The sequence below is a fragment of the Phyllostomus discolor genome, chromosome 8 (genome assembly GCF_004126475.2).
Source record: "Phyllostomus discolor isolate MPI-MPIP mPhyDis1 chromosome 8, mPhyDis1.pri.v3, whole genome shotgun sequence".
NCBI lineage: Eukaryota > Metazoa > Chordata > Mammalia > Chiroptera > Phyllostomidae > Phyllostomus > Phyllostomus discolor.
Window position 1 is genome coordinate 68,440,713 of NC_040910.2, and position 110,946 is coordinate 68,551,658.

General features: G+C 44.2%; 3 protein-coding genes across 11 annotated transcripts; 2 read left to right on the forward strand and 1 right to left on the reverse strand.

Moving 5' to 3' along the window:
- The first annotated feature begins 33,942 nt into the window (after window positions 1-33,942).
- On the forward strand, window positions 33,943-50,031 carry TMEM220 (transmembrane protein 220). Of its 2 annotated transcripts, XM_028534615.2 has the most exons (6): window positions 33,944-34,099; window positions 34,816-34,845; window positions 38,703-38,763; window positions 39,904-40,027; window positions 43,189-43,248; window positions 49,340-50,031. In XM_028534615.2, the coding sequence occupies exons 1-6, from the start codon at window positions 34,007-34,009 to the stop codon at window positions 49,473-49,475; spliced, it is 504 nt and encodes a 167-aa protein (XP_028390416.1). In that variant the 5' UTR covers window positions 33,944-34,006; the 3' UTR covers window positions 49,476-50,031. The 2 variants fall into 2 exon arrangements, with proteins under 2 accessions (XP_035888878.1, XP_028390416.1); XM_036032985.1 differs by lacking the exon at window positions 43,189-43,248 and having other exon boundaries at window positions 33,943-34,099.
- ADPRM (ADP-ribose/CDP-alcohol diphosphatase, manganese dependent) lies at window positions 44,052-73,963 on the reverse strand. 7 transcript variants are annotated; one of them, XR_004904763.1, is made up of 7 exons: window positions 73,879-73,963; window positions 72,863-73,051; window positions 65,514-65,580; window positions 57,133-57,750; window positions 56,175-56,291; window positions 52,774-53,295; window positions 44,052-52,437 (listed from the first exon to the last, which is right to left on the reverse strand). XR_004904763.1 is itself a non-coding variant. In XM_036032979.1 (6 exons), exons 4-6 carry the CDS (start codon window positions 57,731-57,733, stop codon window positions 52,979-52,981), a joined length of 1,035 nt encoding a protein of 344 aa, XP_035888872.1. In that variant the 5' UTR covers window positions 57,734-57,750; window positions 65,514-65,580; window positions 72,863-73,051; window positions 73,879-73,963; the 3' UTR covers window positions 44,052-52,978. The 7 variants fall into 7 exon arrangements, 4 of the variants coding, with proteins under 4 accessions (XP_035888872.1, XP_035888875.1, XP_035888874.1 ...); XR_004904762.1 differs by having other exon boundaries at window positions 44,052-51,993; window positions 52,297-53,295; XR_004904764.1 differs by having other exon boundaries at window positions 44,052-45,274; window positions 51,634-53,295.
- Window positions 73,964-73,995: 32 nt separating this feature from the next.
- On the forward strand, window positions 73,996-87,640 carry LOC114515353 (protein SCO1 homolog, mitochondrial). Of its 2 annotated transcripts, none has more exons than XM_028534678.2 (6): window positions 73,996-74,323; window positions 75,237-75,327; window positions 77,555-77,752; window positions 78,551-78,643; window positions 81,492-81,607; window positions 86,131-87,640. In XM_028534678.2, exons 1-6 carry the CDS (start codon window positions 74,039-74,041, stop codon window positions 86,263-86,265), a joined length of 918 nt encoding a protein of 305 aa, XP_028390479.1. In that variant the 5' UTR covers window positions 73,996-74,038; the 3' UTR covers window positions 86,266-87,640. The 2 variants fall into 2 exon arrangements, with proteins under 2 accessions (XP_028390479.1, XP_035888877.1); XM_036032984.1 differs by having other exon boundaries at window positions 74,185-74,323; window positions 75,234-75,327.
- Window positions 87,641-110,946: the final 23,306 nt, after the last annotated feature.

Sequence of the window (110,946 nt, forward strand, 5' to 3'; positions counted from 1 at the left end):
AGGTCTCAGGTCAACCAGTTCACACCCCTGTGGGCGGGGGGTAGGGTTCCCCCGGAACTGTCCACAGAGAAAACTGGAGCAACTGCATTTCCTGAACTTCTGGTTTCTTCTGGGCAAGCCCCGAAATGCTTTCTGTACTTGGTGAAGACTGGATGAAAGTCAAGTCTATGGTCTGACACCTGCTGCCCCCTCAGACCTGCTTGGCCAAGCTGGAGCCAGCCAGCTGTGGCCAACCTTGCACAGAGGCCAGTGATGCTGAGGTTAATGGGGAGCTACTGTGTGTTCAAGTCTAGTCTCAACTCCCTACCCAGGGCTAGGAGACAGCACTCTCATCAAGGCTTCAGGTTCCCTAGCATGAACACATAGCATTCATTCACTCACTCACTCATTCATTCATCCATTCAACAGATATGTATCCAGCACATGTTGTAGAGCAGTGAGCCCAACAGATAGTCCCTGTACTCATGGAGGTTTCAGACAAGTCGGATGGACAGACAGAAAACCAGATAAAAAATAATGCACATGCACCTTAGCTAGCAACTGATGCTAAGAGAGGACAAGGTGAGAAAAGGACGGGGTGCAGAATTGGAATCTGAGATAGAAGAGAAGAGAAGCTGATATCTGAGTGCAGGTGTGGGTGGTGAGAGCAGCCGCATGCAGAGTCCGGGAGAGCACTAGACCAGTAGATGCAAAGGCCCTGAGGTGGCATTGGGCCCTGGGAGTTCAAGGACCAGTGCAGAGATGAGTGCAGAGGGAAGAAGCAGCAGATCACTGGGGACTTGTCGGCCTTGCAAGACCTTTGGCTTTCCCTTGAGTGAGATGGGAGATGTGTGGAGAAAAGGAGGACGTGACAGGAGAGAAAAATAAAGAGAAGAAGAAGAATATAAAGAGGTCCGTCTCTGAGAAGAAAACAAAGGGAAGAGAGCATTAAACCCCCCCATGGTGTTTGGTCTTCTCTCTGTAGCCTCCTCAACAACGTCTCTCAGCTTCTTCTCCTGGTCTGCCAGATGCCTCGGAACGTCTGAGCAAGCTTTGCCCATCTGACTGTGGCCACACTAATCACTGCCCAGGAGACACCTAGCTGCATGCAGAGCTGGACCTGTCCCGTGGGTCCTGACCTTTCTTCTAATGAGACAAACTTGTTGGGGGTTGGAAGGAAAGATCCCAAGAAGTAAAGGGGCTAAGGGGTCTTTTATGACCTAGTTGGGGCTCCAAAGGCCAGGTTTCTCTTTGCATGGGGGGCTGGGTGGGGAAGTGTGTGAGGAGGCCAGAGATGGGGTCACTCGATGCCAGCCTCTTCTCAGGGCCTCACTCAAGCCCCACTCTCAGTGGCCAAGGCACCCACCAGCCCCTCCTCAGAGCTGAGAGAGAATCTGAGACAGAAAAGTTGCTCTCCATCCATCTTCTTATCCAGAATGGAGGAGGCATGCGGGGCCTGGCCCTCCTGGCTGTACCCCAGGTTTGCCAACCCAAACAGTGTTCCAGTTACCCGGGACCAAAGGTAGACAGGCAGGACCAACCACTGACCAGCACAGCATGTCTGACTGGACCAGAGGTAGAAATAGATGCCACAAAATGAATGAGCCCCAAAACATACATGCTAAGCCAAAGAAGCCAGACACAAAAAATCACATATTTTACCACTGTGTTTATAAGAAATATTCAGAATAGGAAAATCCATCAAGACAGGAGGCAAATTATTGGTTGCCAGGGGCTGGAGAAGGAAGAAGAGTGGATACAAGGTTTCCTTTGAGGGCACTGAAAACATTTGCCACTAGGCCTGAGGGCTGCAGAGTTGTGACAAAGCTGATGGTTGCAGAGTTTGGCTTTATAGGCAAATTCAGGCCTGGCCTTCTGGCCACAGGAAGGGAATCTGCGTCTTCTGGGCAGCAAGGAGTCCCCACCCCCAGGCCTGGAGCCAGTGACGAACCCTAATTAAACTGACCTTTAAGCAAACTGGAAAAACAACACGGCAGAGCCTGCTGAGTGCTCATTTTGGATGCAGGTCAGGCCCCATCCAGGGAGGGAGGGAGGGGGGGCCCGGCTGGAGCCCCACTTCAGCTGAAGGACAAAGATAGCCGGGGTGGGGAAGAAGCTAAATCCCTTCTCCCTAAGAGGAAAGGTGAGAGGAACGGTGAGGTTCAGCCAGACAAGCAGAAGGGAGGCCATGGGATGTCTGCAACCATCCGAACACTGGAAAGAAACTAGATCAACTCCACGTGGACCCAGGCAATAGGATTAGGGCAAATGGGTGGAAATTTAAAAGTGGAGATTTTATTCAATATGCAGAAAAGTGATCTAGGAATTTAGGATCTGAGCGTAGGGAGGCCACTAGCTGACAGAGTACCTTTATGGGGAAAAGGAAAAGCTGCCCGCATGGGAAGGCCACTTACAGAAAGGCACCCAGGCACCGAGAACAGAGCCAGGCGCCAGGCACGGCGAGCCAGGCCTCAGGCCTGAGCAGGCTACACCCGCACAACCTCAGTGGGCAGCCCTGTGTGTGATGAGGATGGGCTGTCCTGGGAAGCAGTGAATTCAGGATATTTCAGTTGCTATGGCTGCACAAGAGAACACTCCAAAAGTTAGTGGCTTAAAGCCATAATATTTATTTTGCTCATGGACCAGCAATTGGGCAGGGCTCCGCAGAGATGGCCTGTTTCTGCCCACCCTGTGTCAGCCGAGGCAGCTTGGGGGCGGAGGGCTGGAATCACATGAAAGTGTGTGCTGGCTGGGGCGCAGGCTGGGGCTGCCCACCAGAACTTCCATATGGCCTCTTCACGCGGCCTGGGCTTCCTCACAACATGGCGGCTGTGTTCCAAAGCCAAGCATCTCACGAGACAGCCAGGTAGAAGCTGCACCGCCTTTTGCAAACCATGTTGGAAGCCACATCACCTTTCTCCCATCATATTCTAGCCACTGAAACCATTTCAAGGGGAGAAAAAAATAGCCACCTCCTCCTCATTGGGGAGGGACAGGGGGTGGAAAGTTCTAGAAGTATACATGGCACTGGAAATTGCTGTGACTATTTTTAGAAAATACAATCTGCCACACGGGAGAAGACATGAAGGGGCAGCCACTGTTCCCTGTGAGTCCCTCTAAAGCCAGGTCCCTAGGAGACCAGTAGTTTGACACCCCTCTCTTCTGACAGGCCAGCAATGCAGGAGGCCAGAGCCCCACTAAAGGACTCAGTCTCGAGTGCCGTCTTCTATCCTCTGTAGAGGAGGGCTTCAAGTCTCCAGCAACCCTCTGACACAATCACAGGTAAAGAACGGGTTCTTCTCAGGAACATGTTATAGATGCACCCCGATACTTCTGACACTATTCCCAAACAGGGATCAGATCCTGTTCTGCTGTGGTGTATCTTTGGGAAAGCCACGTGCCTACCCTGAGCCTCAGTTTCCCTAGTTTGTGAAAGCGGTGTGGCACTGCTGCGAGGAGTCAATGACGTGGTCTGTATGTACAGTGCTGGCTTCAGAGCCCCGGCGCGGCCAAGCCTGGCGTGGCCGAGCCCAGCATGCCTCTGAGAAAGGTGCTGGTGGCAGGACTCCCACAGACAGAAAGGCAGGTACCACCTGGGCACACGGCTGTCTCACTAGCCCTCTCTGGATCCAGTCATGAGAACTTCTGCCCCACCTTTGCCACAGCCAGGACACACCTGCACCACATCCAAGGCACAGCTCACTCAGATGCAGCATCTCTGGATGAAAAGACCTCTGTTCTGGAAGGTGGCCCTTCCCAGCAGTGCTGTAGCTGAGCTAAGGGGAGCGGAGGAGTCTAACCAGATTAGGTTAATGAGGTCATGGTGGGGTGGCCTGCCTGTTCTTAGATGGTTACATTTTCCAGCTGGTGATTAAGAGGCAGGCTCCGCAGGATTCAGGCTCATTACCATGTAATTGAATCTCCTCCCAGACGCCAGCTGAGGCATGGAGAGGTTAAGTACATTTCCCAAGATCACGAAGCCAGTCGGGCTGCCATCAGAGATCCTTGGGGACAGTTCCAAAATACTGGAAAGTGGCAGGACCTCTGGGGACAGAACTGGAGCAGAGAGTTCTCCCTGTCATTGGGACCCCAGCAGCTGCTCTGAGCAAGAACTGCAGGTGAAATGCCACCCCCTTCTCCTCAGCAAGCACCCAGTGCTGCCTGTGGGGCTCAAGCCGAAGGCATGGGCGTTGGGTGCCCTGGCTGACAAGAGTTACTGGAAGAAACTTGGAGGTAGGGGTGGCCAGACTGGGGTCTTCACTTGGGCTGCTGGTGGCTGAGGCTGGGCAGCATGAGTGAGTGGTTAAGTGCAGGGCTTTAAATCCCAGCCTGCCGTCTATGAGCTGAGTGACCTTGGGTAAGGTATTAACCTCTCCATGCCTCAGCCGCCTTATCTGTAAAATGGGCACAATAAAGTTACAGTACGTATCCCATAGGCCTGCAGTAAACTTCAAAAAGGTGACTGGCATAACACCCTGGCCAGGATCTTGTGGCTGGTCTCCTCTCTTGGCTTCGGGTGCCCAGGGGCTGTTCATATCTTCCTCAGAACTGAGCGGGAAGACACCTGCATTAGTTGCATGGGCCCAGGGCTCCATGGGGATGTGTAATAAGCACTCACTATGCTCTAGATACTGAGCCAGGTGTCCGTGCACACTTCATGACATCCAAGGTAAGTCTGTGGTACCTGGGAACAGGCTCAGAGACTCAGGAGGAAAGGGCCTTCCCCAGGGTCTCACATCCACAAACAGCAGGTGATGGACGGGGCCAGAATCTGAGCCCCCGTCTCCATGACCCCAGTGTTCATGTTCTGGCAGAGCACACCTTGTGACTGGCAGTGGTCCCTGTGTCCCAGGGGAGAACCAGCGGGAGGGGAGCTAAAGAGGCTCTGTGCCTCCTTGCCAAAGGAGCACAGAGGCCTCAGGACAGGGAAAACAAGACTACGCCCTGCTACTGTGCTGTTTGTTGTCTGCATTGCTCTTCTTTCTTTCTCCTTTATTCAGCGTGGACCCAGGCACCTGTGTTCTTCGCGGCTGCCTGCACTGCCCTGTCTGTGGCAGGTGCCAAATTTATGAAGGGTCTTCCTTCCAGAGACCGTGACAGAGGCATCGGGCAAGCTGTCCTTAGTGGTGGAAGTTCTTGTTTACAGCGGGGAGGATGAGAAGCAAGGGGACTTGCCCTTTTGCTAATCCCGCTGTTATTTAACACAAGGTTTCTCAACCTCAGCACTATTGCCCTTCAGGGCCAGAGAATCCTTTGCTGGGGGGACTGTCCTGTGCATTGTAGGACGTATAACAGCATCCCTGGTCTCCAGCTACTGGAGGCCAGCAGCACACGTGCCTCCCTCCCTACCACAAGGTGTGACAGCCAAAAATGCCTCCACGTACTGCCAAATGTCCCAATGGGGCAAAATCGCCCGGGGTTGCGAACCACTGAGCTACATGTTAACACCATTCTGTAAGTTCTAGGCAGTACAAGCATATAAAGAAATAAAATAAAGGGAGTTAGTTATATTAGGAAGCTAGTTCACTCCCTTACATAAGATACCAAATTAAATTTCAGATGAATTAAAGAATTGAGGTTTTAAAAGAATTAAAAGATATAGGAAAATGTTTATCTGACCCCTTGGTCTAAAAATTAAGACTGTATGCACCAAATAAAAAATAAAATTCATTGTGACCTTCTGTATCACATATAACACATATGAATATAGGACAGTCTACGATCCATATCACATGTGAAAGATGAATAAACCAACCTGGCTGGTGTGGCTCAGTGGATTGGGTACCATCCTGCAAACTGAAAGGTTGCCAGTTCAGTTCCCCATCAGGGCACATGCCCAGGTTGCAGGCCAGGTCCCCAGTAGGGGGCATGTGAGAGGTAATCAATCACACATTGATGTTTCCCTCCCTCTCTTTCTCCCTCCCTTCCCTTCTCTCTAAAGGTAAATAAACGAAGCCTTTTTAAAAAGATGAATAAACCTAAATTATATTCAATAAATAAATTTTATAAATAGATAACAAAGGAGTACTGCTCTGGTAGGAAAAAGTAAAGAACGGAAGTGTGAACTGCAGAGTTCAACAAAGGGCATGACAGACACAAATGAAGAAAGGGAAGTGGTCAATGAACTTTAAAATGTCTGTTTCTTAGGAACCAAAAAAAGTAATTGAAACAATTGCAATGTATCTTTGCATTGGCAAACTTGGTTTAAATACTGTTAACATCCACCTGTGGGCAGAATGCACAGAACCCGGGTCTGCGGATGGGAACTTGGGTGGTACTACCTTTCTGGTGGAGGCTTTGGTGTGCAAACTGGTACATTTTGGACCCAAACATTTTACTTCTAGAAATTTACCCAGGAAAAAATCACGAATGTGTACAAAATGTGTCATCGAGGCGGCTTATCACAGCCGGAGGCATTCAGTGGTGTACCCGATGTTCCAGTGTGAAGGTGAACACTGTGTGCTTTGTGGAAAGGACGCGGGGGCGGTGTTTCCCAAACTGGCCTTTCCCAGGTCCCAGGGCTCCTGGAGCAGCTTCAGGGCTGTCTGCAGTGGGTGCGGGGAACGTGCAGAGAGGGAGAGGGACAGGGAGTGGGAGCAGAGGACACGGGGGGGCCTCACCCCCGTTGCAACCGGTCCAGCTCCATTTCTATCTGTTTTCCATTATAGGCTTATGGGAAAACTCTCCTACAGAATGCATTCCTGAGCTTAAACAGTTTGCAAAACATTGTGGTCCCATAGTGTTATAGAGAAAGGACACGGGTTTGGGGGTCAGACAGATTTGTTATAGTCCTAGTACTTGATCCCTCTGTGCCTCGGTTTCCTCATCTGTGAAAGAATAACAATGTTCCTATCTATGGTTATATGGTAACGATTAAGATGACACATGTGAAGTGCACAGAGCCTGGGATGTACTAAGCATCAATGACAGCTAGCTATTATCATTGTTTAGTGAAATGCAAAAATGTTCATGGATGCACGGAACAAAGAGGAGCATACACAGTGTAGGCACATGTGTGCCAAGGTATAACTGCGTGTGAGGGAATGTATACATAAAGGTCAGCACTAGTGTTTGCTGCAAGGTGGAACTACAGGCGGTTTAGGGGTCTAACTTTTTACTTCCTCTCCGAAAGTGCTTTTATAGATTTCTCAGGCCCTGCATCTCCTTACGCACAGGGAAGACATCTGATATTGACTCACATTACCTTTTACAAAGTTCTGATGGTCTAGACAGAGCTAGACTTCACCTTTAGCCTATTGGATAGGCAGGATTTATAGCGTCTTCAGCATTCATCTCGCGTACTAATGCTGGACATTTAGGAGATGATATATCGGTGTCGGGGTTTGGGGATCATTAAATCCAGCCGAGGATGATCGTGTGGATGCTGATGGAAACACGCTGTATATCACAGGAGGCTGGCATCTCATAAGCCTCAAGGACAAGCATCTCCAACACGGGGTGGGGATGAATGCTGATGTGCCAGCCATCTCTCCTGCCTCGTTCAATATAAATGATGCTGCTTATTATGGGATGTCCTTGATACTGCATAAGAGATGGGCAGCAAAGAGAGTCAGGACAGTAAAGGGATTTTAGAATGTGAAACAGGCATGGCCTATATAAAGCTATCTCAGGTTTACCTCTGGGAGCTGTGCCTGATACCACGTGGCCTGGCAGCCATCAGAGGTCCACACAATGTCTCAAGATTCTCTACATCAGCCTGAGTCCTGTTCTCTCCATCTTGGGAATGCCACAGCCTCTAGTGGGAACATGATTCTGTGTGTTTGTGAGGGGTTAAGGGTGGAGAGGGTTCAGGTCAAAGCGTCCAGGTCCAGTGCAGAGCTGTCCAGTAGAACTCTCAGGAAGGATGGTCCTGATCTTACCTATGCTGCCCAGAATGACAGCCATTAGCCACATGTGGGTTGTGAGCATTTGAAATATGGGACTTAGTGGATTTTAAAATTACTTAATTTTAACTAATTTGTATTTGAACAGCTGTGTGTAGCCATAACCACCTTACTGCACAGCTCAGCACGGTGGTTAAGAACACAGCATCTGGACTCAGGATGCCTGGGTTTGAGTCGCAGCTACTCTCACCCCGACTGTGGACAAACTCCTTCACCTCACTTTACTTAACTGAAAATAGTGTGACAACAGTACTTAAGCTGCTTCCAAGAATGACATGAGGTGCACACAAGCAACACGAGTCGCTCTGTGTGGCGTGTGCTCATTCAGCTCATAGGAAGTGGCACCTGGACCACTGTGCTGCCTTATCCCTCTCTGCCCACTTCTGTCTGCCCCACCTGTCCTCCAGGAGGTGGCCCTGTGGACCACATCAGTTCTCTCTTGCCCTCTGGCTTCTAAGTGGGTTCAGCAAATAAGACGTGCCAATGGGAAACCAGGGGGCTGGAGAAGAGGTCAGGGTATTTGTCCCCCCACCCCGCTGCCCACCTGTGCCCTCTCCATCAGGTCACCGGGCAGGATCCTTCCATCAAAGGCCGCAGCCCCTGTCAGCAGCCCTCTCCTACAGCCACATCCCCAGTGTCTGGCTGCAGCTCCATCCTATCCCTCAGGCCTAGAGGTGGCAGGGGTTTGCCTCAGGCTGTTGTCATCCCTGGTGCTTCAGCGACTCTCTTAACTGGTTCATCTTAAAGCTGCAGGCATGGTAAATAGTTCCTTTCATAAACAATGCTCCCCTGCTCCATTTAAGGGCACTTCCCATCTGCTGCCAGACCCTGCAGGGAACTCACTGTCATTCCCACTGTTTCCACTTCACCATCCCCTGTCCTTACCACAAGGCAGTTTGCAGGTGTCTCCTAGGCCTCCCCCCTCCCCCCATCTGCCCCCCACCTATTGGCTTTCTCTTATTGATGAACCCATAAGCCCTGCTCACTGATTTCAGATGGCTGGCTTGGGATCTTTAGGGGTAGGAAGATGATCAGCAGTGAAGAGAAAATGTGTTTTCTCCACAAGAATCCCTGCCCTCAGAGGACAGACAGATACACTTCATTAGTAAGGCAAGGCCAGAAAACATTCTAACTGCTGTTCTTCTGTGCTTTGCATGGGACCACTGAAGCCCGAACGCACTATCCCTGCTCCAGTGGGAGCAATGCTGTCCCCACCCCCAGCAGCCCACCTTCCTGTCACACCCTTAACCACAGCCACCCCGAGGACAGACCCAGATCAATGGTCTGTATAAGGAAGAAACACAAGCTATGTCTCTGCCCACCTCAGGCCTCATTGGCTGGGAGGATGGCCAAGGTCAAGGGTTGGCTGCTGGGTGCTCAGAGTGAGGACCAAGGGTGGACTTGAAAGAGATGAAGGTAAAAGCTAGAATGGCAACTTTGAGTCTTGGTGCGATTGATCCATTGTATCAGCAGACATTTACCATTTACAAGGCCCTGGGTATCCGAGAGGGTTGGTACATGGAAGTGGCAGAAGTCATCCCTGGTTGATTTAAGGAGCAAAGTAATTAGCTGAGAGGATGTTGCATGGGTGCCAGAATGGTCACAGGCCTGGAGAGCCGGGTTCTGGAGATGGGCAGCTAAGGGGAGGTCGGCCGAAGTCCTGTCGAGGAGCCAGTCACAAGGCTTCTGCCCCCGTTGCCTCTGGGGACCAAATCTTGCAGGAGCCGTCACCTAAATCCTTTTCTCCCCTGTCCCTGCTTCTTCAGGTCACCATGAGGGTGAGACAGCTTGGCTGGAACTAAACCACATGCCTGGGGCCCCTCCACCAGGGGCCTGGGAGGGTAGTACTGGGACCTTTCAGCTTTGGTGAGCAGGTGGGTTTTGTCTCCTGTCACGACGGTGTGGCAGGAAATCCCCAAGCATAAGAAGTGGGTGAGAAGCTGGACAGGCACCACCACGGGGTATAGATGAAGCATCAGCACAGCCGGCAGTGGGAGGGACAGACAGCTTCCAGACCAGCAAGTGTCCACCATTCACGTTAACGTGCGAAAAAATCAGCTGGGAGGTTCAGGAAGATTTGCCACACCACCTTCAAACACTGGCACAGCTGGCCTGTACTGGAGTCTGGAAACATGTGTGCTGCTGCGCAGGTGTCCCCACACTGGTGCACGCACCTGAGTCGGCCATGCACAAGCGCTCTGAGGGCATACAGGAGGCCCTGACCTAACCCACTGAGATGAGCTGAGTCTTGAAGAATGAGATGCAGAGGGGAGGGAAGGGGAGAAAGGGGGAAAGGACAATTCGGACAAAAGGGTATGGGGTGAGCAAAAGCCCAGAAGTGGGGCCCAGCATGGGGTATGTAAAGCATCTCAAAGAAACAGAGACTGGCATGAAGCTAGAATGGGGGAAGCGGGAAGTGGGAGGCCTTCGGGGGAGGAGGGGGCTAAGTTACCAAGGAGCCTTCCAGGCCATTCCAGAGCAGTTCTGCTTTATCCTTCCAGTCAGTGTTTTTCAAACAGACCTTAACTCACTAACAGATCATGAAATCAGTTTCGTGAGTCCTGGCCAGGAGTTTTAAAAAGTGACCTAGAATACACAGATACATATTAATTCTGGGGAAAACATTGCTTTAGTTATAGAAATAAGTGCACTGTAAAAGCAGTTATAAAATAAAGTTCTTTCTGTGGGTCAAGGTCACTGAAGTTTGAAGGCCATGGTTGAGGGCAGAAAGGCACTGCTGGAAGCTGTGTAAGGGGAGAAATGGTGTGATCAGACCTGCGACACTAACAGATCCAACTGCCTCTGCCTCTGGTGGGATGTGGCCAAGACTGGGGGACAGACCCTGGAGGGAAGGTGTGCAGGGCCTGAACTTCTTCAGGCTCCTAGTGATGGAGAGGAGAGTTACAGGCAAGGTAGCAGGGGCGGGGGGCTTGGAGGAGAGGAAGGGTTGCCTGGCTCCCTGTGTGGCTGACCAGGAGGTAAGAGTGCATGGGGAGAGGGGTGGGGAGATGTGGGTTTGGCCATTGGGAAGCAGAGGGAGCCAAGTGAATGAGCCCAGGGCTGGATAGTGCAGGCCTGCTGAACCTCCAGCAGGCCTCGATCCCAAAGATAGCCTGAGATGTGGGGCGCCTAGCCTACTGTTGGGCACTGTCCCTCAGGCTGGAGCCTCGAGCAGGAGGACACAGGGCCATTCCTTCCATAGGGTTGTCCTGCAGTGCCGTGTCCCTGCTCCAGAGGGTCCTTTCAGAGAACTGGTCCTTCAGTTTTCCTAAAGCACATAGAGAGCTGTGTGCTTTATCTATGTGTCCTTTAGGTTTAATTAGCCAAAGCCATTTTCTGTTGCTTATCACCAAAAAATTCTGACTGATAAATAATACCCACCCTGCTGGCCTCACAACTTCTGTGAGGATTAACGGATACAGTTTCTTTTTCTTTCTTTCTTTCTTTCTTTCTTTCTTTCTTTCTTTCTTTCTTTCTTTCTTTAATTTACTGATTTGAGAGAGAGGGGGAGAGAGACAGAAATGCTATTTTGTTGTTCCACTTATTTATGCATTCCTCAGGTGATCCATATAAGTCCCTTGACTGGGGATGGAACCCGCAACCTTGGCGTATCAGGATGACACTCTAATTACCTGAGCTACCCTGGCCAGGACAACGACGTACAGGTAAGTGCACTGTAAACTGTTAAGTGCTGGGCAGCTGTAATGAACTGGAACTGGCCACCACCAGCTCTCCCAGGCCCTTCGTATACAGCAGTGCTAGGATGCCATTCATTCCTTCACTTCTGAAACTCCTGCTGAACCAGCTGCGGGCGAGGCACAGAGCTAGGTTAGCCTGTAAGAATGCGGACATGAGTGCTGCATGGTCCTGAAATTGTCCAGACACAGGACAGTCAACCAGAACGACCCCCAGTGCACACTACCCATGACCACCCTTTACAGATGAGAAGGCATCTGATGGCCTTGAGAAATAGAGAAGGGCCAGGAGAAAGGAAGAGAAGCGTGACCAGACCCAGGCATGAGTGACTGACAGAAATTGCAACTCTGTGGGCCCACTCAGCCACTGCCTGGCATCCCTGAGGTTTGTGCAAGAGAAACAGGAGAAGGCAAGGCCCTCCAGCAGCAGAAGGCTGTGTTCAGGGGGTGCCGAGATCAGGGCACGGGTTTGAACTGATTAACAGCGGGAGCACTTTGGGATGCATCTGGGGCGTTAAAGCTGTGCTGGTAGAAGTAGGGGGAAAGAGTAGAGGCATGGCTCTCCAATAGCTATTGAATGTCTTTTCTCAGGGCCCTCTCTGATCCCACCTCAGCACTATCTTAGGGGCCTTCTTTGTGTCCCCATGTCCCCTGTGCTTCTCCAGAATAATAATCCCCTCTTTATTATCTCCTTCAAACTTGGTGGAGCTAAAGAGCCAGTGCAGTGTCCACTGTGCCCTTCGTGGCATGCCTCACACCCAGCGGACACTCTGCAAATATCCAAGTGTGTGAATGAGTGAATGAATGAATGAATGGTCCTTCCTCCTGCCAAATGGTGCAGTGTCCCCCTTCCCACTGAAGTTGCAGACCCAAATGCTGTGTACTCACCACATGAGTGGCCTGTCAACCCCGGAACCCACCATCTCGGTTCCTGCCCTTGGGTTTGCGTGCAGAGCTCTTGTTTACCCAGGAGATAAGCAGAGGCCAGGCCTGGTCACAGTGAGGTGAGCACAGCTTGGTCATGAACCAGGCAGCAGTGGAAAATCCCCAGGCTGGGCCCCAGCCTGCCAGGCCTTGATGCCTGGCAGGCAGGTGCGGGAGACCCTGAGAGAGAGCTCCGAGTAGGAGCCCCCCATAGTGGGGCTCCAGCCCAGAGGGCCTGCAGCACAGATGGGCTTTGCCCAGAAGCCCCCATCGCTCCCACCCTTTCTCTTTAATATTTGGTGTTTGGGGCAAAGGTACAAGGCTGAGTCCTTATCCTCCTCACGGTCCACCAGACCCCTTCAGGGTCTGAACAGGGGTCAGTAAAGGAGCAGACAGTAAATATTTTAGACTTTGCATACCAGAAAGACTCTGGCACAACCTTGCCAGTATAGCAAGAAAGCAGCATATTCAAGACAGCAATGAATGGGTGGGACTGTGTGCCAATTAGCCTTTATCTGTAAACACACAGGTGGTAGGCTCAAAACTAGGGAATGTGGACCTGCTGAGCTCCCCACACAATTCGCCCAACCACCCCCAGGACAGAGTTCAAGAGCAATGGTTCTCCACCAGGGTGACGGTGCTTCCCCAGGGACACTGGCAATGTCTGGAGACATTTCTGGTTGTCACAATGTCTGGGGGCGTCTGGTGGGTAGAGACCAGCGATGGTGCTAACCACCCCACAATGCACAGGACAGCCCCCACACCAATACCAACAACAAAGGATTGATTATGCAGCCACAAATGTCAGCATTGCCCAGGCTGGCTCTCCAGGTGTGCTCGTGATCACCTGGGCAACTGTCAGACTTGCACACCTTAGCCCCTCTCACCCCCACCAAATAAGAAAGTGGGGGTGGGGTCCAGCAACCTGTATTTTAAAAAGCCTTCCATTTCCTCTATATCTTCACCAAGCTTGTTATCTCCCTTCTTTTTGACGATAGACATTCCAACAGGTATGGTGTGGCACTTTGTGATTTGTGATCTCCTTGTGATTTGATTGGCACTTCTGTGCTGATTAGTGAAGCCGAACACCTTTCCATAGACCTGTTGGCCATTTGTATCTCTTCCTGAAATAAATGCCTACTAAGGTCCCTTGCCCATTTTTAAGCAACTTATTTATTTTTTGTTGTTGAATTATGAGAGTTCCTTATGTATTTGGATGTTAGTTCCTTATAAATTCTGGAGAGCTAATGTACAGTAATATGACTACAGTTAATGGTACTATATTGTGTACTTGAAATTTGCTAAGCAAGTAGGCAGATCTTAAGTGTTCTCCTCACAAAAGCAAACCCCCGTGCACTGCCGGTAGGAATGCAGATGGTACAGCCGCTGTGGAGAACAGCACAGAGTGTCCTCAAAACACTAAAAATGGATCTGCCTTTTGACCCAGTTATCCCACTTCTCGGAATAAATTCTAAGAAACCCGAAACACTAATTTGAAAGAATGTACTCACTTCAATGTTCATTGCAGTGTTATTTACAACAGTCGAGATCTGGAAACAGCCCAAGAGCCCATGAGTAGATGAGTGGATGAAAATGCCATGGCACATGTACTCAATGGGATACTACTTGGTCATAAAAAGGGAAATCTTACCTTTTGCGACAGCATGATGGACCTGGAGGTTATGGTGCTAAGGGAAATAAGCCAGTCAAACACAAATATCATATGATCTCACTTATATGCAGAATCTAATGCACAAAATAAAACTGATGAACAGAATAGAAAGAGAGGCGTGGACACATGGAACAGACTGACAGCTGCCAGAGGGAAAGGGGGCGGGAGTCTGGGTGAAAGATGGTGAAGGGATTAAGCAAAAAACATATACACAGAGCCACAGAGAAAGGGAGTGGGGAAAGATGGAGGTGGGCAAAGACAGGGAAAACGGGGACGAAAAGAGACTTTACTTGAGGTGGGGGGGCATGATTCGGTATGCGGATGATGTTGTATTGAGTGGTACACTAGAAACCTATATGGTTTTGCAAACCAATGTCACCCTAATACATTCAATTTAAAAAAGAAAGAAAATATTGACTATGTTGTGGAAGGATATATAATTTACTATACAGATATCTCAAATCACCAAGTCATACAGTTTAAATCTAAATTTTTAATTATCAATTATATCTCAAATAAAACTAGGATAAAAAAAAGAAAAAGAGCTCTGGCTGGTGGCCCAGTGGATTGAGTGCCAGCTTGCAAACCAAAAGGTTACCAGTTCAATTCCCAGTCAGGGTAAATGCCTGGGTTGCAGACCAGGTCCCCAGTTGGAGGTGTGTGAGAGGCAACCAATCAATGTATCTCTCACACATCAAGGTTTCTCTCCCTCTCTTTTTCCCTTCCTTCCCCTCCCTCTAAAAATAAAATCTTTTTTTAAAAAAGAAAAACAACAAAAAGCAAGACTTCCAGGTGATTCTGCAGAACCCTAAACTTGGAACCATGTGGAGAAAGAGAGCAAGAAAAAGAGCTGAAGCAAAGCAGGTGTGGAAGGGCAGGGTGGGAAGAGCTAGTAGCAGACACGCCAGGCTCTGAGGATTGGCCACTGGTGCAGAAAGACTGACCACTGTGACCCACAGAGACACGCACCCAGAGAGGAGGGAGGACTCGGAGCAAGGTGCTAAGAGTGCTGCTCTGGTCCAAGGGCTCGGGGAAGGCTCCTGGGAAGAGATGCAGCTCTGCCTGGAAGGAGGAATCTCGGAGACAGTGGGAAAGTTGTGTGTTGGGGAGAATGGTGTCATAGGGGAAATAGAGTCAGTCGGGCTCCCTCACTGGCCTGATAAGCAGTATGCCCATAACCTTGAGATGGGCCAGCATGTGTGGAATCACACTTTGTAATAAAATATCTTGGCATTCTGCTGGTTTTATGTGCATTTAGTATAGAAGAAAGTTGAGACTTCCCTCGGCTTGACAGGCGGCTTGTAGAGTACATGGATCGCCCCACCCTTGAATAAAAGCATATCAGCTATCCCCACAGCTCCACGCATTTTCTCCCATCTGCCTGAATCCCAAGTGAACCTGCCCGGCCTTGAAAGGCTGCAACACATGTGTGCAGAGGCAGAGAGACACTTTGGGAGTTACAAGATGTCTAACACAGCTCTTGGAGGTGGGGCACACTGAGGAGAGGGGGAGGGGCGTGAAGCTGGACAGGTGACAGCAGCCAGAACGGAAGGGTGGTTTTGCTGGCCCAGTGGAACACAGTCCTTCCCAGCCCTGCAGCAATGCACAAACCACCTGAGGAGCTTTGAAAAAACAGCGAAGCCCAGGTCTTAGAGAAGACCTGCTGAGTCAGAAAGGGGTGGGGAGACCAGCATAGCCTCAGTCCCTAGACTCGAAGCCCTCAGGTGGTTCTAATGGACAGCCAGAGTTGTGGTCCCCTGAGTTAGAGGTGACTACAGGGAAGCAGGAAGACAGTAAAGAGAGGCAACTTACAGCCATTGTTTCATTTGATTCCCTACTGCCCGTTATATAGAGATCATCAAGGCTCAGAGAAACTCAGAGACATGTGTAAAGTTACAGAGCTAATCAACAATGAGACCTAGAGCTCATAAGGGGCTGGCAAGCCAGCAGGGCCCCGGTGTGCATCTGCAGGAGCTGATTGACGCTTCAGCCTTGAACTGCAGTGGGCTGAGAGAGGAAGGAATGAGATCTTGGCTTATATCCAACCAGGGAGTGAGCAGCTGGGCTGGACTCTGAATGGCCCTTGGGGAGTCCTCTCCCAAGCGGCAGAAAACTGGGCTTTGCGTCCACTCCATCCCTGTGCCAGGCCTCTCGGTAGCCTGGACCTGGGCACCTGGGCACCCTTGGGGAGGCTGTTTCAGCTTTGCCATGGCAAATGCCATCTGAGTAATGACATGTAAAGGGTAGTTGGAAGCCCTTATAGTTTGCAAAGTGATCTCACTTGGCACTAAGGAGGCCGTCAGGTTCTGTGCTCAGACTGGGTTCATACAGGTGTCAGCTTTCCAGTGTGGGAGCCAGGAATGTAAGGAGATGAAAACAACCCTGTGGGCCCAGGGAGGACCAAGGTGTAACCAAAGGGCACGGATACCTGAGGGAGTACTCAGTCTCTCGGAGCTGCTGGGGGGAAGGGCAGGGCCCCGGATGGGAGAGGAGGAAGACGGGGAGGAAAGGCACCTTGGACAGTCCTCACAACAATCCTGAAAGGTAGACTGAACTGTCATCTCTGTTTTATGGATGATGAGATAGATTCAGAGAAGTTAGGTCATACCCAAGGTCCCAGGGCAAAGACATGGCAAAGCTGAGGCTCGAACTCCTCAGTGAGGAGTATGCCCGTAGCTGGGAACATGGAAGCATCTAAAGTCAGGGGAGGACTCAGCACGTGGCTTGCACCACAGGGCCCTGCAGGAGAAGCGCTGAGAGACAGCCATTCAGGACAGCCACCACGATAGTTCCAGCCACTGAAATAGCCCAGGCCCTTGAGTGGTTCCCCACCCCTGCATCTTTTAATTCCTGTAATTTCTCCTTTAGAGGAAGACCAGCCAACAGAGACAAACAATTACTCCAAGTTTCAAATAAACATAACATGAAAGGTGAGAATTCTTTTTTGTCCTTTCTCTGCAGACTTAGGAGGAGACTGCAGAGATAAGGGGCTCCTTGTACCACCGCCCCCCCCCCATCCCGCCTGCCCTCCTGGTGTTCTAAACTGCAAAATACTTCTCGCTCAGATCTTCTCCATGGGAAAATTTTCCTCCCTGGCACACTTTCTGCTGGATTTCAAGAGAGAACCAGAGATTTTTATCTTTGTGATTTAATTAAAATGTGTTTGCTTGATGGTTAAAAAAGGCTAGCCTCACCACAGTTCACACATCTTCAAATTCCCTCTTCCAGCCCTTTGAAGGGTCTTCTGCTGCCCTTGGCTGCCCAACCCAAGCAGGTAAGGAAGGAGTGCTCCAGCAGAACCCCCACTACCTGGATAATATCAGAACCACCTACCTGCTCTGTGAGGGCCACCAGAACCTGAGGGATGGACTGGGTGCATTACAGGAGCAGACAATGCAGATGCCGTTTGCTCTCTGGTTGAAAGGAAACTGCCCAGGTAGTGGATAAGTCCTTAGTGGGTAGCTTTGAGCTCAGCTGTCTCTAAGTTGGCCCCCAGGCCACCCCTCTGGAGAAAAGCACAAACTTTTGCAAACAGCCAAAGACCGGGGATATGTCCAGTTACCTGGAACAGGGCAGAAAGGAGGCTACCAGTCAGTGTCGCAAATCAGATCACTCCTGGCTTACTCTTTTTGTCCAGAGTGACTCACACACCCTAACCCAGCCCCACCCAGCCACAAACACACAGGTCCCTTAGGTGGTTCTGGGAGTGCGGGTGTTGGGGAGGATCGAATGGCCTGAAGAGCTGCACAAACCCCAAGTCCCAAGTCCTTGCTTCAGACTTGGCACTCAGAAGAGCTAACAGGCCTGCACAGGGGGGAGGGGGGCTATCAGGAGGCACCGAGACCAGCCAGTTGAACTGTGACAGAGAATCTTCGCCTCGTCAAAGCTCTCCTTACCAGTAGCAGTAGAAATACCCTGGAGCACATCATTCTCCACTTCTCTGAACTCCACTTTCTATATCTGTAAAATGGGCTGGTACAGATTCTCACAGGATCGTGTAGGCGCTGAGTCTAGGATGTGGGGCATGTCCCAGACTGCCTGGCAGTTCTCCTCTGTGCTCATGTGTCAGGGGTATTCACATGGTCCTTGAGCTTTCCTGAAACACGGTTTTACCAACCCAATGAAAAACTCATAGAGGTCAAGACTGTATTTAAAATTCCACACTGTTGCACAGAATATTAGACCCAAGTCTCAACCAACAGATTTCAAGAGATATAAAATATGAGTAACTTGATAAATATGTACAGCACAGGTACAAAATTGAATGAATGAATGAGTGAATTTAGCCTCCATGTAGCTTTTCCTGAGAGAGCAGACCCAGGACAGCTCCTCCCCACAGTCCTTCCTCAGGGCCTTTGCAGCCCAGAGCTCTGAGTAGTGGCCCAGTGGGGACAGCAGAGGCCAGCCTGCTGTCCCCCAGGAAGAAGAGCACCCCCCCACTGCAAACACAAAATGACCAGGTGAGCACTCGAGACTCTTTGTTTCCTCTGCTCTTCGTCTGTGCCCCTGTTCCCCTGGGGCCACAGCAGGCCCAGCATCCCAGGGAAGGAGACCTGTTTGGCCAGGGTCAGCCCCCGGTGCTGGCTGCCGGCTCCAAGGCCCTGTAATGGACTAGATTAGATTCAGCTGGACCATCACTGTGCCAACTGGAGGGCCTCTCTCTGGGCCCAGTCACACTGTGGGTTGGGTAAGGCTAGAAGCTCCAGTTCTCCAGGAGAACTGTTCTCCACAGCTGCTGATCCCTGCCCAGTGGGGGAGAGAACTGGGGCACGACGCCCAGCCTGGGGAGGAAAGGCAATGGTGGAGGTAGTGAGGGCAAGGCCAGTCTCAGAGAGACTGGAGGGTGTAGGGGGGTCTGTAGTGTGAAAATCCCAAAGGGAAGCAGAGAAATGCTTTGCTGTTCCCTCTCTTTTTTCAGAACCACTCAAATCAGTGGCTGTCAGCCAGGAGTAATCTTGCCCCCACTCCCATCCAGGACATCTGGTGATGTCTGAAGGCATTTTTGATTGGGGTACTACTGTCACCTAGAGAGTAAAGTCCAAGGATGCTACTTAAACAAACATCCTATGATGCACAGTACAGCTCACACTACAAAGAATTAGCCTACCCAAAATGAATGAATGAATGAACATATGAATAAATGCAAGAAACACCCGAGTGCCCTATAAACGGTAGGTTATCTGTGTCTGTCTGCATCTTTCATGTCTTTTTATACCACTGTATCTCCCTATATACACCTATACACACATTGCCTTAGTGGATGTGAGTACCTACTGTGTGCCAGGAACCACACTAGAGTGGAGGGTATGCATTTATTAGGAAGCTTAGGAATCCAAGGATCTGCAGCTGCACTCTTGTGCATTGGGGTGAGAGGGGTTCAACATAGCCATAGGGAAAGGCTGCACTGGCTCCATGCAGAAACCAAGGGGTGGAGGGGGGACACGGTGCCAGAGAAAGGGTGACAAGGGCTCCGTGGTTGCCACCAACACACCGTCCACCCACAAGTCCAGTCCTCCCTTGCCAGGCTGCCAAGCACTGATTCTCCAGACAGGCTCAGATGTGGATCCCCAGGAAATGGACCCTCAGTGTGGAGATGCCCTCGCTACCCACCAAGCTCCACAGGTGCCAACATGCACCTCCCCCACCTGGGGCTGCAGGGGAGATGGGCTGAGGAACCCCCATTCACCACAAAATACAGCCTCTGAGCCTTCCCCAGACTCCGGGAACCAAACGATCCCTCCGACCCTCCTCACCCTCCCCACCACAAGTGTCTAGAGTCTCTAGTATCGGGCAGAACTGAGGGGTCACCTCTGGGGTGTGTGGAAATTTGTTTTCTTCCTGGGAACACAAAACCTGCCACGACCCCCTGAGGTAAAGTAGTTCCTACTCTGAAAGGAGAATATTTCTCATTCCTTGAAACACCAGCAGCCCCTTCATAAATTACCCCCCACTGGGATCTTAATAACTCTTACTTCTTCCCATCATCACAACAGCCTCCCTGACTAGAGTTCAAATGCATCTGGACACAGGCAGGGAGCTACAGGGGTGAGGGTAGATGAGAGAGGCCCCACTGCAGGGCAGGGCTGGGGTGCCACTGCAGGCCTGGGAAGGAAGAGAACTCATCCCTGGTCACACGTGGGTCACCCTTAGCACCCTGACTTGGCCTCACTTCACTGTCACCCTCCGAGCTCGGCTGACTGTGGCCGGCCCCTCTTACTCTGCAGGGCCCCCAGCTAGAACTGACATAATCATCAGGTTTCAGCACTAGGAAGAACCTTAACAGTCTCCAGTGTTTTCTGCTGAGGTGTTGTGACCCAGATGTGCACAGTGGGCTCTCCACATGTGTCAGTAATCATCTGGGGACAGTGGAGGCAGAGGTGGGATGAGAGCCCAGCTGCTGTCCCGGTCTGGGTGTCGGGCACCAGGTCGCACTGCTGTGGGCAAGGAGACAGCCCTGCCTCACAGCCACCGCCATGCCACCTCCTCAGTGGCTAGCACCCATGTCCCTTAGACAGCACCCATTCTCTCTCCACCTGCACAGCTCCCCCTCCTCTTCTCTCTGTTAGCTCCTGCTGGTTCTTCAGACCTCCTCTTTTGCAGGAAGCTTCTCTGGACCTGCAGGCTGGGCCAGTTCCCAGCCCACTCCCCTTTTATTCTCTCATGCACCCTGTACACATCCATCACAGATACTACTGTTAGAGTTCAACAAATCATTGTGCAATTGCTTATTCTATGTCTGTCTCCCTCATCAGCATACAAGTTCCATTACAGCAGGGACCAGCTCGGTCTCATTCACTGTGTGGTCCCCGACACCCGGAATGAATAAACTAATGAGTACCTTCAGCAGTGTACTTTTCTTCTGTTCTTTCATTTCTCAGCACGGTTGTCCTGGCTTTTTAGACTAATGTCAAATGCTTCAAATGCACTTAGGGAGACTTAATAGGTGCCTATCCCCTCCCCCAACCCCCCCTCTTGGGACCTAGTTCAATGTCAAGCACAAGAGTGGACAATGAACAGCAGTTTGCTCATTGAAGGATGCCTGCTCGTCGCCTGGGCCTCCAGAACACCCATGCCAGGAACAGAAGTGAAGGATTCTTGTACTTTCTGCTGAGACTGAAGGGCAGGAGGCTGGGACTGCTCTGCACTGAGCCCCAGGCTACAAGGAGGAAATGAGCTCAAATCACATTACCGTGGTTCTCAGGAAACTCGCTGAATTAGAGGTTACAGCCACAGCAGCTGCCTCTTTTTAATAGGACATTAATGCTCATTCTGAGCAATCACTCTATTTGCAATGGTTTCTTAATGTTCAGCTTCTGGAGCCCTGAGAGGAAATGGCCGCGTGTTTCCAGTAACCAGCTCTCCAGTGGGCAAGGTGAAAGAATGGGCTGGGGAAGTGTCCTTCCTGATGGGGCCAGGGGACCCACGCCCCAGGCAGCCTGGAGAAGGGGTGGGGGACTGGCTCACACCCCCAGAGCTTTGCAACGAGTGGGCCTGCGGAGGCCGAGGCAGAACGTCTCTACACACAGAGCGCCTCCCTGAGCCTCTCAGCTGCTCCCTGCACTATTACACAGCTGCCTAAGCAGGTCCCTGCTAAGTGCTCCTAACAGCTTCCGGGACCTCTCCCAGCACTTATGCTTATCATTTCATTCTAATAGCATTTCCCTTCCTGATTATTAGAGTAATTAAAGTTCACTGCAAAAATAAAGTAAAATGTAAAAGCAGGAAACAGAGTGCATTGCCACAGCACCCAAAGACCATCCCTCTCTAATATGCTCTTTTCTGGACCCCGGCACACATGGAGATCTATAAATGCCAGTGTTTACAAGTGCGGGCAGTCATGCCACCCGCCCTGTTTTTCAACAATGGGATAATGATGCGTTATTGTCCTTCCTTCTGCCATTGGGCAGCACCCACCTCCACCAGTGAGAAGCTGGCACCGGCTGTCCCTCCACCAGTGTTAGCTGGCAAGATGTCATGTCAGTCAGGATGCCTTGGGTAGCAAGTCACCCAATAAAATACCCAATAGAGCACCCAATTAAAACTGATGAAAGCAAAACAAAACAAAAACAACCTCTCAATTGATACTCTCAAGATGTTGGCTACTACTGTTTTCACACAGCCATTCTACAGATAAAGAAATAAAAGTAGTACGATGTATAGCTTGAATCTGAACCACTCTAGTCCAGTTCCAAAATCTGTCTTCTTAGGTACTGTATTTTTCAGTGTCTCAGCATGGACTGTCCTTTCTGATGTAGCCTAAACCTATAGTCATTTCAAACCTCTTTTTCAGTTAGTGTATTATGCAGACCCACAATACAGAAAGCAAAGCAGTGGGGTTGCTCTTGATGGGGGACTCAAATGTTGGAACATTTTTAGTTTTAGATAATAGTTAATAAGCTTAGTAATCAATGTTAATCAATCAATAGCTAAGTAGAAAGCTATCATTCCAGGAACTGAAGGTATGATCCACCTGGACTCCAGGAGACCACAGGCAGTCCCACCTTTGCCTCAGGAGGACTGCCAGCCATCACGATGGTATCTGAGCCGTTGTGCTCCAGGGTGAGATGCCCACCACCAAGGACACAGATAAAGAATGCTGCAGCTTTTTATCTGATTAATTTTTTCCAGGAATTCTAATCCCCTTACCTACACTTTTCTTCTCCTTATAAAAAGAGTCAGTTTAAAGTGGAATGTAAGAATCTGTTAGGGTACAAACCCGCCATCTTCTCAGATCACTGACCATCTGAATAAAGTGCCCATAAAGATTCAATCCCTGTCTCTGCTTATTGGGTCTGGTAGGTGACAGGCAGCACAAACAACGGGGTTCTGGTTTCACTCTGATCGAAGATGGGGTGGGGCCCCCAGAGTCTGGGCCACCTTCTGTGCTCCATGGGCCCTTTGCAGTAATCCCTGGAGAATTACCACTTTCCCTCCACCCCTAGAGGAGGGAGGCTTGAAAATCTCCACTGCTTGTTTGGAACCGAGACGGGAGAGGGAAGCTGGGCTTCCACACTGCGGGCTTCCAGGGTGACTCTGCCCCCAACTCACTCTGTGATCTGGCAAGTCAGGTCACCTCTCAGATTTCAGGGCAACCACCTGCATCTCACAAGGGGGCCACCTGTCCCTGCTCATCCTAGGATACTGCCTGGTCGTTGGACCAGGCTGCTGACAAACTCTGCCTAGTAAGTTATCTTCTGCCCAGATAAGCTACAAGCCAAAGAAAGGAAAATAAACGAAGGAAAATTTTGCTCTTCCCCTAGCTCCCAGCTCACCAACTAGGTGTGGAAGCAACCGTTAACGGCCACATCAGCCATCAGCTTGGCCTCTTGGGATTGCTCTTCCTCAGTGTGAAGGACTATGTTATCTCCCTCCCTCTGTCTTCCGCATCTCCCCCACCTCCCCCACTTCCCCCACCCCCATGTGCCTGTGACGGTCCCTCAATCTTTTTCCTTCTTTTTCTTGGTATTTGGACTTTATCAAACACAGTTACTACATTATCAACCAAATAGGCACTATTTGTTGTATGATTGTAGCACTTAAAATCTCCTCTCTGATAAATGCATTGGCTTCTTTCCATAGGCTATGACATCTTAAAAACATACTTAGGTTGTAATGCAATTTTTTAAAGACCTATAAAGCAGGTCTCCCACAGAGATCAATGGCCTCACTTCGCACAGGTGGTACATACAACTGTATTTATTTGTCTGCAGAGGTGAGAAGGGCCAGTATCCAAGCCAAACTAATTTCAGAGCACAACTAAGAGACTTCTGACAAGTGTCTTTTAACCAGCTCTGTTGAAATGTGGGTAATGGCACTGTCTTGCAGCCACCAGAAACCTCGATGCTCCAGGGTGCAATTACTGGGTCATTTCATGTTAGGATCATTTCAAAGAAAAGCTCCCCAGGCAAAACCTGGAATCAGTAGCCCAGTGGAACGGGGCTCAGACAGGAGGACAGACTGATTCACCAGGAAGTGGGGCAGTAATTTCTGGGTCACGTGACACACTCTATCATCCAGTCAGCGGAGCAACTTCTGACTTCTACCTGTAGGGTAGAACTGCCCAAGGGGTTAAGGATTTTTCTGCTCAGGTCCCAACTTTGGGGCCAGAGTCAGATCCTCCCCTGTGAATTCCATCCCTTTTCTCCATGAAGGACCAGCATTATGGTCATCAAAATCATTTTGTGGGTACATTTTCTAGGCCAGCACTGAGCTAGGTGTTTACTCACTTGTTCATACATCCTACAAGCTTTTGATGGCAAGTGCCCATCAGCCAGGCTCTGTTACAGGGGTTCGGGGTGTAGCGATGGGCAAAATGTTTACACAAAGTCTATGCTCTTGTGAGGCTCACATTCAAGCAGGAAGAGACATGATTTTTAAGTAAGCAAATAAATACACAATATCAAGCAATGAGAAGTGCTTAGAAGAAAAATAAAACTGGGTAGAACGTGAAGAGGGATACTATTTCAGAGAGGGCAGCACAGTCAGGGTAGGACGCACTTTGAGAGAAGTCCAGAGGAAGTGAGAGAGCAAGCTGTGTAGAGAGAGAGCAGCACAGCTAGGGGAAACCTCGTCAGGAATAGTGAGGGCACACTTGGTGTGTTGGAGGAATGGCTGGGCAGTCAGTGGGGAAGGTGTGGGATGAGCAAAGGGGAGAGAGGTAGGACATGAGGTCAGAGGGGTCATGGACCTTGTAGGCAGGACCCAGACTTTATTTGGGTACCATTGGTTGGAGAGTTTTGAGACTCGGAGAGTCTTGATTTTTTTTTTCTTTAAGAACAGTCCCAGCCACTGTGGGGCAAACAGAGTTTGGGAGGACAGGAGTGGAAGCTGAGACACCAGTTAGGCAGCACATGCAATAGTCATTAGTGCTAACTGTGAGGTGGAGAGGAGTGGTCCCGTGGTGGATAGATTTCAAAAGTGGAAGCAACAGGATGCGTGGCTGCATTAAGTATAGAAGAGAAAAATCAGTCAAGGACAATTCCGAGGATTTTGGCTCAAGCAACTGGGAGAACTGGTGGTGCCATTTACAAACTGAAAGAGGGGTCAGTGGAGGGGGATCAAGAATTTAGCTCATAACTAGGAGCTGCGTGTAGGGAGAGCCGAGAAGCCTGCAGACCGAGTGCTGGGGCAGTTCAATGTGTGACTGGGAAGATGAGGAGGATCCAGCAAAAGAGGCCGAGAAAGAGTGGCCTCCAGGGTGGCTGGAGCGGCCTAAGGGAGATTGGTGTCCTGTGGCTGAGGGAAGCAAGTATTTCAAGGAGGAAGACCTGATCAGCCATGTAAAGGGTTGCTGGAAAGTGCAGCAGAGGAAACTGAGGATCCACCTTGGAAATGGCACAACAGTTGTGGATAAAGTCATAATTAGGATGAGAACATAATTGCAATATAGATGTCAACACTGTCAGCCAAATGTCATTGCCTCCATTTCACAGATTAGGAAACGGAGGCCAGATTAGGAATCAGGGCCATACAGCAAGGGAGTGGTGGAGACAAGGGGACAGGATTGGTGCACAGGTATACACCGCCAGTCCACCCTAGAGGGCTCACGCCCTAGCCCTGCGGCCCCACACTGCCCTGGCCTCTGAGTCACCATGCAGTCCTTGAAGAAAGTAGCTAAAGTTCACAACATAAGCCTGGCATTTCATTTTCATTGTTTTGACTCCTAAAACTTTCTAGGCTTTCTCTCAGCTTAGCACTTAAGGGAAATGTCATTGTTCCTAAGTGGACCAGGGGAGAGCAAGTTTTGAGGGCAAACTCTCCCGCCCTGATGGGGGAGTGGGGGAGGTGGCTGCTGTCCACAGCCCAGTCCCAAATTCTGCAGCCTCTTCTAACTTAATAAAACCACACCAGCTATTCCTTCTTGCAGGTCCTGCCGAGACTTAGTCCCACCTGGTTCCCACTGTCCCAGTCCCTATTCTCCTCGTCTATCCTTCCCTTGAAACTAATGCCAAATGAGTGATTTTTAAATATCCTTCTTCTTGATTACAATATACATGAGCTACTTTTGAAATACATTTCTCAGCTTATAATATTTTAATTTTTCACCATTTTATTATGAAAATTTTCAGACAGAACAAAGTTCAAAGCATTGTGCAGTGAGAACCTACATACCATCACCTAGGATCTACATTTAATATTTCGTTCTATTAATACTGGCTTTGCTGCATGTCTACCCATCTGTTCATCCCTCTGTCTGCCACCAACCCTCTTACTTCTGACGCACGTGGAAGTGAGATGCAGATGTCTGTGTACTTCACCTCTAAACACGTCAGTGTGTATGTCACTAACTGGAGTTCAGTATTTGCTGAAGGGTTTATTTTTGAGATAAAGTTTGCAAACAGAGGAATAGAAATCTCATGCACACATACGCTGAGTTTGCATGAATACAAACACACCTGGGAACTAAAACCTCTGTCAAGATAAGAACGCTGTCGACACCCAGAAAGTCTCCTCCCACCCTTTCCAAGTCAGTGCCCACCCGTGCACCCCCAGGGGCACCTGCTGATGTGGAGGTTTTGCCTATCATAGAATTTCACATAAACAAAATCCTACAGCACGTACTTTTCTGTGTCTGGCTTCTTTGGCTCAGTATAACATTTTTGCAATTCATCAGTACAATAAGGTGTTAGTCCTAGTTCATTTCCCCTTTTTGTTAGTCTTATTCCATTATATGACTACATCACAGATTGTTTATTCATTCTCCTGTTGACTGCAATAATTATTGTTGTAAAGAAAATTCACTCCTTGATGAGTTTATCATTAGATGCTTCTAGCTTCCTGATAAGAATTCTCTCATCTAACAGGGACTGGATCTGAGCGGTGGCTGTTAGGAGCCTTGTCTTTGAAATCAGAAAGCTCTGGATTTCTATCTTTTTAATTTCCAACTGTTACTAAATGGGTGACCTTGGACCAGTCCTGGCCACACTGTGCCTTGCTTTTCACATCTGAAAACTGGGACTATAAATAGCTAAAGGATTGAGCTGCTTATAAGAATTAGAGTTGTTTGTTCATGTAACAATAGTTAACAAGCCTGTGCTATGCTCCCTAAGCACTGAGAAACAGCAGGAAACAAAATTAGGCACAGACCTCCTGGGGCTTTCAGGCTGGTGGGCCACATGACCCCAAACAACTAATTGCACAATTAATTATTCAATTGCCATTGTTATCAGTGCTGCCAGGGGAGATGTGACAGCTGCTAAGAGCTTGTAACAGGGTTGCTCAAGGAGGCTGAGCATGGAGAGATGAGCTAGAGTTAAGGAGCCGAAGGAGGAGCCTTCCAGCAGACCGAGCCATGGCACCCCAAAGCTTTGCGCAGAGCAGGGGTGCACACTTTGGGAGCACTGGAGATGGCTGCTTGACCAGAGGGAGCAAGTGCTGTGTGTGTGAAATGGGGGAGGAGGAAGGTGAGCCAGGACTAGACAGAAGCTGACTGGGCTGGGCTTCATAGGCCATGATCAAAATCTAGGTCTTCAACTCAGAGCCACAGGCAGCCAGGGCAGGCCAGACTGTCCACCTCCTGTAAGACTGTCAGGTGGGAGTTGTCCATTTGTTCAGTCACATCCCTAGTGGCCAGAGCAGCGCCTGGACAGCTTTGAGGAAGGAAGAGCGGGATGGCTGATTTTAAGCAGAGGTTTGAGATTTGGGTCTTATACAGGTTACTGACTGCAGTGTGAAGGCTGGGTTGGAAGAAACCTCAGAGTGAGTGTTGGTTTGTTCCACCTGCCTTAATTAACTGCTACAGGCTGGGAGGCTGGAACAGCAAAGGTGTACCTTCTCACAGTCCTGGAGCTGGGAAATCCAAGGTCAAGGGGCTGTCAGGTCAGTTTCTGTGAGATTGCCTGCCCTGGCTCGCAGCTGTGCCCTCACGTAGTCTCCCACTGTGTGTGCATGGAGAGGGGTAGCCTGATGGCCCCTCCGCTTTGTAGAAGGACAGCAGTCCTATCACACTGCGGCCCCATCTCATGACCCTGATTAGCTTTAACCATCTCCCTCAAGGCTCTCTATCCCAATGCAGTCTCTTCGGGAGTTAGAGTTCCACCATAAGACCGGAGGATGGGAGAGGCCACAGTTCAGCCCACAACAGGGTGGGTGCAGGGAAACCAGTTAGGAGGTAGGAAAGATATGCTAACGGCTTGGCCTAGGTTTTGGCAGTGAGGATGAAGGACGCTGAGCAGAAGAGTCTACCAGAATGAGTGGTAGACTCAGTGAGGAGGGAGAGGTATGGGGCATACGTCCAGGTTCCCTCAGGGAGTAAAGAGCAGAATGCTGGCCCCTGGAAAGGTATGTTCACAGCCTAACTTCCAAAGCCTGTGAACACGATCTTACTCGGAAAAAGGGTGTTTGTAGATTTAATTCAGTTCAGGATGCCTGGGAGAGACCATCCTGGATTGTCTGGGTGGACCCCAAATCCAACTGCAAGTCTGCTCATGAGAGACAGAGGGCGAAGACACAGACCCAGAGCAGGCCATCGGAGCGAAGGGACAGACAGACTGGGGTGATGTGGCCGCAAGGAGCCTCCAAAAGCCGAAAGAGGCAAGAAAGAAATCTCGCGATCCTTCGGCACAGAGTGCGTCCCTGCCGAAACCTCAAATTTTGGGCTTTGGTCTCTGGAACTGGGAGAGAATAAATTTCTCTCATGTTAAGTCTCCAGTTTTGTGGCAGTTTGCTAATGCATCCCATGCCACTAATCCAGGAGAAACTGAATATGTGGTGGCACCATTCATGGAGGAAGGGAACCCGGAGGAGAAGGGAGAGGGGCTGGCGGGACAGGGGCAGGTGTAAGTTTAGATGTAGAGATTCGGGACTGGTGCAGCTGTCAGACGTCAGGGAGGTGAAAGGGCAGTAGCTGTGCTTGCAGTAAACACTCAATAATTGATAGCCATTATCATTATTATTTACTTTTGAAATGCTCTGATATTAGTTTTGACTGCTCCTCTTAAGCATGTCTGATTTTCCTGTAACCTTGGGACAACAGTTTAGAGTTCTTCCAGCTTCACAGCAAAGCTCAGCTCTTCCCCTGCAACTCCCGTTTGAACACAAGTATTTCCTGGTACAGAGTTCTATTTGCACTTCTTCAACTTAGGCTGATACCAACTCTGCTCTCACCCAGAGAGTCTAGATCACAGCCTTCCAGAAGGAGCCTCGGGAAGCACAGCCAGCTGGCTTTCCCTCCTCCCTGGCACCCACAGAGCCTCGGAGTGGCGCTGACCCACTGGTAGCGGAAGTCTGCCATCTTGTGGACAACAACAATTCCAACAGCCAGGTCATAACATCAAGATTTTTTCTACCTCCAAAAAGGCTTCAAGTAATCAGGCCCTAAAGGTCAATGGCAGAGGTGTGAGATCTTCTTGGTCTTTAAAACAGCTAAGAGGTCAGCTGAATGGGAGACAAGTGCTCCAGAGTCTCTTCATTGCCCTGGGGGTAAAACCAGTCATCTTAACCGGCACCTTCCCAGCCTCCTCTTTCTCCAGGCCTGACAGCCCTAGTGAGCATCAGGATCCAGGGTCCCCTCCCAGGCTCCTCTCTCAGCTTTAAGCACTGGTCCATGCCTTCTGCACCTGCATTCCCCCCTTTCTCTCTCTTTCAGGACATGCCTGGAAGTCTCCTCTCCAGAAAGCTTCCCAAAACCGTGGAAGAGGCCCAGTTCCCCTTATTTCACACATCCCCACAGCAGTCCTCACATTTCCTTCACAGCACGAGCCCGTCACCTGCTGTGACCACCTGCCTGTTTGTGTGCTTACTGTCTAGTCTGTAAGCTCCTCAGGATAAGGACTGTGTCTCCTCTGCTCAAGGTCACGTCCTCAGGCATCAGCATAGTGCCTGACACACAGCACAGCCGGAATAAGGACTTAGTGACTGGATGGAGTCAACGGCCCAGTGAGTGTTTCACACGCTGGGGGCAAAGTAGTAGATAGCAACATGTGCAGAGGTCCCCACCTGTCCTACTTCTGGAGGTGTACAGGGACACCAAGGATATCGAGGACCATTATTTGAGTCAGGTATCTTTCATTGTCAATTGATGAGTAAGTTTTAAGGCTTTCATAATACTGCCTAAGTTTTGCTGACAGTAGAAGCCTGAGTCCTTCCAGAGACCAGGTGGATTTTGCAGAAACAGACCAATCTTTGCTGCAGTGGGGTGCATGTCTGAGTGGAGAGACTTCAGGAGCAACCTACATGGCCCGAAGCAGAATCCTTCTGCTGTTCTATTCCACCCTCTTTCCCCCCAAGCTTCCCTGACACAGAATCGGCAGACTAGAGGGAGGGCGAATTTTGCTGATCCAGTTTGGTAGGCAGGGAAAGGACAATATCTGTCACAGAGCAGGGTTCCTGTTCCTGAACATGTCGCCCAGTGGGCTTCACCAATACCCACACTCGGGACACCCTACAGGGAGAGGGTCCACTCACCAGTGATGGCCCTGCCTCGGGCTTTATCCACTCTTCCCAACTCCCTGCCACCTGGCATATATGGAGACATGTGGATAATGGAGATGGATACAAGGTAAACGAGTCTATAAAAGAGAACAGCATGCTATTAGTATATCCTTAGAAACACACCTGGCTCATTGACCAGGCTGATCCTGCCAGCAGGTCAGCACATCCAGCACTCTGCAGGCCAGCTGGGTATGGAGGCCCAGCCTCTGGAATTGGAGCTCTAGGATCACAGCAAGGAGAGGGATAAGCTTATGCAGAGCTCAGTCACTTGAGTTCCCAGGACAGTGGCCTTGTCCAGTGGATCACCATGTCCAGTGCAGCAAAGCACCTCTCCAGCCTGTGCTGGCGTGGGCTGGACCTGCCCTGCCTCCTGGGTGGACACGACTCTACCCCCCTCTGCTGATGCTCTTCTAGATATGCCCATGCATTCATCAGCCCTCCCTCAATCTGGGGGCCCTGAGAGGCCCTCTGAGTCTTTCTGTGAGCTCTCCAGCCACTGCTCCATTTCCTAGCCTTGGATTGATAACCCCACTCTCAGAGAATAAGCAAGCACCTCTCTTTCCCAGTTCTCGGAGCACAGATGTCCACATGCTGCCCAGGCACTGTTGGATTCTGATGGAGAAGCAAGACTCTCTCGCCTGGCACTAGTGGCTCTGATTGCTTTTCTGATCTCTCACTGACCTGGTGGCCAGGTGGTAGGGAGTCTGGCAGGAGGAAGGCCCTTTGTGCCACCCTCTCTGCTTGGGGAAACCAGCATTGACAGGCCTGTGCTCCCAACCAGGCCTCAGCATCTCTATTAATAGTGTGCCATTGCAGAGAAGAAGTGCAGTGAAGTGACCCCTCCAGCAGGGGTCTCTGGGACACTGGATTCATTTAAATGTATATCACATTGCATTTCAGGTGAAGACTTCTCTCCTATATCTGCAAAATCTGGATAAACATACAGCAGGGGTAGAGGGAGGGGCAGAGGGTTTCAGGCATTGGCTTAGCTACTGAATCATGATTATGCAAGTCATCATTCTGTGTCACAAGTGATGAAAACCCAGCTCACACAACTGAAGCATTGAGAGGTGGTCACCAGCTTCAGGTATGGCTGGATCCAGAGCCTCAAGTGACAAAATGTCATCAGCCTTCTTCCTCTCTGAGTTCTGTTTCCTCTCCATGAGCTCACTCTCAGGAAGGCTCTCCTCTGGGCTCTCTCCTGCTTACATGCTACCAGCTCAACATGCTCTGTAACAAGAAAGCTTCTCTCTAACAGTCCAGCTAGGGTTCCCAGATTTAACAAATATGTAGGACACATTTGCACTAAAAAATTACCCCTAGTTGATCTAGAATTCAAATGTGACTAAGTATCCAGTATTTTATCTGACAACCCTCAGTCCAGCACAGGTCCTAGGACTGAATCTGGGCAATTTGGATCCCATAGCATCCCAGACCAGCTCAGGGGGATAGGCAATGGACCTGGCACACCAGGGTCCCCTGTCTATTTGTGGAAAGGGGGGAGCATGCTCAGCCCTCCTAGTATACATGCCCTGACAGTGGGCAATGGGGTCCCTTTCACAATAATTGTGATGCTGGTCTGAGAAGGAGGGGAACGGACCCTGTGCAGACAAATACAACAAATGTCCACACAGTGACCCTGGAGGTCTCAAACAACAATGAGAATTATAAAACTCCATAGTGGTCGTGCAGCACACGATAATTTATAAAGCATTTTCACATTCCTCTTTCCTCACTACCCCTACCTCTCTTTGGTTGGCAGAGCAGACATTATAATCACTCCTTGGATTATTTTGCTAGGACTGCTGTAACAAAAACCACAGACAAGGTGTGGAGGTACTTAAACAACAGGCATCTGTTTTCTGACTGTAGTTCTAGAGGCTGGAAGTCCAAGATCAAGGTGTCAGCAGGGTTAGTTTCTTCCAAGGCCTCTCTTTGGCTTGCAGATAGATGTCTTCCTACTGCGTCCTCACACGGTCTTTCCTCTGTGCATGTCCATGTCCACATCTTCTGCTCTTATAAAGACACCAGTCATATTGGACCATATTGGGTTAAGGCCCACCCCAGTGACCTCATTATGACCTAGTTACCTCTTTTAGGACCCTGTCACCAAATGCAGTTACATTCTGAAGCACTGGGGGTTAAGACTTCAACGTATGAATTGACAGGGGACAAAATTCAGCCACAATCCTTTTTTTTTTTTTAAGATAAGGACCAGGACAGTGAGGGTGGTCTCAATCTGTCCCCAGTCCCAGGGCTGATTTCGTGGTGGAACTCAGTAAGGAGCCTGGTCCAGCTCTGAGCAGGGGGCTCTTCCTGCCCACCGTCTGCCCAGCCTTCACCCCTGTGTGGCCACTGTGCAGACAGGTCCACCTGCGGCCAGAGGGCAGGCTCCCTTCCTGCAGAGCACACGGCATGACCACCTTCCCTGTCCCTGCCTGTCACCCGGGCCAGGCACCCAGCCAATGGTGCTCCTGAAATAAGTATTCCTGGAAAGGAATGAAATCAAGAGAAGAAATTTCTGAAGTTTCAGGAGATTAGTGGAAAGGAGAGGAGGACCGATCTAAAGTGATGAAAACTCTAGAACAGCAAAAATGATGAGGCCCATGGATATGTAAATGAGCCTGGGGAAGAACTAATCAGAAGGGTAAATTACAAAACAGAAAAAAACTATAAAGCAAGAGAAGAACAGTGAATATTTCAGTGTCTTTAGTTTATAAGAAATTCATGAGCAACGCATGTGAAAATTTTGTTGGTTTTGCTGGTGGGGGAGAATTGTAAATATGTATACTATGTAAATACCTTTTATAATAAAAACCCATGAAGATAACCGAGCCTGCCTGCAGAAAAGCTGTGAACTGTTTAAGATGCTAATATAGCTGTCGCCCCTGTAAAAAAAATTACCATAATGCTTAGAGGGCTTTGAAAATTCCTGAGCTTTCTAAAGAAATGCATAAATACTAACCAGAAAACACACACGAACGCCCATGCATCTGTCTCAGTCTTTCATCTCTTTTCTCTCTCCCTCTCCTCCCTCTCCCTCCTCTCCCTCTCTTTTTTTATGTGAGAAAGGTAGCTGTACTGAAGACAAGCATTGGAGTTGGACCTCTCTGGGGTCAAATGAGACGTCCCTCCACCACCGATGAGCTGCGGGGCCTTGGCAAGTCATCCAGGCCCCCAGGGGCTCACTTTGGCTCTCAGCTACGGGGACAGCAACACTCCACACCAGCCGCGTTTGGGGGCCGGGCGAGCGGGCAAAGCGGCTCCAGCAACGCTACCTCCTTGCCAGGATGCGCGCCCGCGGGTGGGGCGGGGATGAGCCAGGGCGGGGCGGGCGTCCGGCGGAAGGGAGGGCTGGCGGGGCTGAACTCCGGCCTCCTCGTCCTGCGCTCGCTGAGCCCATGGCGTCCGACGCGGGGTGCTGGTCGCGGGTTCTATGGAGGGCGTGCAATGGGCTGATGGCCGCCTTCTTCGCGCTGGCGGCCGTGGTGCAGGTCAGCGGCCCGGCCCCCAAGGCGGGCGGTGGGAAAGGGGCCCGCGGGAACCACAGGCGCTGGGCCCCCAGCTCCGTCCCCTGCCCAGGGCACAATGGAGACCTGCGAACTGGTAGGGTCGCAGAGGCGGTAGTGTAGGTGGAGGACAAGGATTGGGTAGTGCTTCTGGAACCCCAACCTGCTCCCCACCGGGCACACGGGTGTGTTCCAAGGACTGCCACACCCCTCTCTTTGCTTCAAAGGCTAGAAGGATCTGGTTTACAGTGAGTGTGTCACTTGGAAAGGGACCTGAGCAGAAGCAGCCTGGGCACCTTTCTTAATATTCTCCCTACACATGAGCTACATAGTTCAGGGTCTAGGCCAGGAATCAGAACAAAACCCTTTATTGCATAATTAGGCTTTCAAGTTCACTTTCGGGCCCCTTCCCAGTAGCTTTCCTCATTCCCTGAGACTGGAGCGCCCTTTTCAGAGTTCCTTGCAGTTTACAAAAATGTGTGGGCTGCACGTTCAAACCATCTGCTCTGTTCAGCCAGAAGCCCCTCCTCCCATCACGATCTGCTAGACTTTGTCTCATTCCCATTTTGTATCCCTGGTGCCTGTGGGCGGCTGTTGCAGTGCCTGGAATGTACCCATGACTGAGATGAATCACAGAGCAGACCAAACGCGGGAATGGAACCTGAGTATGTCTGCTAACACCTGATATTTTCGTACTGCAGGTAAATGACCCCGATGCAGAACTCTGGATGGTAAGTATGAGCTGCTCCCCTGCATCTGAAAGAAACACGGGCTGCACCAAACACAATGCTATCTACTTGCTACCACCCCCTCCACTTGGTGTGCTTAAGACTTAGAAATCAAGTTTCTGTGAGCTCTTTTCCCTAAAATATTAGGGGAAAATGGGCCAGAGTGATAAGGTAGTGTGTGTGTGTGTGTGTGTGTTAATTCACACACAGAATTTTCCACAGACAAGGAGTCTTCCAGCAGTATTCCCCTTGAATAAATGCTCCGAGGACACTGTTTCCACTGAAGACACAGACAGAACTCCCAAAGTCAATGGAACCACTCTGTATGAGTCTCTACCCAGACACTCCAGCAAACGCCTGAGCAGAGAAAGGCAGGCTTAAGGTTTGTGGCTCTGCTAATTCAGTGAGTTATAGAAAGTAACTGAAACCCATAAAACCTACAGTACACATTGAACCAGTGCTCTGATTAAACCATTTGGGGGAGAGGGGTCATGCCACACATTTTCTAAAAGGTCTGGATTTTGCCCACTTTCTTCCAGTGCAGATACACAAGACTGTACAATATCACCAATGAGATGATTTTAGGCTATGAAATGTCAACCATGTACAGATGCAACAAGTGAAAGCATTTGGAGTTACAATGCAAAATTCTAGTCAGTTTTTTTTTTTTTTGTGAGTAGAACTACATTCTTGTATTATCTAGAGTCACATCCCTGAATCAAGTAAAATTGCCTCTTGCTCAGCACTCTAACTTGTAACCTGAGTTCCAAATATTACTTCCCTGCAGACAAGTCTCAAATTACAGCTTCCTGTTGAACTTACAAAGGACTGCTAGACTGACTCTCACATACACCCAAGGTCCTACCCAGCATCTTTCCTTCCAGAACCCACTCCTCCCAACTCACCAGTTCCTGTCATCAGCAGAATCATTCTCTGCATCATCCTTGCTCAAAAGCCCAGTCATCTCTAACATCTCTCTGTTCCTTACCATTGTCTTTGAGATCCCTTCAAAAAGTCAAGTAATAATAATAATAAAACAGAGCAATCAAACAACAACAACAAAAAACACCCCAATGTAGGTCTAATAGCTTGTCTGTATGGTACCTGTGCATATTACCTCTGACTTCATGCTTACGTGACATAATATGAATAATAAACAGCAGGTCCCTCACTCGCAGTTTAGCTCTCCATTACCTCCTACATGGACTTTTAATAGCTTCCTAACTCCTTCCTCTAGCTGTCTCACCTCTTCTGCTAAGAACACTTTCCTTACTTTGCTTCCTACTGTGAAAATTTTTGTCATTTTTCAAGATGTCTAAATTGAAACTCTCCAACTTGGCATTCCAGATCCATCACAATATGGCTCCAGCCCACCTTTTCAGCTTGGTCTTGGAAGCCCAGTCCATCTACTATGGTGACGGCCTCACCCCTCCAATTCCTGTATGTCATACTCTACTCAAGCTTCAGGGTCTAACTCAAATGCCATCTCATCCACAAAAATCCCTGCCTCTTTCCTGTAGGCTCTGACCATCCTCCCTTTGAGCCTTTAATATAGCACTAGCACATTTTTCTTTGCATTAGAGTGGACTCTGTACATACCAGCTCCCAGGGCACAGGGGCCAGCATCTTCTTGGTGGTTCTCAGGCACCCTAACATAGCACCTTCCCTTACCAACTCCTAGACAAATGAAAGAATGAATGAACATGCAGATGAATTGAGTCCTAGGTTACTGGGCCTTGGGGGCTTGTACTGCACCTTACTCATCTCTGAGTTCCCTACTTCATCTCACTCAGGAAGCATACTTGTATCAAGATGCATGCAGGAGCAAATAATAGAAAATCTGACTGGCATAGGTTATAAAAATACAGATTATCTCACTTAACAAGAAGTTCAGAGGCAGCTGCCTAATGGTCAATGGCACTGTCAAGGATCTTTCTTTCTTGTCTGCTCCTCTCACTTTTACAGCCTGGCTGCTGCAGCTCCCAACATCTCATCCCCAGGCAAGAGCACCCCATGTAGGAAGAAGCAAGGCAAGAGCAAATGGGTTTTTCTCCTCGGTGTCCTTCCCTTTTATCAGGGAAGAACTGTTTTCCAAGAATCCCTTCAAGCAGGCTATATAGTTTGTACACACAAATAGGCTTATGGGCTGGGCTCCATGTATGTTGGTTAAGTACTCTGAGTATCAGCTTTGCCCCAAGAAGACTTTACATTTCATTGCCGAAACATGCTCACCCCTTGCTGCTAAAATAGGCTGGGAAAACAAACTGGCTTTTCAGTTTTTACAGTGGCAAAGGGACAAGAGAGAGTGGTGTTAGGAAGGACTGCCACAGAACTCAGTGATGATGTGCTGCATTAAACTCAGTATCATAAGTAAACATTATGATACCCTTAGTTTAAAAAGTCCACCAACAGAAAGATAAAGGACTATCAAAGTGGGTTCTACTGAGTTCATTAATATTTATACTGTGTGTTTTTCTTACTTGTTTTACCAGAAACAATTGTTTTTGAGGGCATTTTTTGCCCTCAAAAAATGATCTCATGCAAGACAGAAAATTTAAATTGGGATTAACATGGCACGATTGCCATGGGAAACCATTACTTAGTTTTAAGGGTTTTTTTTGTTCATATGCTTACAATATACTGAGATAAGATCTCAGATCCTTTAACCAATGGTCTGTGTGTGTGTAACTTCTCCCCCTCTCCCTCTCTCTCAGTGACTAAGTCAGGTAGCTTTCCCCAGGGTAGGGAGGGGGCGCTAACCCCAAACCACTCTAAGCGGGGTCCTTGGCACAGCAGCAGCCTCCCCAGGGAGCTTAGTAGAAAAGCAGAGGCTCGGGCCCTACCCCAGAACTCTGGAGTCAGATCTGCATTCTAATCAGATCTCCAGGTAATTCGCCTGCACACTGAAGTAGGGGAAGCACTGGTCTAACCTGAAGCTATGAGAGGACCTGTCTTGCAAGTGTCTGAATGTCGTATTGGCCAATATACCAGTAATCATTAGGGGTGGAGTGGGAAAGATAAACAGAATCTGAAAAATCCAGATGCTCTCTCCCCTGGGTCAAGACAGCAAATAACTTAACTTACACAGCTTTGACAATGTTCAAATACACTAAACTTTTCCAACATAGGGTCGCGATTAATGTGGTTATGCAACTACATTTCTGGGAAAGCCCCGTGTTTCTTGTAAACCCACTGTCTCCTTACTTGACCTCTTCCCCAAACACATGCAACCACAGCAGGTTTGGCTGGAGTCTGTTTCCTGTGAATGAGGCTTGAAAAATAGGGCTTCTTCAGGGTCAGTCTTCTGGACTCCAAACCCACTTACCAACAGTTTCCAAGATGAAAGGCCCTGTCTTCTTCTGGGGCACATCTGATCCTTTGTTAGTAAGCTCTCTGTGGTCTCACTTGCAGAGATGGAATACCAGGCTGGATGGTGCACAGTGCCAGACCCAGCAGGGCCATGCAGCTGATTATAACTACTCCTGCCCTGCTTTTCAAAGAGCATTTTCTTTTATGCAAGTGGGGAAAGGCCATTTGGACATGGGTGTTGCTTGGGAGAGCTGAGGAGGTCAGTGAGTTTTGACACCCCAAACTCCACTCAATGCTAGGTCTCGGAGAGGCATGAGCCTTTCCTGGAATAGCCTATAGTCTAGGATGAAGGCAGATAAAGTTACAGCTTGACACAGTTAGGTGCATTAAAAACAGATTACCACTTCCTCAACTGTTCCTGAACCCTAAGGTAAGTCATGGAAAGTGATGGCCTCCAGTGTCGTCTTTCCTTACTTCCTCAGGGCTTCTGAACATCTCCTATATTGCACTCACTCCTTAATCCACACAGCTTCCTCTCTGTTTGCTAACAGGTTGTGTATATGATTCCTGCTGGGCTGACCTTGCTCGTTGGACTTGACCCTCTTGTCACAGGTATGAACGTTGGATTCTGAATGGAGATAATAAAAGAACGCTTGTCAACGAATGAATGAATGGTTGTAAAACAGAGGCTTTATCATATATTTATTTTGTAACTTGCTTCTTGGACTCCTTACTTATGCATCTATCCCAGGCAGGTACACATGTAAAAAATTAACTCAAAATAGCTAGTTTGCAGTGCCTGTAGGGCATCTGCTTCAATTATGAACAAAATACAGCTGCTTTGCCTTTTATGACCCTAAACACTCTCAGCAAACCTTAAGTTGGACAGTTTTATACTATAAAACAGTGCCTTAGAAAAAAATGTATTTTGTATTATTTACTAATATTTTCCTATTAATGGGGAATATTAATACTGCAAGTTATTCTTTAGTTTTCTTAAAACAGCTTCTACTGGTAGGACTTGAAAGTTCTCAGAGCCTTAGAATCAAGACTGGTTCCCACCTGGGTGGGGGCACTCCTGTCCCCTAGGTGCTCGGGCTCCTTGTACAGGCCCTTAGAACTCTGCCTGCATCTTTAGTAAGTCAGGGCTTCATTCATTGCAAGCAAGGAAGAAAAAACTAAACTCAAATGGCTCTAAGCTACAAAGGAGATGTAGTGGGATACTTGCTGAAAAGGTGAGGGTAGTGCTGGCCCCGGGCCTCATGGGTGAGTCCTTAAATTTGTCTGAGCTGTCAGTTCCACTGTCTGTTGCACAGACATCAGTCCCAGGCTCCACATGGTAGCCATGCAGCTCAGCTCATGTCTTCACCACACAAAGTCCAGCACTATCTAGAATCCACTCCCCTGATGCCTCCACAAAAGGCTCAAGAATTGAGTCGTCAGCCCTGATTTGTCATGTGTTGTCCTGAGCTAAACTGCTGTCTGGAACAGATGAAACACATCGATTGGCCTCACTTAGGTCCACATGACTGGAGTGTGGGAAAGTGGATTCCCAAAAAAGGGTAGTCTCGAAAATAATAAATGTCTGCTTAAGTTTACAATTGATGCTTCAATGTCTACGATGTCCCTCAAAACAAAACAAGAGAAAAGCCAGACTACTCTGAAAGCTTTGCCTGAAAACAGACTAGAGCAAAGCCCATACGTGTAAGACCATTTTTCTCTGGGATATGATTCTGTGATTTCCATTTTTAGGTAACTTTATTTGGAAGAGTGTCTCAGCAGTACACATCTTCCTTTGCACGGTGTGGGCTGTCTACTTGGCACACTACCTGGTGCTTCATACACAGTGGAACGTCCTACATGAGGAGGAGGGCAGGTGAGCACTGACTTGGGCTCTCTGGAACAGGTGGGAAGAACCGAAATCTGTTCCATTTCCACACCTTATCTGTGCACAGTGACTTCGTAACTACACCATGAAAAGCAGGGAAGGTATTATCTCCATCACAACCTGAACCTGAGAAACGATGGAACCGCAATCACTTCTCCAGGCAGCCATTGGATTATGATGTCATATGGCCATCAGGCAGTGGGACCATGACTCCCTTATGAGCAAGGATACTACATAGTAAAAGTTCAGCCTACTAAGGTGAAAACTCCATCAGCACTGATTCCATTCTGGTTCAAGCCAAAATCTGATCTTCAAGTGTGATCAGCCACCTCAGAGGTCAATCTCCTAGTCATGGCCTTTCATTCTTCTCAACTCTTTGCTTCCTCCCACCCAGGTCTAATAGCCCAATTCCTTTTCCTTTTATCCCATTGCTAACATCTGCTAATACCAAGATTTGAGGCCTGTAAGTTAAGCATCACTGGTGAGGCACTGCTACAGCACAGGCCCCTGTCCTTGGGAAACAGGATCAGGTTGGGCCAGTCAATGGGGATGCAAAGCGAAGGGGTGAATCATGTCCAACTTGAAGCTACAAGGTATGGTGAACTCAAAGTGAGGCTTCCAGTGGCACTGTGGCCCAGTACAATTGTTTCCTACTCTATGTGAAAGATGAGTGGTTTTAACACATATTTCTAGCATAAATCCATTCCAAATCATTAGTCTGGCTCACACAGCAAATCATGTCTCTCTGGGAAGATGTGACCCAATCTCTGCAACTTGTGCTCAAATTACTGATTGGTGCTAACACTGCCCAGTGCTGACTACCTAAAACAATGTTAAAAGAACATCTGGTCAAATTGAAGTTGTTTTCTTGGTTGTAGTATTCCACCCAGTGACATGATTTAGCTGTTTTTTTAAAATATATATTTTATTGATTATGCTATTACAGTTGCCCCATAATCCCCTTCATTCCCCTCCACCCTGCACACCCCTCCCACCCTCATTCCCCCCTTTAGTTCATGTCCATGTGCCATAAGTTCTTCAGCTTCTACATTTCCCATACTATTCTTACCCTTCCCCTATTTTCTACCTACCATCTATGCTACTTATTTTCTGTACCTTTTCCCCCTCTCCTCCTCCCACTCCCCTGTTGCTAACCCTCCATGTGATCTCCATTTCTGTGGTTCTTTTCCTGTTCTAGTTGTTTGCTTAGTTTGGTTTTTTTGTTTTGTTTTGTTTTGTTTTAGGTGTGGTTGTTAAGAACTGTGAGTTTGTTGTCATTTTACTTTACATGTTTTTTATCTTCTTTTTCTTACATAATCCCTTTAACATTTCATAAAATAAGGGCTTGGTGATGATGAACTCCTTTAACTTGACCTTATCTGAGAAGCACTTTATCTGCCCTTCCATTCTAAATGAAAGCTTTGCTGGATAGAGCAATCTTGGATGTAGGTCCTTGCCTTTCATGACTTGGAATACTTCTTTCCAGCCCCTTCTTGCCTTCAAGGTCTTTTTGCGAAATCAGCTGACAGTCTGATGGGAACTCCTTTGTAGGTGACTGTCTCCTTATCTCTTGCTGCTTCTAGGATTCCCTCCTTCATTTTCACCTTGGGTAATGCAATTATGATGTGCCTTGGTGTGTTCCTCCTTGGGTCCAACTTCTTTGGGACTCTCTGAGCTTCCTGGACTTCCTGGAAATCTATTTCCTTTGCCAGGTTGGGGAAGTTCTCCTTTATTATTTGTTCAAATGACTTTTCTACTTGCTGCTCTTCCTCTTCCCCTTCTAGTACCCCTATAATTTGGATGTTGGAATGTTTAAAGATGTCCTGGGTGTTCCTAAGTCTCTCCTCATTTTTTTGAATTCTCGTTCCTTTATTCTTTTCTGTTTGGTTGTTTCTTTCTTCCTTCTGGTCCACTCCATTGACTTGAGCCCTAGTTTCCTTCCCATCACTATTGGTTCCCTATGCATTTTCCTTCATTTCTTTTATTGTAGCCTGCATTTGTTCATCTAATTTATGACCAAATTCAACCAATTCTGTGAGCATCCTGATCGGCAGTGTTTTGAACTGTGCATCTGATAGGTTGGCTATCTCTTTGTCACTTTTTTTCTGGAGCTTTGATCTGTTCTTTCATTTGGGCCATTTTTTTTTTTTTTTTTTTTTTTTTGTCTTGTTGCACCTGTTACCTGTGAGAGGCTGAGCCTTAGGTATTCACCAGGGTGGGGCAACCTGCATCACTGGGTTGTGACGCTGTATGTGGGGGAGGGGTCCAAGAGGGAACAATGGTGCTTGCTCCACTCTCTGCCAGATTTCAGTCCCTTCCACTGCTTCCCCCAAGCAAACTGGGCTTTTCTGGTGCTGATTTCCATGTGGGTGGGCTTGTGTATGTCTTAAGACCCTGTGGGTCTCTCCAACAAATTCTCCTGTGAGGCTGGGAGTCTCTCCCAGCACCTCAACCCCCACAGGTGTTTTCAGTGTTTTTGAGGCTGTATTTCCTGGCACTGGGACCCTGGCTTGCTCGGTCTGTCTTGCTCCTGTTTCACCTGGTTTATCTCAGTGCAAATGTGGGACCGCCTGGTCAGCCAGCCATCTTGCTCCCACTGCCTTGCTTCACAATCGCTGCCTCACTGGGTCTGCCCATTGCCACCCCAAGCCTGGGGTCTGCCAACCACTGCTTTTTGTGTCGTAATCCCTCTTCACCCAGCTGCCTGACTCCACCCCTCCTACTGGTCTGGATGACTGTGCCTATTTTTAACTCCTTGGTTGTCCGACTTCCATACAGTTCAACTTTCTGTCAGTTCTGGTTGTTTTGTTTGTAAATCGTTATTGTCCTTATTTTGGTTGTGCAAGGAGGCACAGTGTGTCTACCTACACCTCCATCTTAGCCAGAAGCCTGTTTTTTTGTTTTACTGGTTTCCTGTTCATTTTTAAGTTGGGAATCAGTTATGGAGTTCGTATTTGCTTCATAAGGTGAAATTTATTTTTAAGTAGGGATTTAAGCTGAGAAAAATAATTTATGCTCATGCCAGACTTGAAAATATCTTCAGGGAAGTCATCCAACAATCAGCAGAATCGAGTATCATGGAGATAGTGGGGTGATGTGCATCTTACCTGTAGCTGCTTCAGAAACATGAAATGCATGCTATTTTATAGGGAGCTGAGTGGCCTGGTGATTATTACAGCATGGATGAGCCTGTGCCACAGTTCATCAAAGTAAGTTCTCCAATCAGATGTGTTCAAGGTTGATCAGACCAAGTAGGTAAGTGAGCTTATTGCAACACAAGTAAAAACAGGGATCTTTTGAGAGATATTGCATTCCCTAAGGAAAACTAACAGCTGGTTGAAAACTCCATGATCACGAACACTTCCACAAGTGCCCAGTTTCCCACTGAGTGGCCCCATGTGATCACAGAGAGCGGCCAGCGGAAAGGTGTTCTTCAGGGAGAAGGAAAGTGGCTTCAGAAAGAAGCTTGGAGACTGAAAGAAGAATAAAGTGCATATTAAAAAAACAGTGTGAGTACATATAAAGAATATTAACATTATAAAACAATAATGATGTTTTGTGGGGCTTAAACATATAAAGAATAAAAATACATGACAAGAGTAGCTTATAAGTTGGAAGGGGATAAACAAAGGAACAGTGTTCTAAGATCCTTACGTTGTCTGGGAAGAAGTGAAAGTGCCAACTTGTATTAGACTTTGGCAAGTCATGGACTCACATGATAATCCTTGGGGTAAACAGTAAAGAAGAGTGGGTACAGACAGCAGAAAAAGAAGAGAAAAAGAATAGGTTAGGGAAAATAGGAGGCAGGCATTTAGAAAATAAGCCCAAGTATGTGAGAAATTGCATTAAATGCAAATGTTCCAAATATTCCAACTAAGAGTCAAAGATTTCAATGCAGATAAAAATATTAAAAACCCACTAAACAAATGCTTACAAAATATACCCCTTAATTATGTAATACAGAAAGACTGAAAGTCAAAAGATGGAAAAAATACACTTTACAAACACCAAATGAAAGTTAGTATAGCAATTTTAATTTTAAAAAGTAGACTTTAAGGCTAGCATTACAGAAAAAGGACGTTTTGTGATTGTTTTAATTTTTTATTTAAAATATTCAAACATATACAAAAGCAGAGAGGCTAATATAATGAATCAGACATACCCATCACCTAGCTTAAACAATAATCAGTATTTGTCCAATCACGTTTGATCTGGATCACTGTCCTCTCCATACTTACGGATTACTTTGAAATAAATCCAGACATCATATTGTTTTATGTCTAAATGTTTCAGTATATATCATTAAAAGAGAAGCACTTAAAAAACAACTGCTTTACCATCAACACACACAGAAAATAAAAGAATAATTCTACAGAATCGAGTGTTCCAGTCAATGTTTACCTTTCCCCAGTTGTCTTATAAACACTTGTTCCTCTGGGCTGTGTATTTCCAATAAACTGGTGGGCAGATCTAGAGACCTGGCCAGATTCTGGTGTCATTACTGGTACTACTAAGCAAAACTACTTCACGGGTGGTATTATGTACTTCCACCATAATATAGATAATGCCTAGCTGTTTCTTCATAATGTTGTAGTCTTTGATGATCACTGCCTAAGTCCATGAATTCATTTGAGTTTCAAAACAGTGCTATTCTAGTTATACCATTCCTTGATTATTAGCTGTAAGACTTCTATAAAGAGAAACGTCCACTTAACAGCTCTTTGAGATACAGATCTTAAGAGGAAAAGGAAAAAAAAATAAGAGTTGTTTTGTAATTTTCCAAGTTTTCAAGAAAGAAAACTTTTCCAAGTTTTCATGCCTGGGAATCTTCCAAAAGTGACCAAGGAGTTTTGTTTATGCTGTGTGGGTGGGATCATTTTGAAGTCATGGATTTCAATAACATAGCTCATTTTTTTCAGTCCATAGAAGTTGTCACCTTTATTGATACTGCCACTGTCCCTCCTCACCAGTTGCATATATTCAGGTTTGAATCCTGAATTCTTTCTGACATAACCCCAGTCATCTTTTACTGCTTTCTGGTGTGACAAAGTGTTCCAGGACAGCGTCATATACTTCACGCCCCAGACCTGCAATCAACCACGTGTCCACACAGCCTGGCTGCTGCTGGTGGGTCATGGTGTGTAGAGGTTGAAATCCAGGCACGGGCAGCGCTCGCTGCTGCTAGACTGGCCATTGGTTCTTTTCAGTGGACAGAGCTAGGAAATTCACGTACATCTGCAATATGTATATTATAATATAAAGATTATCATTTTACATGTGTACTTAAAAATGAGTTCATACTGATTCTAGCAATTCAAACAGTCTTGTATTTCCTTTTAATCATTTAAAAACCTCTAATCTCAATGACCTCAACACAACTCATTTGACTTATCCCAAAACACAAGCACGGTCTCAGAGTAGCAATGGTTACTGAGAACAGATTTTTGGGGGTTTTGCTTTGTTCTTAGGGACCATCTCTCTAAGGCAGGGGTCACTACCACCTGAGCTTGGCCTCCTGCCTCTTACCCCACCAACCCTGTGCCAAAAAGGCTGGGGACCACTACACTAAGGGATGTATATTCAAATTACTTGGGATGGTTAGTCTTTGTGCTATGCTAGCTAACAAGTGAATATAGTTAAGATTATTTTACTTTCTTTTCTAGGGATAATTTTGTTAAAAAATATATTTTGTTTTATAATTATGTAAAATAGCTACATGGCCCCAAAGTCAAGTCTACAAAACAAAGTATATTCAGAGTACTCTAGCTTCTTGATCCCCTCAATGCTATACTCCCCTTGTCTACAAACTTTTTTCAATTTTATGGTTTATCTTTGCATGGTTTCTTGATGGAGCAAGTACGTATGTTTATTTGTATTCCTGCTTATCTTAGATAAGTACAGGTACATTATACACAATTGTCCTCTTTGATTTTCCCCTTACTACACCGGAGAGATCATCCTGTGGTATATAAAGACTTTCCTTATTCTGCTGATAGGTCCATAGTGTATCCAGTCCTCTGTTTAGACTATATCCAATCTTTCACTATTAAATATAATACCAACAGTATATTGTCAAAATTTTGAATATTTACTAATCAGATGGTTGAGAAATGGGTAACTTTAATTTGCATTTTTCTTATTAGGATCAAAGGTGAGCATATTTTCATATGACTAAGAGCCATTTGCAATTCTTTTTTCTATAAAATATTGGTTTATCTCTGACAGATAATAGGTTTACCTGTTTCTAAGCTTGTTAGTCTTCTCTATTTTTAGAAGCTTTTTATACACTCTATTAACCCTTTGTGACATAAGCTGAAAAAAATGTTTTTGCAATTTCTTATTGCTTATTTTACTGTGCTCATGCAAAGTATACTTTCCTTTGCCATGAAAATGTTTTGTTTTTAATGTAACCAAATACATCAATCGTTTTCCTTATTGCTTCCAGATATGGGATCATAGGAAATTTTTCCTTCCTCTCAGGGTATAAAGTAGAGTAAGTTTTCTCCTAGTTCATGTGTTTACACTGACTCCTTGATCTCGTTAAGATTTATCCCAGTGTGACAGTATAAAGAACTGATCGGAAATTATCTTTTTTTCCTTTTCACTATGTAGTGATCTCAACACCACTTAATCAAAAGTGGATTTAAGACACCAAAGAAAGACACCTTTTAAGGACTAAAGATTCATTAAATCAGTAAGGTAAAATAAACCATTATAACAGATACATGATAACCATTCTAAATTTGTATATAACAACACAGCCTCAAAATAGATAAAAATTGACAGAACTGAAGTTGGAAAATCTACAATCATCTTGGGAGACTTTATCAGACTTCTTTCAGTCACTAATAGTGCAAGAAAACAAACAAAAAAACCCAGTAACAATACAGACGATTTGAGCTAACCGGCACATACAGAACACTGGCACCAAGAATGGCAGAATTCACAATCTTTACAAGTACACATTAAAGGTTCATAAAAAGGCTGTATGTTGGGCCATGAAATAAGCCCCGAAAACTTTCAGAGAATGTTCTTTGACCACAGTGCAATTAAGCTAGAAATAGTTGACAAAAATAACAGTCACTGTAAGTTTCGAAATTAGGAAATACACTTCCCAATAATATCTGGGTAAAAGAAATCACATGATTTTAGAGGATATTTTGAATATAATGATAATACTACATATTAAAATCTGGGGAAAACAGCTAAAAAACATGCTTAGAGGGATAATGATAGCCTTAAATACATATATTTAAAAAAAAAAAACAAAGAAGGGCAAAAATCAGTGAGCTAATCTTCCAAGAACTTAGGAATTCTCCAATTAAAGAAGTTAAGAAAGAACATCAACTTAAACCCAAAGAAACAAGAAGAAAGTAAATATAAACATAGAAACCAATGAAATGAAAAGTCAGCATAAAAGCTAGAGGATTAAGTAGGTTAAATATTCATTCTCTGGAATGATTTACAACACTGTGAAGCCCTGGCAAGACAAAAACAGAAAATAATAAGAGTGAACACAGACGAGGAGGTACAAATAACCAATTTCAGGAATGAAAAACAGATCATTGTTATCCAGTAGATATTGTAAAATCATAAGAAAGTATGAACAACTTTTTGCCAATAAATTTGAAAATGTAGACAAAAATGAACAAATTCATTAAAAAATACAATTTATCAAAACTGATACAAGAAATACTTAGAACAGTCCCATAAATATTAAGGCAACTGAGTCCATAATTTAAACTTTTCCTAAAATAAAAAAAAAAACAAACTCTAGACCAAATGGTATAACTAAAGAATTCTACCTCATAGTTAGGGAAAAAATAATTCTAAGCTTCAACAAACTCTTCCAGAGAACAAAAAAAGAAGAAACACTTCCCAATTCATTTTCTTAGGGCAGAATACCCTTGATACCAAAACTTGACAAGAACATTACAAAAAAAAAAAAAAAAGAAGAAGAAGAAGAAGAAATTACATGGCAATCTCACTTATGACCACAGATGGAAAAATGTGTTTACCCTAGGAACACAGTTTAATGTTCAGAAAGCAACCAATGTTTCCTACCATAGTAACAGAATGAAAGAAGAAATCAAACTGTCTTCTTAATATACACAAAAAGAGCATCTGATAAAATTCAACATCCATTCATGATAAAAGCTCATAGAAAACAGGCATACACAGGAACATGACCAGATGAAGGGCATCTATGCCCAAGCACGACACTGAACAGTGAGCCAGTGAAACTTTCCCTGAGGTCAGGAATGAGATGTGCTTGGTCACTACTGACACTTCTACTCAACGCTGTCCTAGCGACTGTCCTGGCCAGTATGAAAAGGCAAGAAAAAGAAAAAAAAAGGCCAAAGATTGAAAAGGAAAAATTAAATTTTCCTTATTCATGAGTGACATGATTGCATACATAGAAAATCAAAAAGAATCTAAAAAGTTATTTGAATAAGTGAGTTTAGCATAATTGCTGGATACTAGGTCAATTTACTAAAATCAACCGCACTCTTATTAGCAAGTAATAGAAAACCGTAACAGAAAGTTACCATTTACAATAACAAAAAAAAAATCAACTCCCTAGGAATAAATCTAGCAGAGACGTGCAAAATATTGCACACAAAACTATAAAATATTATGAGAGAAACTCAAGAAGACCTAAATATTAAAATAAGGAAGAACTAAATAATTGTCCTATGGCAGTATAGGCTAAACCTATTATTGGCAAAAGGATAAATTAGTGAAACAAAATAGAATCTAGAAACAGATCGATCCATCCAGAGACTTATGACATAGTGACACTGCAGGGTAGGGAAGAAAGGCAGTCCTCATAATAAATAATGCTGGAGCATTTGAATATCCACATGGGAAAAAAGCAAAACAACCCCTACCTTACAACTTTCAGAAAAATGAATTCTACGTGGATTATAGATCTCATGTGAAAGCAGTACAACCTTTAGAGAAGATAAGACTTCAAGACCTTTGGGAGGGAAAATTTTCTTGTACAGGACACAAAAATCATTATAAAAAGATCAATTTTAACATTGCTTAGTCAACAACTTCAGTTCCTCAAAAGACATGATTGAGTGGGAAAAGCTATTTGCAACACATATAAACAACAAAGATTTGCCTTTAGAATAAAGAATTCATAGTACGATATATTTCAATAAAAAATGTTTTTAAAAAGGGATCATATAAAAAAATGATGTATTTTACCAAATTCTGTCTTTATACTTGTTTCCAAAGCAATCTGTAATTTTAATGAGATTTTTATTTGTAACAATTTTTGTGTTTTTATAGGCATCCAGCCGGTGGAAGAATTCAGCTGGCTGTGGCCATCACAATCGCCCTTTTCCCATTTGCTGCCTGGGTCTACATATACGTTAACAAGGAGATGCGCTCCTCCTGGCCAACTCACTGCAAGACAGTAATTTAAACAGATCCTGTTCTTAAAATGAAAATTTCCCATTTTTATAAATATGGATTATATTTTTAATTCTAAGAACTTTCTAAGGCTGACTACAGTACAGCACAGGGCTGGATGGGACTAGTTAAGAGATGGGGTCTGACATGCCATTGTGTCAGAGTGCAGCAGAAAAGGCAGTCAAAACAAAGCTAAAAATTATGCATTCTAACTCAGTGTCCCCGCTGTACGTGTGACTTGGGCAAATATAAAAAAACCTCCCGGTGGATGTTTCTTTATCTATAAAGCAGCATTAATACTACTGGTACAGTCGCGAGGATTAAACCAGCAATACGAGAGCACTCTAGAAGTACAAAGTGCTCACAGAGGGCTGCACATAGTGGCTAAAACAGAGGGAAATGGGGTTCGGTTAACATGATAGAAACAGGTTCATTACATTTAACTGGTTCAGTGCCATGAGCTAAATGAGAACTCCAGCTGGACCAGCAAGCATGTCTTGAAAAGAAAAGAACGTTAGATAGAATAAAAGAATTTGGAACCAAAAAGAAAACAGGGAACATTAATTACATTGAAAGTGAAAAATTAAGACCAAATTTGATAAACGTTTTTTAAAACTACAAATTTTTTTTCATCTGCAAATTGTTTCAACTGCAGATTTTATATCTAAATATGGAGCAAGTATTTCCAAGGAAGTCAGTGCCCAAATGGATAAGTTATAAGTATAAAATATATACCAGATTTTAAAGACATAATATTAAAAGTGTAAAATTTTTATTTTGATTACATGTTGAAATCTTTTAGATATACTGCAGTAAATAAATTATACTATTAAAGTTCACTTTTACTGTTTCTATTCACTTTTTAAACTCGACTGCTAACACGTTTAAAATCCCTGCTGGGGCTCACCGTGTTTCTGTTGGCGGCACTGCTACGGCGCATCTGGAGAGCACCGTTTGTGCACAGGCCACCGCCCGACTCCGCAGCCCAGACACTGCTTCATGAGATTTAGGAAATAGTTCACTCAAAAAGTTATGAGCACCAATCTTATGTCAGGAGAGTGAAAATGAGCCTAAAAAATTTGCCTCTGTTTTTATTAAATGTTTGGAGGAGGTATGCATGTGTTTTGTTTGTTTTACGCAATGGCCACTGGTCAGAAATTCTTGATCAAGATTTAGATAAGGTAAAATGATAAAAAAATCTTGTTGATATTAAAGCAATTAAAGTAAAATTTATTTTAAGGGTCAATAAAGGATTTCAGTGTTCCATTATATATTTAGTTTGTATAATATTTATGGCTTTTATACCTTTTAGTATAACTGTTAAGGTCATATATGAAGAAATGGACTTAATAGCATATTCTGTATAGGACCTACCCATCCTCCAAGTAATGCTTGATTCTGCGCTTAAAAGACGGTGAAGTTCCAGTTTGAAAAAAAGAAATACTTTTTGAGACACTTTCATCACACCAGCATCACCCACATCACACTGAATGCTGTGATTATACAGTTCCTTTTAAGTCTCCATAAGTGTATAAAGGGAGGGTAGTGCCTTTAATTGTTTTTGAACTCTACTTTTCAGGTGAATTTAAGTATTATAGTAAGTTTAATATTTCTATTATCAAAGCCTGCTTCTCACCCCCAATCTTTTTCTGCCGTTGTTATTCTTCTACACCAGCTCACAGTAGCTACGGCCGGGACTGACACACAAGTCTCACCATACACCACCCAGCGCAGGAGCCCGAGGGCTCCTCACACTGTATGCCAGGATAAACCCCAACTCTGGCTGGTCATTCACGCCTTTTCTCCACGTAGCCCAAGCTTAACCTTTTCTGCTTTATTACTTTTGGAGACTCTTCATAGTATTACTTGCCTCTCCTAAATTCTGCATATCCTTCCATGCCTCTGCTTATGCTATTCTATCTACTTGAAATACACTTCCACGCCCATTTAAACCGTTCTTCTTCTTCAAGTCATCCCTAATTCCCTCAAACAGAATTAAATTCCTGCTCCACATTCCCACAGTCCTGTCTGCCCACATTTATACCTAGGGATCTGTCTCCTCACCACCAAAGTTGGCGAGTGCAGGGAGTACATTGCAGCCACCTCTCTTGTAAACTGAACAACGGCCCTCAAAGATCCAGGCCCTAATCCCCAGAGTGTATGAATGTTACCTTATCCAGCAAAATGGACTTCACAGATGTGATCGAGTTGAGGCTCTGGAGGTGAGATGATCCTGGATTACCTGGTGGGCCCTCAATGTGATCGCAATTGTGGGAAAGCGAGGAGACACAAAGACGACTACACAGACGGAAGAGGAAACGGTGATGTAACAACAAAGCAGAAAGAGACTTGAAAACGGTACCTTGCTGGCTCTGACAATGGAAGAAGGGACCAAGGACTGCAAGAAACACAGCTCCAGAAGCTGGGAAAGGGAAGGAAACGGGCCCTCCCCCAGCCTCCCGAGGGAGCATGCCCTAACACCACCTTGATCTCAGCCCAGTGGCAGTAATTTCAGACTTCTGACTCCAGAACTGTAAGAGAACAAATGTGTGTTAATTAAGCCACCAGGTGTGTGGTAATTTGTCACAGTAGCCATAGAAGACGAATACCCCCATTATGCCTAGGTATGCAGCAGGCACTCATGTTGACTAGTATTGGTTTATCTCCTACTGTTTTTAAGCCCTGAATCAGACCTTCTCTACACTTCAACAGTCCCCATTTGCCATCTAGTATGTGTTTCTGAGAATAAGCCTTAGCACATATGACAACGGCATTAACAGGTCCCACTCATCTACAAAGGGAGTCGGGTAAATTCACTTGGCTGCTGTCCTCACCAGCACTAGCTGGTGGCCCAAATCGACCACGGGAGCAGGCACACAGCTGCATGGCACTTGCTTCTGCTTTGGTTGGCGTCACAGAGGACCACATACCTTCAAAGGTCCTTCTTAGCCTCCCATGGGAGGGCGCACATTCACCTGTGTGAAGGGGAGCACCACTAAGTCACCTGTGAAGCAACTTGATAGCTTTGGTCTACAAAATAGGAACACAAGTCTATAAAAGTACAATACGATGAATACTCTGAGCAAAAATATGTCCAAAGCTCATTTGCATAGCAGGGTTAAAAGGAAAAGCTTTACCTGAGCTTATTTCTTTTTTATTATGAATTTTAAGTTATATAGTAATATGTGAGCATATTCTCCTTGTACAAAGTAAAAAAAAAAATTTTTTTTAACTCAGGTAAGGCTAAAGTAAAGTCTGACTTGAGGACTATATCTCATCCCCGCCCCCCGAGGGTCTCCTCCCTGGCTCACATTCATTCATCTTTTCCAATTTCAGCACTGGATTTACAGCCCAGAGACGACGTCCAGAGGTCTCACAAGCTGACACACACTGAAGTCGTGAACATGCTTTGGTATGCCAACAGGATAATAAACAGGGACACTGAGGGTTTCGGGGTGGGGTGGGAGAACAAAAACTCAAACCGAAGTCATCCTCTTCCTATAAAGATAAAATAAATCAGACTGAAAATGGAAAAGGTTTTTCCCTCTTGTAATTCATAACCCTGTCTGTGACTCGGCCTCTCCCTCTCAACACCATCCTGTCCGGATAGACATGCACGGTGCCGAAAGCCTGGCTGTCCGGGGCGGTCTCAATAACCCCTTCCACATTGACGTGGTGCACACCAAAAGGGTCCTCGGAGTAGCCGCCATCGTGAGTGTGACCGGCAAAGAAACACACCACACACTCGTGAGACCAAATGACTGCAAGGGCATCTCTGTAATTCCAGGCCAGGCACACGGTATCAGAGGCATCTGGGTAAATGGGAAGATGACCTGTTAAGGAGAAGAACAGATATGAGCCAATTAGGATATACCCCTTTCACCAAAATTAATGTCTAAAAACTAGTATTCAGAAACACAATGTATACTGTTCCCTCATTATGGACTGAGACCAGCCAGAATTCACACAGGTGAAGACCCAGGTCATCTACAGCCATGTCTCTGGAGCATAAAGCCTGAGACAGTTCACACACAAGGGCAGAGAGGCCCCAGGAGAGACAGAAGCCCCGAAAGTCTCAACATGTACAAACACCAAGGGAGATTGCGGGCATCCTATACAGGGACGTCTGCAAAGTCTGCCAGAGTCAGGCAAACGCGGTGCTGGAGTCCAGTCTCGCTGATTTCCTTAAGTAACAAGTATTATATACACACATAGAGGGGCTCTTAGGTAAAAAACACATTAGGGATGGGCCAGTGAGTTATGTCACTTTTATAAACACTCAATGTTTTATAAAGAACTGATTAATGCCACTTTAAACATCTCCTGGAAAACAAGGTAGCCACAGCCATTTTACTGATGAGGAAACTGAGCTAAAGTGGCGAACACTCACACTAGGTCCCATGGGACATACGTGGAAGTAGAGCCAGGAGACTTTGAAATTCCTGCTGCTAAGACATGTATGAGGCCACGTCATAGATCAGGCCACTCTGAAGTACAGGAACAGCAGCTCATTGGGCTTGGCTTCCTCCCACTAAATCATTTTTCTCTCTGTTACCATGTATTTTTATTCTGCTTAATATGTCCTAGTTTATATTACAAAAAAGAAGGGGGCTAACAGTGCATGTTTGCACGCACACACACACACTGAAGCCACTAACTGCGACAGGGCTAAGTGTCCAAAGAGGCTGTGTAACTTTCCAGATCTAGATGCCAGAGTGCAGTCATCTATCAAATCCCAGTTGCTCTCTTCTCCTTGAAACCCTGGACTTCCAGGACAGAATCAGCCCTACAAGCTTCCTCCAACCTCAATGGCGACTAACTCTCACTCTCTTTTGCTGGTTCCTCATCTCCCCAGTATCTTATTAGAAGTGCTAGAATGCTTGGCTCTTGGGCTTCATTTCTCCACCTACACATAGCAACTTGGTGATCTCTTAGCAGTGTACATACATAGTTTTAAATACCATCTGTAGTCTTTCAACTTCCACTCACATTTTGGACATACATCCAGTCCAAACTTCTATTCTGAATTTCAGATTCATTATGTCCAAACTGCTTACTTGACATCTCCACTGATGTGTAACAGGCACCTGAAAGTTAGTATTTTCAAACTTGAACTGAGCCCTCCACTGAAAACCTCCTCCTGTTGCAGTGTTCCCTAGCTCAGCTAATAGCAAGTCTGTCCTTCCAACTTCATGGCCAAAAGTTTAGATATGGGCAAAATGAAATCTGAGTAGCCAAAAGGAAAGTGAAAAAGCAAATGAAAGTAAGTTTCTATTAAGTCATTTTAAACTTTGCTGAAAAAAACCTGGGACACTCAGTTGTTAAAGATTTGTTCATACAGTTTCTAAGGTTACCAAAACCAGAAATTTAAGAGACTGACACTGCAGATGAGAGCACGGACATAAATAAGAACATAGGACAGAGTAGGAAAGGGGCTGGGAAACAAAACATGGACTTTCAAGTCTCGGTTCTGTCACTAGCTGTGCGGTTTCAGTTTTAATCTCTTTGGTTCAGTTTCCCTATCTTTAGAATCAAAGGTTTGACTATATGATCTCAAGGCCCCTTTTAGCTCCAGGGCGCTCCAAAGTAACAAGTACAAGCTAGCAGTGAAGAGCTACGAAGCAGAGAGAAGTCAGGAAGTGTCCCAGTTTTTGAGACACTCACTGTCAAACCAAAATAGTCTCACACCATGCCAATAACCCCTGACAGTGCCTTACACTTACCAAGCCTTGAATGACATTTGATACACCAATGGTGGCAGAAACACCCCTAACTCCATCTTCATGTTCTTACTACATCAGTGGAAGATAGTAAGTAAAAGACTACATATGTAGATAGAAACCTACTTTTATATCATCAACTATCTGTACAGCCTGTCATTTTCAAACAGTTTTCATGTTCAAAATTTCATTTGGGGCAATACTGAGAAAACCACAGTTTGTAGGTTGGACATTTGCCCAGAGTCACATGAACCATAGATATAAGAGCCAGAATGGCATTCCGTCCTTGGGACTCCTCGTCCAGTACTCTCATCCATTACACCATATCAATTAAACCCCTAAAACAAGGGATCTGATCTCAGCCCCCAGAGCAAGCACAATAGCCACAAGGTAAATTCAAGTCTTCGTGTATACATGCATGTGCACACGCTCACACCTGAGTGTATTTTAAGCACCTGAAGATTCCTACAATCTCTGAAGGCAGCATGTCTGTAAAAATGATTCTGAATGAAAACAGTAATTATGTCCGTGCTCACTGCCAGCTGTGTCTCACTCCTGTTACACCTGCTTTGCTTTCATCCAGGCAGCAGGGGTCTCTGTTTTGTGGCCACTGCACTGCCAGGTAGGTCTCCTAAGACTAAGATTTGGGATGGGGTGTGAAATAAATTTTTCATTTAAATTTTACTATGTAAATTGATCCCATTTGGAGAAATTCTACTACGAAACCTAAAAGGCCAACTCACAGGCTCTAGTATTTGGCAAGATGTTTTTGTTCTTTTACAATTCAATTCTTCCTTTACTCAATTCAGAGTAAATCTCAGATTGTTTTTCTCAATAAAACATCAGATGTTTTTTTCAATAAAAAATTTAAACTAAGCATTCATTTTATAGAAAGAGGCTATCACAATATAATAAGTGTTTAGTACATTTTAAAATTTAACTTTTCCTGTTCTGTAAAATGCTAGTATTTAACAAATCATTTAAATACTTACTCACGATCACCACCTTCTCTTGGTTTCTGTCAGAGAATGTAAGGACTGCATTCAACCAGTTCAGCTGTTCTTGGCTGAATCCTCCATTAAACTGGACAAACTGAGGCTCAGAAAGTCCTAAAATGAATTCTGCACATTAGATCCATCAAGTATCATTGTCTTGTCATTAGGGCATTCAAACTTAGCTAACATGGGTATACTTCTTTTTAGGAACATTTGGCAGCAATTGAGTTAAAATAGGAAACCACCAGAATTTAGAGCAATATTCAAATAAATCTTACTTTATCTTTTTCCTAATCTTTGACATCCTCTGCTTACTTCATTAGCTTCCTATTACATTGAAAATAAAATAAACTCTTTACCATGTCCACTGAACTACTCCGACATCCTCCTGCACACTGGTTCTTTTCTGCGTTCAAGAATGCTGAAGTCTTACTGCGCTTAGTGCCTCTGCATTTGTTTCTCCTTCTGTCACAGTATTCTCCCCAAGGCCGACTGCCTCCTCATTATTTAGGTTTCAGCTTAAATGTTTTTCTCCTTAGAGCAGCTAGCTCTGACCACCTGAACTAAAACAGTCCCCCCTTACATTTTCTTTGTAGCATGTATCACTGTGGAAATAATCTTGTTACTGTGTCATTAATAAACAGGCCTGCCTACTTACTTTTGTTTCCTCTACTCCATGCATTAAAAAACTGATATTGTCAATACTGTTTACACTTGTAAACAGTTAAGCTCTAGAAAAAGGGCTCAGCCCACAGAAGGTATTTGGATATCTGTTAAAAGAAATTTTGAACCAACTGCAACCAATCCATGTACCATGAGGCTTGTGAGAAATCCTGACCCTGAACAATAGCGACAATATACTTTTACCTTAATCATCCATCTTCCTGCTGAATAATAGGTAGCTGGAGAATTTAAAGACAATGTATTAGATTCTCAGCTCAAAGGAATAATTCACCTTGAGGACTATTCAATTCCATATTTGGATTGTGCTCCTTCAGCATCTTCAGACACTGCTGGTACTTTGGAGAAGACTGATCCACGCCCAAGACACTCAAGTCATAAGCATCGAGTAAAATGAACCGGAATTTAGGGAACGGAGAAAAATGGTAAGCGTAATAACTCCCGGTAGGCACAGTCTCAGGATGATGTACAATCTGGTCTTCTAGAAACTTTGTGTTCAGTTTAGAGTTTGTTAAATACTCTCTGCTGAAGTTATAGAATTCATGATTTCCCCATGTGTGATGAACTGGGACTTGAAGCATTTGAAACACATTCATAACAAGTTCTAGTGACTTCTCTGATGCTTTATACTGCGCATTGTAGCCGTCAATGATATCTCCCAGCTGAAGTACACAACAGGGCCGGCTGCTTTCTTTATTCCAGTGTTCAATAGCATCCTGCAAGTGAACAAGACTATGTCTGTAGTATCTTCTTCTGTTTCCTTGGTAATTATAGCCGTCTTCTAAATTAGCATACTGAATATCTGCTATAACTCCGAAGGAGAAAAGAAGTTCTGAACTCTCACTCACAGTTCCAGAACTGGGCTTATCATCCATAACCTCCAAACAGGTTTCTAAATAAAGTAAAAAAGATAACTAAGTTATTAACACTTTAACTTTCTAATGGTAAAATGGATATTAAATGTAACAGTTAATCCACTAGGAAGCTTGGTAGAGAGGAAAGTACAGGTGCTTTACAGGCTGATAGTTTTAGGTCCAATTACCAAGCCCATGAAATGCTTCCATTTTCTTATCTGTGAAATACACAATAACCTGTATTCTTTAGAAGAGTAATAATTTACAAAAGAATATTATCTTACTAATGAACAGGCATTTTAATTCTAGTAAAGTCAATTTCAAATCTGGGATAATCTGTAATTTTTAAGAAATACACACTAGTTTTACACACACACACACACACACACACACGCACCTTCTTCCACAAACACCAGTAATTCTATCAAAACTTCAGGAATTTCTTTAGAAAGTCATACATTACACTCACTCATTGTACTTTATACATGAAACCCCCTACTGTGGGTTATTTTGTATTGGGCTGAATCCTTTCTCTTGGTTGGTGGGTAGGTCACCTGAAATAAATTTCTCCTATTTTTTATCTGGAATAACAGGGTAAAGATAGGAGAATAATAATTTTAAACAAAAAAATCTGGCACAAAAACTATGTCGATGTGATTATTTTCTTCAAAAGCTGGATACTAAGCTGAACCAGCTTTTTAAAACCTGAATATTAACTCCCCTTCCTTACAACTAAAACTGATCTGTCCAGTCCTAAGCAGCACAGTGTCCTACCACAGGTGGGGGTGACAGCTCCACAGCCCGCAGAAAAGGCCAGGCTTCCGTTTGACTCACTGGAGGAGGGGCTTCCCTCCCTTCTACAACCGTTGACCCTAAGGATACACTTTCCACCTGATCCACCCAATTACAAGCTTCAGCTACGTTTCTTTCTTCCTTAATCTGGTTGGGTATAATTATCTCTAAAACAGGTGAAATAGCACCATGGAAATCCTAAAAAATGGCTTGGTGTTCTTACACTGGGTTTTTGTTTTTTCACTTGCTCATTTTCCCCTTGTGGTCCCTATTTGAAAAGCCCAATGGTATCAAGTCAGTCTATATATAGGAGGGGTGGTTTAGATGAGAGCATCTGATTTGGAAGGTAAAGAACTCAGATACAATTACAATAAATACAAAACTCACCTAAATCAGCTGAAAATCTCTAGTTCTATTAGATTTCAAGATTTTGCCAATTCCAAGCACAGATTAACAGAAGAATCAAACCAGAAGATAATTTAACAAGGGTATCAGTGGAATATTATTGCTAAAGCCTAAGGGAAAACTGTTTCTGGGAGTGCTTTTATCCCCAATCAAATGAGCCTGTTTATTTTTATCTTTAAACTCAGAGACTTTAGGGCAATAGTACTGTACTGTGGAGCTCCTGGAGTGTACTTAATCCCAGTTAATTTGATCTTCACTCCAGTGGATAGTGGTTACTTTTGCCTAACATAGCATCCATTCCTTACTCTGCTGGTAACAGCACCCCAGTGTCTCCTTCAGTATCTATCCACTGCCTCCCTCTCACTTCATGTGATTTGAGAGGCACAGACACATGACCCAGGATTGGCTTATACAAGCCCAGTTTCTGGTCTGGTCAATTAGGGGAAGGCATATAACCTAAGCTGGGCCAGGTCAGCTCTGGGACTTTTGCTGTAACTACTAGCAAAATCCTTAGAACTATCTCTGCTAAGCTGATAACTAAGACTGGAACTGCTGGAAAAATTAAATCAAAAGAAATCTGACCGATGGAAAGAAGTCCAGTCCTCAGAATTTGCTTTTGAAAAGAATGGCAAATACCAAGTTTTTGTTCTGAAAGTTTTGCCTGTATCATTTACAATATGCTAAGCTATCTAAGTTTTAGTTAAGAGGAATTATAATGAACTGCTGAAGGCTTTTGAAACTGAAGACCTGGAATTGAACTGGGGTCCCAATTTTTCCTAAAGCAAAATAATCCTCATCAGATGCTGTGAAAAGTCAACTGAGTTATAACACACAGTAACCTACTTTGTAAATCATAAAGCACTGCATGTTAAGAATATTATTTTTTGACTACATATCTGAAGAGGTATCTGCCTGGTGAACCTCAAAATACATGAAACTTTTTGTGGAACAGAATAATGTAGACAACTTTTCAAGTTCTTCTGAAAAATTCCTGTAAGATGTCATGGTGCAGGATAAGCAGCCAGCATGTTGTGAAAATCACCTGAGACATCAATGATTATTTAAGAATGGGAGGAAATACTTAGGGATGCTTAATTGCTGAAACCTTGTTCCAAGATGATACTAATAAAATGTCTGTGATAATTAGGACTGGCCAGAAGGCTAAAGTTCCTTAAGCATCTATGATGAACTTGTGAGGACAACCCTACACTGAAAAGAATATTTCCTTTAAACCATTGTCAAGGCAATTGGTGGGGGTGACAAATACAGAAATGAGGAAGGAGGGACGTTGTTAAGGGGAACGACTGTGAGAGAGATGCCCTAAGTGGCTGTGGGAAGAGGAGGGCAGGGAGAGGGGTAGGCCTTGAACCCTGACTGAGCCACACACTCCAGTAACAGCAAAGCTGAGGCGGAAAATTTTTGTGGCTAGGTACAGGGGGCAGGTGTCTGAACTCAAGATGCAGCAAACAAGTTACAATGCCAGGAAGGTTTTCTTCTGAAAATTAGGCCTAACTTTCCTAGTCAAAGTAGCCTAAAGTAAGCATAAAATTTCACTGGCCTTGTCAGATGATATGATGTGTCCTATTTCTTTCAAGAAAAGCATCTGGCCCTGGCTGGCGTAGCTCAGTGGATTGAGCGTGGGCTGCGAACCAAAGTGTCACAGGTTCGATTCCCAGTCAGGGTACATGCCTGGGTTGCAGGCCATGACCCCCAGCAACCGCATATTAATGTTTCTCTCTCTTTCTCTCTCTAAAAATAAATAAATAAAATCTTAAAAAAAAAGAAAAGCATCTAAATTGAAAGAAAATTTAAAACCTCATCTGGAGATCTTGGTGGTTTGATAGTAATAAAAGTGATAGGTTTACACTCATGTTTTAGGTCATTCTTAACACTAAAAGTTTCATAGATCCATGAAATCAGGCTCAGAGTGGGTTACTAGCAATTCAATCCAACGCATAGTTATAAAACACTTACTTTGAGTCAGGGACTGTTTTAGAAGCTAGTATTTTATTTAGCATTATAAATTTGACATGAAGAGGTTGAATAAAAATGCTCTGGTACACAAATAATGGTAAAGGTATTAAAAGAATCTCTCCAGTAAACAAAATTTAACAGAGCAGCTAAAAACACCACTGAATTCAATTTTAATTTATATGATATGTGTTGATTAACCTGCAACTGAGAAGGATGAACAATTATTTTATGTGCTCACTGCCTGAATAAGCAAGGTGCTTTTCTGGCTTTCTGTCTATTTGAGGAAAATTTCTCCCTGGGCAAATACAGAAATATGAAGGTAAAAAAATATCCCACAGGTAACTCCAGACAGAAAATTTAGTTCGATTAAAAATGATCTGAAGTGCTGAGCAAACATTCACGTTGAGCAGAAACTCCAGAAATTTCCAGTTCAACTCTGGGATCAAGAAGTATGGCTGACACCAGACCACAGCCTGACAGCACCCAAGAGGAGCACTTAGCTGGTTACACGAGCTCACTGAGAATTCCTCCCTGCAGCCCCACAGTCACAAACACTGGCTTTTCTGGTCTCACATCCTGGTGACTCTGGTGGGGACCTTCAGGACACTCTGGTAAGTCTGGGTATTTGGTGGAGTCCAGTTGGCTACCTGGACTGGGGGGCCCTGGGGTTCGGATGTGGAGACTCCCCAGCAGATGTCAAGTGATTTCACTTGGGGACTCTCCTAATTCCCAGCATTCCCCATTGCCTTCACTTTTGATTGAATAGCTGTGCTTTCTGGTTCAGAATTGTAGTCCCAGGTTAACTAAGGTGCCTTCTGGTTTGTGTGACATTACAGATCTCTGGTAGAATTGAAGTCCCAGGTTATGACTTAAAATAGTTGTAATTAAGGTGTTTTTGGTTTGTGTAATATGAGAGCTCTGTCTGGTAGAATGGGGTGGGGAGGAGCCTCCATTCCAGGAAACAGCCCTTTGGGGTGAATTCTGGCTGACTGGTTGGCTTATGCTTACAAACCTAAGAAAATGTTTTTTTTTATTGTAATACTGCTTGGCTTACGTATCATCTGGACTCAGGAGAGAGCTGGCTGCTGAATGGGTCTTTAGACTACTGTACTGTACTGCAATTAGAGTTGTTTTGTCAAAGATCAGGGAAATGGGAAAATGGTCCAGACAAGAGGGAATTGGCCTGTGGCAGATAACGGAAGCTCAGAACAGAGGAACCAGGAAAATCAGGGTGGCTGCTGAGCATGGTCAGGGTTCCCCTGGGGTTTCTCCTCCTCACCCGGCTGAGGAAGCCAAAGGCGGTGAGCCTGCACTGGTCTCTCTGTCCCAAACCCATCAGGGAACCAAATTCAGTGGAGGACAAGCCCCTAGTAGGGCAGGGCAATCATACCGCAAAGGAAAAGAGCACTGGAAAAATGAGAGCCCAGAGTGAGGGAAAAGGAGGTGAGTCTGAGAACTTGGGTAAAGCTAAGAGTGAAGGGGCAAATTGTAGAATTTTTTTTTTATTGATACGGAGCAATGTATTCCATGGTCAGCAGACCTCTAACTGAACTGGAACTGGAATTTCTGAAAGCCCTAGAAGCCAATTTTTCTTGAAGCCATTAGAATGTGCTGTGGGAGATATGGTTTTCTTCTTCTGGGAAGGGATTTGTTGTCAAAACTCCATGTTCAAATCACTCTCTCTCCAGAGGAACAGCTCCACCTACAGGTCCCTCCAGAGCACACTCAGCAGTTCCTCATGAAATCTCGGGAAAGAGGAAAGCAACACCGAACAGAAGAAACTGCGAAATCATGTAAACCCCACTGGCGTGGGCTGCTGGAGGGCCAGGAAGGGCTAAGCGAGCCCCCCTGTTAAAGGTGACCTCAAACCAGGACAGGGACTCTCAGTAAGAGGCAGTATCTCTAGCAAAAGGAGACCCTAGAAGGAATATGCCCAATAATTCAGAAGTTTCAAGAATATAGACTCATTTGGCACTGCTGCTCCCTGTACAAGGTTTAAGGGCCATAAATGACACTGTACAAAACAGTACACCCAGGGACAGCCCCTGGTATTCAGTATTGGACTTAAAAGATGTTTTCTTTTGCATTTGGTTGACCTACACTATCAACTGTTGTTTGCTTTTGAATGGCAGGACCTGGACAGTCTTATCGCAAGGGTTCAACAACTCCCCCACAATTTTGGGGGAGACCCTGAGCCAGGACTTAAAAGACCTAAAACTAGAGGGAGGAACTCTGTTACAATAGGTGCATGCATCCTTTAACTCATACTATAGCTACCTTGAACCATTTGGCAACTTGGGGCCATAAAGTATCAGCACAGAAGACCTACATTTGCCAACAAGCAGTAAGGTTTCTCGGGTTCCTGCTTAAACCTAGCAGAAGGAGTCTTATCAGGCTTTTCAAACAAATTAGATAACACTGTCCAGAGATGAACAATCTGCTTGAGAGCTGTGGCAGCTACATGACAGCTTTTACAGGAAACTGAAAAGCTTTTCTTGGGAAGGTAGAGCAGATGAATCACATCTTGAAGAAAAATGTTGCCAAACTCTCAAGAAACTCATCTCCACTGGGATCAAGTTTTACATATGGTCCTACTCAAAACAATGCTCCTTGAAATGGAATTCAATTGAGTCCTTATGAAACTGTGTATGGGCAACCATTTCAGGCTATGATTGGGAAGAAAGATGTGTATGTAGACCAAGAAGTGAAGGTAAAGAACTACGTACAACATTTAAGTCAGACCTTAGCTGTGATTCACAACCTTAGCTGTATTAGAGATCTCTCCCCTGCAGGTTCACTGTGATCCTTTGAGCCTGGAGATAAGGTGGTACTCAAGACTTGGATGATGGGATTCCCAGAAAGCCAACTAGAAGTGAACTGGAATCTATGCCAAACAAACTCATTTCGTGTCTTGTAGGCATTTGTGCTCCCTACAAAGATAACTAGGAACTTATGATAACTCTAAAGGACACGGAAATGTTTTCCTTAAAAACAGTAACGTAGCCCTGGCTGTCGTAGCTCAGTGGATTGAGCTCCAGCTGCGAACCAAAGCATCGCAGGTTCAATTCCCAGTCAGGGCACAGGCCTGGGTTGCAGGCCATGACCCCCAGCAACCGCACATTGATGTTTCTCTCTCTCTCTCTCTCTTTCTCCTTCCCTTCCCTCTAAAAATAAATAAATTAAATCTTAAAAAAAAAAAACACAGTAACGTGACCCCATCTGGAAAATGTACAACTTTTGTCAACTGTACTGAAAACTGTTTTAGATGAATTGCAACACCACCACTAATGTATCTTATGCATTTAGTCATGTCAAACTGCTTGCAGAATGGTTTCTAATATGTGGAAGGACTGTTTACTCAACATCAAAATGATTTTTAAATGATCTTACCTGGTTTCATGTCTCGTTTGTATTTCTTTAATTAAACTAATCTTATAGAAATAAAATGATTAAAAACTAATGGGGGAAATGACAGGGAATCACAAGAGTTAAAAGATTTTAGCCTTAGCTATAGTTGACAGGCTTAAGTGACTAATGCACTGGAAAGCTGTTATTCTAGGAACTGGAATGCACAACCTAAGTGACTCCAGGAAGTCGACCAGCAAATCAACCTTTGTGCCCCAGGGGTTCTGCAAGCCATAGTTGGCATCTGAGCCACTGTGTTCCGGGGAGGAAACACAGATAAGGAGTTGCTGATCATACACACTGAAGATGGCTACTGAGCAGGTGGAAGCTGAGTTTACTTGCTCCTGGCCTCAATCCAGATTTTCAACTGAACTTCCAACAAGCAACCTGAACAATCAACAGAATCTTAGCTGACATAAAGGTGTTTTTTTTTTTTTAAGATTTTATTTATTTATTTTAGAGAAGGGAAGGGAGGGAGAAAGAGAGAGAAAAACATCAATGTGTGGTTGCCTCTTGTGCACCCACTACTGGGGACCTGGCTTGCAACCTAGGCATGTGCCCTGACTGGGAATCTAACCAGCAACCCTTTGATTCACAGGCCAGCACTCAATCCACTGAATCATACTAGTCAGGGGTGATACGAAGTTTTGAAGCCAAGAAGTACAGAAGATGCTCTGTACCATTTGGTAAAGGGACTTTATACATGGTAGAGGAAACACCATGTGTGTGGCTCCTGTTTGCAGCTGAGAGATCAGACAGAAATTGCAGCTTTGGAGCTCTCTCCCTCACAGGAGCAAAGGGCCTTAATCCCACACAGGGATCTCCAACCCTAATCAGGGATACTTAGGGGGATCCACTGAATCTGAGACCCCGGCTGCATGCACAATGAGCAGAGCTTCCGCTGTTGAAGCGTCAAACTGGAGAGCTCAGGACAGAGACTCAGACTGTTAAAGGGACCAGGCTGCCGTTCCCGGGTCTGTCAGAGGCCCCTACAGGCTGCAGCCAGTCGTGACTTTGCTCCTTGGGCAATGGGGAGGGACGGTGCGCAGAGATCTGGAGAGGGACTCAGTACTGCCGTGTGGGCACTGCATACATTTTTAAAAGGATCTAAAATATGGCTGGGCAAGGACCCCATGTGCAACTGCTCTGCCAGCAAAGAAGCCACATTGAAATCACAGTCACAGAGCTCCCTCCCCTTTGAACTGTTGGCCATAAAAATACTCACAGCAATAGAGAAGGAAGGGGAAGCTGTGGGGTCTCTGGCAGCAGGATATAGTGAGGTTCCACCAGGCCTGTGAAAAACAGAGATTGCAAATTCAGCATGATGTACATCTGTGGTTGGGGTGCCAGGTACAGAAGAGTTCACTATATGAGCTCAAATTAAGAGAGACCACGCTGAAACAAAAAAGCTTCTGAAGGTGGCAGAGAGCAGGGGCATAAAGGGGATCTCTGACTGCAGGGCAGGCACAGGGGAGACCAAAACAGAACTGGTTGAGTGGTATGAGAAAGAGAACCAGTTTTCCTACTCTCAAGTGTGCGAGCAGTGCCCAGACTGTGCCCCGCCCCCACCCCACCACACTGTGAGCTACCCCTGCTGCCACAGCTTTAGAAAGGAACCTAGTGAAATGGTGAAGTAGTTTTTTGGCCCATTTTGAACTTTTCTCACACATGCTAAGCCTCACTGTATCTTCAGGTCCTTTCCCACTGAGACCAGCTGAGCAGCGAGACCAGAAATTTGTGCAGTGAAGGGTCTTTTGAGCTCTGCCCAGCTCGGCTTGCAAACAAACCAGGGGATGCGTGGAGCAGAGAGTTCTGGACTGTGTCTCCTGCAAAGGCTGTAGGCTAGGAGTTAGATGGGTAGAGTTGAGTGCCTGAGATACTTTGCAGCAAGGCAAACCTACTCAAGCCTGCAATCCCCTGGGAAGGGAAGGCAAGGCAAGGCCTGTCCCCCTACTGCAGGGCTGCAGGCACCACCTCTAAAGGGGAAACTCTGCAGATCAGCCCTGCCTGGTCCAAGATTCCCCCGCTGGGTGTTACTTCCAAAGGAAGAAGAAAGAAAAACGCTGAACGGGGACTTTCAAAGTGTGAGACTTTTAGAGGATATCACCTGGGAATAGGACAGAGAGCTTTGCCTCCAACTGAGGTCTTGGAATGAGAGCATTCAGCCCCTACCTGCAGTCTGTTCTTGCCCAAACTTCAATGGGAGGCTCTTCTGATTTATCCCCTGAAGTCCAGAGCTGCTGAGCTCACTCCTGCAAAGGGGAAAGTTGAATGTACCCATCCTGAATCAGCAGTGAGCCCCCCTGAGCAAGTGCTGGACTCTCTGGCAAAGACTGAAGGGACTAGCTTTGAGTAGGTGCTACCCTCCCCTCACTGAGTGCCTTACAGACTGCAGGACCAACAAAGTGAAAACCTGCTAGTCCGGGTAATCAGCTTACAGACCCTCATCAGAAGGCTCTGGAAAAAAACCAGGCAACCTCAGGGAAGGGCAGAGTGGTTTTAAGAGGAGGCCGACCTCAGGGAGCCTCAGGTCCTTTCCAGAGCTGCCACCAGCTCCAGGCAGGAAAAGAACTGACTCTTTTAAACAGCTGGCCCCTTGCATGCACAAGCAGGTCCAGGAAACACAGACCCAAGCAGTGAACAGCCTGATGGCTACAGAGAGGTAGCCTAGGGCCAGATTCACACACTGTCTGAAAGCAACCTGTGTCTGAACCCCAGCCACTGGACCCAGAACCAGTAAAACCAGTGGTGGACTTCAGCCCACACCAAAACCCGAACCAACTAGTCACAGGATCAGTACACCCAAAGGGTGTACAAAGGATAGCACAACTACCCAACACAGAAATCAAATGGGGTGACAATGAAAAATGTCCCAAGCAAAACAACAGAAATCCCCACAAAAAAGAATTAAAAAATACAGATAAAATGGAAGCAACACAAATACCCAGATGCAGAGTTTGAAATAATGGTTATAATGATGCTCAAAGACCTAGGGGAAGAACAAATTATCTCAGTGAGAACTTAATGAGATAATAAGCATTAAGAAGGTTATAGAAACCATAAGTAAGAACCAGTCAGAAATGAAGATTACAATTTCTGAAATGAAGAATTTGCTTGAAGGAATCAACAGGTTAGATGAAGCAGAGGACTGAATCACTGAATTAGAGGACAAGATGACAGTATCCATCCAACGAGAAAATGAAAAAGAAGAGAGACTTAAGAGAAATGAGGAAAGCCTAACGTACCCTCAGGATAACATCAAGTGTAACAACAGCCGCATCACACGAGTGCCAGAAAGAGCTGAGTGTATTAGAGGGATATAGAACCTGTTTGGAAAAATAGTGGCAGAAAACTTTTCCAACCTGGTGAAGGAAAAGAACACACAAGTCCAGGTAGGACAGAGTCCCAAAAAAGATGAACTCAAAGAGACCTACACCAAGACTCATCATAATTAAAATGGCAAAGCTTGAAGGCATAGAGAGAATTTTAAAGGCAGCCTGAGAGAGAGTTACTTACAAGGGGACCCCCATTAGAATCTCAGCTGATTTCTCAACAGAAACACTTCAGGCCAGAAGAGACTGGCAGGAAATATTCAGAGTAATGAAAGCTAAGAACATGTAGACTAGACTGCTCTACCCAGAAAGGCCATCATTTAAAACTGAAGGTCGAAAAAAGAGCTTCCCACAGAGTAAGGTTAAAAGAATACAGTACCACCAAACCAGCACTGTAAGCGATGTCAAAGGACGTTCTGTAATAAGAAGAAATAGAGGGAAAACATAGGTATGATACAAAAAACGGCAATAAATAAGCACCTCTCAATAACCTTAAATGTAACTAAATGAATGCTCTAATCAAAAAACAGGGAGTAGCCGAATGGATAAGAAAAAACAACTCATATATATGCTGTCTACAAAAGACTCACCTCAGAGCAAAAGATTTCCACAGGCTGAGAGAAAGGGATAGAGGAAAATATTCCACACAAATGGAATAAAAACAAAAAATGGGTGTAGCAATACTTATATCTAACAAAATAGACTTCAAAATAAAGGCCATAAAAAGATAAAAGAAGGTCATAATTCTTAAGGGTTCAATCCAACAGGAGGACATAACCCTTGTAAACATACATGCACTCAATACAGGAGCACCTAAATATATTTAAACAATTTTGGTGGACTTTAAGAAAGATATCAACAACAATACTGTCATAACAGGGGATTTTAACATCCCACTGATAACATTGGATAAATCTTCCCGACAAGCTATCACAAGGATATAGTGGCATTAAATGACATACTAAATCAAATGGACTTAATTGACATTTAAAGGACATTTCATCCCAAAGAAGAAGTATATACATTCCTCTCAAGTGTACATGGATCATTCTCAAAGATAGACCACACATTAAACCACAAACAAGCCTTAACAAATGCAAGAAAATTGAAATTATATCAAGCATTTTCTACATCACAATGGCATGAAACTACAAATCAACATCAATAAAAAGACTCAAAGACATTCAAATACTTGGAGGTAAATAGCATGTTATTAAATAATGAATGGATAACCAATAAGATCAAGGAGGAGATCAAAAAATTCCTGGAAACAAATAAAAATGAACACACAACATCCCAAAATCTATGGGACACAGCGAAAGCAATCCTAAGAGGGAAGTTCATAGCACTTCAGGCCTAATTCAAGAAGCAAAAAAAACTCAAATAAACAATCTAAACCTACACCTAAGAGAACTAGAAAATCAACAAGAAAACCCCAGAGCAAGCAGCACAAGGGAAATAATCAAGATTAGAGTGGAAATTAATGTCATAGAGGCTAAAAAAATAATACAGAAAATTAATGAGCCCTGGCTGGTGTGGCTCAGTGGAATGAGAAGCGGCCTGTGAACCAAAGAAAGGGTCACCAGTTTGACTCCGGTCAGGGCACACACCTGGGTTGCAGGCCAGGTCCCCAATGGGGGCGCAAGAGAGGCAACCACACATTAATGTTTCTCTTTTTGTCTTTCTCCCTCCCTTCCCCTCTCTAAAAATAAATAAATAAAATCTTAAAAAAAAAATCAATGAAACCAGGAGCTAGCTCTTCAAAAAGATAAACAAGACTGACAAACCTTTAACCTGCCTCATCAAAAAAAAAAAAAAAAGAGGACCTGAATAAATAAAATCAAATTAAAGATGTGGAAAACAACCAGTATCACAAAAATACAAGATTTTATAAGAAATTACTAAGAATAACTATCTATCAAGAAATCAATCAACCTGATTTGACTGGGTGAAATGGACAAATTCTAGAGACATACAATCTCCCAAAACTGAATCAGGAAGAAGCAGAAAACCTGATTAGACTGATAACAATGAATGAAATTGAAGGAGCAGTCAAAAAACTCCCAGCACACAAAAGCCCTGGACCAGGCCTCACAGGCGAATTTCGCCAATCAAAGAACTATCACTGATCCTTCTCAAACGATTCCAAAAAATTCAAGAGGGGAAAGACTTCCAAGCTCTCTCTCTGAGGTCAGTAGTATCCTAATTCCAAAATACAAGAAAGAAAGAAAATTATAGGCCAATATCCTTGAACAATATAGATGCTAAAATCCTCAACAAAATATTAGCACACTGGATCCAGCAATATATCAAAAAGATCATATACCACAATTAAGTGAGATTTATCCCAGGGATGCAAGGTTGGCACAATATTTGCAAATCAATAAATAGGATTCATCACATAAAGAAAATGAAAGACAAAAACCACATGATCGTATCAACAGATGTAGAAAAAGCATTTGATAAAATCCAGTACCCATTCATGATAAAAACTCTTAGCAGAGTGGGAATAGAGAGATCATATCTCAACATAATAAAGACTACATATGAAAAACCTACAGCTAACATAATTCTTAATGGGCAAAAACTAAAAGGATTCCTGTTAAGATGAGGAACAAGACAGGGATGTCTGCTTTCACCACTCTTATTCAACATAGTTCTAGAAGTCCTAGCCACAGCAATCAGACAAGAAGAAGTAAAAGGCATTCAAATTGGAAAGGAGGAAGTAAAGCTATCATTATTTGCAGATGACATGATATTATTGTACACAGAAAACCCTAAAGACTCCACCAAAAAACTACTAGACCTAATAAATGAATTTGACAAAGTAGCAGTATATAAAATTAATACACAGAAGTTGATGGCACTTTTATACATCAAGATTGAAATATCTGAAAGAAAAACTAAGAAAACAATTCCATTTACCATTACAATAAAAAAATAAGGTACTTAAGAATACACTTAACTAAGAAGGTAAGAAACCTGTTCTCTGAAAACTATAGGCCACTGAAGAAAGAAATCGAGGATGATACAAATAAATGGAAGCATCCACCGTGTTCATGGACTGCAAGAATTAACATCATTAAAATGGCTATTCTACCCAAAGCAATCTATACATTCGATGCTATTCCTATTAAAATATCAATGGCATACTTCACAGAACTAGAATACTCCAAAAATTTATATGGAACTAAAAAAGAACCTCAGTAGTCTCAGCAATCTTATGAAAGAAAAACAAAGTTGAAGGTACCACAAATCTTGATATCAAACTACATACTATAAGGCCACTGTAATAAAAACAGTACTGGCACAAGAACAGACATACAGATTAGTAGAACAGAACAGAAAGCCCAGGAATAAACCCACGCCTGTATGAGCAACTGATATTTCACAAAGGTGGCAAGAGCATACAATGTAGCAAAGACAGTCTCTTCAATAAATGGTGTTGGGAAAACTGGGCTGATACATGCAAAAAAAGTGAAACTAGGCCACCAACTTATACCATACACAAAAAATAAACTTGCCCTGGCTGGTGTAGCTCAGTGGATTGAGCAAGGGCTGCGAACCAAAGCATCACAGGTTTGATTCCCAGTCAGGGCACATGCCTGGGAATCATGGCCCCCATGATTCCCAGTAACTGCACATTGATGTTTCTCTCTCTCTCTCTCTCTCCCTCCCTTCCCTCTCTAAAAATAAATAAATAAAAATCTAAAAAAAATAAAATAAAAAACAAACTCAAAATGGATGAAAGATTTAAATGTAAGCCGTGAAATCATAAAAATCCTAGAAGAAAACACAGGGAGTAAAATCTCAAATATTCAACATAGAAATATTTTTGCCGATATCTCACAAAGCACTGGAAACAAAACAGAAAATAAACAAATGGGACTACGTCAAATTAAAATGCTTCTGTACAGCTCAAGAAACCATCAGCAAGATAAATAGGGAACCCGCTGTATGCAAAAACACTTTTGCCAATGATACATCTGACAAGGGTTTAATCTCCAAAATATAAAAAGAACTGATACAACTCAATGCCAGAAAATGAACCCCCCAATTAAGAAATGGGCAAAAGACCTGAACAGACACTTCTCCAAAGAGAACATACAGGGTGCCTTTAGACATATGAAAAAAATGCTCAACGTAAATAAGCATCCAAGAAATGCAAATTAAAACCTCAGTGAGGTATCACTTTACACCTGTCAGGCTGGCTTTCATCAATAAATCAACAAACAAGTTTAGCAAGGTTGTGGAGAAAAGGGAACCCCAGCACACTGTTGGTAGGAATGCAGACTAGTGTAGCCACTGTGAAAAATATGGAGATAGCGCAAAAAATTAAAAATGAACTCCCTTTTGACCAGTAATTCCACTTCTAGGAATATATACCAAAGATCCCAAAATAACAATATGAAAAAATATATGCACCCCTATGTTTACAGCAGTGCTGTTTACAAAAGCCAAGATTTAGAAACAGCCTATCAGGAGATGAGTGAATAAAAAAGCTGTGGTAAATTTGCATAGTGGAATGCTATGCAGCAGTGAGAAAGAAGAAACCCTTACATTTTCCAACAGTATGGATGGACCTGGAGAAAATCATGCTAAGTTAATTAAACCAGTCAGTGAAAGAAAAATACCACATGATCTCACTTATATGTAAAATCTAATAAACACAATAAACCAACAAACAAAATAGCAACAGGAGCTTAGATTCATACAACAGACTGATAGCTGCTACAAAGGATATGTGGGGACAGGATGAAAGATGGTGAAGCAATTAACCAAAGAACATTTATACACAACCCACGGACAGGGACAACAATACAGGGATCGGCTTGGGGTTCCAATGGGGAGAAGGTGGGGTTTAGGGGAGGTGGGGAAAGGGAGAAGGAGTGGTAACAACTGTAAGGGCATAAATAATAAAAAATTAAATTAAAAAAGGAAGGTAAATGATGGCCATGTTAAAAAAAAAAAAATTGCCCTGGCTGGCATAGCTTAGTGGATTGAGCGTGGGCTGCGAGCCAAAGTGTCACAGGTTCGATTCCCAGTCAGGGCACATGCCTGGGTCCAGGCCACGACCCCCTGCAACCACACATTGATGATTCTCTCTCTTTCTCCCTCCCTTCCCTCTCTAGAAATAAATAAAATCTTTAAAAAGAAAAGAATTGTTGATCAACAGATAAATAAGTACTAGGAAACTCTCAGCAATTCTTATCCCATTAACCTTTTTTCCCAATCCCCTTACCTACTCTCCTTCTCCTTGTAAAAAAGTTGGCTTGAGATGAAATGTTAAGATGGCTTTTGAGGGTACATAACCAGCCGTCTCTCAGATTACTGGCATCTGAATAAAGCACCCATAAAGATTCGAACCTTAACTCTCCTTATTGGTTTTGGTAGTGACAGGCAGCATGAACTTTTCGTGTTTCAGTGGGATCTGAAGTTAAGGAAGAGAATCAGAAGGGATTTTTTTTCCTTTTTCCTGTATTCTGCAAATCCATCACAAAAGGAGGGAGGGGTTAAGATCACTGATAATGAGACAAACACAAAGGCAGACAAATAAATGCAAGGTAAACTTTCAGAAGGAATGAAAAATAAACTTCATATGCTCTTAGCCTATTAATATGGGGCTGTAACCCCCCAAACAACAAGGATGAAAAACTCATCAACAAACTTTAAACCACAAAACTGAAGAGAACAGGGGAGTTAATGAGACATTTTAAGAAACTGGGACTCCCTGGGCCCCCAGGGAGGTGAAGTTAAGAGATGGGATATGACACAGGACACACTACTGCGTACTGTGCTGTTATTTATAGTTAGGTTTCATTACAACCTGGGAGTAACTGAAAGCGCTAGGCACTTCAGTTATATTTGACTCGTCCTTGCTACCCTAACCACTCAAATTATCCTTATTAGCAACAACAAGAAAAAAGTCAAATTATTTCAAATTATTTTAAGTGCAATGGGCCGGCATGGAAGTGCAAAGCGGTGAACAGCTTGCAGTTCCAACTGGCGGGCTTCCACACAAGGCAGGAGTAGGGCGCCAAGGATGGGGGTGGGGGCTGCCTGGTCTAGTGAGTGGGTCTGCGGACAGCGTTTCATTTTTTCCGAGGCTGGGGGTGCCCAGCGGAGCTAGAAGCCCCCAACGCTCAGGACCGCCCGGCCTAGGCCCCACGGCGAAGCCCAGAGCCTTAGGGTCCCCTTCCTCGGAGTCCTGCTGCCCAGCCCAGGCCGACCCGCCTCCACTCGCGAGAAACCACTTACCGCGCGCCAGCGCCTAGGAGAAGGGCTGCCAGACTACCAGCTCGGCGACAGCGTCACCATCGAGCCCAGCGGATAGAGCGGCTCTTCTGACTTCCGGAGGAAGTGAAAACAGTACCGGAAGTCTAGGTGCGGGTCAAAGGGGGTGTGGTCTCCTAAGCTAATGGCGGGGTTCTTTCTTGGGTCGGGCCGAATCTTGCGGATTCCGGGTGGTCAGCTTTGGCTTCTCTTGCCTCGCAGTTTTGGGGGTTGGGTCCCAGCAGATGGGACCGGGAGGGTCTTAGTGAGGCAGGTCTGTGCGCGGCGAGAGAACGGGTGTCGGGCCTTGGGGCTCTCAGGCAGCTTCCTGGGATGCCGGCTGCTGAGCACCGCCATACCGCCACCTCCGGGGACGTCTGGACGCGAAGGGAAGGGCCCCAGAGACCCCACGCGCCCCTCGCAGCCTGGGGTGAGTGCACACCTGGAGCACTTCCTTTCCTCGTCGCGGCCTTCCCATCCCACCTGGTCGTAACTTCAGAAATCACTGGGTCTGGCCTTAAGTTGTCCGCGATTCGGCCTGGGTCAAAGTGTCAGGTTTTCTTAGCGGTCTCGAGATGACATTTACCATTATTGAGGATTCGGAGCAGTTTTATAATTTCGGACACTTGGGTTTTCTTCAGGAGTTCTGTGTATACGTTGAAACTGTGCAAAATATGGATCTTAATTTCTTGCCAGATACGCCTTTTTGGGGGGTTTCTTTCAGGTTCTAGTTCTGACCCGAAAAAACCGAAGAGCCACTACCTTTTAGTTGATAAGTAAGAGAAATGGTTTTCGGAGCTGGGAGAAGGTTAATGAGTTAGGCCTAGGTGTGTGGCATCTTACCTTGGGATTGAAAAGACTACAAAGAAATAACTTGATGCAACTTGCAAGAAGCTCCCCCTTTTAGATCTCGTCTACCTTGCCTTTGTTACTTTGGAAGCCAGAATGAGGTTAACTTCCCAAATTTTATTTGGTTTATTTATATTCACAATACCAACATATGTAGGTAACTAACTGATTTTTAAATCAGCATTTGGGATCAGAGTCACACGTGGTGTAACAGTCAGGGTACTTGAGCTTTGAGTCGCTTTTTTCCCTTAAAAAGAAATTGACTTAGCGAACTTTCCCTTGGAAACGTGCCTTTGTAATTATGTCAGAGCTCAGGTGCGGCTGCATCCACAGAACCTTTCAGTATTTTCTCACCCTAAATAACGTGAAACGTTCTACACACTTAACAATATCAAGGCCTCTGTGTATATATATTTAAAACAACAATAAGCTGAGTATGAGTAAATGTCTGCATCGTACTACTCCTTTTATTTTTGAAATTTCTGACCCAGTAGCCTGTTTCCTGGAAGTCTTTAGCAGTCACATTTGCAATTGGAGGAGCTTTACTGGCAGGGATGAAGTACTTCAAGAAAGAGAAGATGGAGAGTAAGTAGATAATCATTTGGTCAGCTCTTAATAAAATCCTTCCTAGCAATGGATCAGCATCTTTTTGTCATTTTTAGACTTTTTGTCTTGAAATAATTTTAGGTTTGCAGAAGAGTTGTAAATATGGCGTAGAGATTCCCCACATACCTTTCACCTAGCTTCCCCTAATGTTAACATGTATAGATTCATGAAAACTAAGAAATTAAAATTGGTATAGCAGTACTCACTACAACCACACACTTTATTCAGATTTCACCTGTTTTTTCCATTGCCTTTTTTCTGTTCCATGTTCTAGTCCAGGATAGCGCTGTCTAACAGTATGAAATGACTTATTTGTGGACAGATTGGAGAATGGGTAGTACAAAGCCCAGAGGGTACGAAGATGACCAAGATGCAGTCCAGCCATTGAGATAGGGAAATAGGCACAGAAGTAACATATTTTACTAGATGAGGTTCTGTCAGGCCAGGCGGAAGTTCAGGGGGCTCTGAGGACCAAAGGAAGGCCCAGCCTTTACTGTAGACCACTGAGTATCAGCAAAGGGAAAAAGGCCAAGGCTGACCATGGAGAACGGGGAGAGAGGAACTGGGTACAGGAATGTTGGAAGTGCTTTGGATAGACAGTTTTGCAGTATTCAGAAACTGTTTACAGGAAGTTTATATTTTAGTGAATACTCTGGGACTTTTAAGATGTGGTTTAGAAGTTTTCAGTAAAACTTTGAAGTATCACTTAAATCTGCTTTGATTACTTTAGAGTCTCTTCTGATGCCTTTATACAAAGGATAATGTTTAAATCTGGGAATGAGAATTCATAGGTTTTAGAACCTTAGCAATATAACATCCATATTGGTCCTTTTGTATAACTAAAAGTATTTTGATAGAACTTTCGTATTGTAATAATCAGTTAAATTCCTTTAGTTTCACAATGAAACAACTGAGAAGCTAGGGAAGTGGTGATAGAGACACTTCTGGCAAATGCAAGCTTCTTTTGACTTTAGTTTGGAATTTCACCTACAATTAATAATATGTTTTACTAAAAATGTATTATGATACAATATTAGTATTAACTTAGTGTTCCTAAATCGTTTGATAGTATTTGCTGACATGATGCCTCATCATTTCCAAATAGTTTATTGCAGGGTGTCAAACTCATTTTCACTGAGGGCCACTTCAGCCTTGCAGTTGCCTTCAAAGGACCGAAATAATTTTAGGACTGTATAAACGTAACTACTCCTTAACTGTTAAGGAGTTGAAATTACATTTGTCCCTTTAAGGAAAACCACATGGCTGATGTCGTCCCCAGTGAAAATGAGTTTGATGCTCCTGGTTTATTGTGTATTTCTCCAACATAATCACAATACAGCCATCAAAATCAGAAAATTAACATTGATATGTTACTACTGTTCAGTGTTCAGACCTCATTCAAGTTTTGCAGCCTGATGCCTTTACAGCAAAAGTTGTCCAGTTCAGAACTACACCTCATACCTAGTTAGTCTTAGTCTCCTTCAGCCTATAACAGGTTTTCAGTCTTTACTTCACTTTTAAAACCTGGTATCAGCCATTTTTCTAAAAAGCCCCATTTCATTTTTATGGAGGATGATATTTAGAAGTCAGGGTATCAGTTCATTGTTACTGGGGTATGTCTGCTCCCAGATCCTCTGAGTAGATAGAGCTATGAAGGATACACACACCCCATAAGTTCACACCATACCTCCAGTTTTATTTCAGTATTACACGGTTCATTCTAGTTTTCTTTCTTTCCATTGGTCTACCTCCCTGTCCATTTGTAACTCTCTTATCTCTAATGTAACTAAGATCCCACAGCCACTGTCCCCTCCCCGTGCAGCTGCCCTCAGCAGACTCAGGCTCAGATGTCAGTGCCAGCCCCCATCTTGCCCGCCTGGGCTCAGACATCCCGCAGGGCTGTGCCCCTGTCCCACCCCCATCATGGCACACCTATTGGCTTAGGACTGCATTGTTCCAGAAGAAGAAGAAATCTTTTTTACCACTTTCATACAATGTTTACTACATAATATAGCAATTATTTTAACTTGATTTGATAGTTTTATGCTTATTTTCCTTAAAAGAATTTTTAAGCTTCTTGAAAACAGACTATTTCTTCTACATTTTATACCGTCATCAGCATAGTAAAATCATATAGCAGGCATTTGAGTACCTGTGGTTAATTGACTTTCCTTTTATTTGACATGTGTATTTGTGTCTGTTTAAGAGCTAGAGAAGGAACGGCAGCGAAGCATTGGAAAGCCTCTGCTTGGGGGACCGTTTTCCCTCACAACTCACACTGGAGAGCCAAAAACTGATAAGGACTACCTGGGTCAGTGGGTGCTCATTTATTTTGGTTTCACTCACTGCCCTGATATTTGTCCAGAAGAACTAGAAAAAATGATTCAAGTCGTGGATGAAATAGGTAAGAAAGACATCACTTATGTATATGATAACTTCATGTTACTATGCTTTTTACATTCTTGAATTACTGTTAGGTGGAGGGTCATAATTATTTGGTTTGTGAGAACATAAGATATCAGTGTTAGGTTTGTTCGTTGCTTAGATTCCCATGACCTATAAGTTCTCCATGAAAAGAAACTTGTTCTGATACTAAATGCATTATTAGGTTGCTTAAAAATGTCAGTGTAGTCTGGGTCTCTCTTACCTCTGCTTTGTGTCCCTTCCTTTCCTGTGGCCTTCCATCACTGACACCACCATTGCCCTCTCCCAAGTGACTGGGTTAGACGGTGAAATCTGTAGGATGGTCTCTGAAGTATAGTCAGGGGCATTTGTTAGGACCAATAAGAAGATAGGGCACATCCTTAAAATGAATTGTTTCAGGATATTCAGTTCTTATGAATAGTTTACCCTGCTCTTGAGGTATGGTTGGGGCTGGGGGTACAACCTACAAATATTGGATTGGGTTAGGAAACAAGACACTCATATGGTATGATTCAGGTATCGGCATGAACTATATATACACTGGTGCAGGTGATTGGTGGGTTATTTACCTGATTCCACGACAGGTGACAGATGGACCTGTTCCTTCTGAAGGCCATCCCATCCCCTTCCCTGTCATCACGTAATGCCAGTGTTAGTATGCCCTTGTGTTTCCTTAATGCCTCGCTGTACTAGTTACTATACTACCTATTGTAGTTGCTGGTTTTCTTTGTCTTTTCCCTTGGAGTGTGAATAGTGACTGACAAGAACTTTCTTTCAGATAATATTCCAACTCTGCCAAATTTAACGCCACTTTTCATCACTATTGACCCAGAGAGGGACACAAAGGAAGCCATTGCAAATTATGTGAAAGGTTTGTTTCATTAATAATACCTTATATCTGTTTAGCTCTACAGTTTGTGAAAGGTCAACTCATGCTAACCATCTAATGCCTTGTGAAATGCGGGGGACAAATGTTGTTATAACCAGTTTCACAGACAGATAAAAAGATGAGGTTCAGAGTGTGACTGTGGCTGATAAGTAAATAAATAAAAAAACAGGTTTCTTAATTCCTGGTGCAGGGAGGGCTCTTTTTGTCACAGTGGAAGACCCAAACTTGGCCAACAAAGTTCACAGGTCAACAAAGTTAATAGAGACTTGAACTGAGAGCAAGGACACATTGCTTCCAATTCTGGCTCTGTGCCTCATTCTCTCCTTTGTAAAATGAGTGTGCATACGTTCTGGGAGTGTGTGCATTGGGAGATTAAAAATGAATTCTGTGTACATACATTTTGAACTCAGCACATATTTTATTGTATAAACCCAAACATTCGTTATGACAGAAACACATTCCTGTTAATGGAAGAATTTCAATTCAAACATCTCACCATGCAGGTTTAAACCTATTAGAAGGTACTTTTAAAGACTATAAATTATGGTAGAGTTAAAGATGAAGATTTAGGTGTCATAAGCTTCAGTGAGTTGCTTAATTTCTCTGGATTCAAGTTTTTTTTTTTCAGCTGGGTGCTTAAAAATCAGGAATTTAAATTTTCATTATGGTGAAATCAATTTAAACTATTGGACAGTGAGTAGTTTTATATCTATATTTATTATATGACACATTCTAATGCACATATCCTCCAAAGCTTTGCAGGTATTTTTAAAACGTGCCTTGTGAAAGACCAGCTATGTATTTATTATATAACAAATTTATTGTAATGTAATCAACATAAAGTATACATATTTGTTACCTTTTGACATGTATGCACTGGGAAGCCATCATCACAATAAAAAAATGAGCCCCCATCATCCCCAGCAGTTTCTTGGTGCCTTGCTAACCCTTCCCTTCTGCCCCTCCACTTCACCCATCACCTCCACTGATCTGCTCTCTGCCGGTACAAATTAATTTGCATTTTCTAGAAGTTTATGTAACAGAATTATAGAACTTTTAATAGAAATTCTTTTATGTAATAGAATTATATGTACTTTTTTAATGGCTTCTTGCAGTATAATTATTGCTAGATTCTTCCATGTTGTAGAATATTATAGACTAGTTCATTTATTTTTATTGCCAAGTAGTATTCAGTTTTTGACTATTACAAATAAAGCTGCTAAGAGCATTCAGATGCAAGTCTTTGTATGAATACATGCTTTTATTTCTCTTGAGTGAAATATCTAGGAGTGGAATAGCTGGATCATATAGTAAGTCTGTGTTTAACTTTTTAAGAAATGACAAACATTTTTCCCAAAGTGGTTATACATTTTTACATTCTTACCATCAGTACACAGAGTTCCAGCTCCTCCACATCCTTGCCACACTGGATATGGTCAGTTAGTAGTCTTTTTAAGTTTATCCACTTCAGTAGATATTTAGTGGTTGGGTACCTTGTTGTGGTTTTAATATGCATTTCCCTAATGTTAAGTATCTTTTTTTATAAAGATGTTATATATTTACTTTTCGAGGGGAAGGGAGGGAGAAAGAAAGGGATAGAAACATCAATGTGTGGTTTCCTCTCAAGCACCCCCAATTGGGGACCTGGCCTGCAGCCCAGGCATGTGCCCAGACCTGGGGTAGAACCAGCAACCTTTTGGTTTGGGGGAGGATGCACAACCCACTGACCCACACCAGTCAGGGCTAATTCAGGGCTAATTTCTCTTCATTTACTCATAGAGTGGAAGAGAAAGACAATCTGTCTTGCTCTTTCAGTACCTGAACAGTTTTTCAGTTTAGAATAAATTAGTCCAAGGAGTGATAGAGGCTTCCTCTACCTTTAGTAGATGGTACTGCTGTTAAATGTCAAGACTGTCACTTTAGTAGGCTGATGTATCCAGGTGTTTTAAGTGAGTTTCACCAGCTAACTTATATAAATTCCAAAAACTTAACCACAAATGCATGCTATGAGATTATTTTCTGGAAAACAAGATACAGATATTTTGACTTGGTATGAAGTAATTATGCAGCAAACTTTTTCATTACATAGTAAAAACTATAGTGTTTAATTCATAATTATATGTTTAAACTTCAGCATATCTTAGAACTACATCTAAATATTTGAAAACAGCTAAATTAATAAAAAGTAATTTAAATAATTAGAATACATTCCCTCTTTACTAGATAATTGTGAAAGGATTTGACTGATAGATTACTAAGAACCAATTTTTGGTTTCATTGATCTTCTCTATTAATATGCTATTTTTAGTTCCATTGATTTCTGCTCTAATTTTTTTTTCTGCTTACTTTGGGTTTAATTTGCTCTTTTTTTCTCATTTCCTAAGGTAGAAACTTACTGATTTTAGATCTGTTTTTTTTTCCTGCTGTAAACATTCAATGCTATAAATTTCCCTCTTAAGCACTGCTTTTGCTTCATCCCACAGATCTGGGTAGGTTGTATTTCCATTTTCATTTTTCAAAATATTTTTTACTTTCTCTTGAGATTTCTCCTTTGACCTATATGTAACTTAGAAGTATGTTTTTGTGGATTTTCCAGATATTTTTGGTTACTAATTTCCAGTTGAGTTCCAATGTGACCTACATATAACAAAGGAGAATTTTCATTTGTTCTGTGTGAATTTACTTTCTTTTGAATCATGAGGAAATGTTTAGGGGCTCACAGGAAGGAGGTGGCAGTAGTGTCACTGTAGAACTGATATTGCTTTTTGATGTAGGCATGATTGTTTTGTGTGCTTCTCATTTCTCACTGTCTTTCTTATTTTTTACTTAGAATTTTCTCCCAAACTGGTTGGCTTGACTGGCACAAAAGAAGAGATTGATCAAGTAGCCAGAGCATACCGAGTATATTATAGCCCAGGCCCCAGGGACGAAGATGAGGACTACATAGTAAGTAAATGCCCACATTTCAGCCCACAGGCCTGCTGCTCTCAGACCCCAGATATTCATACATCTTTGAGTGAGGACTGGCTTCAGCGGTAAAGGAGAACCTGAGGTTATTGCAAATTCCTTGGGAATTATAGGTGTTTGAAAGTAGAGAAGTATAATTTTTTTAAGGATGCTTGTTTAATATATATTAACTGTTCCCATAATTTAATTGCCTGTTTTTCTTTTTTTCTAGTGACACATAAAAGTATAGGGCAGTATAAAATCAGTGGTGCCTTAGAATCAGTGGGATATAGTACTTGGATACCACGTTGGAAATAAAAAGAAGCCATCATTTTGAAGCAAAGCTTACTTTAGTTTTTATAAGCCTTGTATTGGTTCTCTCTTTGTCCCCTATGAAGAGGTCAAAGAAACATGCTCCTTTTGAGAAGCAGTGTTAGGCCATTAATAACTGTATTTTGGGGTTAAATGAATAAGAATTCTGAAAATCAAGAAAAAGGAAAGCCATAGACAGGTAGACTTTCTGTAAGTTGTATTTTCATATCAACTATATGTTTTGCATAATTAGGCATTTAATAGGTGCTTTTTATGGTGAAGAACAGAGATTCCATTAAGTGGCCCCTCTGTGGCTTGGGCATCAGCACTGCCCCTGTAGCCTTCAGCTGATGCCCAGCTTCCTTTGTTCCTCCTGTGGTCAGAGGTTTTGCAGTGAAACACCAACTGAAGGCGTAAGCACTGCCCTGTCCCGTTGTCTTCTCAGTGGTCATTCTTTCCCATCACATTGAGAGTTGACACTGTGTTTTAGTATCACTTCCATTCTTTTCTTCAGCTGTGCTCTGGTTTCTGTATTATAGTGGCTGGAGGAAAGTGATGAATCAGAAGAGCTTTTTCACCTGCAAAACTAGTTTTATGGAAAGAAAGATGACAAAGACCCTGAGTCATTGGTCTGCCAGCTACACCATGACTAGTTTCCAAGAGCAGTGTACTGAGGATCCACAGCACCCTGTAGATCCTCTGCCACCTTTGAGCCCAGAGCATGCTGTGTGCCCCTGCAGCCAAGGCCTGCATTAGGCTTCTGGTACCTTTGCTTTAAGCCTGCACTCTAATCTTGTTTTCCAGTTCAGTGCCTCATAGATTTAGGGAAACTTGGATTCATGGGGGGAGAAGACAAAAATTTGCATTTTTTTTTAAGACCTAAGTTTAAGGAAAGAGGAAACCCTACCATGGGTTCCTCTTGCTGCACCAGCAGCGTGAGAAAATGAGAGCAGAGCAGAGGGTCAAGAGAGGAGGCCATGGGCCCTGGCTGGCATAGCTCAGTGGATTCAGTGCGGGCTGCAAACCAAAGTGTTTCAGGTTCAATTCCCGGTCAGGGTACATGCCTGGGTTGCAGGCCATGACCCCCAGCAACCGCACATTGATGTTTCTCTCTCTCTCTCCCTCTCCCTCCCTCCCTCCCTCCCTTCCCTCTCTAAAAATAAAATAAATAAAATCTTAAAAAAAAGAGAAAGAGAGGAGGCCTTGGGAAAAGTTTTCCAAACTGCTTGACTTTTTTGTAAAAGAGAGTTGTATTAACCAGTTTGAGTTTGGACACTGAGATTTGTACTGTGTATATAATCCAGAATGTGGATATTAATTTTTTAACCTTAAATATTGAGATGTGCATATTTAAATTTAAGTCTTATGGAGACTTCTTGGACCCTCTGGAGACCATCCCAGACTCCTTTTAGAGAAATGGTGATCGCCCACAATAAGAATTTGATATTTGATAAGAATCAACATGGAGTTCATTGCTCTACATTTGCCGAGTCAGCCAATAGGGGGAGACACCCTCCAGCTTCTTGGTTTATCATTAGTATGACTTCTGTCCCTTGAGGCCACAGATTTTCATCCACAAGATTTTCCCACTAAGATTGTGTGGGAAACTTCTGTTGAGATTTAAGTGAGGGGGATACCTTGAAGGTTGAGAGGTAATGAAATGAGGTTTTCTTAATCTGAAAAAACAGCAACTAAAGGTAAGCTGCCTTTTGAATGCTAGTGGAATCCTCAGACTGGTTGTGTATGTCAGCTGGGCACACCAAGCATTTAGGATTCTGCAGAAAGCTAAATGGGCACGTCATTGCATTTTTTATATGTGTGTGTATATATATGTATATATACAGAAGATTACATTATTTTGTAAGCATTAATTAGAAATTATTTTTGATAAATACTATAAATGGTTTTCAAACCTAAAGAAAATGATGTTCAGTTTCACTCATAATAAAAGACATGTGATAATGTGATGCCATTTTCACTTTTAAATTAGAAAAGATCAGAAGTTTGAAATACGTTGTCAAATAGAATTTGGGAAAAGAGGAGCTGCACAGCTGGAGCGAGGCACGAGCACGCACGGTCTCTAGGGACGCCCTTTTGAAGGGCGGCTCCTCCTCGTCTGCCGGCATTTAAAGTGGAATACTTTTAGGTTAGAGATCCTCCTTTTTGGAATTTACCCTTCAGGTATAACCTACAACATTGTTTATAAAAAAGACTGAAAACCAAACAACCATTTTTTAAAAGGTTGCTTTGTATGTGCTGATGTAGAACAATGCCCAGCATATCATTAAATGAGAAAATGAGTACAGTGTATTGTTACTTGTGTGCAAAAAGAAATAGGTGACAGATGGTAACAAATCAGTGGCTATAAACTCACACTGGTAAGTGCAGAGAATTTCCCCAGGAGAACACAGAAAGGGCTGGCAGCCGGTTCCCTCTGAGCAGAGAACTGGGGACTTGGGGCATCTGGCAGGGGAGGAGGACTTTCGTTGTATAAGTTCATTGTATATCCTTTTGTCCTTTTTTATAAGCACATGTTACCTTTTCAAAAATTGAAAGTTGTGGTGATATCAAAAGATTGTGGATTTTGAAATTGGACAGATTTAGATTTTAAACGTAGGTCTGGTATCAACCAATTATTTAACTACCTTCTCGAGCCTGTTTTGTCAGTTGTAGAGGTGTACGATACCTGTCTTCTGGGTTAAGGTGACACATGAAAGAGCTGCTCAGTAAGTGCTAGCTTTTTCTCTGGGAGGAACTACAGGAACTTGAAAGTGCTGTGTACTAGAAACATGACAGTTTGCTCTGCCCACACCCCAGTGGACAGTGAGGCCTGACCGTTGTCAAGTTTGACATAAATGGGTAGAACCGTATTTTTATTATGTATTAGAAAGTAATTTATACTAAGAACACTCATAAAATTAGCCCAGTACACTGAAATTGTTTTCAAAGGAGAGAGTAGAGAAAAGAAAGAAAGAGAGGTATAAGCTACAGGGTAAGGTTTGAACATGAACTGGAGACCGAATTCTGACCTGTGCATTGCCGACGTGTGGAGAAACGTAGATCCCAGTCCTGCTCCGGCAGTAGTGATTCCAGGACATGAGCTCACCAGCTGTTTGAGCTCCGGTGTACATTCTTTCCTTATGGGAGTGGGCAGGTGGCTCTTTCCATTTGCTGTCTTTACGAATGTGTGTATATAAAGAAATAATTACCTCACAGACATCTGATGTGTGTTCGGGTCTATTTGGGGGATGTCTCCAGTTTGGCATGCACGATCACATTCCTGTCTTTCAGTCTTGCCAAGTAGCAATCAAGCCTGCAGTGAATTCCAAGGAGTCTAAATTCCAAATCCTCTGCTCATTTAAAGTTGGATTTTGTGGAAGCATATAACTAAAAAAGACTGATGACTAATCCAAACTTAAGGTAGAGCTAGGAATGTTTTAACTTTGCCTCAAAAATGGATAGTGGATTTCAGATGATTCCTTGGAGGTGTAGCATTTGGGGCTTCTCAGGAGTTTCCTGGTGATTGCTTTGGGTAGGATTGAAACACTTATTTTCATGTTTCCCTTGATATTACTAATATCAGGACTAAGTACTATGTTAGAATTTAATAAATTATATATTTAGTAGGTGGTTTTCGGCTTTCATCAAATATGGGAAGCAGACTTTAGGTGGTAATGAATGACAGACAACCCATGCTTCCCAAAACGAAGGACCACACCCAAGAACATATTGAAGAAAGTGATTTCTCCCCAACGCGTTTGACTCCATGCGATATGTCTTTATAACATGGTTAAGGGGTCAGTGAAATATTTTACTCACAAATGTCAGCCCCTCCGCAGCAAGCATTGTTGTTCCACAGCATTGACTGCTGCACGGAGGCCGGCAGCAGCTGTTTCTTAGAATTGGCTTCTTTTCTCAGAGATTGGGTGGATGAGTGTGTTAAGGATTGAGCACAAAGAAGGCCAAAATCTAGCTGCTGTTTCAAGCAATGGTCAGTGCAGGTTTCTAGAACACAAAAGATTTTAGATGATTTGTCACTGTGAATTTGCTATAATATAATAGGCTTAGGCCCGTTTCATAAGTAATAAATGCCACAAAGATTATTTAAGCATTAATGTGAAGTTCTCTGATCCTGTAGCATTTATTCAGTAAACTAAGCTGCTTATTTTGGTAATCTTTTTATCATCCCACTCCCCCCCCCCCCTTTTCAGGTGGATCATACCATCATAATGTACTTGATTGGACCAGATGGTGAATTTCTAGATTATTTTGGCCAGAACAAAAGGAATGGAGAAATAGCAGGTTCAATTGCTGTGCATATGAGGGAGCACAGGAAAAAGAGCTAGCTGAAGCAGCGTTGCCAGTTCAGTGTTCTTCTACTAAACAAGAAGGAAGCTTTGTCTCCCACAGGAGACAACATATACATATGCTTATATATGCAACCTACAGAATGGCCTTCATACCATGAGAACATCTGTATTTTGAATAGGGCACACTGCCCTTGGGATCAGCCAGAACTGATTCTTGGAACTGTGAAGATTACAACCAAAAGTCTACCAAAGCCACTGCAAGACTGGAGGACCAAGTTAATGTGAAGCCAGTGGAGTGGACCTTGGGAAAGGACACTCCAAGAGAGGCACAGCCCGTGCGTTTCCACATGTGAGCAGGACCCTTGGATCAGCATCACTACCTCGGTGTCTTGGACCCTTGCTCATACAAGTTGTGGGGCTGAATTTCTAGGACTCTGATTTCCACAGCGCTGTTGCTTCCCCTTCAAGGAAAGGTGGCTGATATGTTAGCCTCTCTGCTGTTCGCAGTTAAGCTTTATGCTTGAAAGCATGAGTCTAGACTTCCTTGTTAAGGAATGTCACTGTCAGGCTTGCATTGCATTCTCCTATCAGCAGGTGCTGATTTGACTAATGAAGAGGGAATCTTTTGTTTGGGGAAAACCATTAGATTATTTTCTCTAGGGATCTTTTATGGGATTTTTGGCCAAATGATGTGCTAGGTTTTCAGTGACATACCAAATGGGAACGAAGGGATACTGATCATAAGTGTGATGCAGAGTACTTTTCTGTCTATACAGGATTGCACTGTGTGAAAAATAAATGTGCAGTTTTGCAACTCGGACAAGCGTGACTTTTCTCGGGGGTAAAGAATGTGGGTGGATGGCAGCACACAGCTCTCAGGGCGGACACCCACAGATGGGTGGCCGGGGAGGTAGGTTCCCAGGCCCCGAGCTGGAGTCTCAGAATCAGGTAGGAGGCAGAGACCTGTGTTCCTGACAGACAGAGAGTCTTGATGCTGGTGGCCTGGGACTGTGCTTTGAGAAACTTGTGTGAGGAAACAAGGTTTTGGTCTGGCTGAGTGAAGACTGGATCCATTATTTGGTGTGCCAGTTAAAGTGTCATGCACACAGCCAGGAAATGATTGTCGAGTGATGGAATGACTCGACTTTTTTTCCGAATTTCACATGTTCCACCTACAGCTGCTGCAAGAGCAAAGTTCTCTGAAAGTTTTTCAGTGTGTCCTACCACAGCAGGTCAGACCACAGATTCTCTTTGCAGATCAGTTTGGCTTGTTTCATGCACATGTAAAACCTAACTTTTGGGTTTTAAATGTCTTCTTAATATCTAGTTAAACCTACTATAAAGACATGTCAAAATATGTGAAAAAGAAAAATCATGAACTCTGTAGTGGTTATGGACTGAGTTGTGTCCCTGAAAATTCATACGTAACCCTAACCCTAACCCCCAGTGCCTCAGAACATGACTGTGTGTGGAGACGGTCTTTAAAGAGGTAATTAAGTTAAAATAAGGCTGTTGAGTGGGCCCCACTGTGACTGGAGTCCTTACAAGAAGAGATTAGGACACACAGAAGCCCATGTGAAGACACAGGCCTCCAAAGGAAACCATTCCTGCTGACACCTTGATCTGGGACTTCTGGCCTCCAGACTAAGAAAATGTCTTGTTCAGGCCTCCAGGTCCATGGTTCTTTGTTACAGCAGCCCTAGCAAACTACTTCAGTGGCTGTCCTTTCTTGGGGATGGCTACTATAGTCCTTAATAAATATCATTAATAAACAGCTACAAGATTGGTGGTAGTTTATATAAGCTTGAATGCCTTACCTAGACACCTTGTCAGGAAGGTGAGGAACTTACTAAAAGACTAGTCACACAGTAGCAAAGAAGATACTAAGTATCTACAATGCCAGACGTTTTGGAAGACGGTCTGTTTTAAGCCACTATTTGTGTGGATCACTTCTGCACAAGCTGGCTTTCGATAAGATTGTCCTCATTCTCAGCTGCTGTAGGCTAGAGCTTGTGTAATGGTCCAGAAAGGGAACAGCCGCTTTTGAAGAAACCTTTGATTTGCTCCTCATCCCAGTGTCAAGTTTAAAGGCTTAGGATCAGGATGTCAGAAGCAGGGAAGGGACCTCTGAGGTGACGTCCAAATCGCTGTATGTGTTAGAAGACAGTCCCAGGGATTAAGGGGTGGCCCTTCTGAACCTAAGTTAGAATTCAGGTCCCAATTTCTAGTCAAGTCCCTGCTCATGCCACTGCTGTGGGGTGCTTACATAACCATATGAATCCCAAATGGGGGTGTTGTGTGCTGGTAGGGCATCCTTTTGACTGTGAGTGTTGAGAAATGGAAATCAAAGCTGCCTTTCAACAACGTCTCACGCCCACATCTTTCCCTAGCTGGGTTTGGGTTTTCTTTCACTGGACCCTTCAATGGAATTAATAAATGTTGTTTGCTTATTTGAGAATTACAAGAATCTTATCTTCAGTTGGCACGCAAGTACTTAATGCGCCCAGCTGTCTGTGAGGCAGCTGGTATCTCAGGCATAAGAGTCGAGATGCACTGAATACCAGTAAGACACACATGCGAGTGGGGAGGCTCATGTGAACCCAGTGAAGTGATTTGAAATTGTCAAGGCATCTGTGTAAGATATTATAAAACCTTTCTTGTTTTAAATATCAAGTTAAAAATATTTCAGATCACCCATAATCCCCCAAATAACTTACCTTTTTTTTTGCATATAGCACTATTTACATTGTGTGTATGAGTTAAATTTAAAAGAACAGTTACACAAGCCTATTTTGTCCATCTAGTTTCCATTTTTTACTCATAGTTTTGAAGAGCATTACTGAGTAATGACATGAGTAGGTTATTCCTACTTATTAATGACATGCAGTTAACAACCTCTTCACTCAAATGTTCCGTAATAACACCTTTAGAACTTAGGAGATAATTATTTTCTATTCATTTAAAAGTATATTTTAAAGTGCATTTGTTCTTCTCTCATACTTATACTCTCAGAGAAAATTTGTAATATACAGAAAATTTGAAGGAGGAAATTTTAAAGTCACCATTGTTTCACTACCAGGAAACAATTTTTGGATGCATTTCCTTTCAATTTTCAACATTGAAGAATCTTTTATTACTCCAGAAATTCACAAATTATTCCTTTAAACACATTAGACATGACGGATCAAGCTCAAGTCTCCTTGCTCCTCACTCCCCACCCTCCTCAGGAACTGCTGTCTAGTGGTGGGTGTGTATCTGCTTAGGCTGTTTCTGGCTCAGGGTATGCGTGTTGAGTTAAAAGTTTTATTACCATGGCTAGCACATATTTTGCTCAGTTTTTATGTGACTTATTTTCATTATATTTTTGTATATTTTTTATATTATTGAATCTGGTAACTATTGAAGGCAGCCCAAAATAACCCCCTTTTCCCTTGCCAAGTTTAGGTGGCTGATTAGAGAAAAAAATGTATCTGCAAGGCAAACTTCAGCGGCCCCTCCCCCACCACGGACACACATCCATTGATGATGACAACATGCTGTTGGATAAACTTCCTTCTCTGAGAATGGCCACGTGGGGTGGGGAGCACACTGCCAGGGTCCTTGGAATTGGCAGAACACAAGTGCTCCCCTGCAGGGGTGAGTAGGTGAGCACCGTGCACATGCAAGCTGTCCTTTGGACCATGGCGCACTGTTGCTCCTCAGGAATCCATTGCACTGAAATCAGCCTGCTGCCTAAACTAACTTCTCGCCACCTGGCTTAGGTTACCTGTAACCTAGAACACTATCAGTACTGTTGTCAGGGGTCAGTGTTATGCTCAGGCTTCAAAGCCATGTGAAGGAACACCAGCACATGCTCAGTAACAGATGGTTGCCATTACTTTTGGTGATTTGGAGCTTGCTTAACAAAGGTTGTCAATGAGTGGGTTTGGTAATAACAAAACCCTGCCTGTTGTCCCTCCATCACTGTTCCACTTCAGCCTGCCTTGAAGTGTGCCAATTTCTGATAGTCTCCCACATCTTCTGTGTCCCCGCCTACGGTACACATATCTAAGCCTGGAATTCTTTGGTCGTCTTGCCTCAGTGAGCTTTTTAAACCTGCTTTCTGATGCAGACCCCAGCTTGTGAAGTCCATGTCATTATGGATGAAAATGAAACATTCACACGGATTACCGAATCCAATGGAGGAAAAGGGACACCGTGGCTTTTCTCTCAAGGGGAGAAGAACCTTGGCTTTCTCCAATGAGCTTTTATTGTCTTGCTGGGCACATTACAAGAAGGTCCTCATTAACTATGCTCAGGTTTGCTTTAGGTGGTTACCTTATACAGAAAACAAAAGAGAGGATGCTGGTAATCACATCACAGAAGAAGGATATTTGCAAATGAAAAGGCAAAAGTAGTTGGACCGGTTACACTTATCCTTGGAAGGTTTAGCATGGTTTTCAGGAAGTTGCTTTGCAGTAAATGTCCTCAATTCAGGGTGAATTGAGTTTTAGCAAAAAGCAAGACTCATAGAGGCCTAGGTACCTTGCAGGCCTGATTCCCCACAGGAGAACCTATCAGTGCGCGTGGGTCCTGTGCATCTCCAAGTGGGTGCTGGGCCCACACCACGCAGAGAAGCCTCCCACAGCTTCCGTTCACCTGGCATTAAATTTAGAAACAAGTTTCTTAAAACAACAACAAAAAAACCCATGAGGTTCAAACCAGAAACAGGCTTTTGGCTTTGAAGCAAGAACATCAGGGCAGGATTATAAGCTATGAGCAGGCAGCTTGGTGGGCACAGGCCTCATGAAGCCAGTTGATTTTCGAGCAATTTAGTCCTGTTAAGGAGGAATAGAATGGAATGCTCAGGACAGCAGGTGGTGGGGAGGGCTGCTGCTCTATCGCTCTGTCCGGGACTGCTGGCTTTGATGAGGGATTGTCCCTCCAGCTTTGATAGACCTGTTGCTGTCTTGCTGCTCTGATTTTCCAGGGCCTGGGTGCTGCTGCTCTGGGCCTGGTGGGTTTAATTCTGTGTCCACCTTCGCCTGTGCTCACTGGCTCACAAGGTGGTGCTTAGCTTGTCTTTGGTGGGTTCAAGAACAGATCAGGGGTGAGTTTTTCCTTCTCTCAGCCCAGGACAACGAGCCTGGAGAGAAGCGTGGCCCACCACCTGCTTGTGTGTTCATTCAGCAAGCATGCATTGCATGCCTGCTAGTGGCCCGCCCTGTCCTGTGATCTGGGGAGACGGGAGAGAACTGAACGAAGGCCCCACCCTTGTGGAGCTGAGCTTTAGGGAGGCAGACTATAAACAAGTATGTATATTAAATGAGGTCAGATAGTAAGAAGTGCTATAAAGAAAAATAAAAGAAGGTAAGGTTTGGGGCAGTTACAGGAGGATGGGTTTTAGAGTGATTATCAGTCAAGGATGGACTCCTTCAGGAGGTGGCCATTGGAAAACGGGGTGAGCCATGGCAGTACAAGGGGGTAAGCTTCCAGCACAAGGGCCAGGGGCCACATTCCGCCACCAGCAGGCTCTGCTGTGAGTGTCGGGGGAGCCCTGGGGGGGCCAAGAGCAGGCGTCTGGCCTGGTCACCCGCCCAGGGTGTCACAGCGATTGTTGTCTTGATCCACACAAGTGTCTGACGGCGCTGATGCCACCCATCCTAGGGGGTCTTAAAAGTCGCTCACCCTGTGTCCCACAGAAGAGTATCTCTGGACATTTAATTGAAAGAAACTTGCATTCTCTTTTTTTTGTTGTAGGAATTTTTTAATATTTTAGGGGTAGAATAGTTTAGTAAACTTGATATGCCCATCACCAAGCTTTAATAATCATCATCCCATGGCTGAGCTTGTTCCATCTCCACCTCCACCCACCCCCACCCCACTTTGATCCTGCATTGGTCTGTGTCTCTAACAGATACCAACTCTGTCTTTTAAAATCATAACTACAATTCCATCATTATACCAATTTTCTTTATTTTTTTTGCTTATTGTCAGACATCCAGTCAGTGAAAACCCAAGTTTATATTTGGGTCCTTTGCTTTCCAGGCTCCACAACACTGTTCACTGTGGGGGTGTGCTCTGTCCGTGGCACAGAGGAGGCTTTGTGTCCACATCTGCAGCCACTCAGGGTTCAGAGGGAGACAGCCCCACACACCACTCCCAGGGGTGGTGGTTGTCAGGTTGGACTAGACTAGGACGACCAACCAACTTGCCTTGTTGTTGTTTTGGGTTGTTTTAATTTGTAAATGGATAACAGCGAGGAGGAAATGAGATTCTAGGAAAACAGAGAAAATTAATCTATAATCATAGTCCAAATATTATAAACCTCTTCCAGTAATTGGGTGGCTACTGATTGAAAAGCCTTTGGAGCCATGGAAATGTTCTTTTAGTTTGATCTGGGTGATGACTTACATATCTAAAAATGGATTGAGCTACAACCAAGATCTGTACATTTTACTGTATAAAATCTATAGCAAGAACAACAAAAAAAGTGCAAGGATGAAGAGCTCCTGTGGAAGGCGGACTGGAAAGAAAATAGTGTGTGGTGTGGTGGAGGCCGGGCCTTCCCTAAGCAGCTCGCTGCAGCTTGGACTGGTGATACCGCTAACCATAAGCCAGGTCCCCAGGTAAGTGACTGCCCAGGGGTGAGACTCCCAAAGCTTGAGCAAGGTCAGAGGAGTGACGGGAGTCCCAGGTCTGAGGAGGGCAGTCAGAGCAGGCTAGCTGCACTTATGCACTGTGTGTAGTATCTTTCTCCTCATCCCCACTCGAAGGGACAGGAGCTAGGTGGCTCTGGTGACACCCAAGCCATAGGACAGGGGCTAAGCCTGGCACAGCTTTGAGAGAGAAGTTTGCTCGGAGGCTTTGTGGCCCAGGACACGGGGGTTGGGGCGGGGGGGGGGGGGACACAATGAAGGAGAGAGCAGCAGGCACATTCCTCCTCAGCTTCTGCAGTGAGCGGCAGCTGGCCATTGTCAGTCAAGCCGTGTGGCTCTGACGGACGATTCTTGTGCCTGGTTGAGTTCCTTTTTAGGGAGCAAGCCAGGGACAGTGCCCTTTTTGGGCAGGTCTGCAGTTGGCAGCCCATTATCCATTTTCCATTCAAGATGATGCAAAGGTAAGGAGCCAACCTGAACTTCCTAGACATGTGTGAGAGCCTCCCAGTCTCAAGAGGTCATATGGAGAGCCTTGGGCTCTGCTCCCACTGGGCACCAGGGTTTCAGCGATGACCTTGAGGTTGTTCTGCCATCACAGTATCAGACATGCAGAGACCAAGTGGTATGTCTTCACTGGTGGGAGAGGGGGGGTCCAAGTGAGGGCTTGTCTGCAAGCTTGTTGCAAAGCTTAGACTAGAATGCCCTGCTTCTGCAGCCTCACGTCCCAGGAGGCTTACTGAAATGCAGGGTCTCAGGCTCCACTCCTGCATCAGAACCTTTAACAAGATCCCCTGCAGCTCTTATGCACACTGAGGTTTGAGAACCACTGCTCTACCTACAGCACGTTGACTCCCGCCCAGTACCAGAGAGCCTGCCAATTTTCCCCCAAGGGAGGGGGGAAGAGTAAAAATAATAAAATAATTCTGCTTCCCCTGACCAGGAAGTTCTTTAATTAATTTTGCTTCCATGAAATATATAATTTGAGTTTCTCAAGGAAACAAATCCCATTTTCTGATAATTATTTGATTGCTCCATTTTAAAAATTCTAATCAAAAGCTGTCAACTTCTGTTCAGCACAGGAAACCAAGGGTTTCTCCAGTGAGTTGACAGAATTCCAGCAAACGGCAAGGAGATGGGCCATTTGTTTTGCCTGAGAGGCCTATCAGCACTAAATGAAGTGTTTTCATCTGGTCATTTTGAAGCACTGAATTGAAACCAGATTGAGGACCATGTGAGCCCCAGTGGGCCTGATTTCAGTCAGGCTGAGAAAGGCAGATGTGACTCAGTGAAACTGGAAGAAACCGAATCTGCCTGTCTGCTGCTCAGCACAGTCTAGGAGCTTCTCTGGTCGGGCTCCCTGAGTTGCAGAAGGTGGGCAGTGGAGCCCTGTGGGATCAACCTCCATTCTTAACAAAGACAGACATTTCACCTCTCAGGCAGGCTGAGCCTTGCAGTGGGTTGCTCGTCCCCTAACTCCCGGGCTCCTGCTGCTGCAAGTGCAGAAGGCACCAGCCTCAGCCACACAGCAAGCTCTGTCTGGAACGAGGGTCCCAGCACTGGGGCAGTGGTTCGCTGATCACTGATTAATCCAACACCATTTGGACACCCATGTTGGGCTCAGTACCAGGGACACAGAGATGGACTCAGTAACTGGACAACCGAGATGCAATGACCACCCACACGAGAAACAAAGAACAGGACAGTTGTTACTTCATTCTGCCCTAGCCAGTTTGCCAACCCCTGCACATAAAATTATGCTTTTGAGTGTTTTATGTATTTAATCAGTTACCCATCATACAACTGCAAAAATATGTAAGTTTACTGTATATCATAAGAGTCATATAGGAAATATAAAAATGCAATATATAGATATAATAAAGAGAAAAATATAATAATGACTTAGGATTCATAAGAGGATTATAAAACTTTGGAAAAAATTTAAGGTATTAATGAAAAAACAGTTTATTTTTTATAAGAAGACTTGATGCAAGTATGTTAATTTTCTTCTACTTAAATTTTCAACATGGTTTCAATGTATTGCAATGACACATGATTGCCAGAGACTTGAGGGAGTCTTGGGGAGTGATGGAAATGATCGATGTCTTGATTGTAGTGGACCACACATATTTGTCAAAACTCATCAAACTGTATACTTAAAAAGGGTAAAGTTTAATATTTATTCCTAAAGAAATAAAAAAATACTAATTCTAAAAGACATATGCACCCCTATGTTTGTTGCAGCATTATTTACAGTAGCCAAGATATAAAAGCAACCTAAGCGTCCATCAATAGGTGACTATGTAAAGATGTGGAACATACATACAGCCATAAAAAAGAATGAAATCTTGCCATTTGTGACAATATGGTTGAATCTGGAGGGTATTATACTAAGTACAATAAGTCAGAGAAAGACAAATATCATATGATTTCACTTCTATATGGAATCTAAAAATAAACAAATCGATAGATACAGAAAACATTTTGATAGTTGTCAGATAGGAGGAGGGTTAGGGGGTGGGTAAAAAGGGAGGAAGGGATTAATATGTGCAAATTGCCAGTTATAAAAATAGTCACGTGGATGTAAAATACAGCATAGGGAGTACAGTCAATAATACTATAATAACTATGTATGGTGTCAGATCGACACTAGATGTACTGGGGTGATCACTCGGTAAGTTATATAACTGTATAATCACTATGTTGTATACCTGAAACCAATATGATATTGGAAATCAAGTGTAACTGAAAATTTTTTTAGTTATAAAAAGGAAAGAAAAAGGAGTTTCCCGTATAATATACAAGACTTGAGCATGTGAAAAATCCCATGGAAATTTCTTGGTGCACACTGATAAGTGAGTAAAAGAAAAATTAAATTATTCTTTAACTTACCAGTAAAATTTAAATTTTGGAAGACTTTTAAATGCTTTTATAAAGAAAGAAAAATCTTGATTTGTGTAATTTTTCTTTTCTCCCCAAAGAGTTAATAGGTATGTATTATGATCCAGTGTCTGGGTCATACCCTAAATAATGAGTTGGCTGAAAATAAAATTCCTGTTAAAATATTTTTCAATTGCAATGGCATTTTTAAATTAACCTGGAAAAATAAATGTGAAAAATAAGTAGTAGAAAAAAGAGAAAGGAGAAAGGACTTGCCTTAGCAATATTAAATATATGACTAAGCCATACAAATATCTTTAAAGTGTGCTGCGTACACAACATTTAGCAGGTCAAATCACAAAAGTGTGAAAACAGACCCATGTTTATGAAACTTTACTATATAACAAAGGCAGTATATTGTATTGGTGAAGATTACTAAAAATTTGTATTGGAAAGCAGGAGGCAGAGGAGGTTAATGAAATGGAGAAAAAGATTCTTACACTGTATCTTCCACTAAAACTCAACAATAAATGCACCAGCAGGAAATACTATACATGTGCACAGTTGCCTGGTTTGGGGGTAGGTTTACCTGAGGTGTTACGGCGCATGCCTTGTCCACAGGCCTAAGAGCAGCACTCCCTCTGGCAGATTACAGAGGGGCAATGGCCATCTACTGTACTGTATCATCCCACCCGCATGGCTCAGAGCTGTCTGTTTCACAGGCCGGACCAATCAGGTCCTCTCTAGAATGTGAGTGGAGGAAGGCTGTGCTAATGAGCAATGGCAGCTGAAGCAAGGCCATGATGACAAAGGGCCAGAGCTAGGCCAGAAGTGGCCACCAGAAGCTACATGCAAAATGGACCGGTGCGCAAAGCAGGAGGCAGAGAAGGCCTGTGAGTGACGGGAGAAACGGGGGTGGAGATAATCAGGAGCCCTGAAAGAGAGACAGGTTCCAAACTACTTGATTCCAACAATAAATTTGAAAAATCAAAAATTTCATATGCATCCTTTAATATATGTACATACACCTATATATAAAGAACATATTCTACTGCCAAATATATTTGGCAAGTGGTTGTCAGAGGTAACACATAAAAAAAGCAGAAATTTGAAAAGGTGAGATCGCAAGTAAGTGGTATTATTAGTCTGGGTAATGGATGGATATATGGGTATTTGTTTTATTCTATAAACTCAACATACATATTTTTATATATCTTATGTATGTTTACTCCATTTTCCTATAAAAATTAAAAACAAATATGCATATACATGAAAGGGCTAGTATTTTCTTCCCACAGGCCAATGCCGTGCGTGCCCCTGGCTCTGGAGACCAGGGCTCTAGAGTTCCTGGGCGACCAGTTCACACGTCATCTCCATCTGTTCTCCCGGTACTCGCCCTCCCCACTCCACCTCCTTTCTCTGGAGGTTCTGAATCAGCCTCTGTTTCTTGCAACCACAAAGATAGACTAAAATAGTAGAGAACTTTTTGTAAACATGACACTAAATACAGAAAGCAAAGAGTAAGTCATTGCTAGGCTCAGTCAAAAACATGTAACAAAAAGTTATGGTCACATAAGAAGTTATTCCGCGGCAAGATGGAGGAATAGGTGGACGCACCGTATCTCCTTGTACAACCAAGATTAGAAAACCAATAATTTACAACAATAATTTACTATCAGAATAACACCCAGATCCAGCAGAGGATTTATCTGAATGGAAGTCGGGCAGCCAAGAAGTTGAAGTAGACGCGTTCATCCGGACTGGTAGGAGAAGAAGAGCCGGGCGGGCGCGGGGCTGGCTCGGGTCGGAGCGCGCGGAGGTCGGGGGAGGGTTTGGTGCAAAATCGGCGCAAAAGCCATCCGGCACGCAAGAAGGCAGCGGTGATCCCTGAGTACGCAAGCTGCGGCTGGCAGACCCAGAGGGGTAGCGATTGTGGACCAGGGCAGAACTCGCGGCCCAGAAGCCCAGACAAGGGTCTGAGTCCAGGGGAACGGAACTACCGCCATTGTTTTCTCCCGCCCCACTCCCGCCCCGCCCCCACATATAACGTCACAATCTAGCGACTGGGGTGCCCAGCCCCAGGGAGCACCTAAGGCTTCGCCCCCGCAACCGTAACAAGAGCAACCAGACCGGAAAAAAAAAAGGAGAGACAGGGGAAAAAAAAAATATGTTTTCAACAGAGCAGATCAGTCCCCCAGGACTCATCCTTTTGAGCGACCAAGAATTAGCCAATCTATCAGATGCGCAGTTCAAAACACTGGTGATCAGAAAGCTCACGGAACTGGTTGATTTTGGACGAAATTTAGATGAAAGAGTGCAGATTACCATAAAACAGATGCAGGAAGACACGCGGAGGAGAGCCAATAGTGAAAGGAAGGAATATGAGTCTCAAAACAATACAGTGGACCAGAAGGAAGATAGAATCAACCAAGCAGGAAAGCATGATGAAATAAGAATTCAAAAAATTGAGGAAAAGATTAAGAGCATCCAAGACACCTTTAAATGTTCCAATATCCAAATTATAGGGGTACCAGAATCAGAAGGGGAAAAGCAACAGATTGAGCACATATTTGAACAAATAATAAAGGAGAACTTCCCCAATCTGGCAAAGGGAACAGTCTTCCAAGAAATCCAAGAAGCTCAGAGAGCCCCAAAGAAGTTGGACCCAAGAAGAAACACACCAAGGCACATCATAATTCCATTAGCCAAGGTAAAAACGAAGGAGAGAATCCTAGAAGCAGCAAGAGGTAAGGGGACAGTCACCTACAAAGGAGTTCCCATCAGACTGTCAGCTGATTTCTCCAAAGAGACCTTACAAGCAAGAAAGGGCTGGAAAGAAATATTCCAAGTCATGAAAGACAAGGACCTACATCCCAGATTGCTTTATCCAGCAAAGCTCTCATTTAGAATGGAAGGGCAGATAAAGTGCTTCTCAGATAAGGTCAAGTTAAAGGAGTTCATCATCACCAAGCCCTTATTTTATGAAATGCTAAAGGGACTTATCTAAGAAAAGAAGATAAAGAAAAGACATGTATAGTAAAAGGACAGCAAACTCACAAATATTAACAACCACACCTAAAGCAAAATCAAAAGAAACTAAGTAAACAATTAGAACAGGAACAGAACCACAGAAATGGAGGGCACATGGAGGGTTAGCAGCAGGGGGGTGGGAGGAGGAGAGAGGGGGAAAAGGTATAGAGAATAAGCAGCATAGAATGTAGGTTGAAAATAGATGGGGGGGCAAGAATAGTACAGGAAATGTAGAAACTAAAGAACTCATAAGTATGACACATGGACATGAACTAAAGGGGGAAATGTGGGTGGGAGGGGGGTACAGGGTGGAGGGGGGAGAAGGGGGGAAATGGGACAACTGTAATAGCATAATCAATAAAATATATTAAAAAAAGTTATGGTCACTAATATAAATATAAGGTATGCTTACAATTCCATAAGGAAACAGAAAATGAACACCCCAAGAAGAAGCTGGACAAAGGACATAAACAAGCAGTTCAGCAACAAAGAATGTTAAGTAGCCATGACTCTGCCTCCCGCCCCCAAAACCCATTACTAGTGATCAAACAACACCAATTAAAACTTTGGAGTTTTTGCATCTAGGGTTGACAAAACGCTAAAAGGAAGGTTACCTATGGAGGATGAGCGTGTGGAGAAATGGCCCCTCACAGGGGCCTGGGAGAATATAAAGTGTGGTTGGTGGCCTTTCTGGGTGGCGACTTGTCAACACAGAGCAAGCCTGCTGCTCCTTTGTCCGGCACATGTGTGCAGACAGAACTGCAGGTGTGCGCAGAGATCCGTTCACTGCAGCGTTTTCTATGGCAGGTAATGGATGAAGCAACCTGCATATCCACTATGGGGTCTGTGAGATACCAGCCCAGAGGAGAAGCAAACGTGGCACATCTGTAAGTGGAGCACCGTGGAGCCATTAAAATGGAGCAGTTGATTAATGTTTAATGATTATGGAAATATATCAATATCTACTTTAACTGAGTAATCTGCAAAAGTTTGATCTCATTTTTTGTATGAACAAAAAATAGACACCAAGATGTCATTAGCAATGATTGTATGCTTGTGGATGATTTTTTATTTCCTTATTTTTGAGGATCTATTTTCTAAACCCATCTACAGGAACATATATTAATTTTGTAATAAGGAAAAGTCATTCTTAGGAAAAATATCCCAGTATCAGAAAGACAAAGAGTAGTTTATCTTTGTGTCAACTTTAATCTAACAGTAGTCATTTCCTGTAAACACGGTGCTGGGAAGGACCACACGCTATGAGCAGCTCGGTAGGTGTGTACGTGGTGCACTAATGAGGTCTGCGGGATCCTGGGAGGAGGTGGCAGCTACCTTAATCCAGGACTCTCCAGCCATACATAGAAATTCTAGGGTTTACCCATGTTGACGTGCGTGTTTGATTGCTCTTGATTGGGGAGAGGCACAGCCAGAAACAAGCTCCTGGTTCTAGCTGGGGAAGCAAGAAGAAAATGCTCTCAGGAACACACTCGTGAATACTCAGCCTGCACTCCATGCATGGAGGACACCCCAGCTGTGTGATCCCGCCCCTCACCCCACATATGCTGTCTAAGGGTGAAGACAATACATTCATCCATGTGGGTCTGTTGTGCCTCAAATCACAGAATTGGAAGATTGGAGAACTGAAGAGAATGAACGTAAGGGATCATTTGATTCTACTCTATTTTTTTAACAGAAGAGGAAACTGAGGCCCAACATATAAGATATTTCATTTTGTATAGGGAAATGTTCCTTCTCCCATAACCCTAATGGGTGCCATCAGGGACCTGGGGAGCAGTAGGACAGCTCTGGTCACTAAACTCAGCAAGGAAACAGATGTCTTCCCACCGCCCTGTAGCCCTTGGCCAACATTCCCCTGAGTCACTGTTTCCACGTCAGTTAAGTGGGGATAACTCCACCTACTCTGCCTACCACCCGGGGGTTGTTGTGGGACTCAAATGAGATCAGGAACACATGAGAAAACATTTGCAATTTATATGAGATTACTAAAATCTTTGATATATAAAAGTTTTTAAAATAAAGAAATATGAACATCTCAAGAAAAAAAAGACAAAATTTATGAAGACTATTCATAGAAGAACTACAAATGACCAGCAGCATTTGAGGTGAGGGTCAGTCTCACTCATAGAAGAAAAGCAAACTAAAACATCAGGAAGTTACATCTGTCACCTTAAAACTGGCAAAATTGAGAGCAGCGATACCCAGAGTTGGCAAAGATGTGAAGAAATCACCCTTATCTGGTGTGGGAGTCGGGAGTGGGGGTTGGAAAGCAGACAGGACCCTTCAGGAGACTGAATGGCTATATGAGCCAAAAGTACTAATTCAGTAACCCTACTCCTAGAAATAACTTACCCTAAGAAAATAATTAGATAAATGCTCAAAGTTATAAGAACGTTTGCCATTATGATGTTTTTTAAAACAGGATTTAGTAAATGAGTGGTGCTGATCCATCTGCATGCTGGAGCTGTGCGGTGCCATTAAACACGATGGTGTAAGTCTGAAGGTCCTGACACAGGAAGGTGTCATTCCCAAACACATGTTCACAGAATATGGTTTTATCTTTATAGTCAGCATGTGTTGCTATAATAAAAAATATGTAAATGTCTGCCCTTTTTATTTTGAAAAGAAAAATATGACTAGGCATACAAAAACATAATATAATACTAGTGGTTGTTAGCTCTGGGAGACTGATTAATTTTCATTATCTTATATTGTCCTATAAAATTTAATATGAATATTAATTGTATAATCAGAAAAATAACTTGGGAAAGGAAACATTTTCCTACAAGGCCTGGTTGCCAAATAATTTAAAAATTATTAACTCTTCTTCATTGTCATTTTGAGTTTCCTAAAGAACTATCTCATAGTCTACTTTTCTAGAACTGACTGCTCTCCTAGAGGGATGGCAATCCCTGTTCCCACTTTGGGTTTTTGACCAGAGCCCCAACCCCAGCCCAGTGCTGGGGAAAGCCTTGGTGCTTTCCATTTGGAAAACGGAGCGGGGCAGGGCGAGAGGGCACTTTCACTGCATCAGTGACATGCTCAGCCTGCAGTAGACCACAGTCCATGTAACAGTTAGCATTTCCTGTTAGAGAGAATGTATGGGAGCTGGAGAAGTTACTGACAAACTGACCAATGACATGGAATAGGAGGTCACAGCAGTGCAGAGTTGACAACCTGCAGGCCCCCAGTGCCATTTGGTGCCAGAGGGCAGAGCAGTGGCACCTGGTGTTCTCCCTGGAGTGTGATGGACAAGTTGGGGGTGGGGTGGGGGGTGCTGTGTTGGGAGGCATCTGTGGAGAGACGGTCTCAGTCACCTAGCAAGGAAACACCTTACTCCCACTACCTGGGAACCCAGGTCCTCGGCGGACTGGCATGCAGGTTGGAGGGCAGGGAAAGCTGCTGGGCAGAGAGGTGTTTTCAGCTCCATGGTGGGAGGGCAGTGAGTGGAATCTAGGAGGGGGGGTTGATAAAATGGAGAATGGTGATGTGTCCCCAATCTCCCCTCCTATCTTTACTGAGATCCACACAAACCACAGAAGTTCAGTGCGAATGAATTTCCTTCGGAAAGCAGATGTGTGGGTAAACAGAGGCAGCACTGAGGTGCCGGGGGTAGGGAGGCCCCTGGCCTCATCTGGGTGACTCTCTGAGCTCCCTGCTTGCCCCCTTTATGGTACGAATCACAAAGGTATGTCATTAATTATTTAATTGCACAGTGTATGTCTCATGTCCATCCTACCCCCATGAGGCTCCCATTGCTTGGCACAAGCCTGGCACATCCGCAGGGGCCTCTGTTTCCAGTGAGGGGGTGAAGTGCGTCCACCTGCCTGAAGTCTGCAGGCCACCAGGAGGGTTCCTGAATAGGTGGGCACAGGGCCTCCTCTCAGCAGAAACCCCATGAGCAAATAATGAGTATAGACGAGAAGTATCTTCTACCACCACCCCCTAAGATGAAACCTAAGGGGTCCTCCTCAGGAGGTCCTCCTCCTGAATTTAAAGCAGGTTTAGGGGTACAGGGAGGGAAAGAGGCAAAAGGCAGCACTTAGAATTTAGTGTTTATCCAACAGTACTGAAAAAATGCTGGAAGCAACTCAGTTACCTTGAAGTAGGCAACCTTTAGCTTCCACCTTTGGGAAAGTGGAAGTTTGCAATCGAAGACAAAATCAATTAAAGAGAAATGATGATGTGTGGGGCCAGGGGTGTGGGCAGCACCGCAGAGGGCCGACACAGACTGGGACCACCTGGCGACCGGCTGCCCTCCCACCCACGGGACTGTGTTGGTAGAATGAGAATCGTGACACTGTGCAGCCCAGCCAGTCCTTTTTAGGTACCTGATGCGAATGGTAAAATCAGAGAAAGCAAAGACCAAAGGGGGTCTAGGAGACTGGAGAGACATTTCTCAGATGAGGAGACTGAAGCCTGGTGACAGGGAAGGAAGAGCTGAAGCTCAGGCCAGGGCTGCTGTGGCCCAGTGGGGGCCTGGCCCGCCTCCTCCCCCATTCTACCTCCTGGAGGGCAGCAGATGCCTTTTCTGGGCTGGGTGGCTCAAATGTTTGAGAGACACCGCTTGTATCCTGTTCCTGGTTTTCTCAGAAACCAAGGACAAGGACGGGTCAGTCCGGGGCAAGGCCACCCCCAGCCCTCGTGGATTTGGAGGTCAGGCATGTCAGTACAGAGCCATCGTGCCAGAGTCCAGAGGAACTGAAGAGGTTGCCTGTCAGCAGTTCCTCACCAGAATTACCCAGACAGCCAGTTAAAACCCTGCACTCCCAGTCTAACCCCCAAGACTCTGATCTACAGGGGTTTGGGTGGAGTCCGAACATCCAAACCTCTAATTTACTTCCCAGGGTTCCCCAAACCGGCTCAGACACCTTCCTGGAGTTCAGCTACTTCCGTTGACAGAGGAAGCATTTGATCATCCCTCACTCCACAGCTTCAGTCACTGCTACTTGAGACTGTCCTGACTCAAGTTTTCCTCTAGAAGCACCCCCTCCACCCTCCCTACCCTCCCACACGCATATCTACTAAACCCTGGGTCCTCTGCTGGCCCATTTCAGTCACTATTTGGGGAGTACATGTACGCTTTCAAATCTGGCTTTCCCCTCAGAATCCAGTCATTCTAATCTTTGAATCTCCTTCTTCCCTCTCAACCACTTGCCCTCACCACACCACCTGGAACTCTACAGGGTTAGTTCTCAGCGGTGGCCCTGCATTCGAATCCCAGTCACATACAACACAGGGAGCTTCAGGCTTGTTTCTTTGCTTTTATATTTTCCCCATAACTTTTTATTTGAATATTTTCAAACCTATAGAACACACATTTACCTTTTCCCTGAGTCATCTGTTGTTAAATTTTTGCCACTGATAAAGTTTTGTTTTATCTGCAAGTGTACTTCTTTCTTTGCTTTTTTACGCCTTTTTTTTCTTTTGGCTGAACCATTTGAAGTTCTCTCTGTAAGTTATGATATCTCCTTAAGTATTTAAGAATGAAATTCCTATAAAATAAGGACATTCTCCTACACAACCACAGCTCCCTTTTCACACCTAAGAAAATTAATAATTATTCTATAAGTATCACCTAATATCTAGTTTATGTTCAAATTCCTCAAATGGTTCCCAAAAATGCCTTTTCAGATTGTTTTTCACCCCTCTCTATCAACTTTCCCTTCTTTTTGTCAATCTAAGATCAAACCAACGTTCACGTATTGCATTTGGTTTTACCCTGTGGTCTTTTTTAGTCTAAAACAGTCTCTCCAAATTTCTTCTAATAACATTGATTCACTTTGAATTATCTGGGCCAGTTTTGCAGAATGTCCCACATTCTGGATTTGACTGATTATTTACCTCTTTCCCTCTATACTTTCTGAAAGCCTGAAGCTGTGTCCAGAGGCTTGCATAGCTTCAGTTAAACATGTGGCAAGATGATTGTATAGGGGATGTTGGGTAGTTCATCCTGCAACATCCATGTTAGGGTGTCAGCTGTCCATTACTAGTGGTGCTAAGTTTCCTCACCTGGTTAGAACAGTGAATGGTCCTTCTCCCTTCCTCCCTAATACCATTTTGCCCAGTGGTTTCAGCATCATTGATGATCCTTACCTGGACTGACTGTTATAATGGGGGTGGCAAAGTGATGATTTTTCTCCTTTTCTCATTTTGCCTACCTTTGCTAGTGGCATTATTCTACAAAGAAAAGCTTGCCTTCCTCACTGCCCTGCCCTTCAATGTGTAGATATTCAAATATAGTCATTATTCTTTCAGATGCTCAAAATGATTCATACTAATAAATACAATTCAAATGAACATTACAGGATTTTTCTTACCTTCTTTTATACTTGTCTTTTTTTTTATCTTAGAGTGAAATTATTTGCTTCTCATATGATGGATATATTTATCTAGTTATTTGCATTATCCAGAATATATAAATTATATTAAATTATAATCCAGTATTATGACTAACCATAAACCTACTGAAAAAAGTTCCTGGTTTCTTTGCAGTTCTTTTATAATTTTAATCCATCACCCTAAGAATGTTCAGAGTACTTTTCCAAATTGACAGAAATTAAGTCTTTTTTAAGTGTGGTTATATTATCAATTCAGCGTACTTTAGGTTTATTTGTTTGGCTTGTATTCCATTTTAGAAAGTTATTTTTTCTTTTTTTAATTTAAATTTAGTTTCGAATAAATATATAAATCATTTCCATGACTCAGGAGTCAAAACCACATAAGAAGGCAGAGCACCCATGGTTCTCATTCATCTCTACAGGTAATCATTTGTATTAGTTTCTGGGTTATTCTTATGTTTCTTTTTGCAAAGATTAGCAAATATGTATAGATACTTACATCTCCTTTCTTATACAAAAGGCAGGATTCTATATATATTGTTCTGGACCTCTCTTCTTTTACTTACGATATATCCTGAAAATTATTCCATCTCAGTTCATAAAGATCTTCATAATTCTTTTTCTAATGGCTGCATAACCATAGATCCACATATTCCATCAGGTGGCTATACATAATTTATTCAGCAAGCTTCCTATCAGTAAATACTTGGCTATTTGCAATCGTTTACAGTTTGTCAATAGTGCCACAATAACCCGGTTCTTACAATGTTTTAGTGTTGGTGGACATGTATCTCAGGGGTAGATTACTGGAAGAGGTTTTGCTGGGAAGAGGTTATGTAAAAGTAAATTACATATTTACTTTTGTTAATTTTTCCTAAATTCCCTCCACAAGAGTTACACAAGTTTTCACCCACCAGAAAAGTATGAGAGTATGAATTCATCACAGCTTGCCAACAGAACATGTTACTCAGTGTTTGGGTTTTTTTTCATTCCAAATGGCAAAGAAGTATGCTTTCATATGCATTTCTCTTAAGATAATGAGCATTTTTATATGTTTAAATGCCACCTGTATATCTTTATCTTGAGCTGGCCTGCTTGTTTGCTATTTATTTCTTTCTCAGGTTCTTATGTTTTTCTTCTTCACTTTTAGGATTTATATATAAGGAGATTATCCCTTGCGATGTAAACTGCAAATATTTTCTCCCAAGTTGTCATTGATTTATACTCTGCTAATTTTTGTTGCCATAAAGCTTTTAAAATTATTATGTTGACATTGGCTATTTTTTTATTCAACTACTCTGCATTTTGAGTCACAGTAGGTCCTCTCCATTCCCAGATTGTAAAGGAATTTGCCCATGTTTTCTTTTAGTATTTTTTCATTTCTTTGCATTTGGAGCTAACACTTGTTATTTATTCTGTTGTGGTGTGAGATATGGATCAAATTTATCTTTTTCCAAATGGCCATCCAGTTGTCCCTCTGTCACTTAATAAAGAGTCTATCTTTGCTCTAATGACTTGAGATGCCACCTTCATCCTAAGTCAAATATCCATGTGTGCCTGGGCCATTTTCCAGAGTTTCCATCATGTTTTTTGGTCAGCCTGCCTCTTCAGGCACCAGCAAACATTCTCCACTTGTTGACTTTACAGTGTAGGTTTTAATGTCTGGTGACCAATCTGCCTGTGACTTTTCTTTTTTCAGGGGTTTCTTTACTATTCATGTATGAAATTTAGAATCAAACTTTCTAGCTCCAAGAAAAAAAAAGTTGGTATATTGTTAGGGATTGCATTAAATTTATAAATTAATTTGGTATAACTGACATCTTCATAATGTTGTGAATCATCCCAGCCAATAGCAAGAAAATCGACTGCGTGTCTTCCGCATCACTTTCAGGTTTTGCACATAGCTTGTCAAATTTATTCTGTAGTATTTTATCTTATTTACTGCTGTGGAGCTTTTTCTTCCACATGACATCGTATATTCCAACTGGTTATGCAAAGTGTTTTTCTTTTTAAACAGCTCTCAGGTGATTTTGAGGCATAGCTAAACTGAACAACCACAACTTTCTATGAAATATCAGTGTTATCCTTCGATTTGCTACAACTTCAATTTGTTTCAGTTGGCTATGGCTCAGATCTTAGTAGATTCCTTCCTCCCACGCTGGCCACCTTTCTTCCAGAGGCCCTGTGATCATAGTGCTATTTGATCTCCATTTCATCCCTCCCCTCCCCCCGCCCCCCCCCCCCTCCCCACGGCAAAGCCCCGGTGATTTGTAACCTTTACCTTCCACACCCTCAGGCAGCCAGTAGACTAGTTTACCTGTTTTTCTTTCTGTATGGCATTGTCCAGACGCATGCATTACATTTCATTTCTGTCTCCAAATCCCCTGGCAAGGCCCGGGGCCATGACCTCCTCTTTACCACCTCTCTTCCCTTGGAATGCCCGACTTTTCCTGTCCTGCTCTGAGCCTTCTTCCCTCCTCCATCACGTTGCCCCATGCTCCCAAGCACAAGGGGACATCAGTCATCCAACCAAGTGCAGGCTTGGGAGCACAGCCCCGGGGCCCCACCTTAGGCCTGGGATTCAGCTCTTCCTTGACAGACGAGTGTCGCGCAAGCCTTTGCTCTCCCATTTTTAATCCTCTCCTTAATTTTCTGCTTGTGTTCATCATCTCCTTACCAGCTGTCCCTCTCACTCACAGATTGAGGTTTGCCGTTTGCAAGAAATTTGCTCTGATTATCCTCAAAAACATCTGGCTCATGTGGTAATTCCTGACATCACTCCTCGACTTTCACACACAGCGCTGGGGTTCAAAGCGCGACGGTTCAAAGCGCGGCTTTACCGTCCACCCACCTGCATTATAATCTGGGGCGTTCATTTACGATACTTTGCACCTATCTACATGTTGGAATTTTTCATGATAGAAAATGGGGCAAAGAGGGTGTTGGTGAGTTGACTTAAAGGAGAGTATGGCCTCTTTTCTTGAATTTCTACCTGGGGCTCTTGGCACTGGCAAAGGTCTTGGCTCAGAATAACAGAGTTCCTCGTTGCCAATGACACATGATTCTCCGCACAGTGGGGCCCAGGGAAGACTCTTGATCCAGCAGGCACCCCACTCCCCACCCCACAAGAAGCTGACTTCGTGCTCTGGCTGACGGTGGTGCTGAGCACAAGGCACGCCGCCAGCACCGGTTGTCCACGCGGAGCAGACGGAGCAGGCAGAGGGAGACAGCTCAGAAGGAAGAGCCCGGTTGGGGAAGCAGAGTGCAGCAGACCCCCATTCATTGCACCCTGAGCCAGTGAGCATTTCCGAGACATAAAACATCTTCTTTCCAGTTCATCAGAAAATAAATGCAACTTTCTGCCCTGGTGGGGAGGTTGGGCTCTAGTGGAGCGATGGCGGGAAGAACAAGGGCTCCTCCTGTTCCCCAAGAGCCCGCTAATAACACACTGGTAAGTCATCTGTCTCCGTTGCTCCGAGGAGGAATTCTGCCGCAGGAGAGTATCTACTTGGCTCCTGAAGGCTGTCTCTTAAAGCAACAAGAGGTTTTTTAACATTTCTCTTTGGATGGAATCTTTAAAAAAATTGTATGTCCCCTTTCCCTCTTTATCTAAATAAAACAAATATCCAACATAATCTATTCAGGGCATCAAGAAAGCCAGTGGTACTGTGCTGTACCACACAGAAACCTTCAGACAGAAAATGTAAACCCCTACAGCGTGCCAAGCACAGCACCAGGTGAGGTGTGTCTGGTATCCTAATATCCTGCTGAATGCATGTACTGTATTTTGCAGTGGACAATGCGCTCCCATGTGTAATGCACACCCACATTTTTGGCCCAAACTTTCACAGAAAAAATCTTTTGTTTTAATTTTTAATTCAATTACTTGTTATTTTTATATTTAGAAACAAAATTGATTATTACAAAATAATCCAGGGCATTATTTTGCATACTGATATCATCATTGCTTTCTAGAGTTATACTTTTAATGCATAAGCATAAATAAAAGAATTAAAGTGCATAAATAAGTACATAAATAAAATAATTAAAAACATTTATATAGATACAGAATTAGTATTACCCATGTACAATACACATCCTATTTCCCTCAGAAATTTGGGCAAAAAAGTAGGCATTATACAAGGCAAAATGTAAATTTTTGCCCTGTGAGGCAGCTGTATCACCCCACTTTACAGATGAAAAACAGAGGCACAGAGAAGTCAGGCACAGTGCACCCTGGTGTGTTCCCAGGGATGGGCCTGTCTTGCCTCCCAGCCCTGCTCCTCCTGCCACCAGCAGCAGCAGCCCTGGGACGATGTTTGCTCCTCCTCTCCTAAGAGAATTTCCCCAAGGCCTAATTAATATAGATTCCCAAAGAACAAGGTATTTTAAACTTGTTTCCATGTGGCAATTGTTGTAGTCACGTCTGTCTTGGGGTTTTTTCTTGGGAGAGATGAGTACCTCCCTAATTCAATGCCCCCCCCCACATCTTTGTTATAGCCTTTCCATTTTCTCTTAGCATGATGTGGAGGTGTTCCAGCAAATGATCTCTGTGATCTTCCAGCTGCACACCCTAGGATGAAGCAGTCTGAGGGATAAGCAGGGATGGGTAAATTGGAGAAGAAGCTGGGTTGGAAGGCCAGCCACAGTTTAGAGCTTGATTTGGGCTCCATGATGGGACGTGGTGTTCTTCTACAAGGAACGTAAAGAAATCCTGGTGGAATATGTCCCTTCAGTTCCTGGAGTGGGTATGGATATGGTTACACAGAGAGATGGGTAAACTGGTGATGAAAGGAAAATCCAGCCCTGACCTGTGTGGCTCAGTTGGTTGGGGGTCATCCCACACAGCAAAATGTGGGCCGGTTTGATTCTGGGTCAGGGCCATACTCTAGGTTGGTGAGTTCCATCCTGGTCAGGGAGCATACAAGAGGCAACCAATTGATGTTTCTCTCTCACATCAGTTGTTCTCTCTCCCCTCCCCCTTATCTTCCTCTCTCCCTTCCTGTGGGGGACCTGCACCCTTGGGGCCCCCCAGCAGCCACGGATGAGAATAAGTCTACCAAGACATGATCTGCTTGGGGAGGAAAGGTGGTCAATCTCTCAAAGGAGAAGGGCCAAGACCCTTTTCCTCAATAGGCTTTTATTGGGTTCAGTTTGCACAAGAATACAGGTAAAGCTCATTAATCATTGTTAGGCAGTAAGGATCAAACAATACATAACATTCAAAGAACTACGAGGGCTTATTCTGAGTCTGTTAGCTAAAGGGCTACAAAACTTTGGGAAAAAAACTCATTTCCTGCTTAGACCCTTATCATTTAATTGAGGACATTCTTAGCAAAGCAGGTTTCACAGGGTTTTATGTACTCTTTCTTAGGCCTGATTGCCTGGGGAACCCTCCCTTTCCAGCACAGGGCTGCACCACCCTCTGTCACTGTTTCAGGCTTAAGTCAGGCAGGGGAAGTAAGGCAGCCAAGAGATTAGGAGACTCCCCACAGACATAATGAGGACTCAGGCTATGTCAAAGCTGAGGGGCAAGGGTCCATCACCTCCTTTTGCTATAGCCCCACAAGTCCTTCCCTGGGGGCCCCCTGTGACCATGTCTGTCTTAGGTTGTCCCTCCCTTGAGGAATCTTATCCATCATTGACTAACCAATCATACATTGGGGGCTAAGCAGGGTGAAGTAAAAGGGGCAGAGGCGGTGCCTTTGCCAGGGAGATAAGCTTTGTCTCCTTAGTGGCTTTATGGTCGAAGGTCACTCACTCAGCCTTAGCCATGGGGGTGTTACAGCTTCTGAAACCAGGCAGGGCGG

Bases quoted from the DNA above. Each gene is read 5' to 3' on its own strand.
- TMEM220 (XM_028534615.2), top strand. From the start codon at position 34,007: ATGGCGTCCGACGCGGGGTGCTGGTCGCGGGTTCTATGGAGGGCGTGC. The intron at 34,100-34,815 runs GTCAGCGGCCCG...TTCGTACTGCAG, and splicing joins CGCTGGCGGCCGTGGTGCAG to GTAAATGACCCCGATGCAGA. The intron at 34,846-38,702 runs GTAAGTATGAGC...GTTTGCTAACAG, and splicing joins CCGATGCAGAACTCTGGATG to GTTGTGTATATGATTCCTGC.
- ADPRM (XM_036032979.1), bottom strand. From the start codon at position 57,733: ATGGATGATAAGCCCAGTTCTGGAACTGTGAGTGAGAGTTCAGAACTT. The intron at 56,292-57,132 runs GTGAATTATTCC...AATTCATTTTAG, and splicing joins GGAATTGAATAGTCCTCAAG to GACTTTCTGAGCCTCAGTTT. The intron at 53,296-56,174 runs GTAAGTATTTAA...TCTCCTTAACAG, and splicing joins AGAGAAGGTGGTGATCGTGA to GTCATCTTCCCATTTACCCA.
- LOC114515353 (XM_028534678.2), top strand. From the start codon at position 74,039: ATGGCGGGGTTCTTTCTTGGGTCGGGCCGAATCTTGCGGATTCCGGGT. The intron at 78,644-81,491 runs GTTTGTTTCATT...TTTTTTACTTAG, and splicing joins CATTGCAAATTATGTGAAAG to AATTTTCTCCCAAACTGGTT. The intron at 81,608-86,130 runs GTAAGTAAATGC...CCCCCTTTTCAG, and splicing joins ACGAAGATGAGGACTACATA to GTGGATCATACCATCATAAT.